At 39.2% G+C, this 144179-nt stretch overlaps 1 protein-coding gene across 2 annotated transcripts; it reads right to left on the reverse strand.

The window, feature by feature from the left end:
* Positions 1 to 23918: 23918 nt before the first annotated feature.
* Positions 23919 to 84910, reverse strand: gask1a (golgi associated kinase 1A). 2 transcript variants are annotated; one of them, XM_044360264.1, is made up of 7 exons: positions 84551 to 84910; positions 74741 to 74857; positions 55987 to 57153; positions 54447 to 54878; positions 34045 to 34167; positions 26437 to 26540; positions 23919 to 24146 (listed from the first exon to the last, which is right to left on the reverse strand). In XM_044360264.1, the coding sequence occupies exons 2-7, from the start codon at positions 74747 to 74749 to the stop codon at positions 23942 to 23944; spliced, it is 2040 nt and encodes a 679-aa protein (XP_044216199.1). In that variant the 5' UTR covers positions 74750 to 74857; positions 84551 to 84910; the 3' UTR covers positions 23919 to 23941. The 2 variants fall into 2 exon arrangements, with proteins under 2 accessions (XP_044216199.1, XP_044216200.1); XM_044360265.1 differs by lacking the exon at positions 74741 to 74857.
* Between the last annotated feature and the right edge of the window lie 59269 nt (positions 84911 to 144179).

Below are 144179 nucleotides of genomic sequence, written 5' to 3' on the forward strand. Positions count from 1 at the left end.
TCTGTGTTAAAAGGTTAAGGTGACTGGGGGATTGGGCAGGGCAGGGAGTGTGTAAAGTTCACGTCAGAGAGTTTTTGTCAGTGCCACTTGCTGCGTAATAAAAGTTTTCACTTCATTAGCATAGAGCATGCACACTCTCATCAGTACATGACTATTTTTAAAGGTATCACACAGGTGTAAATGAAACCGCTGAAAAAGAGGCCTTACACCACCGTTTCTCACATTACAGGTGATCACACAGTACGATTGAGTGCTTAACAGAGTCAAGATCAAAATGTGTAGCAGTTAGATTAGACTGAATGTGATGTAACTACACTTTGTGTTGATTAGAGACCAATTACATATGTACAAAACAATGATAAGCACTAATACTTTCTAACTACTACCAATATTACTACGGCTGATACTACTAGCAGTAAAAGTACTACCTGTTTCACTAGAACAACTAGCTATTACTACTAACATCACTACAGCTACTTCTAGCACTAGTAGTACTACCCATGTGATTACTATTACTGTCACATTAATTGTTCACACTTAAACTGCCAATTCAAGTCCTGACATTGCTCACACATCAACTACCAATTTATCTCCTTTAACTGTGCACTCACACCCAAAGATTCATAAGCGACAAAAGCAGCCGTCAGTCATTGATTTTCAATGAAAGCTGGCAACGAAGAGCTTCAGACGCCTTGGCAGCAGCAAGCAGCACCATGCCAGCGCCAAGAGCGACAAGTTGAAGTTGAGCAGAATTTAACTTTATGCAAATTAGCTGCAACGCCGCTGAAGCAGCAACCAATTTCAGATCAGGATTTGATTTTCTTCCCAAAGCAACCACTGTACTAAAGTTTATAGCAAACATCTGTTCCATTCCATATTGACAGTGGAAGAGAAATTGATCATTGCGGTCTTCGGTATTGTTTGTTTACTGTTGTTGTTCTAGATGTATTCTATAACCAGCCTATAATGCTTAATTCCATAGGCTACTCGGCCAATGTGATTTTGAAACTAAAACGACATTAAATGACAGAAATATAGACTTGGCACATTTTTCTTGTGATAATACTCAGTGGAAACATGAAAAATTGTATATTTTATCATCCTTGTTAAATTCACGGCCAGCCTGCCAAATTCTACTACAAACTTGATACTGGCCACAACTGAACATGGCGTCTGTAGCACTGCTTGATTAACCCGCCCCCTGCCAATGACTGCTAGAGGGCTGGCAGCGAGCATCCAGAGCATCCAGAGCATCCAGAGCACCTGCTGCTGCTCATAAATCTCTGTATAGATTATAGATTGAGCCTACAGCCATTGTTGCTTCAGCACCATGGTCAGCTCACAAATACAAGTCTGCACATTTTACAGAAAACCACTTCCTCACACTCTATTCCAACCAAGAAAACTATCCAAGAAACTTGATTTTCCGTTCCTGACTGTGCAGGGAAATACCTACAAATTTGGCTGTGAAGGTGGTTCATAAATTGCACATAAATCAGTGGGTGAACACGCGTCAGGCTGACCGGGAGAAAATGCTATACTGCCAGGGAGCAAGCAGCTGGGCTAACCTTGTTGTGGGCTAATGAGTCTACAAAATAACAAATTAAAAAACTTTGTTTAGCCATTGCTTTAGCATAAACGTTACAGTGCCTGAAAAACCAGCTAGCTAGTTGGCTGAAGGCAACTCAGGAAGGTCTGCATGTCAGAGCAGCCAAACACATCCTGGAGACTTCCTCCACCTTGTTTCAAAAGTTCTGTTTTAATCAGAAGACAAATTCAACACACACAACAAGTCTACAATAAGTCAAGTTTATATTTATTTATTTCTTTATATATTTTTATATGTATTTTTACAAAATGTATTTTGATCAAACTTGGCTTGGTGGGCCAGTGAGTAATGTGGGTTGGCCAGTGCTGCTCAGGGGTCTCATTTATAACCATTACATACACACAAAATGGGACTTGAAAGAGGTGTATGCCAATTCCCACACACAAGATTTGATCTATAAAAACAAACTTGATGGGAGAATGTGCGCACTTGGAGATATGAAATTGGTGACGCAGATGATGAGGTGGTGAACTGAAGCCAGATTATATAATAATTCTCTCACACATTTAATTTCACTTCATATCACATGTTAATTACAGATCCACTTTATCATAAACATTCAAACCAGCAGTGTTTTTTGTGCTTGTGCCAGTGAGTCATAATTATTCCATGAGAACCTCTCACTTTTAAAAGATATAATATATATGAGTCTGCTCAACATTTCATCAGTGCTGTCTTACCCAGAGCACAGAGGATGGTGCTCACATTTGTGGTCACTTGTGGAGCACCACAGCTGCTGAAGTGCCAGGATGATGTCAGGATGTGGCAGGTGGCAGGATTCTGGAAAGTCTGGCTTGCCTTTCCCTGATATTAAGCATGAATATACTGGTTCCTTTTCACCCCAACCACGTTAACTAACTGATGAAATTATCATCATCGGTTGTAGAAATCCAAGATGACATCAAGTAACTTTAAAGAATTGCATAACAGAACACTATTTGGTTTTTAATATCTTCTAATAATGCACATATATCTCCAAGTATGATTTTAATTAGTTTTCATATAGTTTTTATGTGTAAAATGGCTGCAGTGAACACATGACTGTCACCAGAGACACCGCGGTGGCTGCCACACACACACTGTCTCAGTCACCTCAGCACCTGCACTCATACATGAACTGTGTAAATTAGAGAAACACCTGCATGCAGGATTTTGGAGTAAATGTAAATGAATACAGTGTATATTGTATTGTAGATATTGAGTATGTGGTGTAAAAACTACTTAAACTTAACTACTGGTTAACTGGGAACTAGCTTGCTGCAGGGTGTCCAGTAATATATTAACCAGAGATGTCTGACTGATGATCCATTGAAATGTTTATTGACGTTGTATATGGTTGTTTTGGGTTACACATATAACTTCAACAAGTCTGAAAACGGAGAAATAAAACAGTAAAAGTCAGTTCATGGCTATTGCGGTCCTTCATCTGCAGCTGCACATGTGCAAGTGACGAGTGACAGGGCCCAAAAGTTGACTCTTGACACTGATTGGTCAGGCGTTTCGAGAGAGAGATTGATTGGTCTGGCAAAAGGAACACATGTACATTGATAAAGATGAAGGCTTTTGCAGTGACCATTTATGGTTGGATGTGGGTGTGTAGAGGGTGGGATATGAGGCTGATCCACGTGTGCACATTTCCAGGTGGACTGTGATTTATAAAGGGAAACATGCTTGCATTCATGCGTATGTATGGTTTCATAAATCAATTTTTTTTGGTGCACACCATTTTAGGCTTTTGTGCACATGTACACACTGTTTTATAAATGGGAACCCTGGCCCATTACTAACTCTGTGCCTGCTGCAGACCTCTATTATTGTCCAAAAACCATTGATAACATGTTAGCTGTTGTGCTATCACAACCTCTTTGTACTGAAATTCTTTGAGAAATTTATCATGTTGTACAAAGTGAAGAGATTGTGATATGAAACAAAACAAGCTACACCTCATTCCCGCAAATGCACAGCAGCATCTTCTGTACAAGGAACCTCTCCTGAGAGTTACAATCTTATCACCGTTATTAGTCTTCGGAGCCCTTTGTGAACAAGCTGCGGTAATCACTCTCTCGGGGTGAAGGAACATGTCACCTGTGCAATGGTGTGCCTCACTGACATATTTTTAATAGTTTTTGGACAACAATGGAGGTCTGCAGCACAGATATATCAGCTTTGGATACACGCACAATACTTGTAAGTAGGATGAGTTCAGTGTAGGTTTGGTCTGCACTTTGTTGACAATAAGAAACTTCAGCTTGCAACCTCAATTCCTTTCAAATTCCTCAACTTGAATTATTATTATTATTATGTCAATGTTGATTAATTATTTAATTTTTTTTATTATTATTAATATTACAATGTCAATTAGAAATTAATAATGTAAGCTTTTCAAATTAAAAGCAAGATTATTTGCATTCATGAGAAGACCATGAGATGAAATTTAGATTCAGTGGTTACAGAGCTGAGTAGCTTTTAGCAGACTTTTTAATTTGGTTTTAAATGTACTGATGGAACTGCAGCTCTTCATATCATCAGATAGGACATTCCACTGAGTTGTGACTTTCACAGAGAAAGCTGACTGCCCAAATGCAGTGTGACGAAATGGTACAATCTTGTGCAGAGGATATTCTGGAGGATCTAACAGAACTTACTGAGCGAGTGCACACATAGTGGAGGAGGGGCCGAACCATTTAAAATTTTATAAACAAGGCACAAATTTGAAAATAATTTAAAATTCTCAAAGCTCAGTAAAGTGTATTTCTCCAGTACCCTACAGTGATGGAAATGCATTGGCTTTTTGTTTTGTTTGAGTTTTTAGAGTTTGTTTGTATAAGGACTCATGAGGTTTTATGGCTGTTTCTCCAGCCTGCCCCCAACATGTGATGCAATAAGACATATGGGAAAGAATCATAGCATGCATAAATATCTTTGCTGCGTCCACAGAGAGACAGTCTCTAATATGCCTAAAATTTGCTAAGTTGTACTTTATAACTACTTTTAACTGTTTTTTAAACATGTTTCTTAAAGTTCAAATTTGGATTCAGTGTCACACCAAGATATTTAAAATCAGTGACTATGTCAATCCTTTCACCTTTGATGAGAATATCAGTGTTTGGAGGTTGTACCATGGTTTTAGAGAAAAACATACCTTTTGTCTTGTGTACATTTACACTTTTACACTTCCCCCATCAGATAAGACCCAACATATCTCCCACCACAGACTCATCGGGAAGCAGTGGCGCCCTGGTGCTCAGAGCAAACTCCTAACATCGGAGCTGCTGCGCTCCTGTCATTGGAAATGTGATGAATGTGTTCAGTTAGAATCTGATTGGCTCATCATGCTGTCTTGGAGATTTCAACCTTGGTGTGGACAGATGGAGACAGTTTGTCATTAGCATCATTTACCCACCAATCATTCCCACACAAATTCCACAAAACACACAGATCCCCTTGCTCTTCATTACCATGACAGCACACATCGGTATGAGTTATTACAATGATACACCGCTCATCATTGTTATAGAAATGCACCCATGGAAGGATCTGTGTGTTCACTCTGGTTAATAAGACAGCTTCCAATGAGCTCCAGCATCACCTCCTCATGGGGATGGATGGCTGCAGTGAAACTTGCTTTGCTCTTCTCCTCCTCATCCTGCTCTGTTTTTCCTGTTGTTCTATCTCTTTGTCTGCTGGGCACTTATGGGTTCTCTTGATGTCATTTAGTCACCACTTTTCTGTCATGTCATGTCATCCTCCTCTCTCCCTTTTTCCCCGTCCCTCCCTTCTCAGCAATCTCCATCCATCTCTACATTTTACCCTCTGAGCCAGGGGAGCCAGTACAGAGACATCAGCATAAATAACGTATGAGGTGGTGTACCATTACCACATACACAAACACACACACACACACACACACACACACACACACACACACACATCGTTGTCATCCCCACACTCTTCCATCAGAAGGAGGGGAAGATAGGGCAAGGGTTCCCTGGGGAGGGTGTTCATGTTTTCCTTGAAGGGGGGAGACACCAAGAAGCTCAGAAAAACAATTCAGAAAGCTGGGCGGGTAGTGTAAGCTCTGAACATACTTTTGAATAGATCATGTTAATACATCTTTAAACCCTGGCTAAAAGGGAAGAAATGATAAATAATAATAAAGAAATTAGTCCTAGTAATTTACAAGACAAGTAGGTCTGAGTACTAATATTAAAAGAAACACATCTGCTCTAGCCGTCAGGCTGCCATGAATATTTCACCTTATTAAAAGCACCTCTGGGTGAGTATAACCTGTTCTGCTTTAATGTTGTTAATATTTTACTACAACCTCACTTGACTGAAATTCTCTAAATTTCTTACAAGACTGAGTGCCTTCCTCAAACGTTATGATGTTTGAAATTCAGCAAATATTTCACTTTTCTCAGCAGAAACCCAGAGGGTAGTAAAAGGGGAGAGATCACACTGCTGATTATACCCCTGGGTGGCAAGAGTTTTATTACCTCAACTTATTCAATGCACAAAATCATTTGGTTGACTGCAAAATAAATGTTAGAAATCATGTGAGAAGGATGCTCCTGTGGCTTTTAAAAACAGCTCTGGTCCATCAGAGATGCTCAATAATTTTTTCATGCCTATTTTTATACAGTAGGTCTTGTAGTACTGACATTTTTAGCCAGTGTCAAGGGTAGTGCTAAAGGAAAATCACAACTGCTTATCCCACTGGGAACATGAATGTGTTCAAAAGATTTCCACTAGATAATTGTGTGCAAAGTTGACACTTTGGCTTGAGGGTGTCACAAGTGTAAAAGTCACAGAGTATCCAAATAGAAAGGGTTCATTCTCTGGGGAGTATGAATGTGCTCAGTAAATTTCACAGAAGTCCATCTGATTTTGGCCATGCTACCAGCGTGGCTATAGGAATGACAGTGTTGGTTGGTCGGTCAGTTGGCCCACCTCTTGCTCAACAGCTGTTATACAGCTGCAATGATTAGTTAATTCATAAATCAGTCAATTGACAGAAAATTTCAACTATTCTGACAATCATATAAGTTTAATCATTTTTTCAAACATTTCATGATTTCAAATGTGAGACTTTGCTGCTTTTCAGTGTCCTATGGTATCCTACATTAATTCTCTTTGGATTTCAGATTGTTGGTCAAACAAAACCATGACATCACCTTGGACTGTAACCTTTTGGTGTTTTATCACGGTATAACGGTTAACTGAATGAATCAAGGAAGTAATCTGCAGATGAATCAGTTATGAAAATAATTGTGTCGCAGCCCTACACTATTTTATGGCTTTTAACTTTAATGTAGATGATTCATGGTCCTCAGAGGATGCAGCCTACTGACTGTTCATCTGGTTCCACCAACAGGTCAAGGTTTTCACTTATCCAGTGAAATATTTTAGATAGGGCTATCTCAAAGTTCAGCCCAAGGTCACAATTCAGGCTGTGTTGTAAATGTCTCTGTATTGGACCATGTGTCAATTATTATGTTAACAGTATGTAGCAATATATTTTGTTGTGTTTGAGTGTTGCTAGTGTAAACTTGCCCACATACATTATTATTATAGTCTTATACTACAGTGAGACTACACTGCTTGTGTGTATGTTCAGCCTACTGGTCCAGTCACAAGAAGCATGATGCCTTCACCATGACAACACTGCCAGTCAGTGATGTGCGAATTGCATCACAAACACTATCAGCAATATTTTTTGCTCAAAATTTGCATAGACATGCATCCATTTTCCCATAGTCCAGCACTGAACTTATGTGCTTATACCACAACTGGTTGACTAATAAATATTTTATCTGGCAGTCATCCTTGTGCCAAGGTTCAAGGCATTGGTTAGAGGCAAATAGTGACACTTCTCCAACATCAAGCCACCATATTGTTGTTGAAATGTTATTTCAGTTAAGTTATATGATTAGCTGTTGAATATATGAAGTTTTTGTTATCTAATGGACAACTTAATCACTTCTCCTTATTTCAGTGCATTGTGCTGGTATTGTTCTGACCGAATGCAATATTCATATATGGACCTTGTAATAAAAAAGTTTGAGTACCTCTGTACTGGATGGAATGATGGAAAAAATTCATGACATTCATGATTTCCAGAAGATGAATCCTAAAGACTTTGGTGATCTCCTCTTTTCCTCTTGAGCAACCAGTATGTTGATATTTTTGGTTCAGACTGAAATATCTAGATATATTTATGGATTGCCATCAAATTTGGTACAGACATTATATTCCCCATAGAATGAATTGTAATACATTTGATGAGCCATTTTCATCTAGCTCCACAATCAAGTCAAACTTTTTATTTGGCCAATACAATGGTTGATAACTAAATACCTGCAAAATTAATGAAATTCCCATTAGTCTCAGCAGTACTTTGTGTGTCATGCTAATTTGCATGCCAGCAAATGTTAGCATGCTAACCTGCTAAATCACAATGATGAACAGGGTAGGCTAAACATTAGCATATTCAGATCGTCATTTGAAGAGCTTGTGTGACAACCACTACCACCATTTTACAGTTTACTTCAGTACAACAGTTATAGTTAAAAAAAAAAAAAAAAAAAAACCCACCTCAATTTTTATCCATGGTTGTAGACTGAGGCTAAAAGTGGTTTTGTATTAGCTTCAATAGTTTTGTACTTCTGGAAAATGTAATTTCAAACCAGCAAGGACATCTTCCGTTTCAGTAGAATACAGAATAAACTCCAGTAAATGTTCGCTTGTGTTCATAAAATGATTTTTGATATGTTCCGATTCCTTGCAGCTGGGAAAAACATGATTTTGCATCTCTTGAGGTGACACCGGCTCCCATCTGAGCTGACAGCTTAGGACTTGAATGAGTGGCTGGCTTGAGCAGAACAAGACAACTCTCAGGGAGCAGGGAGTGTTACCGAGACACAATCAGACAGTCTGCCCTAAAAACTTCAGTAAAAGCAAAAGAATAATAGTAAATTTGCATTTTGTTTTTCTTTCATGTAGGCTTGGTTTTTAGATTTGAAAGTTTTGTCATACTTCCTTATGGGTTGAGACAATAAGCATTACCTTAGATTAAATCTGTGCTTTGAATTTTGAAAATGTGAACATCACAACCACCTAACAGAGGAAATGAGGGATATGGAGTTGGAGGGCGGAATGGAGCTTAGTTCAGCAGCTGCTGACAATTCTCTTTTTAAGTAAATCACATTTCTCGCCCCAAAAAGTGAGCCAGTGAGTCCATTTGATGACATAAGAGTTACAGAATGAACAGCTTCTTTTCCATTACTCTGAGCTCGGGCTGCAGTGATTCCACTTGTGCTGGTAGCAAGTGCTCCAGGGCTCTTGTTTCTGACCTCAGACTCATTTAGGGTTCAGAAAAAAGCCGGTTTCCTATTTAACAAAACAGTTAAAAAGAACTTTATCTTGATCCATAAACTCCTCAAGAACAAACTCAACCAATTTCCGTGAAAGACGTTGAGTGTTCATGGGAATGTTGAGGCTGGTATTTATCTATTGTATGTGAGCCTTCAGTGAGTCACAGAAATGCCTGCTGAAGAGGTTCCAGTGAACAGCAGAGATGCAAGAGAAAATGTTGTGATGGCCCTCCTGCCTTAGCAGGGCCTCTTGTGTGTGTTTCCCTTTGTTTGTCTTCGTTGCCTTGCAGGTCCCTGGTAAGAGTTAATCAGTGCAACTGGGAGCATCTAGCTGGTCTCCCAGGGGTATTTAAGATCTTGCCTTCCCAATCTGCGGTCTTGCTCTCCATTCTTCCGGCACCATGTTTTTGTTTTGTTGGTTTCGGCCGTGTTACTAGTTTAGATTTTACATCATACAACACCCTCCATTCATCACCCAACTACTCATCCACCAGATTAACACACCTCATAACTTTAGTATGTTTCTGGGTTACTGTATCCTAGCTAATTAACTTGTACACCTTTCAGTTTAAAACCATGTATCTCCCACTGGCTCACAAGCTGGGTCATGACAATGTTCATATATCATGAAGATCAATTTAAGATACTATATATATTGCTGGACAACCCAAATGTCAATACATTTGAGTGTCAAGTTTCCAAGTTGCTTTTCATTTTTTGTGTTCTGTAGATGTTTGCACCCTGCCAGCTGTAGAGGATGCAACCTTTTTCAGCACAAAAATTATAATGAATAATATTTGACAACCTTTTTTCCATGATAAAAATTACACTTAAACTAAATAAGAAGTATCCTTCAATAACAAAAACTATGATGAAAAAAATTCTTTTAACAACGAATAAAAATGAAACAAGATGGACAAATGGACAAATTAATGAATGTTTCAATACAGTTATTGAATTATTCAACATGCAACAGTGAAATCACATGTTGTATGAGCTTTATTGGTAAAAAATGAATCCTCCACTACCAAAAATATCTCTTCTCTAGAAATTAATTTAGCTATTTGATGTGTTGCATTGATAAGCAGCATCTTGCACTTCAGTAAGGTAATGTTAGCTAACGCTAGCTAGTGTTGTTGGAGGGAAAAAGATTAATGGACAAATTCACACACAGTTATACTGAAAATTTAACAAGAAGTGGAGACAAATGATGAAAGCCAGACTAAAACTAACAATAATCAAATGACTAAAACGAGACTAAAACTGGAGTGTTTGTCAAAAGACTATAAAAAAATACAAATATACAAAATCAGGTGCCAAAATGAACACTGATTTATGCTGATTCATGCAGGGTCCTAAACACTGCTTTGACCTGTGACAAATTTACAGTATCTAGTGATATCTGAAGCTAATGATAGCACCCATCAAGACTGCCTGATTTATCAACTGTCCACTTATATATATTTCCAAGTGTCCAATAAAGCAGCGGTACAACACTAAGGTGACCAACTGGAAGAAACTTTATTTCATGTTTAGGCACAGGGCCTTGATGAGGGTGATTCAGCTTAATGTTGCCAAGTTGTTTTTTCACTGAAGTTCTTATTGTAAGAATAAAATGAGTTTAACAAAGAGATAGTATATACATACCTTCAAGCATACATTATGAAGGGAGGCGGAATTACTCAGGCCCAGCAGATGCTGGGATGGTTAAGATGCCACACTTGAATGTGTGACTTCTTAGACTGAAGACAGGATTCTACCTGTGAATGTATGTTTGAAATTGCTGCCAAATGCTTGTCTTGGTTTTATGTGTAAAATATGTTTTATATCTTCTCAAATGTTTTATATCTTCTCATGCTTTTAAACATGCTTAAGTTTACCTAACGGAATATGCCTTGGGATAAAATGAACAAATGCAATGCTAGCTGACCATAATGTTTAGAATATTTCAATATACTGAAGGCAGAATTGGGATAATAACCAGCTGCTTTGGCAGTCTTATGCAGCTTAAAGGAAACAGTGAAGTCACAGGCTTGACAGGCTGCCATGCTACAGACACAGGATCAGTGCAAGAGTCAGGAGCATCAACTGTGCCAGCCTAGTTGGCAGGTCTTCAAGGAACAATAGCCAGGACTCTGAAACCAAACCAGACAAGCCAGGGCAATTTTATGTCACATGGCAGCCTGCTTTCCACAGGAAGAGACAGGGCTTATTTTCACTTATCATACCTCTCAGGACTGTGATTGATTTCCCTTTAAGTATCTTTTCGCAAGAACAAATAATGCAGTAACAAGCATGTAGTTTTTCCCCAGCCTCAGGGGTCAGTAACGAGCCCTGGAATGACACAAAGGAAATATCACACTCAAAGACTTACTTGGACAAGCCACACAAGGGTGAGATTTATGCTTTGTCACACATGTTTTCAAACAGTATTTTTCACTTTTACAAGAGAAAACAAATCAAGGATGAGGACTAACCCGCTGGTTTGGAAACTTCCTTTCCCTAAGCTTTTTTATGGAGCACCATCTAGGACTAGTGATGGGGCAATTAAGGCTGAAAAGCAATGTTTGAACACAAACACACAGCGAATTGTCACGTGTCTGCAGTTCCCCACAGCTGTACAGAGTATTTTAGTGTCTTTCAGCTCTTTCAGTCTCACCACTCTCATAAACACCACTTCCAGCAGCAGGCAGGTATTTAAAGTGAAAAAGCTATAATAAACCCACTGTACACTACCTGCCCAGCACCAAACAGCAAACAGACAAAGTTAGGGTCTAGCTGGTGAACATAGTGGAGCATTTAGCAGCTAAAAAGCCAGATATTTTTCTCAGGAGTTAGTGGAGACCAAACCATAACTAAAAGGAGAATGATTAGACTTACATCAGGTGGACACAATCCTGTCTTTGCCATATCAACTTTATAATGTGAAAATATGTCAGTGTTTACAGCTTGCTGGCACTGCCCCCAAGTGGCCAAAAAATCAATAAATGTAGCTTTAAAGAAAGAATGTACAATAACTTGGGTAACTGTACATGTACAGTGTGGCATTAATAGATGCAGCCAGATAAAGTGCACATCAACCAATTCTAAACAGGTGAGACTGAATGGTGCTTCATGGACCAGACAGAGACATATGAATACATTGAGATGCAAACTACCATGAGCAGCTACTGTAGCGCTGGTATGCACCTGTAGGTCAGCGCTTGCTGTTTGCCCTGCAGGCTAGCATGTGGTTAATATGTTGCAGGCAGGTGGCTAATGTGTCCGCTCCTGTCATATCGCTCACCTGAAAAGAACTGACAGGGGACCACACAGAGAGAGAACAGCAGTCACCTCCACATGAATCTCCACCGTAGCGTCATATCAAAGGAACACATGGTGTGCTCACATGAATGTTGGAGCACATAATACACGCTGCAGTGTTGCTGTGAGTATCAGTGTGTATTGTGTTTTTAAATACACAGAGTGATAACCACAAGCATTTATTCTCAATTACCAGTCCAAAAATGCACCCACCCTTTTTTAACCACTATTCTTTTAATATCTTTAGCTGCAAATGTGTTCACAGATTACACAGGCAAAAGCTCCTGGGTGGAGGTTCACCAGTGTTGAGACAGGAAACAGCTAACGTCTCCAACTGGTTTCTATCAACCCAATGTGTTTGTTTGGCTCGCAGCTTGCAACCCCACCACAATTAGTTAGTACTTTCCACAGTGAGGGATAATGAGTGAGCAGTGAGAGGAGTATTGGTTGAGAAAAATAACATTTTGTACCCAACTGTGTATCCTTGTCCTCTGTTGAATGTTTAATGTAGCCTTTATTCAGTGCATCAGATGTACCCAAGCACTTTCACTGTTATGAGATTGAAGGAGATTGAACTCTGAGCAAAGAGGCAGTTGCTATCAGCAGCTTTGTACAGGCTACCAGTAAAAAATTAGCTCTTTTCCTTAGTGGGATTCAGTGTGGTTGCAAGAACAGAAGTTATAGGCTCCACACAGCATTGTTAATGCCAGACTCAAACACTGGAAACATGACAAGATAAAATTAATTGTGAGTTGAACCTCGAAAACATGCTGGCCCACCACCCACTATGACTTAAGACTTAGAGGAAAACTCAGAAAGAGAGAGGTTCAGCTTGTTACAAATGTCCTCTAGAGCTGGAGCGACAATTTGATAAAGCCTGCAGCTGTTTTCTACCCCAACTCAGCTATGTTAAAGAACTTCAAACAAACGCTGATCGTCACAGGAAATTAAGTACTTTGTCGTGCAGCAGTATACCGTCTACATGAAAAAATTCCCAGCCAGATCCAAACTGAGTGTGTAATTTACATGCTCAATGTAAACACGCCTGCAACTTTAAGGCATGTGAGAGGCAGCAGAGAGCCTGAGGTCTCTAAATGTGTTTCCATCCACCTGTTTTTACAAGCAAATTGAAAATGTGTGGAAATGGTGTAAATTTGAGTTGGAAGTTTTCATGCTTGGATGACAAAGTTGGAAAAGTGGAAAAGTTGGTGTATCGATAAAATCAAAATGCAAGTGGAAACAGACTTGACATATAAATCATCACGTCCATGACGCGTGTGACTTGCCCCTCAGGCTTCTGCTTCTCTGAAGAGATAAAAAATGGCAGCAGACGTACATCAGATCTGTGTGGAGCGATGAGGAGGCTGAAACAAATAAATACATAAAACAAACAGAAATGTCATATTTCCATCCCGTTTTTCCACATGGTTTTCCATCGTTTTAACTTTGACTGTAAAGAAATTGGACACCAGGTGGCAGGTTATAGCCGATAAGATGATGAAATAGAGGGAATACAAACAGTTTACAGAATTAAAAAAACATGTCAAGTTCAATGCTCTTTATGTGACTGTGTGTGAGTGAGAAAATGTTGAGTGTGCAAATATTGCTGCTCTTTTAATTACATCATCTTGTTGTATCCTCTGGCACCAGACTGGAGAATTAGCGCCATCAACTGTTTATTTTGATGAGCCCATCTCCCACTATACACATAATAAATAGTGGATAGAAACACGCATTAATGCACATTTTGTGTTGCCAATTTTCTGGAAATTCTTATGGCTCTTTCTTGAGGTAAAAGAAAGATGGAATTGTCCATCACTGCTGAAGCATCACTGATGCCACTAAAAAAACAAAACACTTAAAAAGATGTTTTGTGATCATACACGGCCAAAACTGAGAGCAAAGTAGATATTTTGGACATTGTGCCACTAGATCTGAGCAACATCAGTCAGGTTTGTCAGTCTGCCCCATCAGCTTTTTCATTTGTCTGAAAGGCTTTAACTGTGGAGCAGATGGGACTGTATCAGCCAGATAAGGATGAGTCCTGCTTAAGCCTGTTAATCAAGAATTGTTAGCAAGCGCCCTATCATTCTCAAATGCTCAGAATCAGGATTTTGTGCTCAAAACATAGAGCTTAGAATGGCTGAAAGGAGAACAGATAAGAGAGGAGAAAGGGATCAGAAATCAGGGTGTAAAAGAAAAAAGAGAACAGTAGAGGCTTGAGGCATTGACCTATCTCTGATCCACTTTCCCTGCTCCACAGTAAGTTGAAGTTGGAGAGCAGCTGAGTTCTCTGCTACAGTCTATATTTATGGCTCGCTGTCGCCTGCTGTGAAAACATCATTATTAGCTGATGGGCACGAGCAGAAAGTGTGTAAATATTCTTTTAATGGCTGGCGGGCTGCAGCAGTCATCACTGGAACTTAAAGTGCGATGCATGAATGGAGCAGTAATCAGGGAAAGGGGGAAGGGTGTTGATATCAAGATGAACATGCTGGCTGTGCAGTTAAATATTTTGGATTAGGCTTGCTGTTTTCTGCAGCTCTTGACAGAGATTCACTTCCTTGATTTTTGTCAAGTGCAGTGATATTTGCTTTCTGTTTTTTGCTAAATCAGTTTGTCCTCAAGTGTATAAGAAACAGCACATTTTTCAGTCGCAATTAATCTCCAGATTCTGCCTCTCAAATGTCATATTTTCACCAAGCCCTGATATCAACTAAGACATTTCAGTTGCTCAGAGTTTCAAAATTCATTAAGGGAACAATGTTGACAATACAAAGTCACTATGTGGTAGGCAATCTTCAAAAAATGTTTTTGCTGCAGCAGTATATCTTGGATACAACTGGATAACTGGCTGGATGCAAGTATGTCCCAAAAAACATTTTCCCAATACCAGAGGTGGTCATTCAGAAGTTACATTTACCCCGTTACATGTACACTACCAGTCAAAAGTTTGGACTCTCTCATTCAAGGGAATGGAAAGGTGCGTCCAAACTTTTGACTGTACTTTTTTTTTGATTGAATGTAGTAGCTTTAATGTGACATATATTTTACTCTTACTTGAGTTGATTTTTCTCTAAAAATCAGGACTTTTATGCTGTTACATTTGGATATATTCATTGCACAACTTTTATTTATTTTGTTATATGCACATCCGTTCAGGCTGGTGGTCCTATTGAAGTATTTAGACAGCAAGCTTATATTAGTTTCAGTGACTGCATGAAGCAACATTGTCAAGCTGTGTTCAGAAAGAATAAGAAGCTAACTTTTCTCTCTCTGGTGAGAAGCTGAACTGAACACGAACACACGGTTGGTGCGTCCGTTGCTAGCTAGATTACAGCTATTAATGTATTTGGCAGTTTCGGGTGAATAAATACAGTCAGTCCAACGGTCAAATGCTCAGTAATGCAAGGTGAATATTTGCTTTGTGTTCTGTCTGAACACAGCTTAACACTGTCCAACTCTAAACTAAAGAAGCTGATTCCTGAATGTAGCCTTATAGTAGCTAATGTTAGCAAGCCAGTTAATATGAATAAGACAACTTTGGAGTTACCTGGAGTCACATTTCTCTTCTATTGATGATGGCTAATTACGTTCCCACACCTATAGCCATATCAACCCTCCATCAAACTACTGATAAGGCGACACACAAGTCCACCCCTAAACTGTTGAATTAATGGAGCATTATTGGGATTAGTAACTGTATTGTAATGGCTGTATTTAAAATGTTAATCCCTTACTCTACTCTACTGAAAAAGGTAATCACATTACTTATAGTTAAGTCAATTATAACTGCTTTTTAACTTCAACTGCCCAGTGCTGCACGGCCCACGTCAGTAATGGTGCAAAAATGATTCTTAAGTGTCTGGAATCTCAATTTTCCGTAACTGCTCACCATAGTAAACTATTGAGGCTTTACTATTTTGGGAATAGTGAATGAGGTTTTGATTTCAGAGCCAACAGAGCCGTGGCTTGTACAGATATTGATGGAAGATGATCTCTTTCTGTCAGAATACAGTTCATTTGTTTGGACACACTTTCTCATTCAAGTGTGTCCAAACTTTTGACTGGTATTGAATGTCATGGTTTTTATTACATGCGGCTGAAATCTTTTTTCTTTTTTTCCACCTTAAAGGTTGCAAACAAGATTTCCTACAATCCGGTGTGTTTATATTATAACATTCTTTCTGTAATGAATTTTATGAAGCATGACTGACTGAAATTTAATGGTTCCATCAGGTGGGTGGAACAGTCCTGTATCCTGGCTAGCTTTCATAATAAGTTTGATGTCAAACTAGGACTTAAGTTAATATCAAATAATACAAAAGATAATATCAAAATGAAAACATTTTATTGCCTTCTATCAGAGCAAGAGGTCATATGAACTGGATCTTTACATTTTATTGTCTTATGTGAGTCAATGGGTGAAGCATACCCAGACTTTGATTCAAACAGGAGCTCAGGAGTCACTCTGGAAAAATGTGCCTACTGTAATAGCATTGAAAATGACGCTAATGCAAAATTTGATAACATCCTAATAAGGGAGGAAAAATATCCTCATTACCTGCATGCCCCTTCTTCCAGAGAGCAGGATTGTGATTCACATGTTCACGTCATAGCCTCAAGGTAGCAACAGACCTGTGGCTCGCCTCATATAATAGTCCATTCTTTTTACTGTGCACCAGATAATGACCTTCACCATACTGCTCCATGATGATAGCTATTATGGATGAGTCATGGATGACTGGCTGTTTATGTTTGCCATTTATCTCTCTCTCTCTCCTCTGCTCACTCTTTCCCTCCCTGTCACACATGCACATAAAAATGTACTCACACATTTGTTGTTTAAGCATAGGCGGAATACATCCATATAATGGTGATAACTGCAAACGGGAACAAGACTAATGTGTTTGTGCAACACCACATGCTGTGCCATACATCAGACATGATTTACCTCTGAGATGCATTCATTTAAATGATGACATACTTACACTCTTTAGTTTAGAGAGGAGAAGAAGGAGTGAGTGTACAATCCACATAATAAAAATAGAGCTACTTTGGAGCATGTTGCATAATGCACCCTTTTTATCTATATTGACAACACTGCACTAATATCTCTAATCCTATAGAAAACCAACAGAGAAAACTGCAGGTTTACAATCATAGTTATGTCTAACCAGGGCTGTAGCTACCACTGAGGACGCTGAGGTCATGTCCAGACCAAGTGGGGGTTAAATTCTACAATTTGTGTCTAGACTTTGATCTTGTCACTCCCCACAAGGCTGCACCAGTACATCAGGAAGTGAGGAGTGATGATAATAATTTCCCCATCAGGTGAAGGTAGATTCAGGTGGATGCTGGGGTGGAGGTGGGCCTTTTGATATGCTATATGACCGGCAGCGGCGGCGGAGGAAGCATTAGCAGCGAGTGATAGCATAGCTTTGTGAGAAGAGTTTGTCACATGAATGTAGCAGCAGACTGGAGGTTGACTGTCTGAACTAGCTCTCAGGCTTTGCTTCTTTTACACAAGGTGAGATTTTTTTAAATGGCTTATTCATTTTACAATCATTACCAGCTAAATGAATGAGGACTAAAGGCACTTTGAGAGCACTTGCCTCCATTGTTTGCTATGCAAGTATGACAACAGTTTTTCAATTTGCCTTCCCGGCTCGCCATGTGACCATGGCAACCACAGAAACTACATGAGGAAATAATGCAGGAGCAAATGTTAGTGGTATCTGAGTTCCCTGAAATAAACACCTCTTCATCAGCAACCAGTGTAGCTAACTTAGGGTTTTACAAGAATGAGTTTAATCAGTGGCTGGATCCTCTCTATAACACTTCAGTTCCACAGTTTATACATAAAACAGGTTTTTTGATATTAGAGGTAGATTAGATGCTTATTGATGAGATAATAGCAGCTTGAAACATAGTAATAGTTAATGAGTCAAGAGTCAAGATCTGGTATTATGGCCTTTTTATACAATAGGTTGCTAACTTAGCTTTAGCACAAATATATTCTTCTAAATGAGTAACAGAAAGAAACAGTGTTTATGAGTGTGCTTGTTTTAAAACTGAGTCAGTCAGGAAGGCTGGAAAGACTTCTTATCTGCTGAACATTTTGCTGGTATGGTTTGGGTCGACTTGTCCCATTAGAGGGAAGGGTCACTGCAAATCAATACAAAGTTGTTCTGAGTGACCACCTTTATCCTATAATGAAACATTTCTATCCTGATGGGAGTGGTCTCTTCCAGGATGACAATGCCCCAGTTCACAGGGCAGGAGGGGTCACTGAGTGGTTTGATGAGTATGAATGTGAATCATATGCTACGGCCTTCACAGTCACCAGATCTCAACCCAGTTGAACATCTATGGGAGATTTTGGACTGACGTGTTAGACTGCGCTTTCCACCACCATCATCACAATACCACAAGAGGGAATATCTTTTGGAAGAATGGTGTACATCCCTCCAGAAGAATTCAGACACTTGTAGAATCAATGCCAAGGTACATTGAAGCTGTTCTGGCGGCACATGGTGACCCAACACCTTACTGAGACACTTAATGTTGGTTTTTCCTTTAATTTGTCACCTGTATATTAAAATTTGGCAAATTCTTGTAAACTTAGCTACTGGCTAAACTTATGTGGCATTCATGTGGTGTTGGAATAATCAGAAAAATGAGTTCCCGCCTGGGAAAATTCACGTGAACACCCCCTCAACTTGCTGAAAATTTACATCATATACATAGGAACATGGCGGATGAAAGTAAAAGTTTGGTTGATGGCAAGAAACTTTTTACTAATTCACATATTACATATAAATGTTTTGCTCACATATTATTTGAAATATGGTATTAGGTTGTAACTGTTAGTTGCTGTCCACATAGATAACTATTAATAAATATATTTTAGTAGTTTTAGGGAATTGACTGGCGCAGCAACAAGTCTGAGACAAAATACAACATATCTTCTACATCAACATCTAGCGTCCATGTTGTTTCCACATTACAATTTAAAAGCTCATGAGCACACCAAAGTCGGAAGAACGACTTCCCAACTTAGAAAATGGGACCATCTGAGGAGCACGTAAATAAAGCATTAACTACTGGCTCAAACCAGCTCCTCCTCTCAACCAGCAGCAGAGGGAGGAGGACAGAGAACAGGAGGAATGACTGATAGTGACTGTGGCCTGTATTCTTCATTCTTTCTAAACTTCACTCGGTATTTTCATGTCAGGGATATTATTTATTTTACTGACATTTTATATTTCTTTCCAGTGAGATATTATTGAATTTATATAGTGACTTTGCTGATGGAAACATTACTTTTGCTGCTGTAGAAACAATATTTCACTATAAGCCTTTTTGCCAATGTTTTGTGCTTATTATTTTTTATGGCACACAGTGCATTTTTTAAATAAATATTGTAATCATAATAGTCCAAAAATATGTGAAAATGCATACTTTATAGTCAAATAACATAACATTTTCTTGGGGGAGAATCAGGTCTGATTATTTAATCAACTGGATAGCATCATAAAACAACAACAGTCATATCATATCAGCAAAATAGCACAGAACAAGAAAAAATTCTGCAAGTATTCTATTGAACATCTTAGCTATGGGTATATGTCCTTCTGCTTTTTCCCAGTAGCCTCAGACTTTTTGCTTGGTAGGCTGCTCTTGTTTTCCGTTGGAGCAATTAATGAGAATGCTCCTTGTTTGGCACGGCACCAAATTACCGCTTTCTGATTGGCTGCTGTTCGTGATCAATAATACAATAACAAGACTTAATTAAAGTTTGAATGTCAAATTTCTAACCGCTGCATTTGTTTAACGCTCATAAATATAATTTCTATTCATATGGCTCTTTTGCTCCCTGGGAAACTAATGATAATGATATTCCAACTGTCCAGTTAAATAAATCTGTTATTTGGCATCCAATGACAGGCTTTTTTAATGATATAACACTGAATAATATTCAACATTAATATTCAGGGAAGACAATTAGTCTACATTTTAATTGATGGGGGGCGGTAAGGAACTGGATAATGGCTAGGGGGGCATTGGCTCAAAAAAGGTTGAGAAGCACTGTACTAATGGGTTCTGCCTCAACACCGCTCGATCTTGAGCCGCAAATTTCAAAATTTCAAATAATCAGTCTTAATAATAAGACCAAGGAGATAGAATTGAACTGCACAGTAGGCTCCACCATCACCCTAATCCACCCAAAGCTGATTGTTCTTGTTTTCCACAATACCAGCCCTTTAAAAAAATCTTGTAAATATGTAGTGACATCACATATATGCAGTTTAGCGTGTGATGTCATCCAGTGACATATAGTGACTTTTTGAGCAGGCTTTGGATATTTCCACTGAAAATAGTTGTCAACACTGCCAGCAGCACACAATTTATATGATATTAGTTAGCAGTGGCAGCTAGCTAACAGAGGGTGCACGTGCATCACCCCACCAGAGTCAGCAAGCCTAATGAATTACTATTATATATTTGAGCATATGAACTAGTTTTTACTTTTTAAGTATTTCAACATTACTAGAAATTAAGTTCTACAGTATGAAATTAACATCACAAATTAATCTATTTTGTATTCTCTTCTCCAATGGGCATCTTCCCAGCCATGCAATACACACTAATTCAACACTAGCTGTTGATCCTACCTGCATCTAATACAAGTAAATAGGTGTAAAAACGGTGCAGAAGCTAGTGCGGACCTTGGTCCCATTTAGACAATATACAGTGAATGGGTGTTACTTACCAAAAATGTATTCCTGGCATTGTGAAGGCTTTAAAACAGCATTGGGATCTTCATGTAGTGGAATAATATTCAGAGAATATATAACATAACAGTTATCTGAATAGATAAATTGTGAAGAAAAAAAAAAACATTTGGCAGAGGGGGTTGCAGTAGGCAGCCTTGGAGTCATGGCAGTGAGATTTATAAAATCCTGCCTACCGTTTTATGTCAAACAGCGGTTGAACAGGTTTACATCAACCGTCTCTCTGTGCTTCTTACACTTGTTCATTTTCCAAGCGAATGGGCTTCTTCAGGTCTATCATGGTAATTTATGCTGGATAATTCATATGTTTCTCATGATCCTGTTATCCTTTAGCAGTGCAGTATGCAGGCTTTCTAATGTATGTATGAATGCATTAAGTATGTTATAGTCCAGATGGGGCTTAATGAGCTGGACCAAAAATGTGTTAAATTAGAAGCAGAGAAATGAATGCAGTATAAAAACCAGTAGCGGCCACACAAGCTTTTGGTGGTTTGACACACGAAGAAAAAAAAAAAGCAAGCAAAAAAGCATTTAATGTAAGAGAGATCAAATGGGGATAAAGAGAGGATCACACATTTGAACCATTTCTCATTAGAGCCATTTATTCAGTGATGAAAGAGGGAGCCATAGAAAATGTAATTTATCCATGAACTACCAATACGACTGGAATTTTAATTCGGAGTGGGTAAGGCATAAAACAGCTTCAAGTGATATCATCTGTGCTTTTCACAAGACCCAAATACCAAAAGAATGTTTGTGACAGTTCGGCTTTAGAAATGTGTCGCTCCGACAGAGAAAGCCTCAGCTCTATTCCCTTCCCTAATGACACTTGATTTTCATCCAGTTTTCATCCCTTTTCTTTCATCTTCTGCTTCTGTACACTGCTGCATTTCAACAATGTGCAAGGACAGGCATTTTAAAGAAGTGCCTTTAAAGAAGAAGAAAAAAAAAACAACAACAACATATATTTATATATTTGGTCCATTTTTACTGAAATGCTTCCAGGACCCAGTCCAGAAGCTATTTGCTGACAGTCATTTTTAATCCCTCGATTAAAAGCAGAACAGCTTATCTCATAAAAACAGACATTCAAATCAATCACTCAATCTGCTGCAAGCTCTCTTAGTAAAATGTTGAAATAGAAAAAGATAGACTGTGCTTCTTTTCCCCTATATTGCTTGAAAAATCTGCACTTGGCTGTTGTGGAGGAGCGGGGAAATAATTTGTCTCACATTTTCCCTTCTGTGAGGGGACATTTGGTGAGATGTTGGAGAGTGCAGATGGAAGAACATGAATATATTTGGAGTGACAAGCATACTTATCAACTGACAGAGCTACAGGGGTATTACATTTGGAGCAGATGATCAAATGATTAGTGCGAGTTAGACATTTTGGATATGAAAGCTTGCATGTATTTTGTTTTATGCCAACAGGGCGAACACACTGCCACACTTGTTACCTTGAGGTTTATATTTGATGCTGTTTCTAAAGCAAGAATCATCTCGTCCTCTGTGTGCAGCATCAATGATAACGGGCTTAATGAGATACACTTCACCTCAAGACACCACTTTGGTGGTAATGTTCATATGTCTTTACTGTAATCTGTAGTGATGTTTATTTTCTGCTACACAGAATGCAGCTCTGCTCTGTAAATGACATGTTGGTAGATTCGATTTTTTAATGGTTGATAAATAATTTAGTCCAGTTATAGGCCATTAAATAGGTTGCCAGGTTGTAGTTGGTGTTTATCCTCCAACAGCAGGTCAGGCTTTGTATTCTTTAAAAAAAAACTAGAACTATAATAATAAATGCAGATGACTAACTTTTGCTGATGGCTTATGAGACAATGAGGAAACATTTACAACTGCTCCAGTTGTCCTTAGCTTGGGCCTGATGGACAAAGTATTAGTAAATGACCTATTAACCATTAATAAAGCCATAAATTACAACTAATAAACCTTATTATAAAGTGTACATCTCCTGTGCTGTCTTTTGAAAAACAAAACATCTGTTTCATGACAGCGTGTCTTGTGTGTGCATTAATCCATCAGAATGCTGTGGGTCTGTGGGTCAAAAAAAAAGGAACTTTTTTTTTTTTTTGCAAAAAATCAAATGAAATTTCATTTCAAACATATTTGCATAAAGCAGTAAATATCACTGTTCTAAGCTAACAGAGAAAAGCCTGACTGCACTGCATTGCCACACAACAAGGGCTAATCAATGTTTGCAAAAACATCAAAAACAAACAGATCCGCCGGTGTAAAGGGCATTCCTAACTGCAGACTGCAAGCTAGTCAGCTATGGCACTTACTTACCCTCAAGTGTAAACATCAGTCAGTTTAGATGCTAAATGGTGTGGTCCTTATTCTTCAATACCACCGTCTTTCTTCGGCTTGAAACCTGCAATTATCAGCAAACATTTGTCGACATAGTGTCTTCCCCTTGCTTGCTTATCTGCCAATCAAGCACACACACAGGCCCGCCCACACAGAGGCCTGGGGATTAAAGGAGCATTTCTGATTCATCCAAAGATCCTTTTTCCTTCCCTTCAGTGATAAAAATAATATTAACAATACTTTGAAAATCACTTTTGTCTGGGATGACTTTTGTGATTGCGGTTGTACTTTAAGACATAATCTCACCACTGTTGGGTTTGAAACTCTGTGAACGACTAGCCCATGTGCTCTGAGGTGGCCACTGTAAATATACACAGTTCTTTAACATCCAAGCTCGTCTGCTGTCCTCCTGAAGTAGCTGAATCCTCAGGTTTATGTTCACTCAGAGCCTCTTTTACTGCATCATTATCTCTCTTTCATCCCACAGAGCAAATTTCACTCCGGTCGGTCTGGTAAATTGAGTCACAGGTCTCGCTTGAGCCGGAGCTTCTTGTCTCTGATGTGCTGCAGAAGAATCTTCCCTCTCTGCTCCACAGTGCGAATGAGAGGCCTGAGACCGCTGCCCCCGCCTTGGCTGTCCCAGAATTCCCTGTCTGAGTACAAGGAGCGTAGAAGAAGGCTCTCCAGACAGCCTGACTGGAGAACCGACACTGCTTTCTCTGGAAATCTGAGAGAGAAACAGCATTAGATCTGCTGTATTTAGTTTCAATTACTGTTTTTTTTTAGAAAAGAAAACAATCCCTTTAATGTGTAAAGCCCCTCTAGCAGACCCTTGAGGTTGAGATGTTCATTACATTCCACAAGACTATGTTGCTCTTACTAGCAGCAGGAATAAAAGTACTATTAATACAGTTTATTTGTACGGCACATTTAAAAACTGCTTAATGTAACGTGAAAAATATATGAGATATCGTGGGTGGAAGGTGCTAGATGGAAGCTCATGGACTGTCAATAATAAAAAAGGGATTCATCCTCTGGGAGACAATTAACATACTCAGCAAATCTCATTAGAATTGCACATTAGATTTTTATATTCTGCAGAAAATTACATAGTAATATTGGAACTTCTGGATTAACGGTGGTACAGAGATAAGATCTGGAGGTCCAAAAAATACTCCTCCAGTAACCATGACAGCTTACTGAATGTCACACCGTCATAAACCTCATCAGAGCCCCAAAAAATGTTGTTGTTGACTTAGCACACTTGAGGGAAGGCCAGGAGGTCATCTGGTTCCCAAAGACCATAGATATCCATGCCATATTTCATGGCAATGAATTCCTCAGTTTCTTGCATAATTTACTATAATACAACAGGTTTATGTTATGGCAACCAGTTTAAATGACTCCAGCTCTCTGATAAATCATGTTTTTTTTCTGTCAGTTTTGGTTCTGACTATTACAATACAATATTATCATTATTATTACAATACCCCTGAGCCTCAGCAGCTGTTGCTATTGATAAGAAGCCAGTCAGAGGTGTGAATCAGGGTTGTAACAAATGCAGAATGCTTTAACACAGCAACTGAGAACAAAATACTGCACCATATTTGCCATATTCAAGCAAAATTGACCCAGAATCTGAAAATGAACTGATTTAAACTCCTGCTTTTAGTTTCTTCAATACGTAATATTTAGCTTCCACTTGCCATTGGCAGTGCAGAAAACATAATATGAAGTCCCCCTCCTTTAAGGAATGTACCTAAAGCATGATTTCTTTGGAGCAAATCATGGTCCAGTATGCAACTTACGTAAGTGTGATGTGGAAACCTGAAGCCTCCAGTGCACAAACACTGAGAACAGACTTTAATCAGGGTAATTGAACTTTTGTGGAAAAACCACGTCAAACACAATTTATTAGTCAAAGCAGGGTATTTTTATATGTGTTGAAACATGTCTGGAGGGGATCTTAAAGGTTACTTTTTACTGAAGTCTTTTTGAAGTCTGACTTTTTGATGTACAATACCAGTCAAAGGTTTGGACACATTTTCTGTGATTGAGAAGATGTGTCCAAACTTCTGACTGGTACTGAAGTTGTCTTCTATCCTTTTGTAAAACTACATGAAATGAGGTGAGAGAGAGAGATGGGGAATGACATGCAACAAAAGTCCTCAGCTGAACATGAAATGGGGACATTGTGATTCATGGTTGGCACTTAATCCCCGAGCCCACCAGGACAGCCCCCTCTAATGCTGGATGCCTGCAATAACTCCTCCCAACACCTGAGAATGAGCAGTTTGCTTCACAAGGTATCCATGCAGTTACATCCTTTCTTACAAGATATCATCATGACTCTGATCTGCTGCTCCTCAATGATTTCATCCATCATGGAACTGGACAACTCCTTTTCACTTCATGCAAACAACAGAAAAAAATCTGAAAACTAGAAATTAAAACTAGAACAAAGTTTCTATCAAGGCAGTCCAAAAAGCTGTTCAAATGAGAAGTATCTGAATGAGTCACTCTCTGGAAAATAACCAATTTCCGTTTTGTTTTGCTTAATATTATTCAGTGATGAGAAATAATACCAGATTTTAAAATTCTATTTCCATTCAGCTTCAAGTCCAGGCTTAAGACATTTAAGAGCATTTTATGGAGCGGCTTAGTAATCCTAAGTGACAGACAAAGGGGAATTTCTATCAGTCCTGATTCATTCAGCATATTGAATAGCAGGCTAATTGAATGCACACTAATCTAATCAGACAGACATTGTAACAAAAACCCTAACAAGCTTCTAGTGGACGTTTCTCTGCTGCTGATTTGAAAGCTGTTCACCAGGGAAATATGTTGTTAGATGTGTTTTATTTAAACATTTCCTTACATCATTGTTTCTGCCTGCTGTGAGCTAAAATGAGTTTCTGACACTGCATGATGTAATTTATTGAATCTGGGTGCTGGAGAGAAGCAAAAAATATCTCAAATTTGCATCTTGCTGCTCTAAAATAGCACTTTGTACTCACTCATCAATGCCCTCCACCAGCCTGAAGTTGAGGTTGTCGGCGGACTGCTCTGGTCTGCCGGCGTTGTCTATGAACACCAGTCTGGAGGGATCTGCCTTCCTCACCTGAACACAAACACACACACACACACACAGACTGTCAGGAGAAAAGAGGAAACACAGGTGACATGAGCACTGTTCAAAATGTAGTTTGAAGGCGAGTTTTAGCTATTTCTGAATACTGTAGGTTGTCATATTCATCCTTTTGTTCTTGTTGTTGTTACTGTTTCATTATATATTGTTTTATTTTTATTTAATTCAGTCTCTTTTATCAGTCTTTTCTATGCTTGTCAAATAAACTGAAGTGAAGTGAAGTGAGTAGGATTAACATTTAAATATTATTGGTAGGTATTCATACATGTAAATAATAAAATTTATTATCATCATTTTTGTTTAGTCATGGAGAAAAAAGTGATTTGTATGTACAAATGAATAAATCATATTCTAAAAGGAACAATTTGTGTGCACAAATGAGTAATTCATGCTCTTGAATGAATAATTTGTGCATGCAAATCGATAGAACATGCAGTTCATCAATGGTAGACGTTTTAACATAGAGTCATTTTAAGGAATGTCACAGATAACAGTGTTGTTTATCAGGTAAATCTGAAGTATATCCTGCAACTGTATCTAAGTCCAAAACTGCATTATAAATCCAAGTGTCTCATGTCAAATAGATTTTCCATGATCTGACAATTTTCACAGTTTTTTCTTCTTTTTTACACTGCATTAGCCACATAGTGCCACACACAGCTGACTGATAGCAACCAAAACTAGTCAGAATTGCTGAAACAACATCCGGTTGTATAAAATAGTATGATGGAGACAGGGACAAATATGATGAAATTGATAAGCAAATGATATTAATATGACAGAATGAGTTCAGCTGTAGGCACCTCAATACCAAAACAGAGCTTCTAGCCCACTGTTAACACTCTAGATGCTCCCTGCTAACAGACCAGAGTAGCCACAACAACCAGGGACTCCAGTTCTTACTGCTACAGTGACTTGACACTGAGCCTCAGAGTTAGATTGATGATCTAATCTTAATGAACCACCTGGATTTAGTGGAGCTTTGTTTTGATTTTGGATTATTTTGGATGGATATGGCCCAATAAAGCTGCATTGTTGATGTATTAATATATATCAAATCTACAGTTTCACTCAGCTCTATAGAGCATTTTAGCTTCTTTCAGCTCATTGTTTTGGTTCTGGCTCACTAGCACAGCTCTCATCATCGCATTTCCAGCAGTAAGCAGTTGTTTTCAGTGAAAAAGCTCAGATAAACCAACTGCACACTACCTGCTCAGCAACCAAACAGCACATAAACTTGGTAACTAGCAGGTGAACAGAGTGGAGCATTTGAAGCTAGAGGCAAGTTTATTTATATAGCACATTTCAACAACAAGGCAATTCAAACTGCTTTACATAAAACATTAAAAGCTTTAAGACAAAGTGCAAAAGAAACACATCATAAAAGGACATTTAAATACAATTAGAAATAGTTATTAATGAGTTAAGAGAATAGAAAATAAAAAATAAGCTAAAATAGCTCAAATATAATAAGATAGATAAAAGAGTAAAAGTTACAGTGCAGTGCAAGATATTAATCAAAAGCCTCAAATTTGATTTTAAAAAAAATCTAATCTGAAAGCTGCCTCTCGATGTTTAATTTTGACTCTGGGGACAGAAAGCAGACCTTCCCCAGACGACTTGAGAGGTCTAGATGGTTCATAATGTAGCAGCAGATCAGAAATATATTTTAGCCCTAAACCATTCAGTGCTTTATAAACCAACAGCAGTACTTTGAAATCAATTCTTTGACAGACAGGAAGCCAGAGTAAAGATCTCAGAACTGGACTGATTTGATCCACTTTCTCAGTCTTAGTGAGGACTCAAGTAGCAGTGTTCTGAATCAGCTACAGCTGTCTGATTTTTTAGAGAGACCTTTAAAAACACTGTTACAGTAGTCAAGTCTACTGAAGATAAACGAGACAAGTTTTCCCAAATCCTGCTAAGACATAAATCCTTTAATTCCTGTTTAGAACTGTTCCAGAAAGTCCCACCCAGTTTTCCAGTCTAGTAATATGTTGTGGCCAACCATGTCAAATGCAGCACTGAGATCCAGTAATACTAAGACTGAATTCTGCCACTGTCTGTGTTTGAGTGGATGTCAATGAAAACCTTAACAAGAGCAAGTCTCAGTGCTGTGATGTGGTCAAAATCCTGACTGGAAGACATTAAAACAGTTTAGTGCCAAGAAGTTGTTCAGCTGCTTTTCCAGTGGAGGCACTGACTGCTTGTTTAATTTTCTTAATTTGGTCAGCGAAGAAGGAGGCAAATTCATTATAGGCCCTGGTGGATAGAAGTTCAGAAGCTACTGACACAGGAGGGTTTGTTAGCCTGTCGACAGTAGCAAACAGGGCACCTGCATTATTATTGTTTTTGGCAATGATGTCAGAGAAGAAGGACCACCTTGCATTTCTCAGTTCCAAATTATAAATGTGAGGTCTCTCTTTATAGATGTCATAATGAACCTGGAGATTTATTTTTCACCACCTGCATTCAGCTTTTCAACACTCTCTTTTTTATTCTGACTACTGTTGTATTTCTCCATGGAGATCTTTTCTTATCAGAGACAACCTTCACTTTAGTGGGTGCAATGGCATCAATGACATTTGTTAATTTTAGAACTGTAATTATCAACAAGCTCATTGACTGAGACCCAAGAGAGGGCAGGTGTGGAAGAGAAGGCTGAATACATATTTTACTGGTGTTTTCAGTGATATATCGTTTTGTGATTACCTCTGTTTGAACATTTGTGTGCACAGAGATAGCACTCTCTAAGAAAACACATGAATTATCAGAGAAAGCAACATCAGTCACTACAACCTTAGAAATGTTCAGACCCTTGGAGATGATTAAGTCCAGAGTGTGTGAGGGCCCTGTCACATTCTGGGTCAGTCCATAGTTATCAAGAACACACAGTTCTTTAGTCTCTCTGTTCTGATCAAAAAGATGAGATGGAGATGGACGCTGAGGGAGGGGTTTAGGGGAGATAAAATGGGATATAGGGCAGGGTGGTAAATTTGGTCACAGCAGTGACCAGCTCTTCCATCTGGTAAGTGAACTCCAAGAGGGGGGAGGAAGGTGAAAGGGTGACTGGAGAGGAGGACCTGGATGGGGTTTGGGGGTTAAAGAAGGTGAATGTTGGTGAGGAGGGTGGACTTTTCTTCTTGGCTCTGATGTCTCTCAAGTTTGAAGCTCTCTTCAGGCAGTGGCTCTCTTTCAAGGTTTCTGCAGCATTGTGTCATGTCTACTTGTTTTGATTCTTCTTGTCTCTTGTCCTTGGCAGAGGGAACAGATGGGTGATGCAGGAACTAAAATAGGTTAGAGATAAAAAAAAAATAAAAAACCCCTTCTTCTGACTTCTTATGGCAAAGTCCATCTCGCTTAAAAAGATGTCTGCGGTCCCAGAAAAAGTTGAAATTGTCAATAGAGTGCACTGAATCGATGGTACATGCAGTTGAAAGTCATGTGTCCAGTGTCAGCAATCTGCTGAATCTCTCAACTCCTCTTCTGACTGGTGGTAGAGGGCCACTGATAAACACCTTAACATTTAGAGAGCTGACTGTGTACAACAGATCACTAAAGTCTCGTTTCAGTACTTCAGACTGTTGTTTCACATCATTGGTCCCTATGTGCAGAATGATGTTTTTCACTGTTGGATGTGCAGCCATGATATGCAGGATTCTTTCAGTCATGTCAGAGACATATCCTTGGGAAAGCAAAGTATTTAAGTACTCTTACTGCACTTGCTTCTTACACCTTTTACAGCAAAGTCACCTACAGTCAGAGTTTGAGGCCCAGTTGTTAGCTTTCTCTGTAGCCTTTTACTTTCTGATTTACTCTTAGTCCTTAGCCAGCTGTGTGAAGATTAGAGGTTATCCAAATCATCAGATGGAGATCCAGGGTTCTGCAACAGTGAAGCAAATCTGATCCCCAGTTGCACAATTGGTTGTTGGGGAGGTTTATTGCTAATTCTCCTTATCGCAACTGTCCATGACTGTGTCCTACTTAAAACAGGGGTTGAAGAGGCGCTCTGAGTGGATGATAATGCAGGCCAGCCAATCGCATAACAAATCTCAGGGTGCTGGGCTCTGCCTGCTACTCATCCTCCCATTTTCCAGGGAAATTATTTACTCTTAGGCTTTGCTCCAAGAGAGTTCCAGGGAGGACTACCAGATTTATTACCTGGTACAACTCTCCTGTTTCTTGGTAGTCTTGTTGGTGCTAATTAGCCGTGTATTAGCATGCTCTTGTCCTCTGTTTTGAGTCCATGGTAAAGTGGTGTCGTTCCCACATGATCCATTCACTTCCACATTGACATTGATTGAATTTTGGTTTCCAGCAGTGCAGTCTGCTCTAGAAGTTTGTGAAAGTTGTCTGTGGAGAAGGGGGGCATCTTGGTGCTAATTAGCTTTAGCTAAGTACCACGTTTCCACTCACTGCAGTACAGGCTTGTGCTGTTGGTAGACCACGCTCATGTAATACTGAGGAGGTCCTAAAATAATTAAAATATGGCAATATTCTACTATACCTACAAAAAATGACAGTCCCAGTGATTTATAAGTATCCAGGAGCTGCTGCTTGTAATTTCTTGCAGAAAAAAACATAAAAACAAGAATATCAGCAGAAGAATACAAGCAGAGGTGAGAGCAAGCAGCAAGCGTCTGCACTGTAAGAAAGCAGGAAGCAAAATCATTCAGAGACATCATAAAGAGACAGACATTTTTCTCTGGAGTTAATGGGACAAAAAAGAGCTAAAAGGAGAGTGAATACTGGCTTTACATTAACTCCAAATGACTGCTAATGTTGCACCTTATCTGTTGAATGTATATATCAGCGAGTGTTTGCCGACACATTTGCCCTATTAACTTTATAAGATAACATTAATACTGTATGTCAATATTGTGTGGAAAATAATATTGCATTAAACAATAATGTGTTATATTTGACATCTCTCACATGCTTTAAAATATTATTAATGCTATGTAACTGTCACTGTTACTGTTACTTAATTTGACAGCCCCTCTTCAGAATGATGTGTGCATTAAGAACTATTAATCCAAGAGCACCACTTTTTAATTTTGTACACAAATCAGTTTCATTTTCCCCATGACACCTGCAGAGAGAGGTAGTAAAACATTAAGTGCTTGAAATATGAGTATACGATTATCAACCTAATAACATATGACAATCTATACACCACCAAAACCAATAACTTCATTGAAGATTCAGCATGTAAATGGAGTGATACTGGAAGACCCAGAAGACTGTAGATCCCCTGCAGAGTGAAAAAAGCTCCTGTTGTAATTTCACACAAAGAGGCATCTATTTTTACATGTTGCAGCTGACAATACACATTATATGTAACATAATCATCTCCTCCTAAGAAACATCTGCCAGCTTGAGAGCTCTTTGCTAGCAATGAAAAACACACACATCAACACTGTTAGGAAGATAATATATGCTTCTGTTGTATAATTTAAATATAGATCAGTTCTCCTGTGTTGCCATGAAGAATGGCAACAACAAAATGTTGTGCAACAAGGAAACAAACAGGGCAGCTGACATGGATTTTTATTTTCTTCATTCCAAAAGATATGATGAATAATACTGATATGACACTAACAGAAAACAGTGATGTTTAAAACTTAGAATTTAAACTACAATTTGACATGGCGGGAAAAACATTTTAGATTTTATTGTAACACTTCATTCAAAGCACAGATCAGTAAACTTGTCCTTTGCCTGAGAATAATTCATTAATCTTTGTGTCTTCATTGTAAATAAAGAGATAACACTCTGAAGGCCTTGTAGTTTTTCAAATCATGTAACTATAACGAAGGACACATTTCTCTGAATCTGGAAATTAATTTGGATCAGTGTGAGTGGATATTCTTATTCAGGATAAAATTTGATGATTTGGAAATTGCAAAGAGCCTAATTGGAAATGATTTAATCACATGTGCAATGGTCAAATAACGAAAACACTACTGAAAATATCGAGTTTAAGTGTTCATTAAACCCTCAAGTCCCATAAAACCATAAGCATGAGCACAGCTGGCAATCAGAACTCTACAGCGAGTACAGCGAGTCAGAGAACTTTTTTCACATGGCATGCTCTAAAAAGAGAAAAGTAGACAATGAAAACACAGCTTTTGATCAAGAATGGATAGACTCTTAAGCTACTTTCTACAGGCAGTTCAAACCAGTTTGTCTCACAAATCTTTTCAGCAAACATATCCACTGAAATGATCCGAACTGAAGCCACAGCAAATAAACAATCTAAGAGCCCATTATGATCCATCCACTTTATTTTAGGATGCACACTTTTCAAAAACTCTCTGGTATGTATTGTATTTTTAAATGTAAACCTCATTATACTTGAAATGAGAAAACATTCACTATTATGGTACTTAAAGGGAAACTTCAGTATTTTTCAACCTGGACCCTATTTTCCCATCATTTTGTGTCTAAATGACTAATGGGAGCAATTTTTGAAACTGGTCCAGTATTGAGGGAGAACACTTCAGCAGGCAGCTGAAACAGGTTGCAATGTAATCCTTTAGGGCAATAGCACCCCGCCAATGTACATCCACTAAAAGTGCTTGTTGTTGCCACAGACAGGCTCAGATTGTTATTATAAGTGTCTGACAACATTATGGAAAAAATCTCTACAGAGAAATAAAACATTTTTCTTTATCTTTTGCTTGATCCCATCTGTTTTTTGTTTGTTCTGAAATCTCGCAAGAGTTGAGGTGTCGAAATCAGCTAAATATTCAGTCATGACAGAGTTGGAGAGAGGAGTGCCGGGAGGAGTTTGTTGTACTGGAGTACAGGAAGCGTATCTCAGTGTCCAAAAGATTTTCAAAGTCATGGCTGAATATTTAGCTGATTTTGAGAGCTCAACTCTTGAGAGATTTCAGAACAAGACTTCTCCTTGAGCGAGACTTGGTTAGTTAGACACAACAACAAACAGACAGGATCAAGCAAAATTTCTCTGTATGGTCCTTTCCATAATGTCAGACACTTATAATGACAATCAGAGCCTGTCAGTGGCAAAAACAAGCACTTTTAGTGGACATTCATTGACGGGTCTCTATTGCCCTGTCGGTTTACATTACAGCCTGCTTCGCAGCTGCCAGCTGAAGTGCTCTCGCTCAATACTGAACCAATTTAATAAATTGTTGTCCTCATTAGCTACTTAGAAACAAATGATGAAAATAGGGTCCAGGTTCAAAAATAAAGAAGTTTCCCTTTAATATGTGTGTGTAACAGAATGTTAGTTTCTTTTATGGTGTTGGTGTATATACTCATCCACACCTCACTTCAGTTATTAATCTATGTGATACCGGAGGTCAAGTAATCGGCTGTTCCATACAGGCACGTTTTGAATGGTCACTGCACTAGTTTTGATAAAAGTTTACAAAGTTTACAGTCTGAAGGGAGCACTGAATTTGAAATCAGTCATTAGACATCAGTGCTGGTTGTGATATTTACGTACCAGGATGTGAACCAGCAGCAGATTCTTCGGGTTGTCACACTTGACATGTAGCAGGTTTTCCACACAAGGTTCTTCTGGATCAGGTGTGAAACCACAGCAGTACCTGTCCAGCCGGTCGTTTACCTGCACCAACAGACAATAACACACAAAGGTATAAGTTTTGACAGTGTGAAGCTAAGATGGTCTTTGTTTCTGTTTTAAGCGAATGACACATGTCAGTAATTTTCAGTTGGGACAGGAAGGACGTGTCTTACTGTTTAAAAAAAAATACATGTTACTTAATTTGCATTCCACACAGTTTTGTCAAAGGTGCCGTTAAACAATTCTGAATCCTTTACACCCTCATGTGACATCTTCTATATTTATCAAATAGAAACAGAAAATGATACATTCAGCAGCCAGTCTACATTTTGGAGGTATTAACTGACCACAGCTAGCTTAACGTTTGCCTCTGTGACCACACACAGCTCTCCATAGTCCCATCCTCCAACTCTGAACTAAACCATCTGATTCCTGAATGTAGGCTAACCATTGGCAGTGTTGGTAAGCTGGCTAAGAAGTTAGCACCAGTCATCTCCTCTCTTTTGGTAGAAGCTAACGGCGTCCCTACACAGCCAGTCCCTGAGCCAAGCTAACACAAACTGCATCAGTCTGAATATAGAGAGACCAAACTGATATCAACCATTAGACAGTGAGTAAATTGACCCCCAAAACTGTCAAAATAATGGAGTGTTACTTAGACTCACTGTAATGTAATTACTGAATTTCAAATTGTTATCCCTCATATTATTCCTTACTGAAAAAGTCATCTTATTGTGACACAATACTTAGGAATTTGGATTGGGGCCATATGCATCCTGATTTGTTGATTTCATTTCAATTTTTATTTCCAGTTAAAGCAAGGCTGTGTATGCTGATAACCTTCTGCCAATATTACTCTTTTCTTCTTACTTGTAACACACTGTGCTCCCATTTATGGGTCTGTTGTATTTCCAGACATGTTTGTTGTTGGCGCCTTTGTTCTCATTCTTTCTATGTTTTGTGGTGGCTGGTAAACGATGAATTGGCTCAATACCACCTCCCACTGCCAAGAAGTGTGTCTTTGTTTTTCCCTCAGTCATTGTTCAGACCTGGTCCTACCCGACCACTTTAGAAAAATAGGCTGTAGTGACCAAAAATGGACATTAGGGTGGGTGTGGGTCATTATTTTTCTTGCTCAGAAATCTATCTTTGGTTCTTTATGAGAAAGAATGTACTTTTTGGATTTTTGAAAATTTACATAGGTTCTCTTTAATCTATTTAGTCTTTTTTATTTGCAGTTAATGTTCTCCTTAAGGGACCCTCAAATGATTTTAACATCAGAGATTGTAAAGATGCAAATACATTATATACCAATTAAACTAAATGTGATTTTTAGTGAGGTTAGTAATAATGATTATTTCAAATTATTTTGTTTAATCAGTTTCATCATAATTTGTTTGATTTTTAGATTGATATGAATGTATTTAAATGTGGGGTGTAGCATTCAAATAATTACATTTTTTTGGTTGAGGAACCCTTTTCTTCACTGTGTCCCGCTCCCATATTAACCAAACCTACACTCTTTTTTGAGTGATGTGTAACAAAGATCAAAAAAATGTTTTGGCAGAAGCGGCTGATTAGTGTTCACTGACTTCCACTGTTAATCACATAGAAAAAAGCAGAAACACAGCCAGGATCAGCTCATCATCCCAGTCAGTGATCTCCTTCTGGCTCCAAGTCTGACACATAAACTCAGGCAGTTATCAGTGTGAAAACAGATGAAACCCAGGCTGACATTTAGTGTCTATGCTAATGGGAAGTTACATGTGTATTAAGTGAAAACATAGGTTTAATGACTATAGGGATAAAGTGAAATTAACAATAATAATTCATAGTGTGACTCATTAGAGATGAAGGCCTACACCACACACTGTATGTACACTGCCAAGGATATTAACATAAATCTGCAGTTAGGAGTGTCTCAGGACATGCCTGTGGTTTGGGAAAATTCCACCCTACACGACATCTGCTCAAGAGATTTTTAATACCACTGATATTTCAGTCTGATGTTTAAATACACAGTCTGGTACTAAATTCCTGCTGTGTGGACTTCACTCCACAAATTCCACACACCACTTTACTCTGCATAGTCATTATCAGCTTGAATTGGAACAAAACAGGAGGAGGCGGTATTCTGAACCAGAGGGTGTTATTGTGCTTGTAATGGGGAAAAAATATTTTTTAATTTTAATTCATAGATACAAATTCACATGAAATTAAAATATCATGGAAAGAAACAAAGGTATATGAAAATTATGTCCAGTGATAAAGTCTGTCTTGGTCCATTTTGACATTTTTTATATCATGACATCCATTTTGACATTTTTTATATCATGACATCATATTTACAATCCAAACTCTCAGTGAGAGAGGCAACGTCTGGCCTCTTAAATCTCTAAATGGGGTTTGGAGATTTGCTCAAAGTAAATAAGTCTGCTGCTGTATTCCCAATGATCTCACTGCATAAAGTTGGGTTTTTTGGAACAGCTCACCACATGTCTTAGCCAAGCCTGCCATATATTGTTATTTTCAGAATAAGCTGCGCTACTCAGACATGCATGTGATAGGATATTCTGAGCCTAAGTAACAATAAATATTCAACAGCAAGATGGCGGAAAGTGTGTGTTGAGGTTCATCCGCTCCAGGTTTTAGCCGGCCTCGATTAAAACCTATGATTTATGAGCTTAACTTCCTCACAGTTAAAATAAAAACAATGAGTCAGGACGAACTAGTCCAAGTAGCTTTGAACACCTCTGACTCTGAGTGGATGGGTCTCAAGAAAGGTACAGTTTGAACTGTCTGAACGGTATGTGGCCTTTAAAGAGACACTTTCTAACTAACTTAATGAAAAGCTTGGCCGTGACATTAACTGTCAATGTACTGTCACTACGAGCAACAGATACAGCTCATCTAAAGTGTGTGTTGAATGCAATGACATTGTGGAGATGTATGACCCAGAGCTCTGGTCTGACAGCTGTGTTGTGCAGCGATATTATGAGCCACACAAGGCAGGGGTTGCGGGGTCTAGCATAGCTATTTCTACACCTGATGCAATTGTGCAAGTTGGTGCGACAGCTGCATTGACCACTTAAATTCTCATATGCGTGTTGTATCTTACAGCTGTCGGGGGCTGAGAGGAAGGATAGCAGGAGGGGTGGCTATCCTATGGCACAAATGAGGATGTCTTGTCATACTATGGGGAAACCGATGTTCTCTTGAGTAATGTATATCCACCCAAAGGTGCATTTATGTGTTCTAATGTAAACTGTAATGAAATTTCTCACTGCAAAGCCCTCTGTGCCATGTATGATGGTATTGTAGGAGTTGTGTATGAGGCCAGTAGATCATACTTATTCTGATAACGCACACAACATCAAACCAGTTTGGAATAAGCATTTGGCTGCACATCATGCAGAAGCTAAGGAGGCATTCAAGGCTTAAGGAGGCACACAAGGCTTGTGTTCTGGCAGGTTGGCCCAGACAGGGGACTGTGCTGGATTGCAAAAAGCTCACCAATGCTAGGTATAAATATGAGATTTGTTATATTTGCAAACACAAACAAGTTATGAGAGCAGACTCTGTGACTGAAAAGCTATTTTGTAACAATGTCATTGACTTTTGGAAGGAAGTGAGAGCTCTGAACAGGGGCAATGCATTGCTGCCAAGCACTACAGAGGGAGTTTCTGGAGCCGATAATATAACAGAGTTGTGGAGGCAACATTACTCTGCTTTATTTAACTGTTTAACTGTTAAAAGTAACCCCTACAAAGTGGACAATATTGCCAACTGTGATACATTGGGAATCACAACTAATGAGGCCTAACAAGCAATAACACAGCTATCTGATAATGAAGCAAGTGGTTCAGATCAAATCACAGAGCACCTTAAATTTGCAAGCTCAAAGGTTGCATCTCTTCTTGCCATTTGTTTTACATGGACTGTTCCCAGACTCTATGTTGTTCGTTACTCTTGTGCCTGTTATCAAGGACAAAGCTGGCAAGGTTGGGAGCCTCGATAATTATAGGCCAATTGCACTAGCCAGTGTAGTATCTAAAGTCCTGGAAAAGATTCTATTAGATCATTTATGTGGAGATATTGGTACCACAGACAACCAGTCTAGTTTCCAGGCTGTGCATGGTACTGATTTGTGTATCTATACCTTGAAAGAAGTAGCTGAAATGTATAGAAGGCAAAACTCCTCTGTTTTAATCGGCTTTACTGATGCCTTTAAGACTTTTGACTGAGTTAATCACCAAAAGTTGTTTGTGAAATTGAATCAAAGGGGCGTGCCTGACAGCATGATAAGAATCCTGGTATACTGGTATGCCAAGGTCAAATGGGGCAATAGAGCCTCCGCTCCATTTGGCGGTGGTAATGATGTATGACGGGGGAGGGGGGTTGTTGGCTACTTTCACCAGCCCTCTTTAACATGTACATGAATGATTTATCTGACCAACTAAGAGGCCACAAAACTGGCTGTACGATTGGTAAAACCCTAATAAACCATTTTATGTATGCCGATGATCTGGTCATTCTTTCTCCTAGCAGTGCTGAGTGCTGGGTTTCAACACCTGCTGAATATATGATCTGATTATAGGGTCAAACATGATATGCAATACAATGCTAAAAAGTTTGTTGTCATGATACGTAGAAATTAAGGGGATAAGGGCCTCAACTTTACAGATTTTTATCTGTCAGGGCAAGAGCTATGTGTTTGTAATAACACAAAATATCTGGGGCACACTGACATGTATAGGCAGTGACGTATGTTATAGGATCAAGCTAACATGTTGGAAAGAAAATTCTACATGTGTTCAGATCATGTCAAGTCTCTTTACAGTATATTGCACTCCTCTCTATACTGCCCCCTTGTGGGTCAAGTTTTAAAAGATGAGCATGCATGTTTGCCTATAATGACTGCATATGGATATTACTTAAAAAACTTAGTTGGTGTAGTCCAAGCAACTTGTTTTGTAATGCAGGAGTCAGCACTTTCCAGGCTCTATTGAGAAATCTGATTTACAAATGTATTTGTCGACTGAATGATTCTCAGAATGCCATTATCATGCTGCAGTCAAATCCTAGTTTTAGTGTTGTACAATACCAGTCACCCCTGTGGAAACATTGATATAGCTGACTTTTATTTTAAAAAAAGTAGCAATGTTTTTCTTTTTATTTTAATATATGTATTGTATCTTGTTTGAGGTGTATGTTTCTCTAATGGACTCTGAGCCTAACAATTAAGTTGAGCTGATTAAATAAAAATGCTACTGCAACCTGAAAAAAGATAATAGTCATGGAGTTTGTTACTCATATTGTTATCTTTTTTTTATTGGGGATTATGCTGTTCAACGTTTTGTTCTCATAATGCTTTAGGGGATAAGGGCAGGAACTAATGTTGCCATGGAGTCAGTGTGAGTTAGCTCTGGGCTATATCTGAGCTCTGTTTCTTTAGCTTGTATTTTTTACATTTCTGGCAGATTGTCAGCTTTAGAAATCCTGCTGAATGAACTATCAGCACTTCCTATTTCAACAACTATCACTGGATTACTGGGACACTGAAGAAAACTCTAAACATCATGATTAGAAGGTAGGGTGATGAGAAGTTGGCCCGAAATCCTGTCCTGTTTATCCTGATAATTAGACTAAACCCAAGTTTTATTAGTTAAAGCCTATTATGGATTTTATCTTTGACTTGACTGATTGATGAGAAGGAGTGTGCTAAATGATGCAAATTGCATCCTTCAAGTGCAAAGGGTTAATGAAGTTATCCATTTTGTGCAAGTTGTGTGTGAAATCCACAGGATTTTCAGAAGTTGGTCTTAAAAGGTGGAAATAAAAGATTGAAAACCTAGTGGGTGCTTTTACCTCCACAGTCTGCACATATCACTGTGTTGTTTTCCATTTATTTTTGGCCTAGTCTACTCATGTAGACAACTCTGTTTTAGTACACAGGGTCAGACTGCAGGTCTGACAGGTCGGGTCAGGTCTGAAGTAGATTCAGAAATAATTGCAGGTAACAGGTCAGTTACAGGCTTGCAAAAACTGGACCCATGGATCTTTCTGAGATCGGGTACATGGCGACATCACAACACTTATATTTTCAAGCAAAACTGAAAGTCAGTGCACCTGAAATAATGGTAATAATCCATCACTACACACACGCAAATACAGCAAACATAACAGGTCAAAATTAAAGTTTACAACAGACAGTTTGGGTAATAATTTCACCATTACTGTTCATTTTCTCTTCCAGATAAGTTTGGCTTTTTGCTCCGTCAGACTTATCATTGTGTTCCCAGACTTTGAGAGTGTAATGTTCTTATAACTGATAGGAGTGATGGTCAACACTACAAATACTGAAACTAGTTGTAAGAATTTCCATCAAATATTTCATCAACAGCAGCCTCATGTCTGACCCTAACAAACGAGCAGCTACAGTGCAGGTAGAATTACAACCTGTAGTGAGCTCTCCCATTCTGCAGCTGATGAAAATGATTAACAACATGAGAGGATCTTGTCGCTGTGAGAGCCATGTGATTTACTCCCCGGTGTTTAAGTGGGAGGGTGACACAGCGAGAGGCAAACAGATGCAACCTTGATGAGATCTGCCACTGTCAACTGCAGGGTTTTAGGGTGTTTATGAGTCTTTCTCTCTATGTAGTGTCTATGTATCATCAGTGCACTTGTGCATGGCTGTAATTCACACAACCCTGGTGCCCTCAGGTCAGCTGTGTGTGTGTGTGAGAAAGAGTGTGAGAGAGAGTGTAAGAGAGTGAGAGAGGTGTTTGTGTGTTTTGCTGTGCAGTAAAGCTGCACCTCTACTGTTTCTTCTCATTTGTGTGGTGCTTTTGGGAGACTTCTCACCCTGCTGCCACATTTCACTCCCACACTGGAGCACACTGGTTCGGAGTTTGCTCCAGCACCCTTGTGGACACTGTGCCAATATTGACTTACGTTGCCACTGAACACCAGCAAGCCTCAGGGAAGCGAGATGTGGTGCTCTGCTGAGGTCAGAGTCAACATAAAGTTAAAGTGGAACAAACTGTAAAGAGCTGCATGGTTTGTGGGGAGTCTGATTAGATTATATAGTATTGACTGTTGAAGTCTCCGTATTCAGCACAATGTAATACATGCATTATTGATACTTGGTGTCTCTCCATTCATTCACTGTAACACCAACCATCGGATCCCACTTATTGAATGTTGTACAAACCAACACACACTCTCTCCTTGATCAACATCCTCTGTGTTTTTACAGTCTTCTGCACTGAGGTCTGTTTCTTACTTTATCGTACTTCTCAGTGTTCACTAGTCAGTCACAGTGTGGAGGGTATGTGCTGCCTTTTTCGGGAGGTTTTGCTCTAATGAAATTTGACTTTCTGTGGGTGCTGCTCTTTTCTCTGCAAATCCCAACTACAGGAAGGACCAACTGCAGGTTTGGAGAATGTAGTGTGCTCACACTTTAAAGGATGACAAAAGTAAGTATACTCAAAAGAGTCAGTATACATACTAATGAAGCTTTTAGTGCAAGTTCAAGCAGGAGGACAACTACCAGCCTATTTTGTAATCACTCTTAGCCCCACCTCGCAGCTATTTTCCAATTTCACTGGGGTCTGCGCACGGGCTTTTCTATCATCCAATGATCATCTTAGCTGATGAATATTTAAACCACCTTACTTGTCTTGTCTTTCTCTGCTGTAATTGCAGTCTATGCCATATCATTGCTTCACCACCCCATCACCACATCAAGGCCCTGTTTATCCCTAAGTATCCATTCAGATGATGGGGTCAATGCCAGCTAGACTAGACTACTGAATTCATCACAACTTGTGTCTTCCCTGGTTGACCTGACTTTTTGCTGGTGAGATAACATTGGGAAGATCTTTCAAAACAAATAGATAAGTATTAAATCTTTGGAAAAACATGACAGTTTGATTGACGTCTGTTGGAGATGGACATCATTTCCTTGTTTATTAACTGCAAAAACAAAATGTAGTACGTAGTATGGAATCAGGACATTTCTTTGTTATGTTTGTTCCAAAGACACCACGCTGGCTGCAGCTACTCTGGTTAACGCATCACTTCCTGTATACTTGGAGAGATCTATAATACGCCAGGCATGTGTTAATGACTGCACCTTACTAAAATTAAACTTAACATTTCTGCCCCTCCAAAAGCTCTACAAATAAGACAATAATCTGGGCGGGCTGCTAGCAGGACTTCAGAATTGCTAAGTTGGCCTCAGACTTGGGTTAGCATGATCACACTTTTAACTGATTTCAGACTGAGCTGAGTCCATCATCATCCTCAGCCTACTGAGTCTTGGTCGATTTTTCCACACAGCTGTAGCAGCATTAGAATTGCTAGGCAGCAGTGTGGAGCAGTGTACCTTTCATTTTTCAAACCTGCACTCAAATTGTCACCTTATCCTCAGTTCCTCTATCCTCCCCAGGGTGTCCTCTGCAGCTACTGTGTGTGTGTGTGTGTATGTGTGTCCTTCACATTGCTCTTCCTGCACCTTTGGTGTTTGGTTCCCTGCTATCAGAGCCCAGGGAGGTGTTAAGGGAGCAGGTAGGAACAAGTGTTCAGAGGCGCGCTCATCGGCTCTCAGCAGATCAATAGGAGGCTATTAGAGCTTGGCCGTGTTACAGGGATTGACTTCTGGCAGTGAGGGGGAGAGAGCTGCCTCATGGGTTATTCATATTCAACCCCACACACACACTGTAGATGGGTGTTAGATACACATTCCATCTCACTGTGCGGACAGAACAAAGCAGGACAAAATTACTACTGGACATTGTAAACTCAGCGACAGGGTGCAGCCTCTGCAGTGTAAGCGGACTGTGTCAGAGCAGCTCAACACTGAGGAGTTGAAATGTGAAAATAACGGTGAAATGTTCAGCATCCGCTGCTGTAAAACTGAGCCTGGAAGAGATACATTCACAGCATGTGCTCAAATGTGTAGGAGCAACAGTAAATACATGAATGCTAATATAAGACAGAAATACAGCTGGCTGCTTTTTGTGTTTTCAGTTTTCAGATGAAGAGTTAGGAAAGAGAGGAAGACAGTCAAAGACGCAAATAACAGCTTTTCGATTGGCTCCTTGTAATCAATTCTTCATAATAAATCTATTTTTAATCCTCCCAATCACTTTACCATGAACAGTGGAACTCACAACAATGAAATGATATATAACTGGATCAGGGCTACAACGATTATTTTCATTGTTGATTAGGGATGTCAACAGTTAACTGTTAATCGTTTAACCGCAGAGAATATTTTTGACCGGTTACGCATGTCGGTCTATAGATTAATTTGCATACACACTCTGCTAATGGCCAAACAATTACATGTTCACAACATCAGATACTCTTTTTGAATGGATACAGTACTAATGTAAAACAAACTTGAGTGTTGCATTATGGGTTGATTGTAGCATTAATATTTCAAGGCTAGTGAGTGTCTTAAAGTCTGTGTATAGTGAGTTGTGTTAGAGTAAGTCAGCACTCTCGAACGAGAGCGTCAGTGAGTGACTCAAGTCGAGACAGCCTGGCAGCTACTCACTGAACGAGATCAAATGAGCCGTTCTCTCAAACAAGGACGTATGAGTGAATGAGAGGCGATTTAATCGGACTCGAGTCGAGACAGTTAAATTGAACGAGACTGAACGAACTGGTGCTCTCTCGAACTAGGCGGTCTGCTACCTGCCCCTCAAAAAGACAGACAGATTGTTGGTCAGTGTCACATCATGTTTCTGTAACATCGTATTGAGCTTATATAGCCATTTAAATTAGTATTTTATCTTTATTAATGCAAACTTATCAATGATAACTGGTAATGCACTGAAGAGAAATTTTGTTGGGCAGGCAGCACTAGCTGTCGAATGTGCATGTACTATGTCTGAGTGTCACGGAGAAACTGACAGCATATTTTGCAAAAAGTATCAAAACTCGAAAGGTTCGATACATATGCATGTATCAACTAGAAGGAACTGATACTGTGAAAAGAATCGGTCCGCCCATTACTAGTCTGACTAGCGTACGCTGTGTAGCCTGCCTACGGTGCTGCGGACCTGCGTTTTGATTGGCTAAGGCACTTCTGTGTTGTTAACTCTTTGTGACCCAGGTTACACTTTTATTGTGAAGAATTTCCAGGAAGTGAAATGTGTTCCTCACTGAATCAGCAGAGCTTCGACACGACAACATATGGAGATATTTGGAGCTCTTTGTTCAGCGGATCAGTTAGAAATAACGCAGGGAGGAAGAGTACAAGCAGAAACAGCCACAGTGCGATGTTTTATGAGGAGCTGCAGACAACCAGCACACCTCCAACAAGTAAACTACTTATTTTACTTTGTTGTGCTGTGTAATGGAGTCATGGCTTGGCGTGACTACTCCTTGAGCAGAGCAGCAACTCACATGCTATGTGTGTAGCAGATAAAGAATATAAAGAAATCTGGCACGAGCTGATGTCAGCTCAGGCTGAAGTAGAAAAAAACGTTGGAAACTCAGTGTTCAGAGCAGTCTGAAGTCGTTGCTGCAGGGATTACTTCTATATATGTTTACCTCGTTATTTGACACATCGGCCACTTTTAACAATAACATCTGACATTATATATATATCTGGAAATAAGGAAAAGCATAATATGTCCCCTTTAAGAAGCTGGAGCCAGTAGATGTGTTTTTTTTTCTTGAAAAGTGAATCAATTATTAAAATAGTTAACTAATTGTTTCAGCTCTAAGCTGAATTGTTCTGAAGTGTTTACTTATCTTTATGAAACCTGCATGATTTGATTAAAACAGGTTTGGTTTGATAAACCTTTTTTTCCTTAATTATTCAATAAGTTTGTTTTTTATCATCTGCACTGAATCAGGTGGAAATCATAAGCCAATGATACTCCATAGTAGCAAAGACAGACACAGAAGTAATTTATAGTCATATGTTCCATACTAATTCTAATCATATAACAGATTTTGCAATCACTCTCTCTACATACACCACTGCTCAGCACTGCATCCTTCCTGTTACACCACTGCCTGCTGAGACATTTCCAGTCTTTTTTTAAGCAAAATGTTATATTACCTTATTTTCCACTCCAGCAAGCAGGCACGCTCAGACACACACACACACACACACACACACACACACGTTTGTATTCCTATACTTGTGAGAACCCTCATTGACATAATGCATTCCCTAGCCCCTTACCTCAACCTTGACCATCACAACTAAATGTCTAACCCCGACCCTTACTACACACTAAACCATAAATAGGGCTAACATTACTGATTGGTAAACTTGACCTGAAGGTAAAACTGTGGATGGACCATGATCCCTTCCCCCAAATCAAGTCAAGCAACTCCTCTTGCTCAAACCACCTCTACTTGATATAACTAGTGTAGAGTAGTGATGTGCCGGTTAACTGTTTTTACTATATACCACAATGAAACATTTGATGTACCACCAACCATTTCCATTATTGCATTATTATTATTCCATTATTATTATTATTGGTGTTTTCAGAGGACACTGTGAACACAGAGCAGCCCTCCTGCCTTCATTAGCAGTTTGATTTTGTTTAACCACAAAGAGCTTTCTACTGGTCAAATGGAGGCAGAATAACCACACACATAACCAGGCTCCTGTCTGTCAAACTCCACCAGTTCCTATATGACCAGTACCTACTGGACTGAATTGCAACGCAGATTTCAGTGCCACTTAAATGCCTGAGCTGTCAACTGAATTATTCGCCTTCTGGTGCCCTGACACAGACCTTACATGCAACAGAAGCATCACCACACATGCCTTTGCTAGCTAACGTTAACTTTACAGTTGTTCTTATGGCACCAGGTAGCCTACTGTTAGCTAGTAGCTACCTTAAACACGGTTAAAATGCCTAAAGCTAAACAATCTAAAGTGTGGCTGTATTTTACTCAAAACGATTCCATCATCAGGATGTGCAACAAATGTTTAAATACAGTTGCGTGTAAAAGGGAACTGACAAGGAATCTTCATCTGAGGACGTCTGTTGTTGTTGCAATAACAAGTGAGAACGGAAATTGAAAACTATGCTGAGAGAGAGAGAACGAGAGAGTGAGTGCTCCATTTCTGTATTCCCAGTATAAAACAACACATTATCATCCACAATTTTTCTTCTTCTACAATAATTAAATTATTTAAATGTGTTAATTATTTGGTTGTTTGTTTATTGTAGCCTACAGCTTATTGATGAATGTTAAAATATAAATGACCATTTTAAATCTGTAATGAAATAAAGCAATTGGGAGATTAATAAATAGTGAGCGCTCTGTTTCTTTATTCCCAGCAGTGTAACTAAAAACTTTTACATAAATTTCTTTTACAATAATTAAATTATTTAAATGTGTTAATTATTTTGTTGTTTGTTTATTGTAGCCATGTAGCAGTTTATTGATGAATTTTAAAATGTATTTGACCTTTTCAATCTGTAATGAAATAGCCTAAAGCGACTGTAAAATTAATAGACCATAACCATAAACTGAATTTTAAATAGTTATTTTGTCAAGTCTTGCTTATTTAAAAAAAACAGATGAAAATGAACAACTTAACTACCTCAAGAAATGACATCTTTGTGATTGCTGACCCTGTTGGGGCAGGGGGTAAAAATGACCCTCCTGGCAGTTCTAGGGGGTACTGGAATGTTCTAGTGTTAATGCAAAGACGTCTTCTTGGTTTCATGACTGGTTGATTCCTACCAGTAATATCGTCCACAGCTGCTAATGACAAGTATAAGGTCCTTCCCTTTCAGTTGATGAAATACCTGTAACCATATACATGTACTGTATATTCATAGTGGCACCACAGTCTCACCTGCGCTTTCTAATACACCAGATTGGTCATCTATTCCACACAGTTTCCACATATATACAGTGAAATCCTTTGTGTCCCAATCACAGCTTTTTTCCCACTTTTTTTTTTTTTTTTTTTACCTCAAACATCATTTCCTCTGGATACACAATCTTATTTACAGTTTGGTAAACAGGATTATTGTGGGAACTCTAGAGACTCCAGACTTGCTTTTCTCATATTATTTGTAGTAGTAGCTTCATAGTGTACATGTAAACATACCCAGATATGGCTAACCAAACCTGTTTAATTACAAGTAAACAAACATATAGGAAACAGATGGTAATAATGGAAACACAGTTACTAATTTACTAGTTGTAGCCACAATGCACATTGCAGATATCCATGTTTTCTTAAATACAGACTGAGAATGCTACAGTGAATCATCATTTGGTTTTGTTCACTGCCTCCAAACCGTCTTTGTTCTGTAGCCCTAATTGTTTCATGTGATGCAGGGAGGGGCAGGGATTCCTGTGGTGTTGTCATGGCACTGTGCCTCTGTAGAGAGGTGGTAAATCAAAGTGAAAGTGCTGCACAATTGCAAAGTCAGCCTCTCAACTTTGCAATCATTTGGATAAAACCACTCATTGGGATATTTCATCTCACATGAAAATTAGTCCCAAACTTCTTTCATACAGCCTCAGGGCCTCATTTTAATCTTTCCTCAGGGCTTCCAAATTACTTTAAACAGCTCCTGATTGTCATTTAAATACATGCGGTGAATTTCAGGCGCAGCTGGAAGTTCAGGAGCTCAGAGTCACGTTTGTCTCAAGCTGGAGCAGATTTGTTCTAAAGCAAAGCCAAAATGTGTGTTATTGCTACAATAAACAGTGCAAACTTTGATGGGAGTGTCCTAACTGATCTGCTGTTACTGTGCCCACTCATTGGCTCATCATTAACGTTTTAATGGCCACATGGTAGCTGTGAATATCTCTTAGAACTTTGCTTTTGGAGAGACTTGGCTGCTTTTGAGTTGTAGTTCTGATGAGCTTCACTTTCACACTGTCATATATTCACTGAAAACAGACCTGCTGTGTTCTAATACAGCCAAAGGTTAATTTAGGTGGTGACAGTGAGCTAAATTGTCTCTTATTGTTTGACACTTCATTCCCACAAAGTCTGCTTTGATCAAATTATATTTTCTTTCTTTAAACAAGTTCAAATCTAAGAGTAAATTTAAAGGAAAATTCTGGTATTTTTCAACCTGGGTTTGACTCTAGTTTATGCTAATCTCATCACCTCTATTGTAGACTTTTGCAAAACAAGACTCAGGCAAAACAACATATATCGGGGAGAGCTTTCCAAGATGGCATCCAATACATTCCCTTAACACACAAAGAAGTTCCTGTTGGCTTCCCCCACACATGAATGACATGACATAAATGAACTGGTCATCAAGATTTTTACATTTTTTTCTGGGCCTAATGGATCAAATTGTGATAATCCAAAGAGTAATTTCAACGTGTTTGTGACACTCGGGAAAATGTATTCCTTTTGTAATGATTGCGTACAAGAGCGTAAGAGTTCCAAAATATATGTAAATATGAAGATGGGATCATTTTACAATGGTTACATGGTAGATCTGTGTCAGGAAATCTTTCTGACAACCTCTCTTTAGTCCAATGTGCCCAATGTAGTATTTTACACTGTAGTAGCCCATGTCTTGTACAAATAGACAAGGTGTGGACTCATTTTAATACAGCATCCCTAGTTTTGTCTGTTATGTCCTCATAACAGTTTTGTTAGGCAAACAGTGCACTATATAGGTTAGATATTGTGCCTTTAAATGATCGCAGAGAGACTATGAGAGCTTATGTCATCCATAATGCAGCTGGACCTGCTTCCATATTCCAAGTGTTGTTTTGACCAAGATGTTATTCATGTATGGGGCAGTGTCTGAGGACACAGATGCATGAATTAATGCAGAGTGAGGAGGAAGCACAAGCTCTTGCCTCAAGATTGCACTAAGAGGGAGCATCAGTACCTGGATCCTAAGGCCAATGGAGAATAGGGTAATTATTAGCTGCCTAGTAATATAGCTGAAAATTTGGTAGAGCCATACCACCTAGCTCTTTTGGACATTGTAAATAAGCTCTGCTCAAGTGTGGGCATTTATTATTCCAGATTAAGCTGGGTACAATTGTGTCTAGATGTCTAAAAAATGTCTTGGGGATATATACTTGGACACACTAAAAAAGATGACTAAATGTGGGCAACATGTTCATCTTTAAGGCATTTATTCTGCCAGCAAGAGACAGCTCTAGAGACATCCAGCATTTAAGACTCTGTTCTAACTAACTGAGCTACTAACAGGGTAAAATTTTCCTTAAGTCTACATACAGTATATTATCTGTGACCTGACCCCCTAAGTTAAGTGAATTGACCTTGACTAACATTGAAGGGAAATGTATAAAAAGGACAAACCTGAGCTGAGGAAATAGTAGGGAAAACCTCACTTTGCAATAGATTCAATTTATACCCTGAGATACTACCAAAGGCATAAAGGATAGAGAGGGCCCGGGGTATAGAGCTGTCTGGATTCGAAATATACAGTATCATATCATCTGCGCAGAGTCATACCCATTGTTCCAACCCCTTCAGGAATATACCCGTCAATGTAGTATCTTGCCTGATTGCAATGGCCAAAGGCTATGGTCAGCACAAAAAGTAGCGACAATAGAGAGCAGCCTTATCTTGTTACACAGGAAATTGTAAAAAGCTCAGAATACACCCCATTTGTACTCACTGAAGATAGTGGTGTGGTATATAATAATTTAATCCAGCCAATGAATTGCTTCCCAAAATGAAATTTATCAAGCCCTAAAACAACAAATACTCTCACTCCACCTTGCCGAATGCTTTCTCATCGTCCATGGACATGAGGATCTCTGGAGTGGGAAAATCAAAATGGTAGTATGGATTATATTAAACAGCTGTCTAATGTTGAAGAAGGAAAATCTTGTTTGCATTGTAATCTAATCTATTCCTTTTTCAGTTCATATGTTGACTTTCCTCTGCCTGTATAAGAGAAGAGCTGACATTATTTGCATCTCTCACTCTTATCTTCTCCACTTTAGAGTGTCTATACTTCACTATCACTATGACAACCACCCACATCTATCTGTCTGTCCATCTGTCCTTCCATCTGTCTGTCTCTCTATCTATCTATCTATCTATCTATCTATCTATCTATCTATCTATTTATCTGTCTGTCTATCTATCTATCTGTCTTTTCTGTATGTCTGTCTGTGTAAAGGCTTCTCTGCTTAATGCTCTGTATCTTCACCAGCTTGTCGTTTAGCACAGAAACAACAGCTCTGGCAGAATCATTAGCAGCTGACACCTCATAAACGAGCTCCATTCAAAATGTAAATCCTAAGATGCACACACACACACACGCGCGCACACACACACACACACCACACACACAGAGACAAAAGCACAGACACAGACAGGGAGCTAATACCTCTTATACACGCACACACACACACACACACACATACACACTTCTAATGTGTAGGTATTGCTCATTAAGTTTAACCATTATGTAGAAATAAGCCAGGCAGTTTTGCCCTGCCGTGACCTATGTACCTTTTCATCAGTCAGAGATTAATTAACTGATATCTAATTATACTTGGAAACACTTCTTTCAGTCAGTAATGGTGTAGTTAGCTCTTTTGACAGTTGTAGCTTGTAGAATTTTTCTTTTCCTTTTGGTCTTTAAATGCATGCTGCATTGCTGTTAGTGCAGCCAGTTGCCTCAAAAGTCACACCTTTATCAAATCAAACATTTTCTGAGATTATTTTTCATCATAAGACAGAGGGAGCTACACACCACCTCACCTCACCTCTGCCTTATGATCTGTGTTCAACAACATGTGAGCTGCAGCAATTTTAGACACATCTTCACCAGCCTCTCCTCCATCACAGCTCTCCATCAAACCCATAGGCAGCACCAGCATAGCAGTAAGCAACTTAAGAAGTCTGCTCTTGGCCTGCCTCCAGATAACACACTGCTTATATTATTATAATATTTGATTATTTTCTTGATTGTTTTTTTCTCAATTGATTTGTCAGCAAATTATGAAACATATATAATATGAAATATTCACAATTTTTGTAGCTGAAACCAATTAATTTTTACCATTTTTGTTCCAAAAATTACTTACACAGTTATTCAGTTATCAAAATTGTGGTGGATTAATTTTCTGTCAATCAACTAATCAATTAATTGTTACTGCTCTAATTTTATTTATTCCTTTATTTCATCCGGTACTGTTAAATATATATTTAAGCAGGTTGTATATACTATATATAAAGTACCTTATTACTTTACCTATTCAGTATTTATTTCAGCACTTACTTTGCAAAAACTCTTACTTGTATATAAATATGATATGTTGTTGTTTGTGATTTCTATATGTGTATATATCTATGTATGTATCTATTTTTTCACCTTCTTGCTTGTACATAAGTGACATGTTTATATTTAATTATCTTTGTTTGGCTTTGTTGTCCTTGTTTTGGCTGTATGTCCATGTGCATCTTCCTGAACATTGTTCTTAGTACAAAGGAAGCCACTAGAAACCAGAGTCAAATAAACATACTTATAAATAAAGGTGATTCTGATTCTGAAACAGGTGGTCTCATTGACATCAGCATCTCTTTTTCAAGAGAGATCTGTGTACAAGAATAAACATACAGTTTAAGTGTGGACAGACACAGAATATTCACACACTATTATGTTTATCATATCTTTTGAGTCCTTGCTGAAAGCAGTGATGTTCCTGTTCATATTCTCCCAAACATCTAATAGAGACAGCAGTGATTTTAGTGTTTTCTCTGGGGAACTGTCTTAAGTTTGGCAGCCTTACTGTTTTCTTAACTTCCTGAAGTCCTGTCAAAACAATCACTGGACAACACACGTACAAAAGAAAAGGAAGCAAAGGAGGCCTTTAGTGCTTGACGACACACATACATTTTGAATGCAGCATCTGGAATGTGAAAAAGCTCTGGGGTACCGCTTCATCACAACGAGACACCTCGCTGGTGATGGTGACACCGTCAGAATCAGATTTTGGAGGTTTGCTTGCCTCTGGCTACTAATGACAGATCTACCATAGCATCTTTCTGTGTGCAGTTTACATACTCCCCCCATGTTCATATGGGTTTACTCTGGGTGCTCTGGTTACCTCTCATACTTTAAGACAAGCAAGTTAAGGTGACCTGTAAACTATCCACTACTCTATTCATCTACTTCAATTATTGGATATGAGTTAATTGCTTGTCTTGAATAGTAGTTATTATAGTTAGTAATATAATAACTATTGTGAGAAACTGCAGACCTTTCAAAGGTGTACTCTCACCCACTGCATGCTGGGATACACTATAGAAAACCTATGGCCCTGAATACGCTGAGCAGGAATATGAGGACAAAGATGAATAGACCAACGGATACACAACAGTGATCAACAACACAACATAAAACCTATTGGTTTACTGGGGCAACTCCACAAAACCTGTGACATGTTAAACCTGTGAAACTGTAGACGATGCAATAAATGCCTATGACCTAATCACATCAATAGTCTCATTAGCATAGCAGAGGCATTAATATTGACTCATACTGCATGCTTGGACTACACTCTGAGTCACTGAATCAGATGAAAATTCATATTCGGAAAATTTCAACTCAGAGGTCATTTGTCTCCTGTTTGTTTGGATTAACGGAGCTGCTCCTCAATATACATATTAAAAAGGATACACAGCTACTATCTCTTGTACAGTGGACACTGTTTCCACAGGCAAAAAGGCTTGTGTGCACAGGTTTATAGATAATCAATGTTTTGTACATTATACATATTGCAGATTACCACCACCACAGTCCTTTAGTAAACATGGCCCATAAAACACAGTTAATAGATTTTTCGATTACAATTACATACATGTGCTGACTGCAGAGTGTAATAACCTGTCAACAGATAGTGTTTTAGCTGTATCAACATAGATTACTATTACAGCCACATACTGTACCCTTTTGCTGAACTGATGCTGCAGCTCTCTTGTGTACTGTAATCCTCAGTAAATGGTTTGGGAAACTTTCTCCAGAGTGGGAGGATTGCTACAGTGAAAACAGATTTTTGATACTTATGTGTGAGATCCGATCAAGAAGAGACATCCTATCTTGCAGGTCAGGAAAAATTACACATTAAGCCGAGTCTTTGATCATATCCTAAATTTAATTGCTTGGCCAGCAAGAACATCTGGTGTTTCTTTGTTGTGTGTGTGACCAAATATGAGTCATGTTCGCTCAGTCTGTGTGCCTTCTCTTCCAATTCACTGAGCAAATCAAAGCACAGGTTGATAGAACTGTGCGCTTTGTGTGCTTTGATGGTCAATGAGAAACTAATACATCAGTCTTTTCAGCACATGTACCTAGAAAAGCAGAAATCAATGAGGAATGACTGGCAAAGCTTTAAAAAGTGGAAGAAATGATGAAGAATGAAGAGCTAGGATTAATAACATTGACTTAGTGGGTTAAGCCCCGATCCCACCAGCATTTAAAATGGCAACATTTGGCTGCAAAATCAATTCATTCCATTAATCTCAGATTAGCAGATGCGGTTTCAGGGCAAAGTAAATTTGCACTTTTTTTTTCATGTTGTATTCAACTTTGGTGAACTTTTATATGTGAATTTGCCTTCTACCTTGACAATGTTATTTAGGGAACAGAGAGAAGCTATCAATCTTATCTAGTTTATTGGCTGTGTTGCATCAACTTTTATTGAACCCTCCTCCACCAAAGTATTGTATAAACTGTACAAAAGAGTCATGGTTTGTGTATCTTGAATGAACTGTGTGAACATATATTACTGATAGTAATTTAGCTAGCTGGCTTGCTAACTGATAGTTCAGTATACTTTGCACGTTAATTAGAGTTATTGTGACTGACTAGCACTAGCATGTTCCAGGCTGGCTAGCATGTCAGCGGTTAGCTCACCAAATATTCAAAAATTAGCCCTGCAAATAGTCACTATGTCACCAGGTACCTACCATCTATAATGCAAGGGCTCATGTATTAACTCCACTTTATGGTGCGACCAGGCCTCATCCTCAGTATAGTGCCAGATTGAACAGATGCACAGCTGCTGCACTCACTCAGACCTCCAAAGGAACAGTATGGAAACATGCTAATCAAAGGAAAGCACTGAAATGTCTGAGACACATTTTACTGTAAATTAAAAACAGCTTGAAGGCTCACATCACATAGGAATCCTCCCGTCACCCCAGTTACCCTATCTCCCCCGGGATGGAAAACACTTCTTTCTCCCCCTTGCAATAATTAAAAGATTATGCTGGTTTTGCGTGTGTGTGTGGTTATGTTTCTCTTCCACAGAAGAAAGCCAAACCATGATAAAAACACTTCTCTTACCTGTAATAAGAAGTCAAAGAGAGCCAGTCTCCCCCATTCTGAGTGGTGGACTCCCACACAGGGTGCTGACTTCAGATCTGCTTCATGCCCACAGTGGAGCTGCAGCAGCTTCTGGTACTGTACCCAGCCAAGTGGTACTGAGTTCTGGTCATTGTCGCTATCCGCTAAGTGCTGAATATCTGGGTCCCACCACACTACAGGTCTGGGGGTGCCACTGGTGTACCGATAAGGTAGAATCTCACTGTGGAAAGTCCTTAGCACCGCAGGGAGACTTCTGTTGAGTCCCAGCACCCTGTCCAGGTGGAAGGCAAACACCTCAAACCAGTCATCAGTGCGTTTGATCAGGGAGCATTGCCCCTGGTGGCAGCGCTCACTGTGGGTTGCTGAAAGTCCATGCACAGGCCCATGCTGAGGTGAATTCATCGCTGATGTCTGCGGTGATGGACAAATACAGTTATGTAACACTCTCCATTTAGTTTTCATTTATAAAACACCATCTTGTATTGAACAGCATTCCCAATATCTGGTGCCTCAGGCTACAGCCATTAATACTTTGTTGAAATGGCTTCACTTATGATGATGTGAACAATGAAATAATACTTTTTTAGCCATCTGTTCATTCATAACACCAGATCTGTCCTCAGTCTTCTACACAGCGAGGGAGCTTTTTAGAGTTTTCATATACAACTAGGGGATAGGTGGTGTTACAGTACATCTACTGTATGGTGCCCACCTATAAATGACATTTGCTGAAAATTTTTGAAAGCATACTACACAGATTCATATTTTTGGATGTATTTGTCATTCCATTCCAGGGAGTTACACTGAAGTCTATATGTTTTTCCTACCAAGACCAAAACCAACAATGCGTGTCATCTTTCAATACTCTGACTACCCTACCCTGTCTGTGGCACTCTAACCTTCATCAGTTCCTTCTGGAGACACACACCTTTAAAGCAGGTCTTAAACAAATAGTTTCTTTCTTTCTCTTTGTTAAGGCCCAGTAATTTCCTAAAACACCTGGGTACTGTAGTTTTTACCAAACATTATTCAAACAAGAGCCGATGGTGAATTTGTTGGGGACTATTTTCAGCTGCGGATTAATCCACATTTGGTGCTCTAGTGAGTATTTCTGGCTGCAGGACGGTGTGTGTAGCAAATCTGTATACTGTATATGACACCTGGTTTAAGTCTCTCTGTCCTGGAAAAGGGATTGTTCCTCTGTTGCCCCCCCCCCCCCCCCCCCTTTTTTTTTTCCTGGTAAGGAACCAAGGGTCTACAGGATGTCATATGTTATTCAGATTTTAAATCCCTCTGAGACTAACTTGTAATTTTGAGCTATTAAATCAAATTTGACTTGAGCTGACAAGACAATACCATGAGAGTCACTGATGATATGTAACAGTTGTTCAGGAGGTTTAACACAGTGCTTATGGTCACTGTGGCTGGGAGATACTTTGTGAAAATATATATCCATCTAAACTGTGTGACATTTCAAATGATCTTCTAAAATTATAATTAAAAACAGTAAAACATTTACCTGCTGGTGTGTAGGTGGGTCCAGGGCCACTTGGAGCACCTGTCCATGTGCAGGCACCCTGGCCTTACTAACCACCTCACCCCCAGCAAGAAGCTCCATCTTCTGGATGTCATCCTTGCTGAGCCAGGGGAGACGCTGGAGATCTGGACTAATCCTGATCCTCCTGTGGTCACTGTCTGGGAAGTCCTGCTCTGTAAAGCTCCGACACCAGCTGCTGTCATCTTTCTTTACATCTGCCTCTGGTTTGGACAAAGCCATTCTACGGTCCAACAACCCGGGATTCTTCTTCGCTTCAGAGGGATCCTTTGAGAGATTATGGTGTTTTTTGAGATCCCTGGAGGGCTTTTTCACAGCCTGCTGCTCCTTACTGACTTTGTCAGATTTCCCAGGGTGCTTTGTTGCCTGTCTGTGTTTTTCTAAAGCCTGGTGATGTTCAGTTAGCTTTGCACTTGTATGGCTGCCATGTATTTGTGTGTCTGCATTTCTATTTGTGTGTCTATCCTTCCATCTGCCTGTCTGTCTGTCTGCAGCTCTTCTATCAATTACTAGTCTATCTGCTAGAGAAGGGATATGTGCTGCTGTGGATTTGCTCCTTTCAAGATGAATGTATGTCTCTGCAGCGTGCTTTACCACAGCACTGTGGTTGCTTGGCATAATTCTATGCCTTGGCCCTGTGTTGACTGTAAAGTCTGAGAGGAGAGGATGGTGATAACCGGTTGGATGCTGGATGGCGCCTGTCATGTCTTTTCTTTTTGAAACAATGCCTTTGTTTTTGTGTTTATTTTTTGGCAAGTCTATGTGACCTCTCTCTTTGATGCTGTTTTTGCCATCGACAGCAGCGTCCCCAAAAGGTTTAGGTGACGCTGAATGTTTAAATGTCTCTTTTCTATTGCTGGTTTTCCAGGCTCCACTGTGGATGTTTGGGAGGATCAGAGTGAGTGGCTGCTGGAAGGCAGTAGATGGAGGGGGCTCCACCACCCTGGGCATGGATCTGAACCCCCTGGCTGAGCTCAGCACCCGGGATGAACGTCGGTCAATGTCAGAGGGCGGTAACGGGAGGGGGAGAGTAATTGTCATCACAGAGATTGTGAGGAAGAGGAGAAAGAGCAGGGAGAGGAGGAGCAGCCATCTTTGTCCACAGCAGAGTTTCGATAACACTCGCCAGGCCTGGGAAAAAAAAGGATAATAAAAAGAAAAGATGGAAACACAAGTTAGAGGGAGGCCGACAGAACCATGATTATAATGGATTGGAACCATAAAGATAGCATTTGCACTAAACAGAATGGAGCACTCAGATTCCTGTGGGGTTAACCAAAGGCTGCACTGAGATCTCTTGGCTCCAGGCATGTGGAGAGCAAATGTGTACATGATTCACACTCTGCAAGGGAAAGGAAGTAGAAAAAACAAATGGTGCTTTGGCACGTTACTCTGCTCTGTTCTGTGATATCACAATAAGGATGTATGACCTCTGAGTCTTTATTACCCAAAATGGAAATGTGAGAGAAAAGCTGGGAAAAGACTGTAGTTAGAAGAATTTTGTGACAAAGAGAGAGGAAAGATAAAACATCCTGTTTATGCTGCACAAATCTGAATATGTAAGCAGCAGAATATAAAGCTTGTGTCAGCCAGCTCTGTGTTTCCAGTAGCTTACAGCAGAATTGGACTTATCCAGCTGAGACCAATATGATTGTGGCGTGCCCATAATTCAATGCTGCCTTCTACATGCAATGCACAGCAAGGGAAAAGCCATATTTCACACAATATGCTGTCACTGTCCAGTGTATTCTCACTGAGGGCTGTGTTTATGAATTTGCTATAGGAATTCAAAATGCTGGACCTTTATTTGCTGTGTAGTACCTGCCATGTTATGCATTCCTTCCATTTGATGCATTTAAACAGACAGAAAAAAATGTAGCTCTATGAAACTGACATCCAAATAATAAAACTAAAATAAAGGCTACAAAAGATTTATTGTCAAGCATTCCAGGGGTTGTGCTGAAAGAAGCCTCAATAACAACACTTATTCTATGTGACAGCACTCATCTGAACAGAAATACAATTGTCTCAGGAGGGCTGGCAGCTCCTCCACTGACAGGGTGGCCTACACTTCTTGTTCAGTGGAAAGACAAACAGTAATAGAGGAAGCACAAACCACCTATCCCAAAAAACGATCATCCTTTCACTCCAAAAACTTGGAATCATGCCAAAACAACACGAGCAACTGAAATGAGAACCAGTGTAAGCTCTATTTGAATGCCCCACTTTTTAATCCTCACCTATAAGTAAAGCCATACAGCAGAGGCTGCCTTTTCCACTTCTCACCAGGATGACCCAGATAACCGCTGCCTCTCCACTCTGCCCCTGACTGCTCTCTCTCCCTCTCCGTCTCTTTTCCTCCATTTACGTGAAAGCAGGGTTAAGGAATGTTTCAGCCCCTTGAGACGTCTTCCCCATCTTAGAGCCATTAACAACATTCCCAGATCCCTCCACCTGTGAAAGGATCCCATTATTCTTCCCTGCACTGGAATGCCCTGAACCGGAGTCCCTGTGCTGGCAGATTAAGCAGTGAGGGAGCCTGACACATTATACACACATACACCTAAACAGTAGGGTCCCAATGTGAGACTTAATGCATGTGTCAAACTCAAATACATGTTTAAGAAATATCTTTACCTTAATATGCTACACTGGATAGTGCTGCAGCACTGATGCAGGAAAGCACAGTGTGTGTGGACCTCTACTGTGTCACCTACAGTACTTTGCAGAGGCAACACAATGAATGCTAATCAGTCCACAATCGATCAAAGGTGCTACATCGAGCAGTTTAATGTCAATGAATCATTCCAGCATTTAGTATAAGACTTTGGTGAATTAGACTAAATAAATGAGATCACTGCTGAGAGGATTTGGCAGCATCTATTGACCTCTTCATGGCTTTTTATATCTTACACCATTGGGTTGTATTTCACAGGAAATCTGCAAGACTGTTTTACAATGCAAAGAGCGATTGCTGTGTTTCTGCAGCGCAAATGGAGCGAGCAGCAAGTTCATTATTCAAAAAGGCAAGTTATGGGAGACATGTTTTTTTGGGAACTGCCTCAGAGAAACTAACAGTCATTTTATTCACATTTGTTTACCTTTATTGTAATTACATATAATGACTGGTGCAACAGTGGCATGCAATATATTGTAGGTGGTTATAAAAGCTACATGTAACACATTTAAGTAGTTACTTTACAGTCAAAAGTGTAAACATACAGTATACTCCGTCAGGTTATAATCCCTTTTTAATGAGAATTACAACAAGCCCCATTTTTGAAACTACTATTACTTGTTACTGATCTGCCTTTCCCATGTTTACCCACACAGGGGAGAAATGAAGCATGCATGTACTGGATGTGATGTGGAAAACAAAGCCAACATAAGTACGCAATTCATGTGATCAGAACAGAACATTTGAGACTTTTTCTGAAGAAAAATGGTTTGAAAATGTTTTGTCAAAGCCAAAATTAAGGACATCTGAGCATATCAAACAAAATGTTTGAAAATTTTGCTCTGAATCATAAGTGCATCTCTTTATTTAGAAGCCAACTATTTTTAGTTGCACAGTTGAGAGCTGGTATTGTTCCTCTGGACATTGAGGTTAGTCAATTATAAAAAATATTCAGGAGGTTTATCAAAGCTTTTTAACTGAGAGCAGCTGCTCTCTGCTGCTGGAAACTACTTTGATGAGAGTGGTGAGACTGAAGCAACAGTCACCAACCGATAAAGCTGGGGGGCTGTGAAACCAAAACAAAGAGCTGAAAGATGCTAAAAAATTCTGTAGGCTGTAGTTCTGTAGGGCTGAGAGGAACTGCAGAATCAGATGATAATATTCTGTGGGTTCATCGTTATGAGTGACACCTTTCACATAACGTATACTTAAAATATTGATTAGTGCAGCTTTAAAAGATTAAACTTCATTATTTTGTATAATAATATCACTGAATGCACCAATTTGATTGCTGAGATCTGGGAACACGGTAACATCATTAAAAAGGAGTCATTCAGACTGTTTTAAACAAACATCCAGGTTAGAAAAACCTATTTGGAAGTGAAAATGAAGATGAGCAGTTGAATTATCACCTACACTGTGGTGAGTATGTTTTCATTACTGATAGAAACAACAGGAAAACAGAAATTAGAGCACACTGAGATTCAACGTGTGTTAATAAAACCTGATTTGACACACACTGTGTTGAGCCCTAACATGACAACACCACTGCTATTATCACAAAAACCAAATAAAGGAGACAGCATATTAATGTGTAAATCCTACATCTCCCTCTGTGTTGGCACTTGCTTTGGCTGAGCATCGCTAATTAGCATATAAGCATGTACATTTTAGTGTTGCTTAGTGTGAATGTGTCAACATGAGAGTGTGTTGTTGATACTCTGGTGCCTTCAACACCTCTCCACAGCAAACACATCCACCACAGCCAGGCCACAGCAAAAGTCAACAAGGGTCGTGCACGCAGTTGAATACACACTTACATAAGAAAACACGCTGTACTGTATGTTTCATGTGATGTGGTTAGCTGTACTTTAAGTTTCTTGTGTTTTGACTATGCTGTCGTGCACCTTGACCTGCAGAATAAATACTTTGAAAGAAAACACTGTGAAACCACTTCAAATAAACACCAGTTTCACACGAGGCGGGGAGAGAGGAGATCTGTGGGTGAATACAGACACATATACATATACACACACACACACACAGGGCTTTCTGCTGCGATAAGCATCACATTCCCATTAAATTCATGAAGAGTCTAAGTTGTTGTAACATTTTCTCTTTTCTTTCAAAAAGAAATTACCGGCAAGCTAAAGACATTTTCCATTTCTTATCTCTCTGAGTTCTTTTCTCTCTGACAGGTTATTTGTGTCTGTGTTCCTCCCTCTACGTCTGGCTCCACTCTTCTCAGTGTGCTGTTTTGACAACAGCTGAAGGCCAGCAGGCTCCTTCTACACATACACTATACTATACAATATACTGTATATATACACATACACATGTCTTCCCCTAATAACCTCACGCCCGCTCTGACATGCCAGGTGTCTGACTATCTGACAGCTCCCTACCTCTTCTCTTTTTTTTCTGTCCTTCCCTTTTTAATACCCCTCCTTTTCTTCTCTCCCAGCTAAAGGCTGTAGGGGAGGAATGCAGCATTAGGTCGAGACATGCAACAGGTGCTGCAGCCAGCCAGCTAGCCTAAGGAGAGGATGGAGAGGAGGAGGTGGAGGAGGGGGGAGATAATGTCTGGAGGCAGAAAACTGTCTCATTACACCATCTCATCCATGAGACCTTTTATCAGCCTTTTTAAAGAGACAAACAACGGGAGAAGATATGCCCCAATAGAGCAGACGTTCTCTGTACAAAACTGTACTTAAGTCTGACAGAAAATCACTATAACACTCCTATAACAGGGAACTTAAAGGTGCTAAAACATACCAGATGAAGGTGTTCACATCAACAACTGGGAAATGGCTATCAGGTCAGAAGTGCAACTAACCATCTGTGTTACAAAGCTGGAACAAAGATTCTTAATGCTTTACTAACAAGATAGGTGACTCAGTACAATTCTGTCAAAGCCTAAGAACAGTGAGGTGGGTATATATTCAGTCAGTTTTTTGAGAAGAGAAAAATAAGATATGTGTGAGTGTGCAAGACAAGAAGTATATGAATAATAACTTACTGACACACTATGTTATTAATGCTTGCCAGGATAGGGTTATGGTTTGTGATTATACTTATTATATACACAACATTAACATTATCTGCAGCCAGATTATATTTTGCCACATCTTCTAAACAGTTCCAAAATAAAGTGAGTTACTAGCTTTTTCACAAAATAAGATAATACTTCATTGACCTGGAGGAAAATGATGTGCAACAGTTGCAAGATATCATTATATATAAAGTAGAGAGAAAAATTCATTTTCAGCATAGTACAGCAAACATTGCATGACCAGAGCCTCTGCAGGAAGTAGAGACAGCTCTGGCCCTTGTTGTACACAGCATTGGTTATCTTGGCCCAGTCCAGCTTGTTGTCCAGGTGAACTCCCAGGTACCTATTGTCTTGAACTGTCTCCACATTCACCCCCTGGATGGAAATAGGTGTAAGGGGTAATTTCCACTTACTCAAGTCCACCACCAACTCCTTCATCTTGCTGGTGTTAAGCTGGAGGTGGTTCAAGCCACACTACTGAATGAAAGAGTCCACTACACCCCAGTACTAAACCTCTTTCCCTTCACTGATACAACCCATGATTGCAGAGTCATCCCAGAACTTCTGTAAGTGTCAGGACTTACAGTTGTATTTGAAGTCCACGGTGTAGAGGGTGAACAGAAAGGGAGGCAGGACCATCCCTGTGGAGCCCCTGTGCTAGTCACCATAGTGTCAGATACGCTGTGGCTGCCAAGTCAGGTAGTTTAGGAACCAGGATACCAGGGGATACCTGGTATCCTGGTAAACTGATCCAGGATACCTGCATCACTGTTAGTTCTCTCCCCAGCAGGGCAGGCCGGATGGTGTTGAACGCAAAAGAGAAGTCAAAGAACATAACTCTCACTGTGCTACCCGCCCTGTCCAGGAGCACATATCTGTGGTAAGCAGGAAGATGATGGCATCCTCCACTCCCAGCCTTGGTTGGTGTGGTCCAGTGATGGTTTTACCAGGGGCCGAAGGTGTGATAGGACCAGCCTCTCCAGGGACTTCATTACGTGAGAGGTCAACACCACTGGTCTAGTCATTAGAGACACCCCTTCTTTGTGTACAGGAACCAGGCAGGACAAACTAAACTAAATTAAACTGCACCCACAACTACTCTTAATAAAAGAATAAATAGTAATAATTTAGACTAAAGATAAAAAAACAGAGAGCAACTGTAGCTGGCAGCCACAACACTGGCTCCGTAAGTCTTTGAATGTGAGAAAATAAAATAAATGTTTTCTTTTCTTTTCTCACAAACCTTTTCTGCAGTACTTTCAACTTAATGATAGAAAAACTGAATCCGTAGGCTCCAACATAGGAGAGGCTGAACAATTTTTATTAAGGTGACAGAAATTCCATTCCAACAGCAGCTACTGAAGGTCAACCTCAAACTGTGGTATTTTAGAGTCTAGCTCTGTAACTCTAAAAACGTATAAAGAAAGCAGAGGGCAGAATCAGAAAGAAATTAAGATGTAATGTGATGTAATGGAAAAACCATTCTAGAAAGAAAAGAAGATTTAACACCATAGGCGTGATAAGAAGTTGATATGAGTGCATCAGGGAGCTTTAAGCTGGATGTTACACGCCGTAGTTAGAATGAGCTGGTAGTCAAGACTGGTATAATAGAACCATCAAAGCTGGAATTATGTTTGAAATGTAGGAGGTCAGGAGGTCTCTGTCTGCAGTGGCTTCAATTATTAGCAAGCAAACACACACATGAACACAAACATAACATTCACGTACTAACACATACGCCCAGACACACACACACACACACAATCCCTGCTTGAGCAAAGAATATCTCTCTAACTGGATCAAAGAGGATTCAAGAGAATAATCAGTTAACACAGTTTGGCTTAATTCAATCTGAGAGACACTTAGTCCCCTGAGAGAGAGACATCGTGAGCTTGTTAATGGGCATCATCCATTCACTAATGAGCATGCTTCAAAATGTAACATGGAGTGTCTGTGTGAGCTTGTCCGTATGTGTGACAGAGACAGATGGAGAGACAAACAGGAGGGACAATGTCACTGACAAAGAGCAGATACTCAGAACCACAATATCCCCAGTGAGAGTTTTACTTATTTCCACTATTTATTTCAGAGGAATCATCACAATCAGTTGATTTATTCACAGAGAATTTTGGTTAACTTCAGCACACAAATTTGCACTGTTCAAATGTCCAAAACGTAAGATGCTATCATATTAATCATGTCCATAATATAATTGTATATAAAGTCCTTGGCTGAATGGGAAGCAAAACCAACAGAGCTTTATCTATATTCTCCACAACAAAGTAATTTATTTACACTCAATAGGCTGATTTGTCAGCCTATTGAATGTAAATAAGTGTGACTAAGTGTGACTGAATTTTACTTGAGATATTTTTGGTGTTTGATATTGAGTTGGATATGTTAGAAAAAGCACAATTTCCTCTCTATTGTGGCAGATGACAGCACAGCATGACAAAACGCAGCCCTCTCATTCATCAAACAAGGGATTCTGACACAGAGGGCTCCAGCAAAAAAATGTAATACAACATCATCCAGCCAGGTGCTGGGTTGACTAACCAAACATGTGCAAGAGCACATTCCTTTGTAATGTAAAGGCTGTAATTGTGTAAATTGTGTGTGCCTCCAAACTAATATATAACTTAACCTTGACTTGTGTGGCAGTTATGTTAAGAACTCTACCTCTCCCTGTGATCAGCCATATTGAATGTCAATACAGCTAAGCACACCATACAGATGTGTCTATATGTTTATGTTAGATGACAGGAACTACTTCTTTTCTTGTAACACATAGCAGCAGTTACATCCATCTTACAGAAGAAACAGAATATAATTTGTGGGTCATAGTAGCTAACAGAGCAATACGGAGAGAGGTAGGAAGAGATGTGTGTTTGCATATCAGCGGGCAAAAACTTTGTTTTCATTTCCAAACCAATGTGGCTGAGGTCTAATTCATTCATCTCTCCTTCATCTTCCTCCTGATCTAATAACAGGTGGGGGAGGTGTGTCTGGAGCCAACAGTCCAATGTATTAGAGGACTGCATTGGGATTGGGATCCCGAGGGTCCCGCGGGACCCAACGCAAATCTTGCAGGAGCAGTCAGTTTTAACTTTGCTGCGGTTGGGAGCGGGCGCTCAAAAAATAAACTGCTGGTCCTGAGATTTAGCCAGAACTGCAGGCCAAACTCTGACGCAGCCGGGCTGAGTACTCAGTCAGCGCTCCTCCTGGTGCTCTCTGACACCACACATCTGCCGACTTCACCTGAACGAGCAAAGAACGTAAACACCAAACAGTGCGTGCATATTGCGATACTGCAGGTTATTACTACTTTTGTGCTCATTTAGTAAGTAATGGAGGAGCTGGAACATAATTTCACTACGTTATTAGCAACAGGTATGCATCTCTTTATGAATACTACACAGTAAAAATGTGTTTTCCCTGCAGGACAGGAGAAGATACAAAATCAATGCAACTCTATTGTGCAGGCGTGAATAGTCAGAATGTTTGTGGGTGCGGGTGGGAGCGTAACTCGCACATTGTGGGAGTGAGTGGTAATGGTCAGAAATCCAGCAGGAGTGGGATTAAGCAAACAGTAGCGTGCAGAGCTTTAGTTCCATTTCTCTCTGCAGCTCCGTATCGCACTAAACTCGAAGCCCTGCCCGCTTTTTAGTGGCCCAATCAAACACGACGAATTTGATTTAAATCTGTCTTGTAACTGTTAACTGCTCAAATATTCAGTTTCACTGGGAAATACATCACAGTACAGAAGATAAATGCTTTGACTAACATTTCATGGGGCCTTTCACCAGCTGAGACTCAAAGAGGAGGAGGAAGAGAAGATTTAGTTGTTTCTTTCTATATACACAGTTAATTTTACAATTAATTTTTGTTGTTTTTCTTAAGATCAACAACAACGAGCGATTACTTCAGAAAACAAATATGATTGTTGACAAGAGAAAAAGGGGGACGAGAGGAGAGCAAAAACACATCCAAACATATAAACAGATTCAGTGGGAGAGAGAGAGTGTGTGTGTGTGTGTGTGTGTGTGTGTGTGTGTGTCCTCCCTGAGCTGTCAACATTGGCCTGTCAGTTGAGAGCAGATCTTAATGAAACCAGTCAGAGCTTCTCTCTCTCTCTCATTCTCTTACTCTCTCTCCCTCTCTCTCTCTCTCTCTCTCTCTTTCTCTAACACACACAGACACATACACACACACAGGAGAGGTTGTGAGAAAGATAAAAGAAATGCAAAAGCAATGCAACAAAAGCAAACTGATGTACCAAGACATAGAGTGCATTCAGCAACCGCTCAATTCATTTTCTGTCGGAGGATGATGACAACACATGAAAGATGAAAAATAAATGAGTTGAGCTATCCGGAGAGATCACAGCCTGATACCATTCAATTTTTCTTCATAGTCAATAATAAAAGCACTGCAGCCAAAGGAAAAGGAGGGGGAGATGAAATAGTCCACTCTTAACAAAAACATCTTGTCTTGTTTATTTTAAAATGTGTTTTCAGTTTAGGTTTTGCAATATGGGGGGAAAAAAGAATATTTTGTGCTATGGCTCTAAAATTTGAATCAACTGAAGGGGAAGGCTTTTATACAGTGTAAAATGAACCACCTAATATCCATTATCTATATGTGTTTATCCTTTGCAGGGTTGTGGGGGGGCAGGGGGGGCAGGAGTCCATCCCAGCTGACATTGAGTGAGAGGCGGGGTATATGCTGGACAGCCTATCACAGGGCTGACACTAATCACACAGTAATCGGTTCAGTCTATTTCCAGTTGTTTGGGAGATACCACAGTTTCCCAGAGCCCGAGGTGATGTCTTCACATCACTAATGTTCAGTTTACAAGGATGGTTTGGATAGATTTTTCTGCTTGATAAATGATTCAATGATATGCTCAATTATCAAATAAAGCGTCCTTGATACATTTTTTAATCAACTGACTAAACAATTGGTTAGTTAAAAGACTAATTGAACACTGAGATGAACCTATTAGCTTTCTTTCCTAGAGTGAGATGAGGGGATCGATCGGTCTGAAGTCTGTGTTTTGCTTTTGAAAGTGGAGTCAGGAAGGGGTTAGCTGAGGGAAACAGCTAGAGGAGCTCTGAGTTGATAAAAATGTTGATCTAGGCTCATCTTGGTTCAGTAATCTTCAATTACTGTGCTGACAGCAGTAGGATTTGTGAATCATAGTGAGTGCCTTTTACCTTTTGTAGACTTTATGCTCTGGGTTTTGCCTCTCAAGCTACAACATACAGGCTTCAGTGAGGGTGCAGTTCAAATGAACTTGTGTTCTTTCTGTTTGGGTCAGTTCATTTGAGCTGGTGTGAAAGCTGTCAATCAAAATTCAGTGTGTACTAAACTGCCTGAAAGGGTGGGCGTACTATTACAATGGACACAATAACCATTCAGCTATTCATATGAGGGCATTATTTGTTAAGTTGTTTAGAAATGCAGGAGACAGTATTTGCAGTTTAAAGTTTTCTTTGTTGGTTTAACAACCCATGACTTCATTGTATCCAGCCCACCTCTGAAGTCAACAAGCTACATCCTCCAAGTTAAGCTTAACAACACATCCCAACACATATCCAGCTACATACTCAAACCTGCAGTGCAGAACTTTTACATATAAATGAGTTCAGACAATGCTGATTAAGCCTATCACCACCAGTCTCCAGTCCACCAAATCTCTTTGTATTTCACAGTATACAGTTTTTAATCTGGTGTTGGGTTTGACATTCCTGGCCAGATGAATGCATATTGTGCATGCTCTATAGGCGGAGCATGCGCACCAGAGACTCCCGCCGGCTGAGCTGGCTAACTTCTGGTTAGCTCTTTGCTAACTTGAATGGGGATAAAGTAATTTAATCGTGCGGCTTTTATAGGCTTTCCAAATGTAATCAGACTGTGTGGATCAAATCTTGATAGTGAAACAAGTCATTTTCCGGAGGCTGTGTGATGCTCAAAACGGTTTAATTGTTTTACAGCTGCAACAGTAGCGACAGAGTCGGCCAAAGCGTAGCCTATGATGTAAACACATGTCGACAATGTTTTTGTAATTACTCTCACTGCCAGAAGGGGGAGACAAAAGTCCCGCACTCCAGCTTTTACACACGACATGAGATTAATATCAATTTCCCCAAAACATTGAGCTAGTCCTTTAACTGTTTCAGCACTGATCCATAGTGTAATGTAGGCATTTTACTGGCACTGTGGCTAGAATCACATTAACTATTTTCAACATAAATCTACATGGATTTACTGATGGTGAATTGATTGTTTATTTACATTTTCCGGCATTATTCTCTAATTGCTGTGTATTTCCATCAAGCTTTTAGTTTCAGCATACTGATGGGAGTCATGAAAGTATACAGTGACACTGCATATAAAAACAGGATATTTATCAATTAATGCAAGATCAAAGATGATCAAAATTCCATCTCCCTGCCTCCTGCTGTCTCATTTGCATGGACCTGCCATTTTCTTGCACCTTCCTGTCCACCTTTGCACGACACGTGCAGCACAGAAAGGATATCTATAATGCATTCCAAGGTCAGGAATGTATACCAACATGTGCCTGTTTATGCACTGCCATGAAAACTCAGCCCATAGTGTCTCTGCAGCTGGGTCCCACAACAGTTCTTTTGAAATTGCAGCTATAAAATAGAGGAAGATGTGGTATTAATATATTAAAGGTAGCGTGGCGAAAGAAGGGTGTAAGCAATAATGTTGCTGTATGTATTGTACTAGCCTGAGGGCAAACATGCCTGAGGCAGATGAATACATCAGTAATGTGTGGAATAGCTGAAGTAAAAGGAACTGATATAATGTGAACACGGACACACACACACACACACACACACACACACACACACACTCACACACACACAAACAAACAGACAAACCGGAGACTGAATGTGACACAAGACTGAATGTTAACACAGCTGGAAATGATGCATGCAGGCAGTTACACGTGTGGACAAGCACACAAAGCATAGGCAAGCCTACAGTATAAACTCTACCATGTAGATGCTTCCAGATATTTCCATGTATAGTGCACACTGATTTATGTATTTCAATACCGTCCTGAATAAGTGTATGCCTAATGATGACCGTCTCTGTGAAGAAGAAAACTGACACCGCTCTTCCTGTACAGTGAAATGTGAGCAGTCCTCTGTCCTGCTCTGCTGTCAGCAACTTTCTCCTCTGATAGCATACGTCAGATCAAATTACAAAGTCAAACTAAGACATGGATTTAATCAGTTGGGGATTTGACTTTGCGAGGAAGGTTAAATGTTTCATATGCTCTTTGGAGACAGGGGTTACATCTTTTGCATAGAATATTTTATAAAGAAAAAGTTTTACTGTCACATTTGATGTATGTTGAACATCAAGTTTCGATCACTTACATTCCTCAAATCTACTGAACTTTCCTCGCAAAGGTGTGGAATGTCCAAACATTCACTCAATGCACCCTCCATTTCAGGACTGTTCTTCGCCAGCCACACATCACTACACCTTTTAACCAGCTTCTCATTATGCTCCAACAGTTTGGTTACAGTGGGTGAGCATGATAATATCACAATGTCATATGGTCTCGTATCCCTACACCTACTGTGGACACACTGTATATTTCAGACAGAATTATGAGTAAGAAATCCAGAATACCTTTTTGTGTCCTGTTTGTGTGGTGTGAGCTGTCATCCATCGTCTTGTAACTGTATATATGTGTGTGTGTGTGTGTGTGTGTGTGTTTGTTGAGTGTGTGGAGCCCTGTCTGCCATCATATGTCAGTTGAGTATCTGGAGTGTGACAGCAGGCAATCTGGCAATCTTCTGCTGACAGGCCATCAGCTTGCCAACTGGTGTGTGTCTGTATCAGGGAGTTATGTGTGTGCATTGCGGGCTGTGTGTGTACATCCTGCATGTTTTTGCATCTGTAATTTGCATATTTGTCTAAACAAATATACATATGAGATAAATAGGAACAATAGGTCATTCAATTATTGTTCATGAGCGTTCAGCCTGAGAAGTCAGACACGCATCATTATACAGCTCACAGTCTGTAACAACCTCGGCTTATATCTAGTAAGCAACAAGGTTTTTCCTGCACCACACAAAATATATCAATATACTTAGTTACTTAATGCTGAGATTTCTATTTGTAAAAACCCATCTTTCAGTCTGGATTCATGCCCTGTTCACTGACATGAGATCACAGTTCCTGTCCTCCTTCTTAATGGCCACCATTGGACGTTGATAAAGGTGATACATAACTTAATGTGCCTTTAGAAATCTACGACAAGGACTGAAACCAAGACCACTTGAGTAAGTGGCTGCAAGACATTTATGTAGCACTTTACAATTTGCCTCTCATTCATTCATGGCAATATGTTAATTGCTCATCACAATGTTCTATGTTGACTGAAAATTACGTTGATGAGACAGATGTGTTAGCCACTATTGACTGGTTACGGCAAATGAACCCAATATACAGTGTACAGTATGTATAATGAAGTGAAAACAAAATGGCATTTCAGCCTAATAATCTGGATATCAAGCAATTACATTTAATATTTTGAAAGGGTGGACTGAATTCTTGTACAATATTACTACTCGGTATCTCACATTTATGAGAAAACCGTCCAAGGCGTAATTATGAGATCTTTATCTTATAATTATGAGATCTGGATCTGGAACTATTTACAAAGCCTTTCAAAGAAGCATTAATTTGCTGTTACGTTTGCTGTCATCAGTTGGCAGCAATTAAACTTGGACCCGAGCTATTTCAACAGCAACGCACTCCAATTAATGGTGTATAGCTAGTCACAAGCATTGATGCTGATGTAGCCTCTGATCTTATTCACTTTACAAAAAGAGTTGAGGAAACTGCAGCCAATAGACTATTGAACATTTGCAGAGTTCTTCCCATCTCAAACTTCACAAACATTTTACTGATCCTGGACACTTACAAATGCTCTTTTGAACCAAATTACATGCTTTATTACACTAATTTACATAGAAACATAGCCAAAACTCTTCTTAACTGACTCGACGACCATAACAACCTACAATGTCAGTTCCTTTGCCTTTCGTACAAGAACAAGTCACAACACAAAATTTGTCTTGAGATCAGACTCAAGCTCGGTTATACATCTAAATATCTGACTCACATCATAACACCCTGGCTCACTGAAGCTTTACTAATTATAGACACTTTACATGGAACACATGTAGGGAAAATTACACATTGAATAATATAGTATTGTGCTTGTGTCATAAAGTTCAGTTCTCATGTACTGCAGACATTTGTCCAGTAGTGTAAACACACACCCCCACACACACACGCACCCTGGAGGATTAATGTGGTAATTAAATTAAGGTTTGTCCTTCTCGTTTATTTCTACACTTCTTAGTTACATCAAATCATGTCTATATCTAAGAAATAGAATCCATCTGAATCATTTTCCACTGCCCTTCACTGCTTCCCATTTTCTAAAAGCTACTTCTTAATAAAATATGAACCACAGATAGTCAAAAAAATCTCTCCTTTTGCTCAGGGTGCCAAACCTACTTCACCTTGAAATGAATTTGTTAAAAGCTTTGTTGTGAATGAACAGACTTTGGCAAAGGAATAAAGGATGCAGTGCTTAATGTTCCTCATCTCTGTGTGTAGAACGGAGCACAGACATCAGATCACAGCTCTGAAAGTAATTACTCTGTGGCACAAGAATCCTCACTCCATATGGCTGCAACGGGAGTGCACACGTGATCGAATCTGTTCCCCATTGCACATTCCATTCTCCAAAGAGGAAGGTGCTGCACGAGAAGGAACATTTGCAGAGAGAAGTGGGAGCCAAAAGATAACCAAGGCTGCGTTTCAAAATCATTTGCTGACACACAAGAAACAGGCTAAAATTGGGGCTGTGGCCGATTCACACGCCCTTACTGTTTTGCCAAAATTAAACGGAGGATAACTAGAAATACTGCCTCACGGCTGTATGTATCCATCCACCAGTCAAGTTGCAGTTTACATCCATGTCTGTCCAAACTCATAATATTTATAGTGAAGACTTTGAAGGAATTTACTAAAAGCTATTAAGTGTATTTATCTTGTATGTGTTCACATGCTTGGCCAAAAAAGCTGATACTGACTGAACACAATGTTGTAGCCCTGACAGTAGACAAAGCTTCAGATATGGATGTTGTTGCAAAGAAGCTACAAATTCTAAAATGTGGATGCTTCACAAACATCTTCAATCACCACAGTTTCAAGTTGGACACCCAAGATTAGTGTCATCAATTCAGTATCCAACCAAATCTGAGATATGGTCCCAATCTCCCCTTCTGTTCCTGAGTTATAGTGTTAAAATGGTCAGAAAGGTGTTTTTGCAGAACATTAAGATGTCACAGTGAAGCTGACCTTTGACCTTTTGGATATAAAATGTCATCACTTTATCATTTTATCCCATTAGACATTTGTGTGAAACTTTGTCATAATTAACGTATGAATTCTTGAGTTATGGCCAAAAACATGTGTTGTGAGGTCAAAGTGGCCTTGACCTTTGACCACCAAGTTCTAATCAGTTCATCCTTGAGTCCAAGTGGACGTTTGTGCCAAACTTGAAGAAATTCCCTCAAGGCATTCCTGAGATATTGCATTCAGATGCACATACAACAACACTAACAGCAACACCTCCATGTGATTTCGTAAGGAAATGCACCGTTGTTCTTAAGTTTTAACCTACTCCTCTTTTCTTGTAGTTTTAGGCAAACCAAATCAACTCTAGCGGGGGCACTACTCTGTCAGAGAGACTCCCAACACGGCTCAGTGTGTGTGCTGTATTCTGTTTTCTGTCGTTTTATTGTATGTTTTATGTTTTTGTCAAGATGTTATCGTCAACACTCTTCCACCTAGTGTGCCTCGGGCTCATGATTGCCACTTTAAGTCACATAAACAGACTCTACTCAGGACTGACACAACCATTCACCGCCAACTCAGGTAAGCTCTCCTACTCACTGGACTACCTGTTGGAGCTGAGCCGCTTTTACCTGGAGCCATCGCAGGTATCCCTCATCACTGATCAGATACTTCTGGATTTACTTCGAAGACACCGGAGAAGGCGAATACAAAGGAAAAGGGGGTCTAGAGGAAGGATATGGAACAGACTGAAAAGAAGCAGCCAACTACCTTTATCTGCCATCACCCTGTCAAATGTCCGATCACTACGGAACAAGACTTCCACACTCATGAGGTCTGACTCAGACTACCGGCAAGCCAGTCTTTCCTGTTTCACAGACACATGGTTCTCTAAGGATGTAGCAGACTTTCATCTGGATGGTTTTAACATCATACGCTTTGACAGAGATGCAAGGAAAACATGGAAATCAATTGGGGGTGGGGTCTGTATGGCTATCAACAACAAATGGGCAAGAAACTTCACGGTGAGAGAGACTGTGTGCTGCAAGCACTACTGTATTTACCCGGACCTGATTTCATACTAGCTGCTCAGCACATATCGGACACTTATACAGTACATACATACATACATAAATCAAATACACACACACACACACACACAAACACACACTCACACAGTGGATACATACATGTTTTCCTTTATTCATTCATTTGGCTTGCCATGTAACTTTCTTGAATGGAAAGCAAAAGTGTTGGCTTCTCAATTAGGTAAGAATGTTTAAATTGGCAAAAATATTTTGCTCAGTTTGTCACCCATGACAATTTATATATTGTCCTTTTAACATGTTTCATTTTTGTTTATATTTTGCAGATTGATTTGTCAGTAATTACACTGATGTCTGCAGAAGATCTATCAAAATACATCCCACTCTACGGAGACTGACTGGCAGCTGTAGCCGTCTGCTGTCAACAACAGTCAGATTCAGTAGCATCTAGATGAGGTCAACTACTAGAAGAATAAAGGGAAAGTGCTGTGCTCCAGATAGCAAGGCAGTTAAAAGACTGGAGACTTTGGATCAATTAAAAGGAAGTAAAAATGCAAAGAAATTGGGTGGATGGATTTCAGCTAAGAAGACAATAGTTGCAATAGTCTGTGTGGACAGGCAGACAAAATTCAGAGACATCCAAGAAATGGCCGAGTCCTTTTTTTCTCCTAATGGTGTCGTCAAGTCTCTGAAACTGACAGACCATGTTCACAGGGTCTGTGACTTTGCACAAAACAAGATTGGCCCAGATTTTACAGTTTAGGATCTGTATAGGGAAAAAAGTAAAGTAAAAATACTCGGATTGTACCTCTGCACCAAGAGAAATGTTCAAGACACAAATAACTTTAATGATTCTCCTCAAGTGACAACCTCAGAGGTCATAGGAAACATTTCATAGGATGTCAAACAAGGTCAGGCATCACAACCAGAAGTCATTATTGACTGATCTTTGATTGAGTGATCTTTAAAACCAGACCCAGATGTGATAAACCTCCTAAATCCACATTCATAACTACTGATAAACTACTGCATCAAGAACTATCAAATGTGAAGGTGGTCAATGACAACAAAGATAAAGAAAGAAGAGGAATATATATGTGGGAGAAATATAACAAGACCAAGGAATCTTAGAGATGACAGCAGAGATTATTAGCATTGAGCAAGAAGACCAAGGTACAGGTGTAACAGATGCTTTGCCTGAAGCCCATGATGCAGAAATGCACCATAACAACTACACTGATGGTAAAGTTACTGAGGGTGCGTCATTTAGTGATTCTGTTGAATTAGATGATACTTTGCCTTGGGAAGGATTAAAGCCAAAGGTCACTATTGTGGTGTGTAGGGGTAACTGCCTTGCTGACCTTCTAGCAGCCTTTATTGACACACATATGATGAACAAAGATGTGTACATCAAAAGAAGGTGAAGGCTCAGGTGTACCGTGTGACTGCCTGTCAGAACTCTGGGGAGAATTCTACAGCAAATGCACATAGGGTACCAACATAAAGACACCATACCTTAGGCATGAATACCAAGCTGAGGAATGGCAAGCAAATGCTAGGATCCTTGTGACAGGTCGGACAATTGTCAGATACTTTCCACTGCTTCTCCTACTTCCGTTCTTGGAAGAAACCCTGTATGGAACAAATTACAGCAGTGTGACAGAGAGCTTCTTGCAGTATGTCTCAAAAGAAGAGAGGAACATTCTTAAGCTTGCATTGAAGTCATTTGAGTCTGTTGAGAAAGATGACCTACTGGATGTGTTAGAGGCACATGACTGCCACCAACTTGCCACTGAAGACAACATTGCTGGACTAGTGTCACAGTTAGGTCAGAAGAGCCTAATCCAGACACCAAAAATGTGTCATTGAATGCTGGAAGCCCATCTTGAAAACCTTGACAGATACTTTGTATCCACAAAAACTTGTTGGGATAATGGAAGAACTAGTCCCAACTCCAAAGCGTGTTAGAGAACTTCTGAAATTCCCAGAAGAGAAGACAACCCCTAAAAGCACTGTGGCAAGACATTTGAGGAGGTACGTTAGTGAACCAAGCTGAAGGCTTTCCTCTGGTTCTGCACAGGGGCAGATATCCTGTTTGAACTCCACATCACAGTTCAATTCATAGCAACTTTCACATTCCAGTGTCGACCTCAGGCGCATACATGTGGGTGCTATCTGATGTTACCTGTCAACTATCAGAACTACCCAGAACTCTGTAATGACTTTGATCTTTTTCTAAGAAACTCAGTCTGGTTAAAGGACATCATCTAAATCCTTCAAGCAACCTAAGGCGGACTCAAGAGCATATGCACACAATTGCTACTTTAATTTTGATGGTCAACCAGTATCAGAAATTTAAAGTTGAGTGAATTGTGATCTGCCAGTTTATAGGGACCCACACAACAGACTAGTGCCTTTATTCTTTCCAGTGTTCCATATTTCCAGTATTATTAGGGTTTATAAAATGCTTATTGGTGATGAAATTTTTAAAAGTTTATCTGCATTACAGTTTAAATTACCAAATTCACTTTAGGTATATCAGACTCTAAGATGGAAATTTGATATGTAATAACTTTACTTTCAGTTCTGATCCACTTGATGTGCATATCAGTATGAAAATTATTTTGTTAAGGTTTATCTGCATCACTGTTTAAGCACCAATAACAGACTCTTACTGAAATGTTGGTAAGTAGGCATTTAGTTTCATTAAGTTTGGATCTGCTTAATGATGTGCCTACTATAATGAAAAGTTGGGAACATCTTATTCAACAAGAAATGCATTTGAATATTTTGTAATTTCGCTTTGTACAGAATGCTATTCTGCCCTCATGTTCACTAGTTGTTTGAATAAACAGCACAGTATTGTGTATTGAGTATTGTGTCGTGTCTATTTATCGCATTCATTGCAGACTGACACTGTAGTTGCTGGTATATTTTAAACAGAGTTTTGGTCAAATTGTTACATGCAGCCTAAATCCTAGCAAACATAAATGCAAATAAAACCAAAACTTTAACAAAAGAATTACTCCATTTTATTGTAGACTCATTCAATGCTTTACATCCATGAAGCCACTGACAACACATGGGGAATGCTGTACCACTAAGGTACCTAGATTTAACAGCAGTGATATATGCTTATTAATGAATTGGAATATACTAAAAATGGACATCAAGACATTGAATAAATACCTAATTTTGTATAGAAATGATTCACCACAAGAACATTGAGGTCCAATGTCCATGTCTTTTTAGTAGAAAGAAGCTTTAGCTGTAATGAATTTAAACACAAATATGCTACCAGATAGACATATGTTAACTCAATGTATGATAAGATATTGACACTGTATCATTGATTAACGAGATGCACATTGCTTCTATATGAGAAAAGTGCCAACAGCAACAGTAAGCAAGCAAAGTATAATTAATAAACTCAAGTGTAATAGGTTAAGAAGGCCTATTTGTGGAACAAGTTAAATGAACTTCAATGACTCACACAACTGGACAAAGGTAATGATGTATGCGGATTTCTCAGGCAGGTCAGTTAAAGATAAGGGAGCGAAGGGCCTCCTGAATCGTCAATTAAAACTCTTGAGCTTGTGGTATGTTTGTGGGGAAAGTAAGACCTGACTCTTACATGATCATATTACAGAGGTCAAAAACGTCTTTGTTGCAAGGGATGGTTGAAAGAACTTGTATGCACAGAGGTTGTTGTGTGGACAGACAAAATCCTCAGTACTCCACAGGTGTGGCACAATATACATCACATCAGGGATGCCACTGGGTACATTGTAATTCTTTGTTGGCCGGAGGCGGTGGGTGTTCCACACTGTCTTGATCTTATCCAGGTCTTCCTAAAATGAAGAAACGGAGAAAGGTTAAGAAACTAATCATATAGATATTAATGAGTTTCAGTTTTAATGAGATTATGTTTTTATTGACTAGTGACTGCAAATGTTTCTACCACAATGTGGCCTTACTCAGTGCATACAATGTATGTCAAACTAAAGCCCATTATAGAGGCTAAAATATCATGTAATAAGGTGAAATGTTAGAATGTCCCTTCCCTCAAGATGAAGATGTAAAGATAATTAAGATACTGCCATAATATGTTTTTAAATTGGTCACTTAAAAAACAAAACTTCCCAGAAGCATTTTATGAAAAAATGCTATAAAGTGGGGATAGTTCATATACGGTAGTAACTGAAGCCACAGGGTTTCTTCAACCTCACCTGAATAATGTTCCGAAAATTCAGCTGCACAAGAGATTTGTCCAGGTAGTCACCAACAAACAGGCCTAGTGTATCCAGTGCAGGATCTCCCACCAAGTCTCGATTCTTTGATTTGAAATAGTGCTTCTAGCGATGTAGCTCTGATCAACAGACCTGTTGTCAATGTCATGGTGGTGGAGGAAGGTTCGGATGTCTCGGATAACCACATTTTCAGTTCCCAGATTTGCCCGGCTGATCCAAGGACAACCACCAGTCTGCTCCACAGCCTCCACAAAGTAGCCTCCTATGACATGTGGGTCACTGCTTGTGTATGCCGCTTTCAACCAGATGATTTTGTGGGAAAAGCCATTTATGCAACCATTTATGCAAATTCCATACGCCAAATATAGTTTGGTCCTTGTTTAGTCCTTCAGCAAAATACAGTCTGCCATTTAGTCTCCAGGCTCAGCACATAGCTGAGAAGTTTGGATCCGTAGACACAAGGATTAAACAAACATCCTCCTTTTTTGTATTGATCCCATTCCTCAGTCATTAATTATATCTAAATAAGACAAATAAACCTTTTAGTCCAACTGAAATCACATTTAATCATCCCTCTTTGCTGTCAAAAATAACGTCAACATGTTTTGTAAATGTATTATTAAGTTTTGAATTATTAAGAAAAATTCAGTTTATTTCTCAGCCAGCTGGATGGGCGTGTTGGTGTCTGTGTTTGATTGACAGTAGCTGGTAGGCTGCCAGAGTGCCAGTGTTACACTGTAGAAGCAAGAGACAAGCTAAACAAACTGCTGTTGCTACAAGTCATGGGCAGACAGTGTGTCACTACCAGGTATATTGAAGAACAACAACCAAACCAGCATCTAACGGGTCTGAAGTGACATTTTCAGGTATGTTTACATGCTGTTTAATGTCTAATGTTATTGCTTTATGCAAGATTTGATTTGTTGTATTGAAATAAGGCCTCCAGCTACATAGGTGAATAACTAATAGTATTCCACTGGATTAATGCAAAACCAGGGGAGCCATAGTGAAATCAAAGAATTGAATATTGAAATTTCTGTTACTTGATGAAGAGCAACAGCCTATAAAAGGATGTACTATTTGATATAGAAGAAAAATGAGGTTGTCATGTCTTTCCAGAGTTTTAAAATGTATTCAGCATGTGTTTTAGAACATGAATCCATTTTTATTTAGAGATTACCATTGTTTACCAGGGGACCATTGCTTGTCTGGTTCTTTTTTTCTCCTTTTTTTTCTTTCGTCCAAGACTTCTTCCCTCCTTGTCCTCTGCATCACTTCCTTTTTTTTCCTCCATCTCATCTCTTCACAATTTCCTCTCTTCCTTGGCTTTGCTTCTTGTTACTTTACTCTGTCCGCCTTTTTTGACTTTGTAGGGATTTCACTGCCACACAGCCAGCTGCAAATACAACCTTTACAGATGTCATTTTTACGACATACAGACCAAACTAGTTGTTTCATTTTACAAACAAGCTGCACATACACACGCAAACACATTTGCACGCACGCACACACACACACACACACACACACACACAGCAAGTGATCTATCTCTTTGTGTCTGAGAGGAAGAAGAATAGATAGAAAAAGAGAGAAAGACAGTGACATTCTTGCTCAGCAGTGTGTTTTTTACAAGGCTCTCTCTCCTTGTCTAAATGCTCTGAGGGGACAGGGAGACACAGCTGGTGCAAACTCATCAGGCATCATGAGGTAAATGGCTTTTAGCACTGAGCTGTTATAACATGTCCACTATAAAGACCTCTGCTGACTATAAACACCACTGGGTTACCATACTTATTCCATCCTTTATGTGTCATTTTGTTTATTCTCTGTTAACACCCCCTCTCTACCTTCTTCTTACCTCTTTCTCTTTCACCACCCACTACTTCGTTTACTCAAACAGCAATACTGCACATTATGAAAGTTCAATGATACAAAAGCCACCTCCACACTGAGAAGAGCAGCAGATGGACAGTATCCCTCTCTGAGTTGTACGCGCAGCAGATTGAGTGGGAGGCAAAGCGCCTCTGAAGTAACTTTCACTGCACTGAAATCCACCCTATTGTTCTCTGTCCAGTTGGTCTTCATTACTATACAAAGCCAATACCACAAAGCCTCAGACAGCAGAAACTCATTCACACAAACATGAGTGGTAGCAAGACACAGCAGCCTCAGCCTGTGTTTGCGTCTTCCCATTGGCTGCTGCTTTTGTAAATGTGTTTTCTAGGCATCTTCTATTCGCTCTGTTACTTGTTTATTTGCTTCTGTATATTGTAAACATGTCAAATAAACCTTAAGGCCAGCAGGATATGGGCTTCCACAGGGCCTATATTCACTTAATGAAACGCCCTAGTGAGTCAACCAAGTTAATCATTGGGAGTAGGCAGTATTTTTCCTGGCTTGATAACAATAATTCTCATTTTAAATTGACTAAATGAACAATAGACATTCAGCTTCTAATAACAAGTTTTTTAGAATAGCATTATAAAACCCTGACTAACTTGTCTGATAGAGTGCATACTGCTTTTTCTGGTTATTTGTTGGTATAGCAATCATGACACTGAAGAGCAGAATGCCCTGACACATTATAAATGTGGCCAGTAAGATACATAGTAGGTATTTCAGGAGCCTCTGACACCATTTATATCTCATATAACATACAATCAATATGTGGGTGTGTTGTTTGGGTAATGACATCTGATATGCATTTACATCTAGTGGTAATAAGCATTCCCGTTATCTCAATTCTACCTGCATTGTGATCTGGTATGTAAATTTGGAAGGCAGAGCTGGCAGACTCCTTATTAAACATGGTTCATCTCAGCTCAAAGGAAAATCTCAGGTCAGAAAAGTGAATTTTTGGTAGCCACACAAAAGGAAAACTAGGGTTTATGACAACTTGGAGTTTATTTTTATAGTTCATGCATTCCATTCTATTGGTTGTGATAACACTGTGCTCACCAAGGCCAATGGGGCAACACACACAAACAGTCAGACAATCCAATGGGTTGTAAACTAGCCAATATTTTCGCCAGAGTGGAGTAGTGAAATGGTGGAGAACCTTGCTCACACTACTGGCAACTCTGCAACCTCCATCGATAACATGACCCTCATTTTGCACTCTGCAGCAGTACAGCGTCTCCTGAGGTGATGTTTTTGTAGTGGATGGACTCCACTTATTCCTCCTATATTGAAGAAGCTACGACCTTGTAGCTTTTTGCTGGGCAGCTTGATATAATAGCAAGAGGTGGAGGTAGGTGACCTTACAACACTGTACAGATTACCTTTAAAACTTGTTGAGATGTGGTCAGTAATAACAATCTCAACATGTGGTCTGGCCAGTACAAAATCACTCTGATAGCAATGCATTCTACACATATTTACACCTTGCACTATCATGTGTTTTTCCTTATTCAGATAAGACATCCAGACGCTGATCACATGTTAATAGCAGGTGGAAATGAGGTCTTAGGTGATAGCTGCAGCAAGGTATTTGACAAGGCAAATGTTACTGTACAGACAAGACTCACAGCAGACAAATTGACATTTCATTGCAGGAAAAGCAAAGGTGTAATTATAACATTAATTATAATGACAGCAATCCATTTAGGTCAGACAGCTTTAGGGCTCTTGTACTGTGTATGCTTGTTCACTGTCATGACTTATTGGGAAAATTACTGGAATTGAGCCATTGTTGGAGCCATTAGTTACACCTGCGCTTTTCCTGCTATGACAAGTCAAGTTGTCTGTTGTGAAAAAGGCCTTTTAGACATTCTCCTGAAGTTGGAGTCTGAGTTTGAGCTTAAATGCACCAATTTCAGGTGTTTGTGCCATCTTTTCTAGTGTAGCTGTATAATGGCAAAAAGCAATGCTGTGCCTTTCACTTGTAACTGATTTTCCCACAGCAGATGAAGTCTTGTCATCAACTGTTTCAATCTACCTCCTCCGCTTATCTCATCAGACTACAAAACAGCAACTGACAACAATACGGCTACCAATTAAGATACTGAAGATACTTGCCATCCAAGTCATTAACAACTGAGTATGAGGGGCATGGTTTTGAGGTGCATCTGCTTTGGTTTCCCCTCCAGTCATTTGGCAAGACGGCGCACATTTATAGGTGACGGAAGCTGAGATTTCATGGGTCATTCATAATGCAACAGAGCAACAAATGCACAACTCAACTGCCTCAGGCAAAATCATTAATTATAGCCAGAAACCTGGGTTCATAATAAGGCTGACATTTCCTGTAATTTAAAAGTGCTTGGTTTATTCAACTGGAACTAATGCAGGTATGTTTACTTTTGCACATATAATATCCATAATTAATGACAGAATAGCTGCTCTAAACGTGTGTGTGTGTGTGTGTGTGTGTGTGCAGCTCCAAACATGGGCGTAGATTTGGCTATTAGTGACATGTCCCTACAAATATTTTTACCAATCTCAAACAATCTAGCCGCTTTAACTCACATAATGTTAACAGTAAGATCTCTGCAGATTTGCCAGGTTTGTGTGTTTTCTGCAGAAAAGACTGCTATTATAATAGAGTGAAAGAGCAGCCTCTCAGGTGAGCTCTGATGTCAGAGTGAAAGATCTAGCCATAAGTGTAGGAGTTGAATGAAAAATAATACAAACAGAAGTTTTTGGGGGAGTTTAAAGAGAGGTTTGAGCATCACTGTGGCTCTGTTATGAAACTACTGAGTTGTGTCGCCTGAATCCACAAACTGAAAGAAGGATAGAATCTCAGGTGAGGTTTGAAAACCTTACAGCAGTGAGTTACAGAGCAGCATATTACATACAGGTTTCTATACATTTACTTTATTGTAACATTGATTGTGACAGTCTATGATTTTTAAATATTAATTTTGGTGTCAGATTTATAGTTAAGTAGTCTATTAATAAAATAAAATGTAAAAATCAGAGGAAACACATGATACAAGTCCAGTTTCAAGCAAGTCCACAATTGCATAGTCAGTCAAGTAAACATTTTGCAGAATCAGAATCTTTATGTGTGTATGTGTGTGCGCACATGTGCCTATGAAAGTGAAAAGCGTGATAGAGAGCAAGTACAAGTACAACAAGTCCAAAAATGTCCCTACCAAATTAAACCAAACTTACACCCTAATTCCATATCACACTCCTCTCATTTTCAACATTCAAGGGAGTGTGTGTGGACTCGCTCACCTGATATAGACTCAATCACTCCAATCAGTTCCAGCATATCTACTCTCTATTTTTCTTTTGCGCTCTCTCTCTCTCTCTCTCTCTCTCTCTCACACACACACACACATACACGCGTACACACAGATACACACACACATTGACGTGGAGCAAAGGAACAGGAAAGCACAGCTGAGAACACAATGAGCTGCAGCAGCGCAGCAGTTCCTGGTGTTTAACATACAAAGACTGACTATACTGTGGCTCTGGAGGGTTTTGTGTGCCCAGCACTGAATTCCAATGTGGGCCCCGGCCTGTCACTGAAGAAAAGAAAAGCGGTAGTTAGAGCTGAGATCTGAAGAGGACTGGACTATTATTTTTCTTCCACATGTTAGAAACTGAATGGAAAAAGCACCAGTAAAGTAAGCACCAGCACAGCACTTTAACTCCCAAACATCTCCTTTTGGGTTCATCTGTCACCTTCACTGAATGCACAGCAACAACCTAAATCAACTTAGTCACATGATTTATATTTACACTACACCCATTCAGGAAGGACAAAAGTACACTGTGAAAGAGAAGAGAAGAGAAAAGAAGAGAAGAAAAGAATGGGCAAAGAGTTTCCCTCTTGGTTTCCATGTGGCAGTTCAAACCAGAAGCCTGTCGGCTCTGCATATGGAACCAATTTGAAACGTGAAACTATAGGGACTGCTTGAAAGACGGATGATTACCAGTCACAAGATAGGAAAACACTGCTTTCACTCGCCAACCAAGCGACATTAAAAGTTCAACCCTTTACAAACAAACTGGCAGAATGCAAATATCAGGCAACAAAGTGATTTTTGATACATATTGTATCATTATAATAGTGAGATAGATTAGAATAGATTCACAGGGTATGTGCATTTCCTTTCATTCCACAGTTGTTGTTGTTCCATCTAATTCTATTTTACATTTTAGATGTCTAAACTCCAGGAATAGACTGATTGATAGACAGAGTATAGCTGCAACTAACGATTATTTTCATTATCTCAATTATTAGTCGTTTGGTCTGTAAAATGTCAGAAAATAGTGAAAGATTTCAAACACTATTTCCCAGAGCTCATGGTCTTCAGACTGCTTATTTTGTCTGACCAACGGACCAAAACACATTCAATTTAAGTCAAAAAACAGCAAAAATCATCACGTTAGGAGCTGCAACCAGGATATGTTTGGCATTTTTTCTTGAAAATTAAACAATTAAGCTGTTGATTGACTGACTCGTCATCTGATCCTTTCAGCCCTTATACAAAGTTTATTGTCCTAATGTGGTATGTCCTTTTTCTAAATCACCACTCCACTATATAAACAGCTTCATCCATTCCCGTTTAAGTAGCCAGGATACAGTGTTAACTGATCCTGTCAACAGTTTGAATGTGCTGTATGTTTGGATTTGATGGGGTCCACAAGAAGGCGCTTAGGGGCTTCCTGCAAAATCAATAAAACTTTGGTTTTAGTTGAGATTAAAACAATAGTATACATCAGGATTGATTAATAGTTGCATTGTCTGTGTCCAACCAAGCTCCAAGATTAGCAGTTATAAGATTGCACCCTGTGATGATAAAAAATAACCATGAATATTCTCTGGTGGAGTCAAATGAGCTAACCTGGTTATGTTGTCCCTTGAAATGAAATCTTGATATGTGGCCAAAAATATGAAAAACAAACTTTGTATTTATATAACAAAGTATAGTTAGATGTTAGAAATAGATGCATTTATAAATGCTCACACAACAGCACATAACCTTCAACTTTTACGCAGTCACACAACAAGCATCCACAGGTCCAGGATCTGCCTGCTCAGCACTAACTTTTCAGAGTTTCAGACTTTTCAGTGTGTACGGCTGAGGGAGAAGCTGCAGCAGGAAAAGAGTCTTACCATGGTTCATATCCCTGGTCGAGTGCATTCCACTTCAGCCTCTTTAAATAAGTCATTTATCGCGCACACATAGATCCTCACACAGCACCGGACAGCCGGTGGTCCTGAAGTTGCAGGAGCGCGCGTCAGCCAACAACTTTAGTTTGGAAAAAAAAAAAAACTTTCCATAGTCAACTAAATACAATTTGCTGTTTTTAAAAAGTAAGCTAACGGATACAGGTAACATCACCATAAGGTGATTTTCTTCACCGCCTCCCCGGGGAACGCGCTGCTCCACGCGAGCGTCTGAAAGCTGGATGAAGTCAAAGCCCTGTGATTAGAGGAGGAACGCGGTCTGCTTGGAGTGAAATTTGAGACGAGTCTTCCCCCTCTATATAATAACGTCTCTCCAAGCTGCCAGAGAACTCAAGACAGATCTTGACACAAGGAATTAGCAGACCTATACTGCCTCCAAAACGAAAAAAAAACTGATTTAAATAATCTATGGAAATTTTTTGGAGGGTAAATTACATGCAGATACTAACCTAAGCATCTTTTCCCGGCAGCAGAGGGAATTATAACTTTGTAATGGTGAGTAAACATGATGCAATGCAGGAGAAGTTGCCAGAAGTTTGTTTAGTCACCACATTCGTGAAAAAAAATCACATCAGATTCATTTATTCCAGTCCTGAGAAAAGAGTTTCTTTTTTAATTCCTTAGAGATAAATAGAGTCGCTGCCAGTAAGTGACAGATATTTTCTGACCTCCATTAGTGACTGAATGGTTTGCATTATTATTATGTTGTCACCCATTACATGCAAACTTAATGAGCATGCGTCTATTATGATTTTTGTATAATATGGCAACTTACAAATGACATATTTCAAATGTACTAGCATATCTCCATACAAGACATATAGTCATCTTTGACATTTCTCATACCACCAGTTAAAGAACATGAATGTCTCTAAGTGTGTGAGTGTTAACAGGGTTTCCCTGAAAAACCAAACCAAGCATTGCTGTCAATGATACTTCCCTGATTAAATAAAGGTTGACTAATTTTAATAATCTTGCTTTTGTCTATTTGTCCTCATTACTATCTATAGCTGAAGCCTCTCAGATATCCCTCAAGGATCCTTTGAGTTTCATGTTCAGTTATTTTGTTAACTGACAGGAGAAAATAAAGGTTAAAGTCATCAGCAGCAGGATAATTAAGGTATCTTAAAGGAATGACCTCTGCTGCAATTCTAGCCTACATACTGTGCTAATTCTTGTAGAAGGGTTAGGGTGCCCTCTTGTGTTCAACAAGGCACACTGTCTTTTTGTTTTCCATTCCTCTGTTCCCGCCAAAGTGTGATTCACATGCCTGGAAGGTATGACTGGAGGTCAGGTTGGCAAAAGAGGAAACTACAACTCATGCAATCAGCAGAGATGTAGCGTGATGCCAAGAACTGTTCATCTTTCTCCTGTAATTTCCTGTTTGGACAGACAGTCCACTCAGCTGTGTTGTACTTCACTGCCTCTCTCTCAAGCTGTATACTGCTGTAGTCAAAGATGTCAGTATGCAAATAGACCTTTTTCGCAGCAACAATAGGAAAAGCACAGGTATAACTAATGGCATTAACAATGGCACCTTTCTATTGAAGTGTCTCTCTGTAAGCCATGACACTGTGACAGTAAGCTGGCATGAACAATACCAGAATCCTGAAACTGAAACAGCTAAATTATTACTTTGAATATTTACACCTTTGTCAACATGTTTTCAGTGAAAAGGGCCAATTGATTACTGAGAGTGCTGTTGATGTGAACTGTCAGTGGTGGAAGAAGTAAAAGTACTTTTATTTAAGTAAAAGTACAGAGGTATTGTCAACAAAATGTACTTAAAGTATGAAAAGTAAAAGTATTCATCATCAAGAATGAATGAGAATTTTATCATATTACTGTATTAGTATAACTGGTGTAAACAGCATTTAAATGTTGTAGCTGGTCAAGGTGGAGCTCAGTTAAACTATTTTAAATACTGTAATATCCAATACATATATACAAATCTTTTATATTTCATGTTTTTTATACCGATCATACAGTCTGTAAGTTATGTAAAATCTTAATCTGCAAAGGACCTAGTAAACCAACAGTTGTTAAGTACAGTATTTAATTGCATCTTCTTAGTTACTTTCCATCACTGACTACTGTCCCACAATGCAATGGGGCTCCCGGAGCTGCTGGTGAAACTGTGAAAGCGCATTTTTGCCAGGAAAAAGAATGTTTTTTATGAAAGCAAATGTAAGGAATGACAAGAATCTTTTTTTCCTTTTACTTTCTGAGTCATTTCTGAGATTTGCTGCATCAAAATTATGAGACAGTAAATCAAAATTACAACATGATAAATCAAACATCAGAATTTGACAGGATGCTGTGTATGTGTGTTTGTGTGTGTAAAAACCCAAGCAGGTTTGTGCAGCAGACTTAATTAGTCAAAACTATGGGATAATGAGTCGAAGTTTTTGAAAAAAAAAAAAAGTAAAACCATTTTGCTTTCTCTTTGTGAATTTTAATTGTCAGTGACATTCAAGAGTTGATTGATGTACAAGTACATTGATTTATTGACTAACAATGTAAACAGAGCACAATGAAAAATTGTATCTGCCATTACAACAGTAGATTCTTTCATAGTAGAAACACTGTAGGCCTGTTGTCAGATGTGTTGATTAACAGTTGCCTGTAGGGGGTGATGTTGATGTATGATTGAAATCTGCAACATGAAAACCTCTAAAAGTAACTCTACATGTTTTTGTTTTTTTGTTTTTTTATTTTTTTACTTTTGTCATTGGCCAAAGAAAACAATAGACCTCTTTGAATGTGAGACTAAAAACCTGCCAGTTTGCAGACTGTAGCCAGCTGCATTTCCATGTATCTACATATGCTCCTGTTTTTTGTCCTACATATACATGTGCAATACTAAAACATTAAAAATAACTGTTTTGTGTCATATGACAAGCCATGTAACACATTTCTAGATGTGTAGTGATTGTTCAGAAGTTAAGGAATAATTTAGGAGTTGGAGAAGGAGAATGAATAAACTAAGAATATCCTGTCATGAACGTGATGAAGACAGCAAACTGACAGCTTGATAAGGCGTAGGAGCTGCTGTCTTGTTCTTCAAGGTCCTTTGATGTTATCAGTGCCTTCCTTTTTAAAACTGAAAAACGTGAAACAGAGAAAAAAGGAGAGGAAAGATGGAGAGAGTGTGTGTGTAAAAAATAATGTGACAACACAAAGCTCAGCGGACCATGCTCATCTGGTCTCTGACCTTTCTGCCTCTCTGCTGCCCTGCCGCCTACTCACTCATTCCTGATGTTCAGGACTACTGTCCCTCTGGACAATCAGCTGCTTCTTCTGACTCTGCCGACCTCTGACCTTCACCCTGCCCTCCCCAGCCACGCGACCCCTACGGCTCACACTCTATGACATTTCAGCTGAATAAAAGAGCCACTTAATAGGATGCTCTGTGCATGTAGAAAACACAAGCAGAGATTTCTGTGCAAGAGAGTGCATGTTTGATGAAGTGAGAGAGTGTGTGTGTGTGCGTGCATGCACAGTGCATATGTGTGCTCACTTGTACTGCATTATTCCATTCTGTAAGACTGCACAAGCTTTATGGAGGACAGAAGGAGAATATTTCCAAACCACAGAGAGGCAGATAGAGAAGATATTTCCCTGCCACACAGTGAGAGCTTTGTTCCCTGACAGCATTCCTCTGACTTAACACTACTGTACATTATCAGCAGTTTGGAACCATACCAGCAAACTGCACCATCATTCAAACTGTATTCATTTATCTTGTGCTGTAGGGACCTGCACAGTCATTTTAAGGAGCAGTGGCTCAATTTTAAAATAGAGGCACCCCAACACCAGTGGGTTGTCCCCACAAAAGATATAGAGACAAACATACTTTAACAGAGATAAAGTATATAGAAACAGGCATTCCCAGCTTTTCTTTCTCACTCTGTCTGTAATGTGCACTCAATATGAACATTATGTAATGTACAAAACCACAAACTTGCTTCCAGTTTAACATAAAATAACATAACTAGTCTACACAGGAAAGATCATAAAGCTCCACATATGAAGAAAACCAGTAAAAATTAGCATAATTTATTACACCTACAGCTAGCACTAGCAAGGATTTTCCAGATAAACAATTCTATGAGGCTACATAAGCCCAATAATGTAACTGCCAGCAGTGCAAATATATGTGCAATAATGCTATTTTAATGTTGTTTATTGCTATGGATGTCTTCATTTTTAAAATTACATTATGAATACCACTGACGCCACAAGACCACAGTTTTGATCAAGGTATGAACTGTAGGATAAAGAAAAGTTTACCTCCCAGCTGGATGATTTACAAATATAGCCAGCTAGCTTTAGCCTACCATAGATGAAGTGCTCAGTCTCTCTCTTCCAAGGGGGTCCACCAGTGGACCTCACATGTGGGAACCCCTAGTCTGTGAGCCAATGGGAAGAGAGTAAGGTCCCCAGAAGTGAAGCATCTCTTCTGTTAGGGGTCTTTTTTTCACACACACACACACACACACACACACTCACGTTTCTCTGCTGAGGCCTTCAAGCAGCATTGATGTAATGCTTTTGTCAGGTAAAAAAATAGCTAACTATTCTTTCTTGTTGTGTGTTAGGTGAAATAAATACCTAAAGTTGCAGGATATGTTGGACAAGCCAACATTTATGCTAACCCTATATATTCATGTCAAACAGATTCTAATATAATGTATCCTCTGTAACAAAACTGAAAGTATAAAATTCTCTTGCGTTTTCAATATCAGTGTTTTAGTGAGTTATGTGTGCTTAATTTCATACTTTCTGCAAAACGTATGAGTAAACTGAATAAATTAAAAAACATATTTTACTGTTTTTTAACCCCTTCGCACTCAGAATTAAATGATAATATGTTACTTACGTGACAAACCCAAAATCCCTGTATACAAAAAGCTAAGCTTTTAGAGCTCATTAGCTGACTAATGTTTGATGTTAACATTAAATTGGAAACTATTTTTTTTCCATACCTTGCTAATGTTAAAATGCTAACGTTAGTTACAAATGTCTTTATAAAAGACTAAGGATTAAGTTATAGTTGCCCAGTAAATACAGTAACATTTCACTCTTTATGTTGCTTTCTTGGATTTTTATTGCATTTATAGCATGTTTTTTTACATAGAAGTTACAGTACTGTTAACCTCTCATTTTGAGCAAAATGGAGTTAAATAACTGTGAAAAAAAGAGAAAAAAAAGAAAAGAAAAAAGCATATTGCTCTTCTACTCTTATGGCAAATAACACACCCCATGCCTGGGGACCCTTCTCTCTGCCCATTGTCTCACAGACCTGGGGTCCCCATAAGAGGTTCATAGTTTGACCCATCTTGCTTTTTCTGCCAGCCAGACTGAACTACCATCCACTGTGGTGTGACAAGCAGACGACTGCCAATTGCGTTTGACGTCACTTGAGCGACTTTTTGGTTGCCCAGGGGCATTGAAAAGATTGTGTGGCTTATGAATCTACTCTGGGTCTGTCAAACACAGGAAGAGAAAGACTGTTCTGTAAATGTGTCAGTAAACAAAACAAACAAAATAGGAAACATCACATAGATGAACTGCACTAGAAATCCAGTAAACATGCAATAGTGGGCAGGTAATCACAAGCTTCTCTACAACATTTTACCAACTACATGTAGCTTGTAGAAAAATATAAGAGCATACATAGTGATAGACAAACTCTACGTAGATGGACAGCTGTGCCGCAACTCTACAACCACACCATGGTTATTCTTGGCAGTATAACATGAAAGACTCTTCAATTAATCCTCCTTCAACAACAAAAAGTTCTACTAAAGAGCTGTATTAGAACCCTGTTTGTTTGTTATGGTTGTGTTTTTGTCTCCTTGTCTCATGTCTTTTTGTCTTGATTATCTGTCTTTGTTCTGTTTTCTGTATCTCCGTCTACCCACAGATACCTACCATATGTACATACATATGCATGCAAACACATCTCATTTACTCACCATGTGCACACACTGCATTCCAACCCTACATACCTCAAGGACTAACTAATAACATTCTTTTGTCCTTTTTCTCATTTCTATGCAACCCATAGCTTTTATTTCATGGAATGTCCGTGGCATTCGCTCATAGGCAAAAAGAATAAAAGTCATAAAAAAAGTAATCTACTCAAATTGAAAGCGGACATATGCCTACTACAAGAAACTCAACTAAATAATTCAGAACAACAAATCCTAACAGGTCCACAATACAATTTAGTCTATTCAGATCCATAAAAGAATACACTTTACTTACAATAACTCAATATTACACCCAGAAGGAAGATATGTAATAATCGGTGTCTCAATCAACAACAAACCATTTACTATTGTGAACCTGTATGGCCCCAACAATGATGACACTTCATTTTATTACAATTTTTTCTTGCGAATAACCAACCACACCTCTAACTCAAAAATCATTATCGGAGGTGATTTCAACACTGTACTCAATCCATCAAGAGACAGATCATCGCAGTCAGGCAATTCAAGAATTTCTCAATCCTCAACAGCAATAAAAGTACATGGATGACTCCAATCTTGGCGATAGCTGAAGGCTTAAAAACTTAACTGCAAGGGAGCATTCCTACTTTTCTCCCCAACATCAACTTCTTCCTATCCAGCAATTCTATAATTCCAAATCTCCTAGACACTAGGGGTGTGCCTGTATATAAATACCTTATTTGGCAAAGCACAAACAGTTGGGTTTTTATGAATATTTGTTTCATACAAATATTTTAAAAATAATTTGTTTTCGGGAAGAAAAAAAACATGTCAAATGCCAGCGCACAGGTTGGTTACATCACTATCTCAGTCTCTCTCCTCTGCTCCGCTGTTATGTCTGTCAGCAGGTCTCAACGAGGGGAATCAGTGTTCCCCAGAGATAAAACTGAGCTACTGACACACACGCAGTGTTCCCAAGGGACTCATCATAACCTGTTGTTCCCCTTCTTCTTTCCACAAAGTTAGGTTGTGAAAAATAGGCAAGAAATATGAAGTGCAAAGCAATAATCGCCTTTGAAGTTCTTCCCTACATGTTACATGCTGTGCTGTCTCTGTGTTATGAGTGTATAAATAGGTAGAGGTCTGTCTGCAATGAGGTAATGAGTAAAGTTTAGCTCAGTAGTCAGCGCAGTCATCTATGATCTGGGAGACTCCAGTTCAGGACCCGGTGTGGGGACCACCTTCGTAAGGTAGTTTATTCATGAACACTTATTGTAACACTTTTAATTTCCTAAAATTAAAAGCGTAATAAAAACAAGAACAGGATTTTTAAGCCTCTTTCCACTTTTATTCGAATACAAATTTTACAATTAACAATTTTAATTTTGCTGCCAAATATAGATACAAATACAAATATTGGGCTCTCTGCACATCCATACTAGACACCAAAATCAGCCCAATCATAATTAGCAATCGTGCACCTGTAACACTCACCCTGAAGACTGAATCATCTGTTACATCCCACCCTATATGGTGCTTTAATACTTCACTACTTAAAGATCCTCAGTTTGACAACCTAATCAGGGAGGAGTGGGCATCCTTTTTGGAAATGAACAACTCTCCAACACTACTGTGGGAAACATGTAAGTGGGTAATTAGAGGGGAAAGGATTTCATACTGCTGTCATAAGAAAAAAAAAGAGCAAAAACTACAAACTACAAAGTAAGAATTAAGAGATAATTATGCAAACAACCACACGGAGCACATTAGGAATGAAATGCAAACCCTCAAATTTCGACTAAATAATATACTGACAAAAAACCCTGAATTTCTCCTCCAACAACTGAGATACGAAAACAACAAACAAAATAATAAATCAAGCAAGTAAGGAATTCAGCAGGGAATTATACGCAGTCTCCTCAAGCCATAAATGATACTTCCAAACTTTTTATAGTAATCTACAATAATCACAACCCAACAACTATTCACTCATTTCTAGATGATCTGCAGACATTTTAGATGCACCATTAACACTTTCTGAACTACACAATGCTCTTATACAAATGCCTAATAATAAAGCACCCAGACCAGATGGATTCCCTGCTGAGTTCCTTAAACACTTCTGGCAGGCACTGAGCCCACTTTTCTTTAAGATGGTAGAAGCTTAAAGACCACCCCAACTCTCAAGGACCCAACTCCTCCCTCTAGTTACTGCCCCATATCGTTAATCAACACAGACATTAAAATCATCTCCAAGGCACTGGCGTTCTGGTTAGAAACACTACTTCCATCATTAATCCATAATGACCAAACCTGCTTCATCATGGGATGACATTCCAGTAACAACATCAGAAGACTTGAATTTAATCAGCATTTCACAACTCAACAAAACAAAGACAACTGTTGCTTCACTAGATACAGAGATAGTGTTTGATAAAGTAAACTGGATTTTCCTTTTCACTGTTTTACAAAAGCTCTGTTTTGGAGAGTTGTTCATTCACTGGATAAAAACACTATATAATACACCCACGGCCATTGTCACCACTAGTGGGATCACATCACAAAGGTTCACACTGCACAGGGGCACCAAACATGGATGCCCACTTTCTCCCTTACTGGACGAATAGCAACCATCAAGATGAAAGTTCAACCTCAAATCAATTACCTCTTTTCAATGATTCTGATCAAACCTACAGCCAAATGGTTCCAGTAACTGAATTCCATCATATCACACTTCTACTGGAAAAATAAAAAAAACCCAAAAACAGTCTTTCCACTTTACAGAAAAATAAACTCAGGGGGCCTAGACACACCCAATTTTCTTCACTACAGTATCTTGATAAATGGATTCACTCTAACCCGGCTCATATATACTGGATTAATTTAGGACAAGCAGGATGTAACAACATACAAATCTCTGATTAACCCTTCATTGGCTCAAACATCAAACAACATTATTGCTTCAAAAACTCAGCCTCATTTCCTCAACTCTGACAGCCTGGTGGAATTCACTCGAAATTTGCAAATCACAGTTGACTTCCTGTATGTACACGCCTCTCTGGCACATCTTGGACTTTCAGCTCAACAAATCTCCCCCTCTCTTCAACACATGGGAACAAAAAGGAATCACATATCTCTACCATCTATTTCAAGGCAACTCATTCAACTTCATTCACGACACCACCCCAACCAACAGATCATGAAATATTCTACAGCCGCCAAAATTCTTTCAAGTGTATATAAATTAATCTCCAATATAAATAACAACATCCACCTGCCATCTACTAAATGGGAAAGAGATTTATCTCTCCCCTCAGACACCAACCTCTGGACACAGCTCTGCAAAAATTCATTTTAAATGACAAAGAATACAAATCTACAATTAATCCAATATAAAATCCTCCTTAAAATATAAATCACCCAAAACAAAATGCATAAAACGGGTCTTTCCAACACAGATAAATGTTCACAATGCACTCTAGGCACCACAGACCACTACCTCCACTCCTTGTGCCCCGTCCACCCGTATAACACTTTTGATTTAAGGTAACACAGAAGCTCTACTCAATTTTGGGTTGGAGCATTCCCCTCTCTGTCTTATTATGTATACTTGGCAATTTATCCTCAGTTGAACTTCCACCAAAACACACAAAAACCACACTAGTTGCCCTAGCTATTTTCAAAAAACTCATCCTTACAAACTGGAAAACCAAACAAACAGTAAACACCAATCATTGGTTAAATCTTCTCACAGAACATATATCAATGGAAAAATAACTGCCTCTCTAAGAAAGCAAATGTCACACTTTTTGAAAACTTGGACTCTAAGTAAAAGGCAAAATCAAAATTATTATTGAGATTCGTGATAAATGTAGTCCAAGGACCTGATCCAAGCTAAGCCCCTCTCCAAATAGAAAGCTGCTCCAAAGACCCAGTTTAATATACCTCTCCTGTAGAGGTGAGGGCTGTTCTAAAGGGGATCTGACCTTCAACAGGCCAGCCACCTCCTATGAGACTGATAAATAAATAGATAAACAAATGAATAAATACACAAAATTCTGCTCTGACCCAGCTGTCTTGACCTGACCTGCTCCAGATCCACACTTGCGCCTCTTTGTCCTTAGAGCCCAACCAGAGATGCCATGTTATTTTTTCTCTTTTTCTCGTTCTTTCTTCTTTTGGTTAATACTGTCTCCCCCTTTTGCTCTCTATCCTCTATTTCTTTTACACAGAAAAGCCACAATCCCATTTTATTATTTCATCATTTTTTATTATTTTGTTCAAATAAATGGAAGCATGCAAATCTAAATTGCTGTATTCTCTGACATGCTCTGTAAAATCTATAGCTTAGAGGGAAAATGTGGTGAATCATTTGTACTTGTAGTCGAGCTGTCCTTTTTTCCTTCTCTTGACTGAGTGTGAGACCCAGAAAATGTTCAACCTGTGAGAAACACATCAAACACTTCTTTGTCAACACTGCTGCAATTATATAACCGTCTTGTTGCAGGATCCGCAGCTGGTCAGGGCCAGTTTCATTTGAATCTGTAAAAACTCCCAAAAGCATACTGTTGGAGACGCCCACCATAAACCTACAAGACCATGAGTCATAATCAGAGATAAAAATGGGGCCTTGTTTCGCAAATACATATTTGCACTATTATCAGATAAGTTCCTTTGGACTTTTAGTCAGTGGAGGTAAAGATAATCTAATACTTTGATAGGTTAGGGGAAACCCAGCAAAGACTTTAAAACCTACGACTGTTTTTTTCCCCACACTCGTTTTGATCAGCTATTAAATCTCTCATTTTTCATTCTTCATTCCTTCTTCATTGTTTTTCCCTTTCATCATGTATCTGCTGTGACAGTCTTTTAGCAATGTCTCAGCCTTTCTGCTATTCTTTTGCAGTGCTGATTCCACTTTAACTAGTGTTGGAAAGTAACTAAGTACATGTAATCAAGTACTGCACTTTTGAGGCACTTACTTTCTACTTCTACTACTACTTCTACAATATTTTATTAACAGTGCACAGAATTACTATGTGATACAAAGGAGGTTGCTTGTACTGAGTGTTTTATCATTTTTCATGTGTGGATCATATCATGATGGTAACATATTACATATGTAACATATGTAACCTTGTTATTCATACATGATTCTTACACAGTGAAAGTCAGTCGTAAAATAAGTGGCAGCCAGCAGGTTTAAGACAACAAGTTAAATCGCTTCTTAAAACTCATCTTTATCGACTGGCCTATCAATGATTGTTATATTTCTTGTGCTTGACATCTTTGATTTTTATGGTCATAGATTTTATGTCTGTTTTATGATTTTCTGCCATGCTTTTTATTCCTGTATTTTTGTTTTTATTGTTTGCTTTGTGTTTTGAGAAGTGCTATGCAAATAAACTTTATTATTATTATTATTTTTAAATTTCATCCCCCTATAGTGTCCCTCTTCAGTCTGCCTGTAGTCTTTTGGTGAGCAGTGTTTTGTTTAAACATTGTAATGTGCACACAAGATGGCAGAGACAGGCTTAAAAGTAGATTGGGCATCTGAAATTAATTACAAAATATTTCTTCCTCCTCTTTGGCGCCCCTCCAGCAGTTGGCGCCATGGGTGACTGCCTAACTCTCCTATGCCTAAAAATGGCCCTGCTTTCTGTCATATCATCTGATCTCAGACTGACTAATTTAGCTGAGTTAAACAATTCCTGCTGTCTTGGTTTCTCAATAGGTGAGTAAGAGGCATGAAATGGGCATGGGGAAATATTGTGGGTGGATCTTTATATGATGGGAACAGTTTTCAATCGTTCCAGGATGAGCGAATGTCCAGGACGGGATTCAATCAAAAAAGAAGACTAAACCATATTTCTGCATCAGAAGGATGAGGATGGAGAATGACAACAAGGAGGAGGAGCACATATGGGATAAGATGGAGGAAATAAAGAGGAAGAGGAACGGGTGTATTGACACTTGGGGTAACTTAAGATGTCTGTGACTTGAAAATGTTTGAAATCCTAGAGAGTCATAGCAACACAAAGCAAAAATAACACACCCAGCTCTTGTGCACTGGAGAGCATCACATCACAGCTAAAAAGCAACAGCAAACAACAACAAAACTCAACATGGAATCTGCTCCAGTGTCAGTGATGTCATTAAACAACTGTCAGATCACTGTTGTGTTGTGGACAAGAAACAGGATGAGCTGTGCGTGTGTGTATTTATGTCATGCACTGCAAGAGAGTTACAACTACATAATTCCACCAGTGTAATGAAAGACATGAAACCGCAATAGAGGTTTCTGTAGTTGTTTTCAAAATTATTCCAATGAGGTCGCTAAAAGCAGACTGACGTAACTCACGAAAGACAGTCAGGAATCTGTTTTAAAACATGCATATTTGTTAAGGTGTCATTCACTAATAAATAACTGTATCAGGAGAAATGTAAAATTAACATCATGCCTATTACTGAGCTGAAAGCTGCCTCCAATTTTAGAGAAAGTTTATTTCAAGAGGTTACAGAACAGTCCCTCCAGTGAGAGCTGTGAAACTGAACCAAAACGGTAAAGTTGGGGGCCATAAAACCAAAACAATGAGCTGCAAGAACTGCAGAGTTGGTGATAATTGTCTGCAGGTTAAATGCCGAGAGTGAAACCTTTCACATTACACAGTCATTTGACCCATTATATATACAAATATATTAATTAGTGCTGCCCAACAAGCAAATTAATAAGCCGGCCCAGAAGGGTCAAAATGACAAATTGCAACAGTTTGCAAAAGAATCGCAAGGTTAGTGGGAAAGGCAGTGTTTACTGACACATACAGGCTGTGTCTGAAATCACTCACTATTTACCATATAGTGCACTACATTATAGTGCATTTGATTGTCCAAATCACACTGTCCAGTGTGTAGATATATCTGTACTATCTGCACTATATAGTACCCTCAAAAATTCCACAATGGAGCAATAAAAGTATGGTGTCCATGGCATGAATGCTACTTTCTGTTAACAATCCCACAATGAAATGCTTGACATTTTATAGATATACAACTGATAGTGATGACACAAAATGACGATGATCAGTGAGTGTCCGAAATCTTGATTTGCTGCTCACTATTGAGAAAACTATTTAGTGACTATTATATACAGCACTAGTGAAACTTTTGGACACACTTTCTCATTGAAGTGAATGGGAAGTGTAACAATAGTATTGTTATGTGGTGCTTCTTTCCACACGTACCTTTTAGAGTGACACACTTCTGAAGAGTAGCTGGCTAGAGTCTTCGTTATGCCATTTAATAAATAGTGTAAGCAGCTGAAAATGCGTTAATCGTCCATTTTGTATAGTGTAGAGACAGGGAGGATGAAATATGGTGGCAGCGGTGGGATTTCCAGCACAGAACTTCATCTCCTGGATACCCACAAAGCAACGGGATGGCAGAGTCTGCTGTGAAAACAGCAAAATGACTGATGATGACAGCCGAGGAAGCAGGAGAGAACTCATGCCTCTCTGTGTTGGATCACTGCAACACACCAACTCAGGACTAAATACAAGCCCAGCTCAGAGACTGCTGAGTGGGAGAACCAGAACCCTACTACCAATGAGGGATAGTCTTCTGCAGCCAGAAGTGAAACATACAACTCAAGAACACATTGACAGGCAAATGAGACAAGTCAGGTACTTCAACAGGACAGCCAAGGACATGGAAACACTGAAATGGGGAGACTGTGTTAGAATACAGCCTTTTGAACCTCACACAGTCTAAGGAAAGGCTACAGGGGGGAATCCTGCGGACCACAGGTCCTACAAAGTACAGTTGGACACTGGAAGCATTCTTTGGAGGAACTGACATCACCTTAGACAGGACCAGGGCACAGTACCCAGTGTGTCAAACCGAACAGTGACTGTTGAAACTCACACAACACCAGAGACTGTTGCAACCCCTGACAGTCATGGGTGACACTCAACAGACTGTCACTACCAAATCTGGTGGAGCAGTTGTTGGGCCAAGGTACCTGAAGGACTATGCAGGCTGAACTGTGGTAAAAGATGTGAAACAGGGACACTAGAGAGAAAAAAGGGAAAGTAGGGGGAGGATACAAAGGAAATGACATTATATACAGTTATGTGATGCTGTTGAAGTTATACTGTTGAATAAGGGATCACACTTCATAGGAAAAGAAAAATGATGTAACAATACTATTGTTATGTGGTGCTCGTTTCCACACAGACACTTGTAAAGAATAGCTGGCTAGAGTGTAATAAATAGTGTAAGTAGCTGAAAATGCTTTAATCATCCATTCTGTATAGTATAGAGACAGAGAGAGTCAAACAGGAAGGTGTGTCCAAACTTTTGACTGGTACTGTAGGGAGTAATGAGTTAATAAGGCAGTGAGTTCGGACACAGCCTGAATCTCCTCAGTAAACTATGTGTGTTTGAACAGATCATTCCTGTTCTTCTAGCATTAGCATTAGCATTAGCACAGCTACTTCTGCTCTCCACTACAGAGCAGCTGATCATTCACTCACCTGTTCACTAAAATACTGATCACTGTCTGGGTTTAGCTTGAGAGGAGGAGCTCAAATTTTCATAACCTATGTTGTATGTGGATATTTCATTAGCAAACAAGATTTAAATGGTTGACCATCAACATAAATCCTGAAATATACTCATTACTTCCTATACAGTAGCAACAGGAAATACAGCTGACTAAAAGTAATGTTAATGTTACATCCACAGCAACCTTTTTATAAATGTGAGTGTGCGGCCTGCATGTTTTCATAGTTTGTCTAGCTTTTTTGTTGCTGCTGCTTGTCTAACTTTCTTCTAAATCTAAATGGCATTAAAGTCTAAATCTTTCTTCCAAGAAGCACTAACGTCAGATAACATTACTCAATGCAAGATGCTTCTTTTAACGGTAGTGCAACAAGTCCAGCCACTAAATCAACTTTTGAACAAGTTATTGGCGGATGGAGGAGACTGTTTTACTAATCAGGAGCTACAGTGTGTGATTCCAGAGATGTATGCAGTTTGTTGAATAAGACTTTTCACTAAAACAGTAGGCTAATGAATTCATTCATCCATTTATCCATCTTTGACATCACTGTTTAGGTTTTGTTCATTTGTGAGAAATGTTTTAAATTCTGTCACAGTTCTCCTTGTCAAAAGTTACTTTTTATTTGGTTTTAGTGTTGTTTTAGCCATGAAAAAAAGGTTGTCAGTGAATGTTTTTCATCATAGTTTTTCATTATTGATTTTTAAATCTGCAGTGTGGAACTTTTGTCTCCCCCTTCTGGCAGTGAGAGTAATTACAAAAACACTGTCAACACGTGCTTACGTCATAGGCTCCACCGTAGCCTACTCCGTCACTACTGTTGCAGCTGTAAAATGGTGGATGTTTTGAGCATTTTTGAGAATTTGATCCATTCAGTCCAATAACATTTGGAAAGTCTAGAAGAGCCGCACAGTTCAATTACTTTATCCTCATTTAAGTTAGCAGAGGGCTAACTGGAAGTTAGCCTGCTTGGCTGGCAGAAGTGTCTAGTGCACATGTGCAGTATGCATTCATCAGACCAGATTTTAAAACTCTGTATACTGTGAAATAAAGATAAATTTATGATAGGCTTAATCAGCATTGTGTGAACTTGTTTGGCAAGGACTTGACCGTAACAGATGTTTAAATATATGTAAAAGTCCTGTGCTATAACTACCCAAAGAGTCATTGGTGACATGTGCAATGCTTTGATAAGTTTGGTTTTACTTTTATGATATCTTCAGTGGTAACTTGAACTCTCATAAACATTTGTTTTGAAGGCATAAAAAAGGTTTTGAAAGAGGACAGAATCAAATTGTGAATAAACACAAATTCTGACTTTCATGTTATATTAGTCTCTGTGTCTGCATGTGTTTGGAATTAGGAATTACTATACCTATATCACTTGTTTCTCTCTCCCGTCATCCCATCATTCTCCTCGGTGTATTATCTCATACATCAAAAATGACTTTGGAAAATACAGTTAAATCTTAGTGAGGACCTACCACAGTGGAGCACCACTGCTGGAGCCCAGCGAGGGCTGTGGAACAACAATGACCTCAGTGTTGGTCTGGTCCAGGGTGGAGGCCTCGGTTGCTCTCTGGCAAACAGATGCTGCTCTGCACAGCAGGTTCATTTAAGGCCCCTCTCATCTTTAACTGGTGGAAGATGATATTGAAATGAGATCCCTCCATTTTTTTTTACTTCATGGATGTCTTGCACATGCTCTTATATTTGCCCTCTCCCTCCCTGCATGTCTGTTAATGCTTTCGTTTTCTTTCAGGACTTTGTGTGTTTCTGTTTATTCTTGTTTGTCTGCTGTGAAGAAGAAGAAGACGTAGGAATGTGCAGCATGAATCTCCTGGCCTTTCTCCTTGTTCCTACATTTTGGACTCCTATTCCCCTGTGTGCGTCTTAAAAGATAATTAAAGCTGGAGTGCTGAACTCGTTTTCCCAGACAGATGTATTTTTCGCTGCCATGTCTGGAGAGTGTTTTGGATCTAGTCTCTCTTTCTCTCTCTGGCTTCCTCTCTCTCTCTCTCACTCCTCTTCGTTTCCACTCTTTCTCTCCAGACATGTTTGCGAGCCCAGACGTTGGTCTGAGGGCCCAGTTTGGTCACCATGGTGACAGACCTAACAACAGGCATAAACAGAGATGTGAGGAGGGGAATGACGGAGAGGAGGGAAAGATAGAAGGAGAACACAGGTGAAAGGGCAAGTGGAAAGGTCCAAGGGGCAACAAAGAGGGGGAGTTTGACATCAAAGTAGCCCAGGAACTAAGACGTTACATGGATTAGATTCAAATCTGGTGGGCTACATGGATGAACAAAGAGATCATTAAAGATGGAGCCATGGAAGAGAGAAGTATGGTATGTACATTGCTGCTCCACTGCACCAGTGCAGAGGCAAAGTTTGATGAACTCTGCAGTAGCAATGCAGGCTGGCAGTGAGGCAGGAAATCATTTGACACAAGATATGTTCAACCAAGCCTGAAAGTGTAAATATTTGAAATTAAAAAAAATCAAATGTATATTGGTTCATAGGTACAACAGCTGCAACTGTATCCACTTCTTTTGCACACAGAATTACATACACACTACCAGCACTAAAGAGCTGTAAAATGACAATGACCATAGCAAAAATCCCTTTCTAGTCAGTAGTGATGCTGTGGTATAACTTTTGGCCACCAGTGGTGGCACTGTGCACATTGCTGCTGAGCAGCACTCTATTCGGTAAGCAAGGAAGAAATCCTGCACCATCTTTGATTTAACATGCAGCGTGTCCTACATGGATGTATTATAAGAGCGGGATAGCCAATTTTTCCCAGTGGTTACTCACGGTATTGCAGCGAAAAATCTCTCTCCAGCTCAAAAAGCATTTTCCCCATAGACCACCACTGTAAAAGAGACCTCTGTAAAACTGTTGACAGGACACCTTGAACTGCACACAACTTAACTTATGAGTCTTTCTGTTATGAACTTTTGATCCATGGAGGTTTTATATTTGTAAAATTTCCTGGAGCTTAGAAAAGCAATTTAAAAATCTGTGACGTCATTGCAATGTAAAGTTTATGGGCCGAGCGGGAACTCGTGGGTGGGGCCAGCGGGGGAAACACTATTGTGCATATTCAGTGGGCTGCACAACAGCGGACGCAAACCTGGAAGCTAGAAAAATTTTTTTGGTGTATGCGCCAGCCAAGCAATTCTTATTGGACTGAACGGGTGCCATTTTTAGTCCAGTATCCAGCTCTTACAATACATCCATGGTGTCCTAATTATATATTAGGACGCCTCTCATTCCCTCAGTCTTTTCCCACTGAAATAGTGCAGCTAACCAACAGAAGCTGCAAGTGAGTTGAGGCGAAAAAAATCCAAAACATGAAGTTATTTTGATGCTGAATTGACAAGAAGATGTTTGACATATGACTCTATCTTGTGTTTCTAGAGTTATGTGTTTTTTGCAGACATGTAAGTAATTGTTAATGTCATATTTCTTAAAGGGAGTTTGGCATAATATTTTCCCTGGAGAGCGTAGGAAGCTTCAGTTTAATTCAAACTGCTAATATGTATATTTTTTAATGTTTTGTCACCACTCCAGAAACACTGGATAACTGCTAAAGTATGATAAGGTTGTCTGACATTGAGTTATTGGTTTGATTAATGGTTTACAGTCTAATAATGTATGTTTGTATTGATTACTGACGATGGCTGATCAGGCCAATTATCAGCTAATTGTACTCAGTTTCTAACAGAGTATGAAGTAAGTGGTTCCCCTTTGTGTGCATGTTTTTAAACTACTTTCCTAATAAAACACGATGTGCTTGATGGTGTTATTAATGACTCCTGTTGAAACTTGAAAGCTCAGTATTCTCATTGCACTTTAGCTTCTCTTTTTATAAGTCACATTAACATTTATTCATCCAGACAAAGCTAATATTTCTCTGTATAATATGACCTCTTTCTGTCAGCTGCTGTGTGTCTGCAGTTTATTTACTGCTTTTTCACACATAATTTCAGGTCAATTGGAGGAGTTAAACCTGTGACTTTCTGCCTTTGTATAATTATCTAGACTGCTGCTGTTTCATGCAGTGTGCAGGGCTTCCAAGCAGAAATACTCCAACATCCAGCAGCTGAAAGTGCTGTGTCCAGATAGTTAATGGTTGAAGGTGGTTTCTGTGGGCAGCTGTATAAACTGTAGCTGTTTTAAATTTGTAAAAAAAATACCTCGTTTTCCCATGCATACTGGAAAACCTGGATATTTAAGATATTTATTTTTTTCAAGTATAGGACAACACCTTTTACAATGCGATTGTCTTAGCTTATATGCTCTAAGAAACGTCAACCCCCCCAAAAATTTCATTTGTAAAAAAATAAATAAATAAATAAAGAGTTGTTCATAAAAATAAGTTAACAGCAAGAACAATCAGCATGTAGTGTCTGTTGTTTCTCTTCACAGCTGGTGTTGTTTAGTTATAACTGAATTAATTGATCAATTTACATTTTCTTCAGAACAAACCACTGCATACACAAAGCCAGCTATGGCCAAAACAGCTTTTGTTTCTGCTCCATTTTTCAACAGTTTTTCTTTCTTGTAAATTTCCACCAGGAGCAGGATGGGAAATAATCTCAAAATGAATCTAGTTGTAGGCTTGCAAATAGTGACCCTGCTAGATCCTCCGTCTATGCAAAATCTTATAGTCTGTGACTATAAGATTTTGCAAATCCCCCCACAAACCTTTTGTTCCACTGGAAACACTGCACCTGCCCACACAGTTTTCCCCCCATCTGCATAGTCCCTCAGAAGAGCACCTACTATCGGGTTGAGTTCTGTTTTCAACAAACTTCCTGTAACGTTCCAGGAGATAGCAATCCAGGGCCTAGATAAGGGCTTCCAAACACCGTATCCTGGTTTCTGATCATTGTCTGTCATATGTGTAGGTGTGTCCTCAACTCATAGGTCAGTAAAAAAAGATAAATAATTTAATGATGGTCTACACGCTGACATGAAAGTGATGATCTGACAGTAACGTGTAGAATAAAGTAAACTGCATTGTTGTGATTACATAGAAAAAACAAAGCTATCACAGTGGTAAATGCAGTAGAGTCCAGACAGCCAGAAACCAGTGTGGATTCATCCTCAACTACTGAGGTAACACACTCACTACAGAAATGACAGAGAGTGGCTGGATGTCAAGATAATTCCACTTTATTACAACTTGGGTCTTATTTTTATAGTTTTGGCCACCATTTCTATCAATTATAACACTGTAGCACCAAAATAATTGCTGGGATGTGGGAACATAGTTAGACAGGTTGTAAACAAGCCAACAGTTTAGCCAGTAGTCCAAACCACTTTATGATTTACAATGAACAGTTTGAGTAAAGTTTCACCAACCTCTAGGTTCGTTTACAATCTGTTTGTCGTGTTTCCCATCCAACTTTTTTTCAGCAATGGCGCTGTATTTCATGGATTAACAGTGGACATGTTAATATTACCACTAGAATGGCAAAAACTACAAAAACCCATATAACCAAGTTATAATAAACCATAATTATTGTTTAAGGACATGCCTGCACAGATGCATCAATCAGAAACCTACATAATGCTCTGATTATATGCAGGAAGCTGAATAACCAGAGTTATCTATATTCCATAACCATTCCAAACATGCTCAAAACCAAGACAAGACTTAAAATACAATACTTGGGTAGGCTTTTTGTCACTGAGAGTGATTGATCCAGACAACAAGACAATTCAAGTTCTTAAATTTCAGTTGTGATGAAGAGTTTGCAGAGAGATTACATCTGCCAATGCTCTGCCCACAGACAGCTGAACTTCACTGGAACTGAAGAGTGAACCACAATGTCAGCAAGGTCCCGACTTTAATAACGGGCTGTGAGCAGACTGAAGAGGCTCTAGCGGTTTGTGTGCTTGTCTAAAGAGGACACCCAGACACAGCTCTGTGAGGAAGAGGACACATGTGGAGAAAAGGAGGAAGAGTAAAACCACGACATATCCTATAGTCTGTACAACAGGTGTCTGTTGTATAGACTATAGGATATGTTATATATATTTAAAGAATGAGACAGCAAAGGCTAATGAGACTAAGCTATGTGGGTGTGTAGTGTGCATATGTGTGGGTGAGCGTATGTGTTTTCTCCTTGATTGTGGTTGTCAATTATTAATCATCTAATCCACCCACAGACACAACATAGTGACCAGTAAAGCAGCAGGTGACACTGCTTGTATGTATGAGTGAGAAAGTAGTACTCCACCCTTCAGTCCTCTTCTGCAGAATGGGTGTAAGTAGTTACTGTACATACTTTTGATCTCTTCCAGCCAGTCAGGGACTCTTTGTTCTGAGAAAACCCTAAGAATTTAAATGATCTCTGGGAAGACATCATTGCTCCTTTGGGGATTATTTTCCTGGACTGAGTGCATGTGTGTGTGTGTGTGTGTGTGTGTGTGTGTGTGTGTGTGTGTGTGTATGTATGTATGTATTCATTTCTGGACTGTGATTGGTAGTCATTAGTTGAAGACACATCTGCTATTAATTTAAAATACCTCCACATTAGCACTATCACATGTGCTATTTAAGTGTGTGAGTGTTTTTGTGTGTACTTCTATTACTCATGTTGTGGGGACATAAAGCCTCCCTTTTGGGGGCAAAAAGAAAGCCCCCATAACGTAAATCACTCAACTTTAACGTGAGTTTATGGTTAAGGTCAATGTTAGGGTAAGGTTAAAGGGATAGGGTAAGTCTTCAGGAAATGAATGTATGTCAGTGTAATGTCCTCTGAAGTGTGCTTGTCTTTCTGTCTTTGTGAGGATTTCAATTTCAGCTTGAAACCATTGTAGTGAGAACATTTCTGCTTTGTGAGAACATTTTGGCTGGTTCCCACAACTTCAATGGGCTGTTTGAGAGTCAAGATTTGGTTTTAAGGTTTAGGTTAGAATTAGGTTAGAGTTAGGGTTGGGTTAGGCATTTCATTATGATGGTTAAGGGTAGGGTTAGGGGCTAGGGACTGCATCATGTCAGAAAGGATCCTCACAACTATAGAAAGACAAATGTGTGTGTGTGAGTACCAGCTATTCCTTATGTTGTGGGGACTTAATTGTCTTTACACAGTCATGGACTGGACTCAGTCCCCTTTTGGTGACAAAAAGCAGGTCCCCATGACGTAAATCATTAGATTTTAGGGAGAAGACTTGGTTTAAAGTTATGGTAAGGTTAGGTAGTGGTTATGATTGTAAGTCAGGGTAAATCTCCAGGAAATGTTCTCTCAAACGTGACTACGTGTGTGTGTGTGTGTGTCTGTGTGGTGGAAAAACTATTAGATCATACACTAGTAGTAAAGTAAAAGTAGTAAGCAGAAGTATAGCAATACCCAGTACTGCAATAATTATGAGTAAAAAAAGTCACCTTTAAATAAAAGTACAAAAGTATTATCAACAAAATGAATGCATCAAGAAAAAAGTACTCATATTATACCAGAAGAACATTATTACTGATGCATTATTTTAATTTATTTTATTGTTGAAGCTAGTCAGGGAGAGCATATTTTGGGCTGTACTACATATTTTAAGAAATACAATACATTATATTTATTATCTTATAATAATTGTGATCCTATAATAAATAAAAAAATAACTGAAATATACCTTATTGTTGACTAAATGGAGTGGATTGAAAAGTACAATATTTCACTCTTAAGTGGAGCAGAAGTAGCATAAAGTGACTTGAGTAAAGAACACATACTTCAAAATTGTATCTAAGTCCAGTACTTAAGTAAATGTATTTAGTAACTTTCCACCATCTTTATATGTATTACAGTAAGAGGTGAGAAGCTGTGGAATTCTACAGGGATTAGAAATTTGTGAAATATGAAATTAATGTTTGCTGTACTATAAAGCTAATCTGTGCCATCTGCAAATGTTTGTACATTTATTTCTTTTGTTTGTATAAATGGAAGCCTTTCTTTTACTTTCAAAGTGACACATATGACAAAAATGGCTCATGCGTAGGAGCATTTTCTGTCCCCTAAGAGGTTTAGCAATGGTAAACTTCTGCCCACTCCTGGCTTTGCTACAGTTTGCAACGGTCATTATGATCTGAATTCCCAAGAGGTCGCTTGTCAGTTAAAAATAGACATGAGTTGTTTGAGTGTTAGAACAAACGATGAGGTCCGTCTCCCACACTCAAATGAGAACATTAATATCGACTTTACTCTGTCTCCAGGACATGTTTAGCCTTAGCAGATACTGAAAGCATGGTGGAACGTCTTGCCTATATACCTGCAGAAAAAGTAAAAAAAATACACTTCCTAACAACTCCAACATTGTCTTATTTATGATTTGTATCTTGTTAGCCAGGAAGTGAGTCACCAATACCTCCAAGAGTCAGCTGGGTTTAGTTCATGGATTTATCACAGTTGTCAAACATGGCAACCCCACTGTAAAGTCCAGATCCTGTCTCCATGTCAGCATTAAAGCTGGACTAATCATATTTTATATCAACAAGAGATCTAAAGACTATGTGTTATGTTAAAAGGGATGCTCATACTGACAAACACGCAAAGAAATTATGACCAACTTTGCATTTACCCTCAAGTCTACAGATTGTTGGTTGATTGTTTGGTTTTTTCTGGCCTGCAAATTTACTGTTTTGGTTCAGTCTCACTGCTCTCATCAGCATCTCCAGCAACAGCAGGCAGCTGTTTTCAGTGAAAAAGCTCTAATAAACCCGTTGCTCTCTAGCTGCTCATCATCAAACAGCAGATAGACAAAGTTTGCGACTAGCTGGTGAACATATTTGAATAGTAGCATTACATTTTTCTCAGCGGTTGGTGGAGACCAAAGCACAGTTAAAAGAAGAGTGAATATTGGAATTATATTTGGTTGGCAGAAACATGACTTCACATGAATGCTGATGTTGCTTCGTGTCTGGAGGGTACGTGTAAACAGGCAACTGTTCCCAACATCAACTTCAACTAAGGTAACAAAGTCATTGTTGCATTTGTTCCACTGTTTCCGAGTGGCCAAAAAGTTTGGTTTAAGTCACTTCACCTCAAAAGTGAAGTAGCCTTATTTCTAAAAACACAATGTCTCATTTTTTTTAATTTCTCATGCGTTAAATACATAAGATTTAAGCAGAGTTGGGTTAACTATTATCATTATTATTTTAATTGGTGCAATATAACATAACAAAGGACATAATAACATAAGACAAGACAGTTGAACAGTGTCAGAACATACACACATTAACACAGGATGGTGAAACAGTTCAAGCTGAGTTGTTAAGCTGTGGTGATGTTTGTGAGGTGTCGTGTTTGGTTGCATTGAGAATGTTTGTAGGGAGAAGGGCCAGAGAAGTAAAACAAAGAAAAGAGTGAAAAAAGAACCAAACAGGGGAGAGAGAGTGGTAGGGAAATTAGCAATAATAATAATAACAATGACACAGAGTTGAGTTAATAACTTGAAAAATGTAATCAATTACTCATTCCATTTAAACAACCTCAAAGCCTCCATACTTGTGCAACACACCTTGTGTATTTAACATGTGGAATTAGAAAACAACACATTGTGGTTTAACAAGCAGCCAGCATACAGTTAGAGGAGGTTTTTACTGTCCATCAACAGATGACCACATGCAGCTCTCCAGCAAAGGAAGGAAATTCTTTCCTCAACTGATGCTTAATACCAACTGAATGTAGGCAAAGTTACCAGTGGCTAGCTGGCAACACACCATACTATAAATAAGACACTGAGAGGCGCGTTTCTCCTCTTTTTGTAAAAACTAGTTGCCTGCCATCACCTCCTGGTTCTGCACCAAGCTTAATTTATCCAACAGCAGTCTGTCCTCTGAAATTGACATCAACCCTCAATCAAACTCCCAGTAAGAGGGCAATGTTGAGTCTATGTTGGGCGATGGAATCAGTAACTGTAATGTAATGACTGAATTTCAAATAGTTACCCCTTACACTTCTCTTACATCACTTTATTGAAAAAAATAATCACATTACTTTAATGCATTACAAAGTAACGTGTTACTGCATACCCAAGTATATAAGACAGCTTTAAGGTGGAGATTTCTATTGCTTCCAGTCTTTGTACTGCTAGGCTAAACATGCCCAAACATCTCTGTATGAGACAGAGATGTCTGACTGATGCTGTGTAATGAGTTTCCCCGTATATGAAACAGGTGTAAAAGAGTCACCTAGTCTTAAGCAGCTACATAGCTATCTGTTTCACATCTATTGATACATACAGTGTTAGCCTTTTAGCTAACACTTCTTTGCCGGGTTGTGATGATGGTCTAAACGTTGTTGCAGATGCTTTTCCAGCCTGACAAGAATAAAGCTATGGGGGAAACACTGAAAATTGCACAAAACATTAGCTATTAGTGACTTCAGTCTAAAATTAGCAGCATGAAGAGTATGTCATATTGAGTAAGAGTAACACCTATTTTTCTCAAATGATGCATGAATAATAGTGTTATAATATTCAACTGTATTGTCTCTTTTCCAACTCTACAATGACATGCAGTACCAAGTTCCACCCACTCCACCCAAAAGGATCAGTGGGAAAATGTCCAAATCACCACTGCATCCATGCCTAGATGCCCCTGCCCAATCCCAACATGATGATGAGTAATCCCCTGCTTGCTCATTAAATTATTAGGATCCACCCATCGCTGTTCAATCACTTCCTAAAATTCTGAGCCCCTTGGCCACCAAGTCACTCCAACATCACTTAGTCCCAGAGCAGCCATAATCATTAAATCATTGCTTGATCATGACATGTAGAGTCCGCCTTTGCCAATGGGTACATGTCACAGTGTTTTTCACTGCCTTTTCTGCTGCAGCAGTAATGTTTTTCATCTTAACTCGCCTCCTGTTCTCTTTTTTCCAGCCTTCTTTCTTGAGTAAGTATGTGTTGGTGTGGGTCTGTTTGTGACAGAGCACAGGATCTGTGTTGCAGAACAGTGACTAAGTGTTGCTGTGAAGAAGACTGGAATGCATTAGCATGCAGCAAACCAGCCTCAACATGGAATGAATCAGGGTTATTTTAGATTCAGTTTTATAGAGAATCTATACCTCATGTACTGTAGAAATCATACAGAATATATAGTTACAGTAAGCCAAGAGCACACTGTATCTTACCCAATGCGATGGTTGGTTAAACCCCACTCTTAAAAACACATGTTTCGTACAAGAGGGAGGAAACCTTGTCTACACAGAAAGCATCCAGTGTCTGTGCCAACAGAAACTCACCACAACAGCAGTCCTGAGAGGTGCTGCTGCCAAACACTCATTTGTTTTTGGTTGGAGAAAGAGAGAACATGAGGAGTGTGTATCCATTTTCTCCATGTTAGGGCCATCTTTTTTTTATAAGACCTGAAATACAAAAGCAATGCAGTTACTCATAGTGACTATGCAAGAAGGACTATTTGAGTCTGCATGTGGTCCTTTGGTCCATGCAGGAGATGTGAGGCAATCGCTATTTTGGGTTTGCGGATGTCTGAAAACCAAAAGTTGACATTGTTGCCTCACAGCAAGAAAGTGTGGGTGTGAATCTACCGGATGGCTGGGCCTTAAAGTTTACATGGTCTCCTCTATGTGCTCCAGCTTTCCACAGTCCAAAGACATGCAGGTTAGATTGACTGGAAACTCTAAATTGCAAATTTTGTTAATGGTTGTCTTTATGTGTCAATCCTGTGATAAACTGGTAATCTATGGTGTATGGGCTTCTGCAACCCTGTTTGTTTAAGCCAATTTACAGCAGAGTAACATTCCAGTAATGATTTAATGTAAGTAAATGGTTATTAGTACATCCAATGAAAAGATAATTAGTTAAATCAACCAGGCTGACACCATTGAGTTTTGTTGTGCTGGATTGATATTTATAGAATTTAAGTTGATTAGACTACGTACAACTATACATTCCTATAAGAAACTGTTAAATGGTCACACAGATTTTACTGTTTTTGTCCATTGTACAACCTATTCTTCAAAAAAACAATCCCCAATTAACAGCAAAACTTAAATTGTGTTTCTGCATGCACAAATTAGGCAGTGCCTCAGTTTGGACAATAGACACAAAAATATCCCATTATTAAGAGAAGTGTGACAAGTTCTACAATGAAATCTAGTGTCTTCAAAAAGAGAAGAGAGGAGAAGAGAAGAGAAGAGAGGAGAAGAGAAGAGAAGAGAAGAGAAGAGAAGAGAAGAGAAGAGAAGAGAAGAGAAGAGAAGAGAAGAGAAGAGAAGGGAAGAGGAGTTATGTTAATCCAGTCTGGTTCTGTCTTACTCCACTGACAATCCCTTGTGTGATTGCAGTCAGCTGATGGTTATGTACACAGGGCTAATTGAGCTTTGGTTTGTCTTTTCTGGTTAAAGCGAGTGTTTGATCTCCACTAAGCCTTTGACCACTGTCACGGCTCGCTGCCAGAGGAGATGGAGGCTCCTGGTCAGCGGTAGCAGAGGGACTGACTTTGCTGTGTGGTGTAGTGTCTTACATTTATAGGTAAGGCAAGTTTATTTGCATAGCACCTCTCAAAGAGAAATATGTTAGAGCAACATTTAAAAACACAGTGGGGAATTCAATAGAATAAAATAAAAATAGACATGAAATAGAGTTTCAGCACAGTTGCATTGCAGTATAGGTCGGCCCTAAACTTATAAAGAGAATTAAGAGAAAATGAATCAATGGTACAGGAAAACATAAGAGACTAAGGTTCAGCATGTAGATCCATCCACATACTTTCGTGTGCTTTTGTTCTGTGCCTGTTTTTAATGGTTTGGGCTATGCCCCTTAGTTTCAAGTGAGTTGAGTCTTAAAAGGGACATGCTCTACACATTTTCAGGTATATATTTATATTATGGGGCTCCACTGGAATATCCTTGCACAATTAACAGTTCAAAAACTCTTCTATTTATCATATACTGGCCCTTTACACAGCCCCTCAGTTCAGCCTCTGTCTGAAACAGGCCAATTGAGCCCCTGTCTCTTTAAGGCAACCCCTCCCTAACCCCTCCCAGCTTCAGCATGCTGCCCCTTGTGAGACTCGAAATGGAAAATTCTCAAATACATCCATACATGTTTGAGCCGGAATCAGAGCCAAAATATGAGAGTGGACAACACAAACAATACATGGAAAAAACAAAGGCAGTTTGTGGGCATACGCAAATTGACGTCATCACGAGGAGGAAGAAGAGGTAAATTTTCAAACAAAGCATTCAGAGCAGACTGAAGCCTGAGCTTTTAACTAACAGGGAGCATTTTACATATGTTCACTTCAAGTTTTGAAACTTTGACTATGTTTAACATAGATATCCAACATCATAACAGTATAAAAATAACAAAAAGCATATGTCCCATATGCATGATTGCATGCTTCCAAATTTGATGCAACAGTTTGTGGAGGGCTCTTTTCTTTTCCTGTTACCACATGACAATGCCCCCGTGCACAAAGCCAGGCCCATAAAGAAATGGTTTTCCTAGTTTGGTGTGGAAGAATTGACCTCAACCCTATCCAACAGCTTTGGGATGAAGTGGGCCAACGGCTGTGTGCCAGACCTTATCACCCAACATCGGTGTCCAACTTTATACATGCTCTTGTGTCTGAATGGGAGAAAATCAGGTTGCAGCCAGGTTCCAACATCTGGTGGAAAGCCTGAAACCAGAAGAGTGGAGGCTGTTACAGCAGCAGATTAATGCTCACGCATGGAAATAGCCTCTTCACTATCACATAATATATTGGTGAAATTATTAGATGTCCATATACTTTAGACCATATAGTGTATGTTTTGCTATAGATGTATTCACTTTCATCAGTGACATACTGTCAGACCAAACAGTACAGCTTATACAAAATTTGTTTATTCTACCTCTTTGGCAGAGCCTGTGATTTATAACTGTGTTTGCGCAGTATTATGACTGTGTTTACGTTTATGAAATGTGTGTTCACACAGTCTAGACTGTAGTCCAGAAAACACAATAACTGTGCGATAAATGATACTGAGGCAACTTTCGGTAAGTCTACCCCATCATCATTCTGCTGAATTATGGCCACGTGTGCTCATTCTTGAAGTCTCTTTGTCTCCCTCTCATGCACACACACCCACACACATATACACCAGTGACTGCATTCACAGACAATTTGCAACACATGACAAATCCATTAAACACTTGACCAAAAGCGACATTAAACCACCCCAGAACAGAGACGCACGAACACGGACTGCACAATGAAATGCACATTCCATCTGTTCAACAGCGATTGGCTCGCAAGGATGAGGGAAGAGGAAGCACTGATCAGAAAAAGGTCTAGAAGCGAGTGAAAATAAGGCATATCGTGAGGACACAGAAACACACAGCAAGACACAGGATAGGAGTGAAAATGATAGATAACAGTATTCCCTGTTTTTATAGAAAAAAAGTCTTGGCTTGGTCATAATTACATGCACCATTACACTCACAGCCAAGTGGGTAATATAAGGACAAGTAAACATGAAACAGTGAAATATGGCAGGTGACTATACTGTGGCTTAAACTGCATAAAATTCTTTTATGAGTATGTCTACAGGTCAAATATCTCCCATTTCCTTCATTGGTATTTTGAAAGAAACCGATCAGTGCAGACAACATCCCTGCCTCTCCATGGACTTTTCCAGCCCGCTGGGTTTCATTAGGAAGAGATGACCCACCCAAAAACAAATACTACCCACAACCACTAATACCAGCGCTGGTCAGCAAAGGAAATAAATCCTCTCTTTCCTGTTGGGAGGGCCCCTCCGCAAGAGCAATCTGGCAGGTTGTGAGTAGAGAGAATGCGTGAGACGAATGTAGAATTATGATGATATAACAGATGAAATGATATATTCATTTCCCTCCCTGCACTTCTCTCTGGGTTTTCCTTTTGTCTCTCACTTCCCATGCGGGCTTCACTCAGTGTTTTCCAACCATGAAACCTCTGTCACTTTCCCATGTTGAATCATTTCAAGTACATCCTCACTGCTTCCTCTCCCTTTGGCTTCTTCCATCCTTCTTTTCCTTTTCGTGAGAAACTTTGGGCAAAAAGCCTGTATGGAAAACACTTTCACTTTTGGGCCTTCACCATTTGCACCTTTTCCAAAAAAAAATTTAATATTGTCAAGGAGTTATTACTAATACATATAAGGAGAGATACAGATACGGATCATTTCTGTTTCTTTGCATTAACTCACTACAGCTCTATGAAAGAGGGAAGTGGACGTCGACATTCACGTCTGTGTTTGTAAAGAGACTTTTCTATTTGCAGAAGTAATCTGTTCATTTACTTGTGGTCAGAGTATCAAAGGCACGGCTGGGTACAGCATGGGTGAACAAAACAACCAGTTAGGGACTGGCCCTTTCATGGGAGTGCCACACTTACATTTTTGTTTGAGTGGCGAACATGTGAAAGGGGGACCCCCAGAAAACAAACTCCTGCCCCAGGTACAGACATTTGTTGAAGGTTCAAACAAAACATACTGATAGTCTTTCCGCTCACAGATTATGCAGAGTGTTTGAAAGTAATACTGAAAGCTGACTGAGCGACAGGATCTTAATGAAGTATGCAGTGACAAAAACAAAAAAAAAAGAATGTGAACTGGCACATAAGGAGGGTTTTATAGTATCTGTGTTTTAAACTGATGATATGGACTTAAGAGGGAAACTTGTAGTGTCTTTTTTGATAAAACCGCCTGCAAACCAACCAAAACTGGAAATGAACAAGTTCTACACATAGTGGCTTTAAGTTCTAAAAGAAGATATATAGTGTGTACATACATATATATATATAATTAATAAATTAACACATTTTCCATCTGTACTTAAAGTCAGGTCAATTTTATTTATGTAGCCCAAAATCACAAATCTGCAAATCTGCACAACATACAATCTGTATAACATAGGACAAGAGGTCAGACCACAGATACACATTAAGAAGGCAAAGCTCAAGGATTCCCTTCATACATAGCGAGAAGAGATGAGAGATGCTGAGAGAGGATGAAACAGTCAAGTTAAAAAAGATGGGGAGGCAGAGAGACACAAGGCACACAATACAATGCTCATGTGTTCATTTAGACAAGAGACAGAGGGTTGTTGTGTTGCATTGTGTAGTCAGTGAGTACAAGAATGGATAACTCATTGAAAGTCAAGGTGAAAAAATGAATTTCAAGTTTGGATGTAAAAGACTCAACAGAGTCTGGTGTCAATACAGGAGGTAGTGCCCTTAATGAGGAAAGTAAGGGTATGGAGGTCAGGGTTGTGGATAGGCATGTAACACTTTTGACTTTTATGCTGTCACAAACATGAAATATTATTACTTTTTATAGCATTCTACACCTGTATGAGAAGTCAGGAAATGAGAGAACAGAGAGATGGAGAATAACATACAACAAAAATTCCCAGCCGGACGTGAACCAGGGACGTTGTGGTTCATGGTTGGTGCTTAACCCCTATGCCACCAGATGTTACTTTTTTTTTTTAAACTCCTAGCCGTACCATACCGCAGTTGCCTTGTGCAGATTTGCAGCAAGAAAGCATTGCAAAATATGTTGGTATTGAACATAATCCAGGGTTTTGCAGAAACGTCCATTATCAGCGCTCTTGCCTTTGTGGAATTTGTTGACAATAAGAAACATTTAAAGCAACTCAAGCTTTTCCTTTGACATGTGGCTTGTTTATAAGAACAAGAATGGTTCTTGAATGTTTTCTGCATGCTAGGAAAAAAGAAGAGTGAAGCAAGCACTTTTCAGTCAAGTAAACTCAATACGCACTTCACACTAATGCACATTCAGCAACAAATAACATGTACAGAAGATTTTAATAAATGAAATACAAGAAAATGCAACAATCATAAAAGAAAAGAAAAAAAACACACACACTCCACCACTTTGGTCCAGAATATCTCAACAACTATTGGATAGATTGCCATGAAATGTTGTACAGACATTCATGTTCCCCTCAGGATGAATTCTATTCACTTTGGTGATCCCTTAACTTCTCATCTAGTGTCATCATCAGGTCAAAACTATAATTATGAGGTCAAAAATGACCTGCACAACGAACGACATTCCCATTAACCTCAGCTGTACCTTGTGTTGTTAGCATGCTAGCATGTTAAACTAAGATGGTGAACATGGTAAATTATACACCTTCTTAGCATCAGCGTGTTAGCATTGTAACTGCGAGCATGTTAACATGCTGATGATAGCATTTAGCTCAAAGCACCGCTGTGCCTATAATACAACCTCAGCCTCAGCTAGCTTCACTGTAGACTTTTAATGCCTGTTAATATTGCGCAATTCTTCAATATAGGTGGACGTAGTCAAGAGAGAAACATGGTGAAATCTTTGATCCTCAATCCAAAACGATGGTCTTAGTTCGTACTGTGAGACGTGTTGACTGACGGCTGATTTGGAGCTTTAGCGACCAAGGACAGCCTGCAGTAAAACTCTGACAGTGTCAGAAATTTACACAAACACACCAAAACAATGGAAGCAGAACAAAAAAAAAGCTTGTGGGAATCTGGCAAAGGAGAAAAGGGCATTTTCAAAAAATAAGAGTGGCTTAGATGACTGACGCAAGCTTGTGACATACCTCTGCTCTCATATACTTCTTGTCTATTTAAATCATAGTGCTATGGTTCATTGCACAATCTGACATGCTTCAAATTGATATTGTGCAGTCTTAGATTGTGATCAAGATATTATGAGGTGTGATGTGTAATAAATTTACACAATAGTTGCTGTTGCCATGGGCCTAGATTTGGGTGTGGACAGTGCGGACATGTCACTACCAATGTCATGGTGTTGCTGAATTGTTCCAACCAACATCTCAAACAATCTTGACATTTTAAATCCACATAATATTAACAGTGAGATCTGCCAGGTTTGTGTGTTTTCTACAAAACATGGATTATTATGATAAACTCAACTTGATTATCTGTCAAACCTCAACTTAAAGCTATTTATACATTGTCGACTAACTGCAGCCCAGTAGTAATAGTGATGGTGATGAACGGTAGTGAATCTGAAGTATTTAGTATTTATAGCTTAAACATTTCAAACATCACAGAACTGAAAACGTCTTCACTGGACAAAACTAAGATCATCTGATATTATATTCAATTTCAAGTGTCAGTAATAGTTTAGCTTAGTTAATAAGAATGTTCTGTAATCAGTCCAAACATTAATCTTTAGAAGTGGAATTACTATTTAATACCATCCTTCCTCTTTTAGTGGATCAGGAGCAGAGTTATTATTGTATACTGTGTGTATCATTACGACATAAACGTTATTTATAAGGTCAACTCAATCAATCAATCAATCAAACTTCATTTATTATATGAGCGCTGATGTCATAGTGTTGTAGTAGAAGAAGAAGTTTTAGAGATGATTTGGGTTTGAGCATCTCTGTGGCTCTGTCATGAAACTCTTGAGTTGTGTTGCCTAAATCAGCAAACTGAAAGAGGAACAGAGCTGCAGAATCTCACGTGAGATCTGAAAACCTTAAATCAGCTATTTGGTTTAAACAGAACACATGACCTACAGGTTTCTATTCATTCATTTTCTTTTAACCTTTATTGTGACAATCTGTCATATATGTCAATTTTAAATATTCATTTTAGTCTCAGATTTATATCAATAAAATAAAATGTAAAAATCATCATTACAAGTCTGGTTTCAGGCAAGTAAACATTTTGTCAGTCAGGCTCTTTATGTGTGTGCACATGTGCATATGTAAGAGCTGACTTACAAAGAATACACCTACACCCTTGGTTGTTGCAAAAGTGTAATAAAAAGTGTCTTTAATCTCGTTAAAGATCTGAAGTAACTCATAACTTGTGAACTCAGGGCCATCATATCACTTTCACTAAGGAAGTTGCAGTTACACAATGTCTTTTTATGTGTTTCATATAGACTCTTCTCTTAAACAACCCATGTCTAATTCAAACTTCCTTCTTAATCTTAACTGCTTCATGTGTCTTGGCAACAAAGCTGCGTACTTCTTCTCTGAAGAAAGACAGCTGAACTGTTTGCTGAAATGATCTATGACAGCATACTTCCTCTGATCTATTGTACCAAATCATTCAAGAAAATCAAATCAAAAGGCAAGCATAATTAAAGGCAATCTCAAAACCCATAAATTATAGAAAAAAAATTAACCAAATTATAAGTTAAATTATACAAAATTGAAGGCAGCGTGAGAACTCTCTCCCCTCCCTCCTCTCTCATCTCCTGCATTCTCTCCCCTCCCCTCTCATGGGTTTTGTTCTGGCTGCAGAAACACAACTGCAGAGGTTAGGAAGCAGATTAACAGCGGCAGTGGGGAAATCACAGGGCGGCACCGCGCACAGATCATGTTCTGCTGATTGATGAGCCCCTGCCTCCCTGCAGCTCCACCAGTCTCTTTCGATTGCAAAAACCTGTGCAACATGCAGCGTGCACACACTCCTTCCACATCTGTACATTATGTCACTAAAGAACCTTTTTCATGTGACTTTCTTCATATTCTTTACCAGTACCTTCTTTTTGATTCTGCTTCTTAATCTGTCTTCCTTCAGATATGCACTTAAAGTATCTGGATTTCCTCTCCTGTAGTATTTCTCTCAGATCAAAACATCTCTTGATTTTCACTTCAAACCAGGATGATGAGGGTTTGAGCAGATTCGTGTGTGTGTGTGTGTGTGTGTGTGTGTGTGTGTGTGTGTGTGTGCGTGTGTGTGTGTGTGTGTGTGTCTGTGTCTGTGCGTATGTGTATGTGTATGTGTATGTGTGAGTGTGATGGCTTTGCCAGCTGCTTCTATCCTGCCAGCTTGGGAAATGAGAGGAAGCATTTTACAAGTCGGGAGGTTGTACTTCCATAACCTGACTCATGCTGTACGTCTCAACCTCTACAACTGAATGCAGCAATTGTGTGGCATTAAGAAAAAAATCTAACAACATGATCCAATATCCATCTGTGACATTTAAAAAAAGGAAGAACTGCTGATGTGCAGCATGGTCAAACTCAAAACTGATTGTGGTTCGTCTTTTATGCTTTGTTTTTTGGCTTGGATCTTCAAAGTCTGACTTTTACTCTGCATGTATAAATGATTGATTCTAAAGGATTGTTGACAGGCATAGACATCCTTTGAGCTGAATGCAAAAAGCAGAAGCCCAAAGTTCCATTTTTAAAGAGCGATTAAATAATTTTTGAAAAGAGAAATCACATAATCTACCTCTTACAAATAAAAAGTGGAATTCATAAGCAATAAAATGAGCCCTTGCTAAGTTCAGCATAGGTTTGCTGCTACAGCTACTTGGTCTGGTATGATCAGTAAATTACGGTGGCTAATGTTAGCAAACTAGCCCTGTTTCGATGTACTCGCTCTCAGTCAGGTCACCTGATGAATGAAAATATGTTAAGTTAAAATGCAAGTTTTTGGCTTATTAATCAATCAATCAAACAAACTTTATCTGTAAAGCACTTTTCATACAGGTTAGTGCAGTTCAAAGTGCCTCACAGATGACTGACAAGCCAATAATAACACAGAACAAGTGTAGAGCATAAAAACAACACAAAAAGACAAAAAAAAACCCAAAAAACTGTTTGAGACCAATGCACAAGAATAAAAATGACAACAATGTAATAGATTATAGATTTAAAAGCTATAATAACAGTAATAGTAATAAAATAGAATGAAATAAAAATTATATTAAAATAGATTAAAAAGACAACACAAAACAAAGACAAATAAAATTGATAAGAGGGATAAAAAAAATATACAATAATATGAATAATAATAAAATAAGAGATTAAATAAAAAAGATAATGTCTATCCACCATTCTTGATCAAAAGCCAGGCTGAAGAGGCAGGTTTTCAGTTTACATTTAAAGATTTCAACACTTATGTTATTTGTGTGAATATGACTGCTACATTGCTACACTGCTTATGAAGTCTGTATTTATTCATCCCAAACAGCCAGTGTACCAACTCTATGAGCATTAGCTGTAGTTTGCTAGCCATGTTTGCACCAGCTGTGTGCGTGGAAGCTCAGACTGACTGATCTCAGAACTCAGAACTCAGCAGGAATTTGAATTTTTTCCATTACTTTTCTTCCATTGTTTCACCTCTTTCGTCTTGTCTCTGTACATTTAGAAGAGGCTCATAAAGCCCCATCAGAATCAGCATGGATGCAGAATCATCTCAATTCGTGCCCACTTGCATCTTCTCTCTTTCTTTGTATGCAATCGCGATGCACCGAAAATTCTCTAATACTCTCTAAAACGTTGGGAAATGAAGGGTGATTCATTGTGTTTCCACACAGTTATAGTGCAAATTTTAGCCACATTTTCAGAAAATCTGCAAAAGAAAATTCAATTTAATGCATGTTCTCATCCACTGCTGTTATGCGAATATTTGGAAATGGGTTGTTAAGAACAGCTGGTGCTGCTAATTTTCCAGTCAGGGACCATCAACCATTGCAGAAGAAGAGGGTGCGACAAGATGATGTAATTAAAAGAGCACCAGTGGAATCTGCGTTTATGTGTGCTTCATGTGAAGAGTTGAGGAGTGTTATACACTTCTCATCACCCCACACAGATCTGATGTTTTCTTTGAATTTTGTGTTTCCACTCAACACTAGTTTGACTTTTCACGGCAGGAAAAGCTCAGGTGTAACTGATAACATTAAAGGTCAATTCTGCATCCGCAGACAGATGCAGACTTGCACAACGACATGAACTCACTTGTAAACAGGACTGCAGGATGATAACTTTCCTGAGTTGTAAAGTCCAGTCTGATTATCACAAACCGCTGTGAAGTGTTTTTCTGATCAGCCTTTAACACAAAAATCTGTTTCTTCAACCGGACTTGGTGGGTTGTATTTCACTGTCTCACCAGCACTTTAAACAACTCGCCCACACAAACACAGCCCCTTGTATTGTTTTACACAGGACTGTTTTCAGTCTGAATGCAGCTGAGGAGTCCCTGTATGTTGCTCAACAAAAAGTAAAAAAAAGAGAAGTGACAGCTTAATGAGAACAGGAATACAGTACATACATACAGTAGACAAGACAGGCGTTCCTGTTTTGCTTTTCTAGCGTCCACGCAGTCACAAATTTTGGGCTGTGAGTGGACGTCCACAGTGACGGACAGACATGGGCAATGACAAAATTTACGTCACACGGACCAACAAAGACGCCGACACAGAAAGCATGAATTGGCCTTAAGTGTTCAATAAGCCATACTAGTGACCATCATGCACTATAGCAGGGGCACAAATTTGGGAAAACATAAATCGAACTGAGTCATCATTAATGTTATTAATTTCACCCATGCTTTTCCTGCTTTCACATGTCAAAATGTCTTCTGTGAAAAAAGCTCAATTGCTATTTGTGGCCACAGCAATATATTTACAGACAATGCAGTTTTGAGCCCCTTTCTCAGTCTTTTTACTGTGCTGTATGTTAAAGGCCTGTACAAAGGTAAGTCTTGGTGAACTATATTGTTTAGGCCTTTTTCACAGGGGACTCTTTGACATGTGAAAGCAGGAAAAGCACAGGTGGTTTTAGTACATGCTGGTTTACATGCAGAGGGTTTTCAGGGTTTCCCTCTGCTCCAGTGTGAACAGGAATCACAAGATCTCCACAGGCAGTGAAGTAAACCAGCGAGGTGAAAAACATTAGTGAGCTGCTACCTGATATTTATAAGTGATATTGATATGACTGGTATAAATTAATGGTTACAGGAACATCCAGTACCTAGGTTGTCTCATGATATTTACTACACTGCTGAGTGGTTTTGGTGCATCACACCAAGTCGTCACCGTCAGTCCCCGGCTGCATGTCAGGATAATAACTGATCCCCTCCGTCCCCGTCATGGAGAAGGAGCGCTCTGTTTTTTCAGCCTGCCCTGAACAGCTCTCCACTCTCCTCTCATTCCTCTCCTCTGTCTGCCTTCCTGCTCCAACGCAGGGGTGCGTTACACAACCAGCCCGTCATTTATCACTATAACAGCCTTGCAAACTGTTGGCTAGTTATTTTGTTTACAACACACAGAGCTGGCTGTAAACAGGCAAGAGGCTGTGTGTTGCAAAATGTGGTAAAAACCCTGATTGAGACGCAAGAATGCTCCTAAAACCTGAATAATATCGGGATATCCAACATGTCGTAATTGGAAAATGCTACATTCAGAATAAGGCCTAATTCTAAATATCCAAACGGAATATGCTGTTTACACGACCCGTATCAAATTCAGAATATTGTCATATTTGGAATAATAGTGGAATATTAGTGTGTATGTAAACATTGTCAATGTCATGATACACTGAGACACTTTAATAGAGTAGAGTCATTGTTAGTGTTATCATTAACACCTGTGCTTTTCTTACTATAAGAAGTTAAAATGTCAGGCATGTTGATATTGACTGTTTTTGATCTTATGGTCACCAAAAAATCCAAAATCCGACCCTTAAAGGTGCAATGTGTAAGATTTGGCCACCTGATCCAAACAAACAAATAGTTTGAAACAAACAAACAAAACAAGCAAACAAAAGCACAGCCCTCCACCCCACAATTATCACTCACTGAATATAGTGTAAAGCTTACTGTTTACAGTGAATCTGTGCTATGGCGTTGTCAAGATATCAAAATGCTCTGGAGACATTAGAGTCAGTGGTAAATTACCAAAGAGCTGCAGAGATCAGTTCATCATGCAGCTGATAGGACCCTGCAGGCAGACTGTCTCCACAGCCAGCGGCTGCAGGAGCATCATATCCGAAATTGTCAGCACAATCTTCCACATAGGCGTTATTTGGATAAACTGACAACATATTGGGAATCTAGATGGTTTCTTTACCGCCTGAAAAAATATTAAAACTTAATAAAGTGACATATTGACAGTCAACAGCAAAAATTACAGCAGCTTTCAGCCTGGCTCATCCCCGCCATTGCTGTCTCGGCAGCACTAATTCTTCTTCCTCTCATGCTGGACTGAGGGCAGACTGGGTGCTACAGTGACTCACTATCGCCTCTCAAGGTGCAAGTGGAATTACAAGACAGGACAGGCCAGGGCTAGCTGGTGAGCATGCTTATTTCAGTAGATATCTCTGCAACACAATACATAAATGTATTTGACATAACGTCAAAACTGATATTTCTTCACATTCTGTTGATAATTTAAGTTAATTTTTGAGTGTTGTAAACTAAAATTCTGGCCAAATCTTACACATTGCACCTTTAACGCATTCACACACATCATAAAGCAACATGAGATATCTGGGTCACACTACTAGAGTGACTGCACAGAGACTTCTCTTAACTATGCTGGTTAGTTTATTGCACATACACGTACAGTACATATACACACATACAGCAGTACTTACAGCTACACATCTAGTTATCTGGTTCTCTACATAATTTCCATCAGCTGTCTTTTTATCTCCTCTCCCTGTATGAACCACAGGCAGCCATGATAGTAATAAGAGCCAGGTTCAGGCTGTTTACACATGTTTCAGGCTGTGTGTGTGCATGTGTCACTCTACATGTACTGTATGTACAGTCACAAATGTGATTTTGTCAACCCTTTAATGTGCATGCAAACTATATCATATGCTCTCTGGTCCATGAATCAACCCTGAAAGCAGGCCATTATCAGACATGTGCTTCCCTCCCATCAGGCCTCAGTTTGAGGACTCCAAACAGCAGAGGTGAAAGGCCAAACCTCTAAAAGCAAAGCTGAGCCGTGACATCTGATGTTTGAGGTACACCACAGACACACATTCACACAGCCCTCAGCCAGGAAGGAGGAGGAGGAGGCAGAGGTGGTAAGAGGGAGTCAAACAGCACACAGCGGCCAAACCGAGGCGGGGAGAGTTACAGTAAGATGAGCCAGAGAGACAGGAGGAGGCCAGGCTCAGGTTTAGGAAGAGCGCAGCAACACCGTCTCTCATTTATCAAAGTTGCACAAGAACAAATGTGATCTTACAGTAATCACACAATCGTTTACCCCAACACTGTCAGTGCTCATTAATATTGTCTTGGTTGTATCCTGAGCATCAAAGTCACATCTGGTCAGAGATTGTGTACACACATTCCAACAAGCTGAATAATCCTGGACTTGAGTTTATATAATAACAGCAACAGTAATAACTAGAATCCTATCAGAATTATAACCATAAGCATTTCACAAATGGAACACAGACACAGAATTGCTTAATAATTCACTTTAAGTATGTCGTATATAACTACTTGCTGTAAAAAGCATAACATTATATTTTCATGCCGCAGTTAAGTGCTTAAAAGTTGAACTTGTTTTTATACTTATTTTACTATTATTTCAATGCTTACTTTGGAATCAGAGGTATTTTTGTGCTGAATATACAGTAGAAGAGCATTTGAGAGAACATTTTGCCGCATCAGGCTGTTTTTTTCTTGGCCTACGGGTTGTCATGCCCACAGAAATTGGCATATTGTGTGAATAATATGTTAATAAGGCACTGATGTGACTTCTGAGGCCCTCCTTCCCCCCAAAAAGACAGCTTTGGAAGTTTGTTAAAAATACTGAAAACAATCCATGTTTACATTTACCTGATAAGGACCCCTTGTGGTCATACAAATTATTGATTGAGGCAAAGGTGGAAGTAATGTGATGTTATAGGTCCACAAAACCTCTTAGGGAAGAGGTCAAGGTGGTTGGATAAGTCCTAAAAACTTTGTGTCTGTGACTTTGACACATTTGCTCACATTCGCTCCATCAACAGTCAACACTGGTTTCTTTCAACGATGACAACAATCTTTCCCTAACCGTTTTTGTGCCTTACCAAATGTTCACCAAAGAGGTGGCAGATCAGAAAATAGTTATCATAATCATTTTTGTGATGTGATTTGTAACAGTTTTAGAAGCCACTGACAAAAAGTGTCCTCTGTCTGACTGGGGCACAGAATCAGCAGCTTAATCCTGTCTTCTGAGTGTATCTCTCTATGGAAAGCAAATAACTTGTATTATTTGATTATATTATGACACCAAGTACACAAGTACTTAGTACACTATCATCAGTATCAGTTTACAAGAAGTCACTGTCCTGTTTTGTAACAGGAAATCAAACATTAAGGACCTGAGTCATCAGTGAAAACTCCATGTGTGTATCCCTAAATTTAGCCGTTTTGAATTTTTCAGATAAACCGAAGGACTTAAAGTTCTAATGTAAGATACAAAAGTGATCCTAGTTCTTAAGCAAAATACGAATTCTGAATTTCTTCAAATTTATTTCTTAGCTCATGAAAAGTCAACAGAAAGGATATGCTTATTATGAATTTGAAACCTTTAGAAAAAGGAAGTAAAAACATTCTCTCAGGGATTTATTAGTTTATTTTTTGCTTCTCCAAGCTGTAGCCATCAAACTTCCATCCACAACTTTTTACAACCTTTTCCAGCTACTAGAGCTTAATTTCCACTGTATGTTACATATAAAGTGAGACAATATTGTGCATCAGCAACAAAACCACAAATCAAGAGATTTTATTCTGCATGCTGGCAAATTAAATCATACTCCAGAGATGAACACAATACAGCAATTTTGGAAAAAATTGACACTCAGTTACAGTTTTGCAACTGTTCCTGAAATAAGATACGTTTCCTGCAGTTTACAGCACTTGAATGTGAACTCCTTTCAAGATTTTGATAAATGAGGGGCTACTGTCTTCCTCCTGTCCTTTCATTCCCTTTCCTTTCCTATATTTTCCTTCCCTTTCCTTTCCCGTCTTCTTCCCTCCCTCTTTACCCTTATAGCCACCTCCACCTTTTGTCCATGAGAGAAAACTGTCTTGACAAGCGTACAGTTATGCAGCGATTTCAATCCATTAAACTTAATGATAATAGCCCTTCACTTTGCATCCAAACTCTATCCCTTCTCGCTCTCTACTTGCTATGAGTGGTGTAGTGTTTGGCATTGAAAACTCTAATCTGTCTCTATCCAGAGGGCCCAGCCCTCATCGCAGCCTTTCCCAACAACGCCTCGCACTGTGTTGCTGACGTCTGTCTTTCCTGCGTCCGTGCCAGGAAAACCAAGATAAGTGATGAAGTAGAGGAGGAAATGCAGGAAGAACTGAAAAGAGATTATGTCGAAATGCTTTTCTCCTCACTGACGGGCAGCTCTTTGATTCACTGGTGTCATCATTTCCTCTGGTAATTTTCTCTGTTTTTCAAGTGAAAAACAGTTGATGCAAATGGTAGATTGTTGTTTCTCTTAATGACGTTCTAAACTTTATTGTTGACTCTGCGTACAAGTGTGACCTATAAATTGGTTTGTGGGTTGTTAATTCACTGTGCAGAAAAGAGGGGTGTGTATGTGTGTGTATATGTGTGTGTGTGTAAAAGCAAGCTGATGGTATGTGCAGCACAGAACAGTACATGGAGGCACATTCCATTCTTGCGGGGGCCGGACGACTCCTGCAAGAACAAATGCTCGCCTTCTACACAGGCACACAGGCTCACAACACATGAATGCAAACACACGCATAACCGTGTGCACACACACTACACATGCTCCTCCGCCCACTCTTATCAGCTGTTATTTGTTCCCATACTGAGATTAATCCTGGCCCCCCGCATATGTTGCAGAGATAAGGACGGCCTGACAGAAGCTACTATTAATCATTAGGGGCTATTATCTGAATGGGCCCGTTGCAGGATGACAACACAGGGCCACAGGGCTAAGGGGTTATGAGAAAAATACAAACAAATACGAGCTGATATGCAACAGGTTAAAATAAAATGGTTAAAACATTTCTGAGATGTCTTTCTGGCTTATCTGACCCACCAGGTCCAGACTCCATTGCTACATATCAGTCCCTCTTCCCTGCTTCCTGTCACTATTTACTGTAAACTGGCTGACCACAAGAAAAAAGCTGAGTGTGTCAGTATCATTTGAGTTACTGAAAGAAGATTATGACACATTTAGAGTGCTGATCTGTTACTTACAGGCCAGGTTACAGTGTTAAAGTGGTTGGCGGTAATAAGAGAAATACAGGATTTACGGTATAGTGTTTCAGTTAAGAATGTTGTGTTGTGACACTGACATCAGACGCTGGAAGGCAGAGTTGACGAGTCCCATTACGGGGCCTTGATACTCACACGTAGACATTGTAATGTAAGCTTTTAACCCTCTAAATGATCTGTGGCTATTAAGTTACAGGTGAACTACAATTTATTACACCTTGGGTTTTATATTTGTAGCTCAGGCCATATATTTGCTTGTTCATACAATGTCTCACCAAAGTAATTGAGATCCCAGAATGTGGTCAAATGGTTAAAAATAGGTCCATTACAAACATTTTGAGTATAATCACTTTCAGTTTTACCTCCAAATTAAGCTAATCTGTCTAAATTGTTGGTTTGTTTACAGTTGTCTGATTACTCATGTTTCTTGCCTCACTGAAACTATAATCTATGATTCCAAGAATCAGCAATTACTTTGGCGACTATAATGTTGTCATAGCTGATAGAATCAATAGCCAGAACTTAAAAATAGTCCAAGTTTTAATAAACAGTGGTTTTCTTTTAAGCTGTAGTTATTATTAAAGAGTAACACCACATGGAAGGGGTTGGAGGGGGTATATTAGAAGTATATTAGTTCATAAATACAGAGAATTAAAAAGCATTTTTGTTGTCGCTGTTCTTCATAATTTATTGCTAGATTGATTTAAATCTATATACAATACTTTTTTTTCCTTTGCTGAAGAACCACCGACTTTATTTTCCCCAAACTAAACCTACACCCTGCTCTCATGTACTTATGACCATATCCAGCTGCGATGTAGCAAATACTAGGCTACACTACAGTGCAACAGAAAACTGTTGAGGCAAGAAATTAGTGGTCACACAAACAGACAGGTTATAAACAATCCTGCCTGTTTAGTCAGATTATCTAAAACACCTTATATTTACCTTCCCAACAACTTGGGAAGTGGAACAGACTGAGCATCAGCAGGGGCGACCAACAGCTCGGGAACTGGAACAGGCCTCAGTCAGTAGTGGTGCTGGGCAGTGGAGACTCTGGGGCGCAGCAGAGAGGAGCTGAGCAACAGAGAAAGGCCAACAACCTTGGCAACCATTGAGACCATGCTTTCTTCTGGAGGCCTAAATGAAGGAACCTGTGGACATGGCAAGGTGAGACCCATAGAAAGGGGACTGCTGGGGATCTTTAGGGATCAGATTCGTGGCAGAGGTAGACTGGAGGCTAGCAGACTTGCAGACAGGCTGGTGACTAGCAAGGACAAAGCAAGCAGACTGGGAGACATGCTGATGGTTAGCACATCCAAAGTTGGCAGGCTGAGAAACAGGCCGGTGGCTAGCAAGCCAGATACCCCCTAGCCAGAGGCTAGCCACACAAGACACAGACTTGGAGTTAGCTGACAAACTTTGGCTGTTCCAGGGAGGAGCTGGGAGACTCCAGGGAAACATGAGAGGCTGGAGTGATGGGCTTGGGAGGAACAGGATTAGGAACAGGGTTAATATAGAATTTCCACCTGTAGAAAGCCACTTCTTGGGCAAACTCAGGGTTGCTTCCAGATGACAGAGAGGAGCATAAAGAAGCCTGGCTATTCATTGAGGTAAATATCCGTCGACACATAGAAATTCTCCCAAGTATATGGCAGGCTGAGCAGGTGAATGTCTGCTGGGTCCATACTGGCCAGTTCGTCATGATTGAGAACAGGGCAGACCCAAATGCAGACTCAGCAGACGGACAGGTTGAATGAGGGGGGTTTAATGCTCAAAACACAAATGACAGGTTTACAGTTAGTCAATGGGGAATTAATCCGAAATAGGCAAACAAAGTCCAAAAGGGGAAAAGGCAGGCAGGCAAGTCAAAAACAGGCGGAAGATGTAAACTACAGGATCAGGCAGGAACAGGTGCAGGAACGGGAACAGTCAGAAATATGATGAACTGGCAGGGAATGGATGATAGAGACTGGTATTTGTACTGAGGAGCTGATGAGAGAATGGGCAGTAAGTGCAGACAGTTACATGGGGACAGGTGGAGAAATGGTAAAGACTAGAGCAGAGAGTGCCTAAGGGCTGAAGGCAGGGACAGAGATAGAGAGGACAAAAGAAAACACACACAGGGGCTAAGCAGGAATCGTGACAGGACTGTTTGGTTAATAATTTTACTGTTTGCCTTTCTTTTCTCTTCCAAATAAGTTTGACTTATATTGAGTTTACAACCTGTCTGTCCATCTGACCACTGTCTGACTTCTTTTCAGTGATATCACTGTGTCACCACATCCAAGCAGTTAACTTGGTGAGTTGTAATTAGAGGGAATTATCCTTTAAGGAGAGCTTTTTCCGGTTGATTAAGACAACTGCAGGTTTGTCTGTGTGTCTCAAAACACACAAGAACACATTCTGACAATCGGTTATTGTTATCCGGTAATTGCTAGCTAGCTCTGATCCCAAAAAGCTCCCATCAAAAAACTACAGAGGAAGACATGATGATCCCTGGATTACTTTTCAGAATTGCTGTAGATACAGCTGCTATGTTACAGTTAGCTGAGTTTTGATCCAGAAAGGCACAGCAGAAAGGCCTCACAAACAGAATTTTAATACGTGGTCACTTAACATATGCCATTCAGGTTTCATTCCTACTAAACATAGCTCATTTAATTTCTTCATTTCCTGCTCTCGGGTTAAAATAAGCTGCAAATAAGTCTTTATATCAAGAAACTGCACCAGAAACTTTTTACGATTTTTGAAGTATTTGTAAATATGCTTCCTGTCATTTATTTCTTCTTCTTCTCCATCTTCTTCACCTTCTTCTTCAGTATTTCCCCTGTTTCTTGGCTCCAGGTCTTGCCCTTCCCGTCAGCAACATTCCTTAGGGCATACCAAGCCTTTCCCCCTGCATACGATGGTTGTTGCTAAGAAAAACACTTTCTTCCTTGAACAAACATTGCCAGCATGCAGGGTCAGAGTATGAAGCAAAATCAAATGTTGTTCGTTTCTGGGTGAACAGAAAGCAAAAAAGTTGGGAATTGTTTTTGAAAGAATGTGTGTTGAAACTGGAACTGTACCAACCATTGATGATCATACAGTGGGATTAGCGTAGTTAGCATCTTGCCTCATACAGTTGCCTTGAAGTGATACACAGACATATATATATATATATATATATATATATATATATATATAGTCTGTGTATATATATGTATACACAGAAAAATGACATCTTTGACCTCTGATCTGCGCAGGTTTCTCACGCTAACATGTCTGCTATCAGAGTGTGTTTGCCCTTCTGACCTTCACCTCCAAGCAGGACAATGGTGTTGTGTAGCAGGGACAGGGTGGTCTCTGTGATAGCACTGACCCTGATACACTCCACATTTCCACTTCCTCCACTGCTCCCAGACGATGCATCATTCCTACCATGTGACAGTGACACTGTAAGCTCCATTTACAGTATTCTCACTGGGGACCTTTCAGGCTTTTCCTTCATCCGAATGTCTGGATGTAAAGAAAAGCTTCTGTCTGATAATTTATGGATGCACCTACTACAGCAGAGGCACTTTTCTGCTACACTGTTTTCCAGAGATCACATTTAAATGGTTACTATTTTAGATTAGGTGATCATGATCATGCTGTGACTTTGTCGAGAGACTTGTCAGACTGACCAATATTAGCTTGCAGTCTTTCATGACCTACATGATGTGCAAAGGTAATCAGGCAGGAAAGGCCAAAGGAAGCTTTCTGGAATCAAGAACGTCAACAACCAATGCATTATGACATGCTAGTATTTCTGTTATGAGGCACACTAGCTCTTGGGATGATAATACCAGTTGGTTGATCCACCACTTTGGGAAGGACTGAAATATCTAAACTACAATTAAGGGAAAAAACACATTTTGTATAGACATTCATGGTCGACAGAGGCTAAATTCTAATAGTTTAGAGAGAAAGTTAATAATTAGTAATCTCTTGACTTTACCTTTAGCACCACCATGAGGATATATTTTGAGTGAAATGTCTCAATGGCTAACAGAGGGATTACCATGAAATTTGGTACGATTCATGGTCCCCAGGCAATGCTTACCTTTAATCTAGAGCCACCAGCAGACTGACATTTTTCATTCTGAGTGAAATCTGAATGACTATTAGATGGATTTGCTAAGAAATTTGGTGCAGATATTCAAGGTCCCCAGACAATGTATTATAACTATGCATGTAGAATGATAGCTGGATACAATGCCATATTCAGACATTCAATTTGGTACACTTTGATTCAGAGTAAAATATCACAACACCAATATTGCCATAAGATTTAATCTGGATATGCATAGTCTTCAGAGGATGATTCCAATTCCGGTAACCCCTTACCTTTCTTCTAGCCCTGCCATCTGGCCAAATTGTTTACTGAACACTGAACACATTTTACTGAACACATTCATGCTCCCCAGTGGGTTAACCCGTTCCATTTTGGACACTCAACAGGCTTTCTTCTCGCTTTACCTATATGTCAATTTTGCACACAAAATATCTAATGCATATGACAATGAACCTTGCTGAGCACATTCATGCTCCCAAGAGGATAAACCATTCACATGTTAATGACCTAATGATAGAATTGAATGGAATCTCTTTCACGGCTGAATTGTGATTCTCATAGAGAATTTGTCTGAACAATGCTCCTTCCTCAGCACTGATGGGTGGAGGATACCGCTGGGTGGAAGAAGAATTAGGGGTGTGGGGGGGAGGTACTTCCCAAAGCATTAAGAACTGCTGAGTGAGGACATGATGAAAGGGTCTTGGGTTTCCACTGAGGCCAATGTGAAATGAATGACCTCTATATTCTTACGGATAATGACTGCTTTCTGGACTCAAAACAGCGTTATGAACAATGGACAGAGAAGTGAAACATGGAAAAAAGGCAGAAAAGCAAGCAGTGATGGCAAATGTCAGCTGAGAGTAATAAGAGTCCATTGTTGGAAAGTAATAAGCTTCTATTGTTATGCTGTCTAACATAAAATTACCACTTAAGCCTTTTCCAGTTAGCCATAAGGGATGTGGTAGATTGATGATGAGGTTAAGATGGGGAAGACGAGCTGCTGTCAACAACATATTCATTCATGAATTAATTTCTTCCTCTTTCCCTTGCATTTGAGTTATTTCATGAACATTTCAGCCCAGAGCCATGTGCTGCAACATTAGCTTTCTCTCAATCCACAAGACAACAGGTGGAGCAGCACACACACTGCACGCATTTCAACACGCTGCAAATGGCTGCTTTCAATTAGCAGTGGTAATGTGTGTATGGCTGGGTTCTGAACTTCAATACTTTTATGGCACCGACCAAATTGCTTCTATACTATCGAGTATTGAAAAATGCCATGTCATTTGGTACCAAATTTTGATGCCGAAGGAGTAAAATCTCATCAGCGTCAGTGAGCAAATAAGCATTCAGCATGCTTATACCAAGATCAAATAATGCTGGTGATTGGCTGTCTAACGTTACACGTCATAGAGGCATCCAGGAAAAACACTACATTATGCCCAGAGATGGTGTCACGTGTGTGTGTTGTATTTTGAGAGGCTTGACTACTGTGTGTGTCACATAGGTGTAGTTGGCGACCACAAAGGTACCCTGTCACATTCAGAATAAACAGCAGCAGTGGTGAGCATACAGTGAAAGAACAGTGAAATAAACTGGGACAATTGGCAAAAACACTACCTATATTTCCCCACCTGGCTAAGAAGCTAAGCTAAAATGGTCAAAAACAGCCAACGCCCTGCAGCTGAAAACAAACACAACCTGTCTGGAAAAGTAACCAGCCACTGAAACCCTCTCATGTCACTGACTGCAGTTAGTGAAGTGAAAATAAAAACAGACTATGTGAGTGAAAGAAACAGAAATAATGGACTGTAAACATACTATATATATACACTTTTAGCAAATAGCTAAACTCCTCCAAGACTCTCCTGCTTCCTGTCCTGTTTAGAAGGTGACGACATACTGTTCTGCACTCTGACTTGTCTGGAAGAGTGAAAGATTGAACAAGAGAGATAAAAAGCAATATATGGGAATATGTCTCGACTTATTTTTGTACTTTCATCATCAATTGCATGTTCATTGTATTCAGAGATATGCCATTTAGCTTTGGCAATAAAAGTAACCTCAACATCAGTGTCAATAAAGATTATTTGATTTGAGAAACCTTTTTTTCTTCAATGATTTGTTTACAACTAGTGCTGACCAATTCAGTTTTTATCAGCTGGTAACACTGTAGGGCAGTCTAGCAACAAAACAACCAAGCTAGAATTTATTAAGCACCAATGCCAAAGGTTATATGATTATAAATCATATTTATTATTATTGAATATATGTGTGTTTTGAAAGGTTGGTAGAACAAAAACAAAGGAATTTGAATATATCACCTTGGGCTGTGACAAATTGTAGGGGAATTTTCACCATTTTCTGGACTAAACAATGAATTGATTAAGTGAAAAATAATTGACAAATTAATTATAATGAAAATAACCCTTAAGGTTCAGCTCTGTTGTTCGTGTCACATTCTGAGTTACTTATATTATAAACCTTGTACAATACTTTGGCAACACTGTTCTTAATTATGGTCATACCTGAAGGGCACATTTCAATTTTAAAGACAAAGAGAGAGAGAGACAGACAGACAAAGAGAGAAGGAATGGTATTACTGCATTTGCTCCAGTCACTATGTCCCTGACTAGGATAAGCTACTTGAAAATAGATGGATCGATGAATGTTTTCTCCTTCTAAATATTTGCTCAGACTAAAGTGAGTGTGTGTGTGTGCATTCGTGTATTTGTGTGTGTGTGTGTGTGTGTGTGTGTGTGTGTGTGTGTGTGTGTGTGTGTGTGTGTGTGTGTGTGTGTGTGTGTGATACCATCATGAGGTTTAGTTTCTGTGTAAATTCTTTCAGTCATGTCCACAGCTGTTCTCAACATTCCTTACTGGAGTCTGCTGGACTTCCAGGAGCTGGCACACACACACACACACACACACAAATACACGAATGCACACACACACACACACTCATTCACTCACAAACACATACATACACACACAAACACGCTCACACACACACACACAACTGCATAATGCACCATGCACAAAGATCAACTGTGTGCTTTGACAGCCTAAGTTTAAGTAATACCATGAATACTATGATTTACCATGAGTGTGCGTTGCCTTATCAGCCAACCGTGAAAGAACAATGTCTGTGGTTTACAAGGGAATGTTGTTACAACTCTAGATTTGTATTAGTGGCCAACATACGTGGTTTGTCTGCCCGTCCCGGGAGAGACATCCCTCCTCTGTTGCTGTTCCTGAGGTTTCTTCCTTTTTTTCCCCTACCAAAGGTTTTTTTGGGGGGGCGGGGGGGAATTTTCCTTATCCAAATGGATAAGGATTGAAAAGCCTGCTGAGGGAAATTTGTGATTTGTGATACTGGGCTAAACACAGTAAATTTGACTTGACATGAAAACACAGGTCAGTTGAGCATGTCACACTGTCATGGTGTCAAGTGATTACAGCCTATAGGAATGCAAGTGTGTTGTTGGAGAGAAACGGAGAGAAAGGAGGGCAGATCTGACTCACTCACAGTTGTTTCAGTGATGTGTGACAAACGAGTGAGTGTTGGTTTGTGAGTGAGTGAGTGTAGTTTGTGCCAGCGCAGTTGTGAGTGGGCCTGAGTGTGTGGGTGGTTGTGTGTTTCGCAAATAGGGACTTTACATCAGACACATGCCACACACTTCTTGCAGCACAAAACACTCTGATGCATTGCTGACTGATACAGAACAATTTCAATCAGTTAAACAATCATTTTCAATTTCTGTATTTTGTTTGTTTGACACTATCAGAACATCTTTTGACATTCCTAAGGCTCAGAATGTCCTATCAGCATGGTTCATATATCCCTGGAACTCTGACAGTCTCCTGTATCCATTCATATATGGATATTTGTGCTGGGATGAAAACATCTGGACATAAAAACAAAAAAAACAACATATTTTCATTTTTATATATTTTTCCCCATAGAAAGTCTCTTAAAGCATGTATAGTACTACTCACATGAAAAAATGATGGCATTTCTAAATAGACCAACTTACCCTGGAAAAACATTATATGGCATGTCTGAGTGACACATATTGTGACAATGCCATAGGCCTAAAAATGAATGAAAGTAAAAACGAGCAAAAACATCGTGGGATTCAAATAATTCAAGTAGATATGGTTGTGGTTGAGCTTTGATAAAAAAAAGGGAGTTTTTCAAATTGCATTTTCTTTCTTCTCTTTGTCTTCTTTTCTCAGCACCTCAGAAACATGCTTACTTAGAACCTGATGCCACACTCCCCCTTCACTGCATCAGCAGAGTTGTGGTGAAAAACAAAACTTTCACACACACAGAACGGGGAAGTGTTTCTGTTTCTCTGTAGTGAATGTTTCCTATACACCCTGTGCTATTATAGTGCATGTGATCTGAAAACAAAGGGCAAGAAAGACCCAGATACTAATGATAAAAATGTCCAAGTTATAATGAGTCTGTCAGATCAGATAGAGCATATTTGCAGTGTGTATCAACCACTCCAAGTTTCCATTACTCTGACTTTCAGGGAAATCCCTTTGGCCAGCGGCTTCACCTCAGTCAGCAGTTAAGAAAACAGCATCCTGTCATGATGTCACCCAGAAGGCACTCACATGAACACATGAACATGAGAGCTGACAATAGCTGAAGTGAAGTTACAAGGGCTCAAAAAACTGTGACTGGCAGTGTTTCAGTCCAGACAAGTGTTGACATTGGGAATAAATAAAGGAGTGTGCTGATAACTGTTCTGAAAGCTCTTTTGGCAAACTGGCTCAGAGCTGTTGCGTAATGACCTAATGAGGGAGAGCATCCATCATTGCCTGTAAGTATGAGTTCCATGTTGTGAACCTCCCTTGGTAATTACTTTGACAATGAAATAAAAGCATTTATAAAACAGATATGGAGCTCAAACACATCTGCTAACAGCTGTATTACAGACCCAGTTTAACAACACTCACGAAGAGATTAAAAGAGAAAACCCAATCTCAAATATACATGACACTTACTTGCATTTTTATGAAACCATGGATCATTTCATTCATTCACAAAAAAACATTGCCACTTACAAAGTAAGTAGTTCATTTCTCATCATGTCAAATATTGGGCCTATCACATATGAAATAAGACATGAAAATGTCTTCTTTCTTCTATATGTAAACATATAGAAGAAAGAAGACGTCTATTTATTTATACATGATTTTAAAACATGTACATTTTAAATAAATTGTGCACCAAAAAGCAGAAGAAGAAAGAAAGACACCACTTTTACTACAAGCCTAATTTTTATCCCGATAAAAGGCTTTTTTTCCTCATCCTACAGGCTTTGTCCGAGTAACTGACTGACTCACAGGAAATGTTTTGAATGTGAGTAGCTGTCTCAGTGGAGGTGCACAGAACATGTACAAACAAATCTCTCCCAACAAATCTTCAAAGTAAACTGACTATACTGAATCACCATTGTCAGATGCAGTGGAGCTCTTCACTGGTGACTGAGAGCAACACTGTCAGCTCAGTAGCGATTCACAGTATGTTACTTCCTCCTAAATGTGTATTAAAAAAACTGCAAAAGCTACAGATACAATCACAATCTGATGACTCTGTTGTAAATAGTAGGCTGTTGAGCTATTAACCACATGTACAGTGCTTGTATAGGCTATTTTTGTACTGCACGTGACACCTTGACTTGCACCAGACTGAAGATATGACTGAACTGAAGACAGTCAGAATCAGCGCTGGACATCGTCATATGAACAGTGATGTGTTCACTTACTGTTGTATGTCCTGAAGTGCATTTGAATGGTGATACCACAACATAGTCTGTAACTAGGAATCTTTGAAATGAACCAAGTGACTCAAAGTTTTTACCACCTCTACATCTCAGTCTTTGTGCATTATCCATGTTATAGAGAATCTGTTTTTTGTTTTACACAGCTTCGAGCATGTCCCAGTCACCTATCATCTAGTATCATCCATTCCATTTACAGGCACTCTGGATGTTTCAAACATGGATGCAAAGCTCACTCACTTGAGTGAGAAAACAAGAAAAAATGAAAGAATTTACTCCACTCAAAAATGTGTTTTTCTTCTTGTTCAAGCTTCACTGTGCGGAGTGATGTATGAGCAGAGTTTGAAACTAGAAGGCTGTTTTCACATTCATCTGCTGAAAGTTTCTGTGTGCTCATTGAAAATGTCATTTTAAGGGGTGGACCTACGAGCAGGATTTGTGACATCACAACTAGTTTGGAGCCAATCCTGGTCCAATATTCAACTTACACAAGTGTGATGTGGAAACTTGAAGCCTTGAGCGCACAAACACTGAGAACGGACTCTACAGTAAAGTAGGAGACATCTTGTAGCCAGAAGTTAAGCTTCAGAAATGAACAATATATATATATAACAATAGATGCATATTCATAGATTCTGGAATTTTAATTGAGGAGAAGGACTAGATGCCCTTTAAGGATTCTAAAGTGGTAATAATACTTTTTTTTGTGGAAAAAGCATATCAGATACACATTTTTTATAGTATTTTTATATGTCTTAATACATGTCTGGAGGGGATCTTTAAGAAATGTAGGAGAGAGAGATGTAGATTTATAGAAAAAGTTAGTTGACAGGCCCAAATGTTGTTAAAGGGTCATGTTTTGTGTGTGGTAGTGTCCTAAAAAATCACCAAAAACATGAAATAAATGACTTCTTATCGTGGCTCAACTATATTTAAATGATTTGCTTCATACATGATAGTCCAGACATTTTTATCAGTGTTTTTATCAGTTTTTGTTCCACTCTGCTTAAAACTTGTGCTTTGCATTTTTCTGAGTGGTCAGACAAACTATGCAAACAATCTCAAAGAAGCAAACAGTCAGCTATGTATCACATGCTTTTTATAAAATCTTCATGGTACTGAGCTTCAGTTTGCATACTAATGTGGCCTCATTCAGCTGTCAGCAGGTAGTTCAAGCTCATTACAGCAAGAGAAGCAGAAAGAGCAGCTGCGTGGTGGACAACTCTGAATGTGTGAATGGTATTGTTTTACACCACTTGCTTTGTCAGCAAACTTATCAGAAGGAAAGTATAAGCTCTACTCATTCATTTCATAGTGTTAGTTTCACAAACCATCATTAGATGAAGAGTGTAGGAGACTAGCCAACTGGTCAACTCATTCAGTAAGTGACTCTAAATGTCATTTTTCCGCTGCCGCTGTCATTTAGGTATGCTGAGTGATAATGGAAGACTGCTCAAGAGTGAGAAAATAAGAACTAAAACTAGTAATCTGTACTGAGGTAAGCCAAACCCATTTATAAGAGAAAACAAAGCCAAACAGTAGAACTATTTTCCAAATTGTCCGTTATAAATATCCATCACAGTGTACAACTTCCTGGTTTAACTTAGGCCGACTTACCAAGCAAGTGTTGCTAGCAAGCTAATATGCTAATATGTTCACTTCCAGCCAACCACGATGGGCTGTAGAAACTACTGTTCACCAATGTTACTGTATTCAATGAGTTTTCATAAAAATGTTGAACAATTAATTCATGGTGAAACATTTTGTTGGCGCCACACTTTCCTCATATTCAGACATCTGTCCAGCCAGTCTTTTGCTGGGCCCCTAAGTTTTTGAGAGAAAATTGCTAGATCTAGATATAAATTTCTAGAATAGTTGCTAAATGCTCCACTATGTTCATCAGCTAGTCGCTAACTGTGTCGGTTTGCTGTTTGGTGCTGAGCAGGTAGTGAACAGTGGAGTTTTAGGTACTTTTCACTGAAAATGGCTGCTGTCATCATAACAGCTAGACATTACTACAAAAGTAAGACCCACGTCTTAACTATAGTTACTATAAACACTGTAGGAATAACAAACTGTGCAAACTGTGTTGGGCAAGTTACTTGAAAATTGTTATTAATCACTGATTATCTATTACTCATTATAAAAGTAATTACATTACTTAACTTATTACTGAGCAGCAAAAGTAACACCTTGCATCACTCATTACTTGACTTTTGTTATTCAACTGTCAGTTCCGTCAAAGTTTAGAATTACCGTGAGTCACATATCTCCTCCTCAGGGGCAGTCTGTCAACAGAACGCAGAGACCACAATGATATCAACCCTCCATTAATTCTGGTAAGACAGCGAGCATGCTGAGTGTAAAAGAAATGAAACGTTACTGGGATTAGTAATTGTAAAATTGTAATCCCTTACACTACTCGTTACTGAAAAAAGTAATAATATTAGTAATGCATTACTGCCCAAAACTGTTTACAATATGAACATTCTGATATGTTGCAATACATTATAACGGCACCTGTGTGTATCTTAGCTAATGCTGAGTAGTTGTATATGATGGAATTTGTAGCAGATATACTTGCCTAGAAATGGTTCTGTCAAAATATCTGAATCTACACTTAGGAACACTCCATCGCAGCTGCCAGAGACAATCTGTTCTGTGTATATCAACTGGGTCTGTGAGCTGCCGGCTCTTTTTCCCTGCTCCACTATCTTTATTTTTGCCAGCCCAGTTTGCATCTCTGAAGCATGACATTCACTTGTGAATTTATACAAATGTCTATATTAATTGGCAGTTGACTTAAAATAAAATTTTAATTATGCATTTCCTTTGTTACTTACTTTGTCTTAACACATACACAACAAAGCTAGTTTATCATGTTTGTAATTAGAGAGTGTGAGAGACCAATGAGAAGAAGGGAGGGAGACGGTCTCATTGGAACCTCTGTAATGTCTCCTCCTCTCTGTGATCACATACAGGCGTGGGCAAAATTATTGGCACCCTTGCATTTTAATAAAATAATGCACGATTCACCCTGAACAGTGATGAAATTAAATTTTATTATCATTTCATGTCTATGTTTGGTTTGCAGTGGAACAAACCAAAAAGGTTGTGAAAATAATTGAATTCATGCTTATTCTACAAAGACATTCTAAAATAGCCTGGACAAAATTAATGGTACCCTTTAGAAGTTGTAAGAAATAATTGATTTGTAGTGATACTTTAAGCAGACTATTGTGTATTCATCAGTATCACAGAAGTTTTCAATCTTATAATCACTCATGCAGCCAGTTTAAAAGGAGAAAATTACTCACTCTGCTGTTTTGTGCCACTGTGTGCATCACATTGAACATGGAAAACAGAAGGAAAGCTAGAGACATTAGAAAAAAGGTAATAGCCAAGCATGGTCAACGTAAAGGTTACAAGACCATCTCCAAAGAGCCTAATGTTCCTGTGACCACTGTTGCCAAGATTATTAAGAAGTTCAAGGCCCGTGGAACATCTCTGGACGTGGTCGCAAGAGGAAAATTGGCCCGAGATTGAACAGAAGGATTGCTCGAATGGTCAAGAAAGAAACAAGGAAAACTTCAATACAGATCAAAGCTGATCTTCAAGTTCAAGGTACAATAGTTTCAAGTTGTGCCATCCATCACTGTCTGAATGAAAATGGGCCCCATGGTAGAAGACCCAGGAAGACCCCATATCTAAGAGGGGGACACAAAAAAGCCACAATGGACTTTGCCAATATGCATGTTGACGTGCCACAGTCCTTCTGGGAGAATGTGCTTTGGACCAAGGAAACAAAATTAGAGCTTTTTGGTAAATCACACCAACCCTATGTTGCACCATGCCTATTGTGAAACATGGAGGAGGCTCAGTGATGTTTTGAGGTTACTTTGCTGCCTCAGGGACTGGGTGCAAGGCACAATGAAATCAGAAGACTATCAAGGCATTTTGGAGTGAAACAGCCATACAGCCCAGTGTCAGAAAGCTGTGTCTTAGGGTCTTCCAGCAGGATAATGACCCCAAACATACATCAAAAAGCAGAGTGGATGAGAAGAAAACGTGGGACCGTTATGAAGTGGCCTGCTATGAGTCCTGATCTGAATCCCATTGAACACCTGTGGAAAGAGCTGAAACTTGCAGTTGGGAGGTGGCACCCATCAAACCTGAGATAAATGGAGCAGTTTGCTCAAGAAGAGTGGGCCGAACTACCAGTGGAGAAGTGGAGAAACCTTATTCAGAGTTACAGAAAGTGCTTGACTGCAGTTGTTGCGTCCAAAGGCTGTGCTACAAAATATTAATTTACGGGTACCGATATTTTTGGCCATGCCATTTTCATTTGTTTTACATGTTAAGTTGTAAATCAAGAACAAAGTCTCAGTTATATTCAATGTGACATAAAGAATGATGGATATGATATACTTCTGTCAGTTTCAACTTAATACAAAGAATTTTTTTTTTTTTTTTTTTTTAAGGTGGAAGGGTACCAATATTTCCAGCCACGTCTGTACACTGTGATTTAATGCAGCTAAATTCACAATATAATTGCTCTCATTTACATATTTTTCTGTTGCTTTTATAAGACATTGGAAGTAATATGAAATTTGATTGTGGCTGAGCTGCAGAGCTGCAGATAATCTCGCTTATTTTATGATCACTACATCATCTGAGAAAAAGAACAAAAATACAAGTTATTGGCAGCAGCTTTGCTGTGAGATCAGCTGTAGTGACATTAAAAATGAGTTATCATAGAGGCAGTTAGAGGCACAAAGGGTTGTCATATTGACGTACAGCCACAACGCATCTGTTACCACATCTAAACAAGCTACAAATGTGTATCAAGTATGCTTGCAAAACAAGAAAAAAGTCAGAAAAACAGCTCTTAAATATGGCTTAAATGTGGCTGCTGAAGAACAAACACTCCGCCTCTGAAACGTTTCCAGTGGACATTAAAACAGCGACAGAGCTGTGCCACAGCCAGATCCTGCAGACATGAGGAGTTAGCTTGCAACACTGGAGCAAATGATCTAGGGATGATTTTTGTCCCTCAGACAGTCGCCTAAAAGATGGTGTATCTGTTTATACATCTCCTGGGGCCAACGAAACAAAACAGATACCACATGAATCAAAATAAAATATTCTTTTAATAGCTTACTGAGCCGACATGACAGCAAAAAGTCTGGTGCTCTATCCCATCTGCGTCCAAGTTTCCATTATTGTGAAACTCCCCTGGCAGAGTCTCATACGATGGTCCACAGAACTTCAGAATGTTAGCCATCACACACAGCAAGGGCAGGACAAACATGACAAACTTTCTCCGAGTGAGAATACAGAAACTTTAACAGTTGGCAGGTGTTAAGCAGCATACAGCCCAGTACAGAGCTGACTCTGCTTGTTAGAGATGGACAACTGCTGGCGATGACAGCTGAAATAGATTTTGAAGTCATTACACACACGCCCACACCTACGCCAACTGACACATATTATAAATCAGACTAATTCAGCATGGGTGCTCATGGGAATTAATCTAGCACAAAACTTCTTAATTTGGATCCTGAATGCATCCTGTAACACCCATGATCTCAGTGTAGCAGTTATGACCTCCGCTGATCCACAGTTGGAAGCTTCAGAGAAATAAATTGCTCCATGGTTTCAGATTCTCTGACTGACAGCAGAGTTCTGATATAATGTTGCAGCACCCTGCCTTCACCCCCCCACCAGCAATTATCATAAATCATATTAAAGTCAGCGGTCAGTGAGATTCATAGTATCATTTTCCAATTCACGCACATTAGGATATCCAGTGTGGTTGCCAGTACAACAGCATTTGGAATTTTTGGTTGCTAAGGGTTCACACTGGTGTACTGTCTCATCCGAAAGGTTTAGGTGTCATCTGTAAATTCTTGAGACTGGAATGTATGATGTTTTTAGTGGCTCACATATGCAGTACATGTAAAATGAATGAACCGAAGGCTTGCCCAGAAACGGCCAGACAATTTGCAGGATGTTGTTTAGTTCCACATGGAGACTGGCTTTCATGAATAAAACTGTTAGGAAACTGTTCTGCTTTTATTTTGGAGAACCACCCAGCATCTAAATATATCAAGACTGCTTTCATCAGAATGGCTTGAAGATAAAAATGGAATTACTTATTTATTTTACAACATCAGTCTTTTTTGTCACAGTTTTGGCTATCTTACCTAACTCAATGTTTCAAAAGAGAGCACAGAGCATCCAGAATACTATACAGGACAGACACCACGCCTTTTTTTAAGACTTATTGACATGTTACAGTGGGAAAACCACACGTGTAAATAATAAAATGAATGATGGTTGAGTTCCATTTATCTGCTTCAGTTTCAGGGTCCTGGTTTTGTGCGTCATGACTCACTTTCATACTGTCATGGTTTACTGGGACATCTGAATAGATGATGTTAATGACACCTGTGATTTTCCTACAAATGGAGATCAAAAGTTCTGTTATCTCCACCACTCTCTTATCTAACCAATTTAATGGATAAGGCTAGTGTTTTTATTTGTCTTGTAGTCAATTTATCTCTTAAATCCTCCTGAGTAATGTGTGTGTGTCCAAAGTCTGATATATCTTATTCCTCTGTGTCATAGAGCTCTATTGTTGTCCAAAAACTACTAACACATCAAGGAGCCACACTGTTGCATTGAATGACATGTTAATTAACACACTCACTGTAGTTTATTGTGACTCAATCCCATACATACGGTCCTGCTGCTGGAAATACTCCATGGAGCTCCAAATGTGTATCAATCCTCGCCTGAATAGTCCCCAACAAATGCATTATTTCCTTCTTCTTCCTCCTACAGCGTCCAGGTGTTTTAGGAAATTATTTTTATAATGAAACTTCATATTCATATTGATTGTCTTTTGAAGAGTTATGTTTAGTAGGAGACAACTGGCTGAGAGCCACAGATAGAGTAGGAAGTCAGGAAGTATAGAGAAACACACTAATGTATAGTTGGTTTTGGTCTTTTAATTAGATTTGTTGACAAAAAGACAAACCTAGAATAAAGTCAGCAGCATCCTTTAAAGGGGCCATATTATTATTATTATTTTATTTTCTGTTGTTTATATACTGTTATGATGTCGGATATCTATGCTAAACATG

Source organism: Thunnus albacares, chromosome 8, assembly GCF_914725855.1.
Source record: "Thunnus albacares chromosome 8, fThuAlb1.1, whole genome shotgun sequence".
In the NCBI taxonomy this organism is placed as follows: Eukaryota; Metazoa; Chordata; class Actinopteri; order Scombriformes; family Scombridae; genus Thunnus; species Thunnus albacares.

Bases quoted from the DNA above. Each gene is read 5' to 3' on its own strand.
- gask1a (XM_044360264.1), bottom strand. The intron at 34,168-54,446 runs GTAAGAGAAGTG...CTGTTGGTGCAG, and splicing joins TCTTTGACTTCTTATTACAG to GTAAACGACCGGCTGGACAG. The intron at 26,541-34,044 runs GTACGTAAATAT...GTTTGTGTTCAG, and splicing joins TGCTGCTGGTTCACATCCTG to GTGAGGAAGGCAGATCCCTC.